Raw genomic sequence first — 141,948 nt, 5'->3', positions numbered from 1 at the left:
CCAATACTCCATAAGTACGTGTATACTATCGTCCTTTATGTGTTTTAAAATAAATAAAATAAAACTACGTTTGTAAGTATTTGTCTTTCTTTTCGTCGATCCTTTGGCTTGTTCTACTACAACTCTACAAGTATGTGTTCTTTAACTGCCTCGCATTATTCTTCCCTATGAATACGTTTCAACGTACTATATTTATATCAACCATTGTGTTTGATTGTACATACAATTAAATATTTTTTCACAAATTATACTCCTCATATATTTTAATGAATTGAAATTGGGTTTAGACGAATTAGAAAGTCCCACTTCGCTTTCTCATAATTAAGTTTAGGTCGTCTCATGTCTCATATCTGATCATATAAGTCCAATAGATTCACATCAACTTCGTGTAAATTTTTTAATATGATAAATAAGTTTAGGTCTCATGTCTCATATCTGATCTGATCATATAAGTCCAATAGATTCACATAAACTTTGTGTAATTTTTTGTTATGATGCTCACAAGTTAAGGAAGATTTCACTTATTAATTAGCAATTTTGATATAATTGAAAAACAAGTGAAAAAAGAATACATACCAGTTTTCTTATTGGTATAAGTATGATTCCTACTTAGGGATTTTTGATCTCATTTCCAATACATAAATCACTCCTAGGTTTTTATCAATTTATTTGCAAGGTTTTTTTTTTTTTTTTTTTTTTTTTTTTTTTTTTTTTTTTTTTTTTTTTTTTTTGTGGAGAAATATTTGCAAGCCAATTAACATTTACATAACACAACATTGCATGGAGGTTGCGTACAACGCACTAGCTTCTGAAGAATAATGATAATAGAAAAACGACCTATCCTAAATTTATGCATAATGCAATATATGATCACTCATATCATGTATCGACATAAAAGTATAAATTTTCTGATAAAAAAAATTGGAGTCTAGAATGATTTACGTAGTGACGAGGCATTAGCTTTCTAATCAATCACATTAATAACTTTCTAATCAATCACAATATAACTCCTTGAAATAGAAGTCTCACGAAATTCTAGGTATATATAGAGTAATAACATTATCATATATAGGGTCGTGTTATTAGGAGCATGGAATGTAACAATGTAACATCCATTGCATGGATGGGAAATCAACGTACGCTCTACTTCAAATATGATGGCTCAACTCAACAACTTACATTTAATACGTAGCCTAATTTTCCTCCCAATATTAAGATATGGGTCCTGCTTTAGAAAGGACTAGGGCAAAAAAATAAAAAAAAAAAAAAATAAAAAAAAAAAAAAAATCATTTTTTCTTCAAAAAATAGAATAATTGTTCCTTGAAGTTTCAAGTGTGCATGCCCTTGTTTGCTTTAATGTACATAAACTTGCAATCATATTTTTGTTATATTGTAAAATTTATTACGACCAAAAACTTATGTCCTTGATATTCTATTCATAATCATGAAAAGAATTAATAAGTATTATTGTCGAATCCTGAGAGCTATAAATTTGGATTCGAGGTTTGCATGTATTGATAGAAGAAATGAGAGGTGTTAACAACCTTAATTAATAAGGGACAAATTTAAGTTTTCATCTCAAAAGTAATTGATAATAAGTGGAAACAAAGCGTGCCTCCTCAAACTTAGTAAAAATTAGTTCTCTACTTTAGGATGACTCATATCGTTACGTTATAACGTTAACAACTTTAAGTTCAACAAGTATGCATTTGTTATGCAAATATAGAGAATAGAATTAAATTGTGGAATACTAAACAATGTATGTCTATTTTCTTATATATAAAAACATCAATAAATAAATAAATAAATAAAAAACAAACAAGTTGTAAAAAAAAGACATAAAGCAACCAATAACCTAGCTTATAATATTGTCTTAGACAACTGGATTTCAAAATTAGAAATGTTTTAATAGGAATTCGTTTGTATATCATTTGAGTATTTGACATATAAATTTCAAGCAAATAATTGATACACCTAAAGGCGGCATCTGTTCACTAATAAATACTTAGTAGTATGGTTTATAAAAACCCAAAAAGAGAATTGAATAAAAGGGAATATAGGGTTGATCCCTAATTTATACCTTAAAATGGTTGGCACTATGCTTCCAATGGTTCCAAATATCTAATGAATACCCCAAATTATTTGAGATTCTCACTTTCCTTGTCTCCTAATTGAATTTGGTCACAGCCACCAATTTCAATCTTTCCTTCCTTGGTCTTATGCATTTTCTTTAATTTTAATCCACTCGGATCACATCGTTTTAAGTATATCTAAACATTTTTTAAAAAAAATTCATATTACATTTCATTTTTCTATGTAAGAAAATTGGTAAACTAATAACCGGCCTATTTATAAATAAAAATAAAGTATAGAGAACATATAGCATTAAACTAGAATTGAGAAAGTCCGGTACTAGAAAACAAAGGTAGAAATTGACATTTCCTTACATTTTCCTAATCTCTATTTTCTACTTTTGTGTATTGTTTGTTAGAAGTAATTAACAACGTTTTAGTATAATATATTATGCCAAGTTTTGTAAAACACTTATTAAATAATACAAGCCTAGTTGTATATGAGCTTATATTAATATATTTATATATTCACAAATCACAATAACATACTACGTATTCAAGTAATTCTCAAATAATAATGTCAGTAATAAAATAATAAGTGTGTTTCCAAAATTGTAAATTTCGTGATGGCAGCACTATGTGATGTGGTTCATCATCACCCTATCATGTCTTTCTCCATGATTGGCAAATTTGGAATCATTAACAGAATACACCAATTTTCTCGTTATTCTTTTATTTCTTTGTTTACTACCGTATTTTTTGTGGTGGCCATCACATTCTATTCACTTTTTCTTCCTTTTTTAAATCTTTCTCTTTGCATAATCATTAACCACCCTGTTTATTTTTAATATTTTTTTTTGTTATATTAGCCTTTTAAAAATTATTCATCTCCTAATATTTTTAAAAGTATCGTAATTAAAATATTATCAACTTTTTTTATCAAAAAAAATTAAAAAAACCTCTTATTGCATTACTTCTTTCTACCGCTATACAAATAAAAAATGATCTATTCTGAATAAAACATGTTCGATAGAGTATATAAACTAATCATAGGTATCAACAAGCTAATGATTAAAGCCCTATATATACTTTATATATCATTGATGGTTAAAGCTCAAAATTAATTTATACACTCGATCAATATTCATTATCAATTGAATTAGCTAGAATTTAACTTACTAAATTTTATTTTTACTAATGCTTTTATAAGTGAAACGAACCTAGGTATTGTTTACCCATATGGCCATATACAATATATTTGGATATGGGATAATACCTTAATTAATACGTGATTGATATACAATATTGATCCAATAATGAGAATACGCTTAATGGGAAGAATAAATATAAATGATTCATGTGTGATTTTTTTAAATCCACCATTTTAATGCGTGCTTCAAAATAATATTCACATTACTTTTAAATTGTATGCACGGACTTTGTCTAGCATAATCTATCTAATTTTAGTTGCTATGTCTATTTAAAGATAAAATTGGAGTAGTGACCAACTGATTACTGACCAATTCATTAATTTAGCAAAAGTATTACTTACACATTTTGCAATACTAGAATTGAAGGAAATTCTAAAAGCAATGCTATTATAAACATTCTCTTATATTGAAACTAGTAATTCCGCTGTCAAAAAAAAAAAAAAAAAAAAAGAAACTAGTAATTGAGTAAAATTCAATTAAAATCACATGTAAGAGTATATACTTGGACTAGCAATAAAATGGGACTTATTGTTCATTATAAAAAAAATTGTACCAAAAGATTATCCGTGAGTTTTTTATGTACTTCGTATATGACCTGTTTTGTTCACATTATATTCACTCATTTAGAGTGTAATAACTTTAAATAAGTTGTGTTCAAGAAATATATTATAAAATTAGTTCAAACAAGTGAAAATTAGATAAACAAAAAGCGTTTGTGTATCTCACATGTGATATAACTTACCGTTAAAATAACAAATATAAGTACTGTTTAGTACTCCGTACTTAACTAGGTGGCTATATAATGCATAGGAAGCAAAATGTTGAATATAAAAAATGGAGAATTCAAATGTAACTTTCTTATACGCGATTTGATCACTTTAAATATAAGCTAATCAAATTGAAATTAAAAGCGTGTTTGACATTTGACAAATATGAACGTTAGACTCATATCATAACCTTGTGTTTTTCTGTTTGTCTTATTTGTCCTTGTATAATTTGTAGAGAGTTATATTACATCAAGTCGTATTCATTTCTTATAATATAAGGTTGTGATATTTACTCAGCCGTCACAATCTATTGTTGCCGTGTTGGTAATTTATGGTCAAACATTTATGTCATTTGTTTTAAACTATTTACGCTAAATCTAATCCACAGTACTTGCTAACTAATACTTGTATGATTTACTTTTTTTTAAGGGGGGCTAGAAATAATATGGAGTACTTTATTACTTTTAACCTTTTTTTTTTTAATTTTTTGGGATAGATTATTACTTTTAACTTTGTTATTTTTACTTTTCTTTATGAAGAATATTATTGTCAATTTGTTAGAATGACTTATTTGTCGGTCAATTATTGTTGACAAATCACCAAACTATAATACCCAAAATAAGTTTGAAAGAGGAGTAATTGTTGATAAATCTTTTGAACAAAAGTAACATAAATGATAATCCCTTGGTACAACTTAGATTAAAAAAAAAATCTCATAAACGAGAAAACTCAAGTTTATAAGTCTGATTTACAAAAATTTACAATATAACTTAGCCATTTAATCGTTTCGAAATTGGAAATAGCTTTGTCAATTTATCTGTATTTTTTTTCTTCTCAAAAAAATGACGGATATAGAAATTGCCTGATTAATGAGTCTCCCTCATAAACTGATAAATTTATTGTCTAATTGATCATTCTTCATCAAAAGGAATTCTGTTTACTACGGGCCTGTTCTCATTGACTGAACTCAGCTGAACTGAACTGAACTCAGCTGAACTGAACTGAACTGAACTGAAATGAATATTTTATAAGAGAAGGAAATTGGGAGCTGAACTGAACTGAATTGAACTGAATTGAACTGAACTGAGCTGAACTGAACTGAACTGAATTTCAACGTAAGAAAACAGGCCCTACTAGTATAAAAATTAAAATTATTGTAAAAAATCCTAAAGTTACAATAATGTCAAATCACAGTCCTACCATTAAATTTGCAGGCTACTTACGTGTCATAGCCTTAATTATTAACGTGGTCTCTCTATAGCTAGGGGTTTTCTTATTTTAGGGCCATAGACCCTTATTTCTATTTATAGTATGTGGTTTTGTGTCGGTGACATATGAAGTTATGAACCATGCTAGCTTCAGGTTGTTTGGCCTTTTTTTTTTGGTTTTTACTAGCCGAAATTCGATTATTTACACCTTTTAAATTTTAATACAGTGCTTAATGATTAATGCAACTATTTGCACAAAAAATGTCCTAAGATTATTGTAACGAATCTATAAAACATATTAAAGCGTAACTGCGTAAGGAACAAGTCAAACGACAAAAAAAAATGACACTCCATAATACTTTTTTTTAGAGGGGAGGAAATGCAAGTTTTGTTTATCACAAGGACAAAAATGTAATTTTTGTGGTAAAAATGAGTTAATATTGGGAGTAAGTAATGTAATTTGTAAATAGACGATATTAATTGAGATTATAGGGCAGGAAATATGGATACTTCTATTCTTTGAGATTCACCATCAATTTACCACAACAATAATCATTAATAATAATCGTTGTAGGTTTGTAAGAGATATAGTTATCACATAATATATTTTTAAACGTTTTTAAAATGTTTTGCGAATTAAACTTTATTTTATTTTCCATATGATAATTGCATCCTTTAAAAATAAAGAAATTAAAAGAAAAATGAAAGTGAGATCGATCTAAAACTGCAATGAGCTGACGTATTACAATAAAGTAATGATGTATAATGGTTTCAAAAAAAAAAAAGTAATGATGTATAAGATGGCAATGAACCATACACAATTCTTTGATTTTGGGTGTAGCTGATTGTTTTGGCTTTCAAGTTACTTGAATTATGTTCAAGTTTCGGTTTATTCTCAAGTCAAGTTAATTATGAATTGAGCAAGTCTTGAAATTTATAAACCCAACAAGATTATACTCCGTCATTGAATAATATCTATTGCAAACCGAAATAGGTCATGTCAAAGAATATATTGGCATGAAGCAATTTGGTTATTGTCTCTCCTTAGCTCCTCCAATGAAATTAACTGTTATTTTAGTGAAATATGTTACTGGTGTGACTTTGTCACGTCTAGTTCAATTCATTATTCAGGCATTGGCCTTGCCTCCACCCCCCCTAAAAAAAAATATAATTTTGAGCTCAATGTTTGTCACTACAAAACTTACTTGATTTTTTTTTTTTATTTATTTAAATTTTTTTTTTTTTTTTTTTTGTTTGACAATGACTTAGGGCCTGTTCACATTTATTGAACTGAGCTGAACTGAACTGATTGGAGCTGAACTGAACTGAACTAAATGGAACTGAATTAAGCTGAAATGGATATTTTATGAGAGAGAGAAATTAAGAGCTGAACTGAACTGAACTGAAATGAAATTAAGTAAATGTGAACAGGCCCTTACTTGAATTAGTCATTGAAAAATTATTATAATGTCATTATTTAGGGCCTGTTCACATTTACTTAATTTCAGTTCAGTTCAGTTCAGTTAAGCTCCAATCAGTTCAGTTCAGTTCAGTTCAGTTCAGCTCCTAATTTCCCTCTATCATAAAATATTCATTTCAGCTCGGTTCAGTTCAGTTCAGTTCAGTTCAGCTCCTAATTTCCCTCTCTCATAAAATATTCATTTCAGCTCGGTTCAGTTCAGTTCAGTTCAGCTCTAATCAGTTCAGTTCAGTTTAGTTCAGCTCACTTCAGTAAATATGAACAGGCCCTTAATTGATTTGGAAATGTTGTTTTTGTTGCATGTTTAACTAATTTGTCAATGCATGCACTGTACTAATCAAACTTTACCATAGGTTTTCATTCCATTATTAATTATATTACGCATATCTATTGCTTCTAGCTTGATCATAAGGTCATTTCTAATGCCCCATACTCTAGCTCATTAATTGCGTATATTATGACAAGCTAGCTTAGGCAACCTTTGGTACCTTGTCACAAACTCAAAAGAGTTGTCATGTAACTTGCGGTTATGTTTGATGCTAATATGCTATGTGGCAAATTCGTCATAATATAATAAGGTATGTTATGACAAAAATAAACTTTATATGTTAACATTACTCATGCTCTTATCTAATATATCTGTCGAAACTAGTTGAAGAAAATATAAACTTTGTATTCGAAGTATTCGAATAGATTTACGTTAAGGACTATATATCTTAATAGTCCATCCTATTATTTGCATTGAAATTAAAATATAAATATTTACTTTGAATAACATCAATCATTCATTAAGAATAAAAATTGTAGAAATTTAAATTAAATAATCTACTCGTATAAGAAAGACCAAGACAAAGAAATAAGTTTACAGAAATAATTGATAGCTAGCTTAGAAGTTAGAACCAACTGCCGCATTATACAGTACAGCATGTCCTATTAACATGCATCATTTATCACATTGACGTACAATTAATTAAGTTGGAGGCAATAACTCAATGCAAACAATTAACTCAAATATGGTTACATACATTTGAAATTACTTAAAGTAAATAAACAGCTAATCACAACACATAATTATTGCTTGTACATGTGATAATTCTTATATTATTTATAATAAATTCATGAAATTATTTATACTCTAAAGTTTTCCCTAATTGTGGAGGCTAAGTAATTTTAGCATATACAATTCAAGTCAATGACATAACTCACACCAACCATATATTCTGTTGTTATAGAAAATGCTTAATGACTTTAATATAAAATATAGTTATTAGCACAACACGGCACTTTATTTCTGGAATAAATGATGAATATTTTCATAACAATAATAAAAAAAATTATAAATTAAGTTAGTTCGTGGAATATCATATGATTAGAAGGTTGGTGATTGACTGACCTTTGGATTTGTAGTATCATACAATAGTATAGTTTTGGATGTATATATGTTATGTTACTTATATACAACTTGCAAGTGGACAAATCAAAACTCTTTAAAACTTTCTAAATAAATTAAAAATAAAGATTATGAGCCCTACAACTTAAGTTCGTGAAGTTAATAGGAGAGATTGTAAGGACCAACTATTTTTTTCTAGAGAGGTCCTACCACTAGGGGTGGCGGCCGAGCAATAACGGGAGGAAGTCCTAAGATGAATAAGATGATGATAAAGGTGTGCCATGTGTCTATAATGAAAAATTAATGAGTACGATCATTGTTTTTTTTTTTGGAAACTACCAACCTCGAGATTGGAAGGTTATGCCTGGTGGTTAATTGGTTATATTGGGATCCAAACATTTCTGGAATTGCATTGGTGATCATAAAATAATTAAATTAGTGGTTATATTTAGCTCCAAACAACATTATTATATGTCTCTAGGATGCATTCTCTACCACCACTTGAGTTTTCGACACTGGGTTTCAAAATCTTCGAAAATGACCTGATTTAGTAAATTATATATAGGCTTCAATTTTTGTCCTTCAAAAAACATTTTTAGACTCAAAAATGTTACGCATTAATGTGCTTCCTACTTTCCTAGGGTTCTCAAAGGGCCTTGGGAGGATTACTTGGTGATCTGATCAGAATTATCTCATTCATACCTTGCCCCATTCCTAGCTCTCGTTATCATGTCTTTAGATGCATTGTCTTGTGATGCATTATATTGTTTTGCCTTAGCTTGCCTTGTGTTTCCTTGCCTTGCCTTGGCCCTAAGGCAAACCAATATGCTACTTTTTATTTCCAATAATAGGTATTCTTAAGGATGAGGTAGTTCAATTCGAGCTGAGTTTAGTGTGCTTGAGGTATTCTTAAGGATGACAAAGTAGTTCACGAATTCGTCCAAGTCATTGTCATCGATAATATTTTCAAGTTTCTTTTTATACGAGTATGTCTTATAAGGTTTTATAATAGCTAAATATCTTTCTAAGAGTTCTAAAACAAGTATACAAATAGAATGATTAATGACTAATAAATCACTCAAAGTCTCAAAATATCCTCCAAATATTGACCCTGTAAAATTATGAACCTAATTTCTTCCATTGATATAGTACACATAGATTATACTTCGTATAAAAACAAAATTATATATGTATAGGTCTACTTCAAAAGTTTTAAGTGTCAACATTTAGCAATTTTAAAGCTATTTCTCTAATTCGATAGGGATTAATAACCTGTCTTGATTTTGAGATAGATACTAATAGAATGACGTTGTTAATTAAATCAATACCCAAGATATGAAAGGTACGTGATGACATGAAATATTGGGTTTGGACAATATTAAATGACGATTTTCAAGAGGCTAAACAAGAAAAATGTTAATTAAAAATTTAAAATGTCCACTGAGAGTTCGACACATGGACAATTGTGGAGAATTATGGCCTAGTGTACGTCAACCTCAACCTTCATATTTCCAGCAAAAATTGCTAATTTACTAGTGCCATTTCTATGTGAACGTGGTCTCTACTCTCAAGTTAGACTTTAATTAATTTAAAGTCCAATGAAAAATAATGGCAATAATAATAGAATTAAATAGAAGACACTACAATAGTACAATACTACATGTATGTTCCAATGTTCTTATTCTTCTATTACTCTTTTGGTTTCATTATGACAATTTTAAATGATTATTGACGTCTAATATCATCATATGTAGCACCGTACCAGATTCATTGATTGACAAAACTATTTGGTATTATAATTTTCTTTATATCTCAATTAATTTTTTTATTTTGTAAACAAATATAAATACTTCATTCAGCAAGCTAAACATGGAATAAGTCATGTTAGATCTACTAAATTTTGAACCATTTGCTATAATTATTTAAACATGTAAATACCCTTTTAGATCAATGTTGATTGACTTTCGGATCTTAAATACAAATATACTCTTATAAATATATATTTCTAAGTAAATAGCAAACTTCATACTAGACTATTGTAATTCGTTGATAAAATTGTAATCTTGAGATTAACATATTTTTTTATTCAAAGCTTGTTCATTATGAAGTATACTACATCTTTTTGATATTTTAAGTGAATACACCCATAAAGAGCACTAAAATACGTTATATATCCTTAAACACCTATTTTGAAAATTGAGGGCAGCACCTTGACTTTCTTTATCTAGGCACAAGACAAGATAAAGGCTCCACAAAGCCAAGCCGAGCCAAAGGCGTAAGACAATACGAAGTACATAATAAGACATTTTAAGACGTGAAAATGAGAGGTGGGTGGCTAGCCAGGAAATAATATATGAGATGGTTCCGTGCATTAAGGCCTCTCGGGGCCCTTTGAAAACCCAAAGAAGCACCTCACAACATAACTTTTTCGAGTCCAAAAATGTTTTTCAAGAGACCAAATGCGAGGGGCATATATTCACGAAAGTGGGCCATTTTCAAATATTTTGGGGCTAGTGTTGAAACCTTAAGTGATGGTAAGGTAAACATTTTAAGGATCATATAATGTTGTTTGAAACTAAATACAGTCACTAATCAGTCGCATAAAAGTTTAGGGTTGCCTAGAACTAATGAAGAGAGGGTCGTACATAATTGCTAAATTGATTGTTTTAAGGAAAAATGGATGGTTTACAGGACCCAGCTGGTCTCTCAGAGTCCTGTAGCTGCTATGGAAAGCGCTCCGACCTCTATCCTTTTCATATTAAATAAAAAGTCCAAAACTGAAGATTATGCCTATAATCCACACTTTTTAATGAAATTTTGAGGTTTCGGGACCCGGTGGCGAAAAGTCTTGAGACCCCTAAGGGTACATCCCGGGGTCATATAATGTCGTTTGAAATCATATATGATCATTATATGTTGTCATAAACATCCGTGGTAGGCTTGAGTTTGCGAAATCACTGCAAGTTGTGAACAAGTAAAATGACCGTTTAACGGTATATTGGACGGTTCCACCGACCCAATTGGACTCCTGGAGGGTTTTAGAGACCATGATAAACATCTCGGCAATTTTTATTTCCAGAAGAAAAATGGTCAAAAAATCACAAAGTTGAAGGATATTATAATCCACGCTTTTTGAGGAAAATTTGAGGTTTCGAGGCCCGGTACGGTGGTGAAAAGTGTTGAGACCCTAGGGTATATATCTCGGGGTCAAATAATGCCGTTTAAAACCATATATGATCATTATATTTGTCATAAACGTACGTGGTAGGCTTGAGTTTATGAAATCACTGCAAGTTGTGAACAGGTAAAATGACCGTTTAAGAACATATTGGATGGTTCCACCGACCCAATTAGACTACTAGAGACTATTAGGGACCATGGTAAACATCTCGGCAATTTTTAATTTCGGTCGAAAAAAGGTCAAAAAATTAAAAAATTGAAGTCTATAATCCACGCTTTTTGAGGATAATTTGAGGTTTTGGGGCCCGATGGCAAAAAACCTTGAAACCCTAAGGGATACATCTCGGGGTTGTATAATTCCGTTTGAAACCATATATGATCATTATATGTTGTCAACAACGTCCGTGGTAGGCTTGAGTTTACGAAATCACTTTAAATTGTGAACGGGTAAAATGATCGTTTAAGGGCATATTGGATGGTTCCACCGACCCAATTTGACTCCCAGAGGATATTAGGGACCATGGTAAACATCTCGGCAATTTTAAATTTCGGGCGAAAAAGGTCAAAAAATTACAAAATTGAAGGCTATAATCATTATATGTTGTCATAAACGTCCGTGGTTGGCTTGAGTTTACGAAATCATTTCGAGTTGTGAACGGGTAAAATGATCGTTTAAGTGCATATTAGACGGTTCCACCGACCCAATTTTACTCCTGTAGGATATTAGGGACCATGGTAAACATATCGGCAATTTTATTTCCGGGCGAAAAATGGTCAAAAAATTACAGAATTGAAGGCTATAATCTACGCTTTGTTAGGAGATTTAAAGGTTTAAGGGCCCGGTGGCGAAAAGCCTTGAAACCCGGAGGGATATATCTCGGGGTTATATTATGCCGTTTGAAACTATATATGATCATTATATGTTGTCAGAAATGTCCGTGGTAGGCTTGAGTTTACGAAATCATTGTAAATTGTGAACGGGTAAAATGACCGTTTAAGGGCATATTGGATGGTTCCGCCAACCCAATTTGACTTCCGGAGGATATTAAAGACCATGATAAACATCTCGATAATTTTTAATTCCGGTCGAAAAATGGTTATAAAATAACAAAATTGAAGGCTATAATCCACGCTTTTTTAGGAAATTTTGATTTTTCGGTGCCTGGTGCAGCCTTGAAACCCTGAGCGATACATCTTGGGGTCATATAATCCGTTCAAACCATATATGATCATTATATGTTGTAAGAACGTACGTGGTAGGCTTGAGTTTACGAAATCACTGTAAATTGTGAACGGGTAAAATGACTGTTTAAGGGCATATTGGATGGTTCCACCAACCCAAATTGACTTCCAGAGGATATAAGGGACCATGGTAAACATTTCCACAATTTTAAATTCCAGTTGAAAAAAGGTCATAAAATAACAAAATTGAAAGCTATAATCAACGCTTTTCGAGTAAAATTTGATGTTTCGGGGCCCGGTGGCGAAAAGTCTTGAAACCCTAAGGGATACATCATGTTGTCATATAATGCCGTTTGACCCATTGATGATCATTTTATGTTGTCATAAACGTTTGTGGTAGGCTTGAGTTTACGAAATCACTGCAAGTTGTGAACGGGTAAATGGCCGTTTAAGGGCATATTGGACGGTTCCACCGACCCAGTTTGACTCCCGGAGGATATTAGGGTCCGCGGTAAAAATCTCGGCAATTTTTATTTCCGGGTGAAAAAAGGTCAAAAAAATTACAAAATTGAAGGCTATAATCCACGCTTTTTGATGAATTTTGAGGTTTCGAGTCCTAGTGGCGAAAAGTCTTGAGACCCTAAGGGATACATTTCGGGGTCATATAATGTCGTTTGAAACCATATATGATCATTATATGTTGTCATAAATATCCGTGGTAGACTTGAGTTTACAAAATCAGTACAAGTTGCGAACACGTGAATTAACCGTTTAAGGGAATATTAGTTGGTTCCACCGACCCAATTGGACTTTTGGAGGGTATTAGAGACCATGGTAAAAATCTCAGCAATTTTTAATTCTGGGCGAAAAAAGGTCAAAAATTACAATATTGAAGGCTATAAATCCACGTTTTTTTCAGAAATTTTGAAGTTTTGGGTTCCGGTGGCGAAAAGAATTGAGACCCTAGGGAATATATCTCGGGGTTATATAATGTCGTTTGAAACCATATTTGATCATTATATGTTGTTATAAACGTCCATGGTAGGCTTGAATTTACGAAATCACTATTAATTGTGAACAGGTAAAATGACTGTTTAAGGGCATATTGGATGGTTCCACCAACCCAATTAGACTCCCGGAGGATATTAGGGACCATGGTAAACATCTCGACAATTTTTAATTTCCCGGCGAAAAAATGTCAAAAAATTACAAAATTAAAGCTATAATCCACGTTTTTTTGAGGAATTTTGAGGTTTTGGGGCCTGGTGGCGAAAAGCCTTGAGACCTTAGGAAATATATCTCGGGGTTATGTAATGCCGTTTGAAACCATATATGATCATTATATGTTGTCATAAATATCCGTGGTAGGCTTGAGTTTACGAAATTATTATAAATTGTGAACAGGTAAAATGACTGTTTAAGGCATATTGGATGATTCCACCGAATCAATTTGACTTCCGAAGTATATTAGGGAACATGGTAAACATCTCGACAATTTTTAATTCCGGTCGAAAAAAGGTCATAAAATAACAAAATTGAAGGCTATAATCCACGCTTTTTGAGTAAATTTGATTTTTCGGGGCCTGGTGGCAAAAAACCTTGAAACCTTGAGGGATACGTGCATCTTAGGGTCATATAATGCTGTTTGAACAATATATGATCATTATATGTTGTCATAAACAGCCGTGGTAAGCTTGAGTTTACGAAATCATTGTAAATTGTGAACGGGTAAAATGACCGTTTAAGGGCATATTGGATGGTTCTACCGATCCGATTTGACTCCCGGATGATATTAGGGACCATGGTAAAAATCTCGACAATTTTTAATTCCGGCCGAAAAAAGGTCATAAAAAACAAAATTGAAGGCTATAATCCACACTTTTTGAGTAAAATTAGATGTTTCGGGGGCGCTGGCGAAAAGCTTTGAAACCCTAAGGGATACATCTCGGGGTCATATAATGCTGTTTGAACCATATATGATCATTATATGTTGTCATAAACGTCTGTGGTAGGCTTGAGTTTACGAAATCACTGCAAGTTGTGAGCGGGTAAAATTGCCGTTTAAGGGCATATTGGACGGTTCCACCGACCCAATTTGACTCCCGGAGGATATTAGGGTCCACGGTAAAAATCTCGGCAATTTATTTCTGGGCGAAAAAAGGTCAAAAACTTACAAAATTGAAGGCTATAATCCACGCTTTTTGAAGAATTTTGAGGTTTCGGGGCCCGGTGGCGAAAAGCCTTGAGACCCTAAAGGATACATCTCCGGGTCATATAATTCCGTTTGAAACCACCATATTATCATTATATGTTGCCATAAACGTCTGTGGTAGGCTTGATTTTACGAAATCACTTCAAGTTGTGAACGGGTAAAATGATCGTTTAACGGCATATTTGATGGTTCCACCAACCCAATTGGACTCTTGGAGGGTATTATGGATTATGGTAAACATCTCGACAATTTTTATTTTTGGACAAAAAAAGGTCAAAAAATTACAAAAATTGAAAGCTGTAATCCACGTTTTTTTTAAGAAATTTTGAGGTTTTGGGGCCCGGTGGCGAAAAGTGGCAATTTTGAAAGCTATATAATCCTCCCCATTGTTTAAGTACAGGCTGGATTCAAATCATTGTCGGTTAAGGTCGGGTTCTCGGGTCGGGTCAGTTTTTGATAGCTTTAGGGTCTCAATACTTTTCGTCACCGGGCCCCGAAACCTCAAAAATTCCTCAAAAACCGTGGATTATATAGCCTTTAATTTTGTAATTTTTTGACCTTTTTTCGCCCGGAAATAAAAATTGCCGAGATGTTTACCATGGTCCCTAATACCCTTTGAGAGTTTAATTGGGTGGGTGGAACCATCCAATTTTCCTTTAATTGTCATTTTACCCGTTTTCGTACATGCCTTTGTATTGGCTATAAGCTCTCACGGGTCCTTTACGTTGCGGATGTTGCCGGGATTCATCCCGTAGTGTTCCGTGAAATTCCAACACCAGCTCCCGACACCTCCTAAATCGAGCGTTATACTTATATTTCACTAACTTGCCCGTATTTTTGATATTTTATGACCCGATGTTAAAAAATTAAATGAAAGTAGGGATACGAAGTATAATGTTATTTGAAATCAAATACGCTCATTAATCAGTCACATAAAATTTGTGGTGGTCTTGTGTTAATGGAGATACCCCGTAATAGGGCATTAGAGTCTCTTCGAGAAAAAAAAATAATAATAATAATAAAAAAATAAAAAATAAATAAAAAATAAAAATTCCAACTTTTATTGTTTACCCTAACAAAAATCTTCTTCACGCCTAGTTTAGTGGTTTCACTTCACTTTGCCTCATTGCCTGTCTTTTTTCTCTGAACTTCGCCGGAGCTTCACCGGAGCTTCATCGGAGATTCATCGGAAGTTTCAGTCATCACTACTAATCAGGTATTCATTCTCTCTTTTCCACACTTCTTCCCAATTCTTAGCCTTTTCCATTCTCTTTCCCCACCTCATTTTTTGGGGTTTAGGGTTTATGGTCTGATTTTTAGGGTTTTACACTTTCTCAAATTCTCTCTCTTTCTCAGCTAAATTAGGGAACATGAGGAAGCTCAAATTTCATGAACATAAGCTTTTGAAGAAATTAAACATCTTAGAATGGAAAAGAGAAGGTGGTCACAGAGAAGCCTCTGTTATGCAGCGTTACCATATTACCGATCGTGACGATTACAAGAAGTATCAATCTCTTTCCTCTTTATTATACTCTTAATTTCGTTTTCTGGGTTGCAATTTTTGATGGGTTTTATGTAATTCTTGTATTTTTTTTGCTGATTGTTCTCTTATTTTCGAGTGTCGAAAAACAGGTATAATAGTTTGTGTAGGATGACGCAGAAATTGGTTAGCATTTTGAAGCAGATGGACCCGAAAGACCCTGATCGAATTGAGATGACTGATAATCTATTGGAAAAGCTGTGAGCTTTCTTTCTTGTTTTCTCTTTGATTTTTGGTGGTATTGTATGTTGGATTGAATACTTGTTGACTTTTAATTTGATACATTGTATAATATTGTACTTTGTTGAATTGGTTGGTTGTTGAATGTGGAATCATACAATATATATTAGGGATTCGAGTCGTAGTGTGCAGTTTGGAACTAATTGTGTCGTTTTACAGCCAAGAGTTAGTTACTGCTAAGTATTAAATGGGATTTTTCTGTTTGATTAATATTGATTTTAGGGAATAGAATGATGGTAAAGGAAGTCTTGTTTTGCTCAATGGTGTGAAGCAATTTTTCTGTAATCAATTTACAGGTGTTTATTTACTTAGCATATATCATGGTATGAATTTAGGTTGAGACTTGCAGTTTATTCCATGTGATGGAGGTAATAGATATGTTTAGAGGATTGTTTTGTTGTTAGAAACTTGCTATGCCATTGTCGCTGATTGTGAGTTATATGGCAATTAAGTATTGTCGTGATGCTTCTTGAATGATGCCAGTTTTAAATATTGAAATGGAGGCCAAGAAAGTTCTGCTTTGCTTCTTGATTGATGCCAGTTTTAAGGATTGAAATGGAGGCCAAGAAAGTCCTGCTTTGCTCTTTGATCAAGAAAAAGGGATTACTCGTTATTAATCCACTTGACAAACTGTGTCACTCAATGCAGCGTATCATAAACTTTTTAGATGATAAGATGTGGTTCCTGTATTAGTTAGAACCCCAGGTTACCTGCCCTAGGCAATCATTCTCACCCCCAAAACCACACATACCCCCTCGCCCATCCTCCCCACACTTGGCTGCATTTAACCAAGGCTAGTGACTTGGTTATATGGGACCACTGTGCTATCCCTTATCTCTATTTATTATATATACTACATGGTTATTTGTAGTTTCCACATTCTCGCATTGTCATATTGCTTGATTGTTTCAATAAATTGTAAAGTGAGGATATGGTTCTCATTTCTCAAACTCCATGATAGATTGATAGGGGACCAGGCCAACTACACCTAGCCAAATTGACTTCATAACAACAACAACAACAACTACAACAAAGCCTTATTCCCAAATTGATTTGGGGTTGGTTAACATAAATCGTCTTAAGGAACTGTCCAAATTGACTTGACCCAGACCAAAAATTGTAGTTCTGGCTTTCTGTTTATGTATTGCTCCCATTTAGTGTGTGATGATTATTGTATCCATTAGTGTAACAGACAGCTGCCTGGCATCAAATTTTTGTCCTTTCACTTAGTTTGGATTGTATGATGATCAGATGATGTATCTAATTATTGTTTCTCATCGTTATTCATATTTGTTCGAGCCTTGTACTGCAAAAGTGAAAGAAACCACAATTGTAGAGCTGTTGAAATTAAAAGAAACATGTCTTCTATTTTTATGATGTTGATTAAGCTGCAAATTTCAAGCTTTTCTCACATACCATTGTATTTTCTTTTTTTTACAGATATAATATGGGTGTAATACCCAACAGGAGAAGCTTGGCTGTTTGTGAACGGTTGAGTGTGTCATCTATCTGCAGGTTAATGTGTTTTACTATGTAAACCTGTTACTGGATCCATGGCTTTTCTATACTTTTGTTGCTTTATTTTGTCTAAAGAAGGGATTGCATAAGGGCATAAGGCTGTATTCATGGTTCACACAATTCAAATTCCTTGTAAAGGAAACAAACAATTATTCTAATTTATTAAACATTATTTTCTTGGCTGAAAGCTTGAATTCCTTGCCCAAGGAAACAAAAATACCGCTATATGAGTATATAATAGCATAAGTAAAAAAAAAAAAAAAAAGTAACCCTTGCATGTAAAGATCCTGAAGTTCCCCTCTTTGTTTGCAGACGGAGGCTGTCGTACATACTGGTGCATTTGAAGTTTGCTGAGTATCTGAAAGAAGCTGTGACATACATTGAACAGGGACACATTCGAGTGGGTACCGAGACAGTGACAGACCCAGCATTCCTTGTTACCAGGAATATGGAAGATTTTGTAACCTGGGAAGATTCATCCAAGATAAAGAAGAAAGTATTACAATATAATGACAAATTGGATGACTATGATCTTATGCAGTAGTGAGCTATGGTGAATACTCATGGTTCTTTTTTGTTGGGGATTCCATAAATTTTAGGCCTTTTGTACTTTGAACTTGCATGAAATTGCTGTACTGGTTACACAGTTGAAATCAAATCATATATTATTGTTCAATCAATTTGTGTAGTTGTATGCAGTAAATTGACTGTTTTTGGATTGGAATCAAATTGTGTAAAACAATGGACCTCAATCTATTTGGTTAAATACTGGTCTAGGTCCATCATATAGGCTTTACCTCTTTTATCTTCAATGTATGAAGAATCTGACTACTTTCTAGGCCTGAATTCCTGTAATCTTTTATCTTTATGCTATATTCACTATCAAATACGTTTACTAATGTCTTTTAATCTGATGAACTCATATCTAGTAATGGAATATGGAACACAAATGCTTCCAACGTCTTTTGGTTATTAGTCATCACTTTCATCTAAGGCAAATTCAATCAGTATTAGCTTGGTATTCAATCAGTATTAGCTTGGTTTTGTGTCATCAATGGCAGCTACCATCCTGTGCATAGGTTAATGCAGCCGCATAAATGCACAGGTTGATAGTGCACATGTAGATTCACGAATTAATGTTGCACGTTTGCGTGCAGATGCACCAGTCTAGGTTAGTTAAAAAGTTTTCTAGCATTTCATAAAAAAGCATACTTAACAGTCAGGAAGGTTAAATATGGATATTCCATAATCAGCTCAGCAAATTGAGACTTCATTGATTATAGGATGAAAGATTCAAATGCAGTTTATTCAATGTACCAAAAATCGAAGTGGACAAATAGTAATAATGTACAACAAAAGCCCAGAAAAATAGAACTCAACACTTGAATTGTACATCAAAAATACAATCTGCCGATATATACGATTATCTTCAGCTCTTCCCTGCATTTATAGCTGCCTGCACAAATTCTTCACAGCTTTTAAACCCACAAGATAACACATCTGCTAAGGCACCAATAACATCAAAGGCTTCCTGCAAATCCCCAGCAGAAGTCATATCATCCAACCATGATAGAAGCTCCTTCGAGAAACTGGTCATCTCCTTCATATTCAATAGTTTCTCCTTCATTACTACTTCCCAACTCTCCAAGCCATTCTCATCATCCCCTTCTCCTTGTTGTGATGTTCCTTCACCTTCAGAAGATACCCCAGCAGTGGACTTTCTGGGTTTGAAAAATTGATGGAGTTGTTCAATTAGACCTGTGTAAACAAGCATGGGTTGAATGATGGGCAGTAGATCATCACTACCGCTCGTGCTTGATACATCCAATTTCGTTGACCCCGATCCTCTGGGCAGAGATTTGCTGTGTGCATGTTGCATGTATGCATGGTGGATCCCTCGCTGAATGAAGGAACGTCGGTGTAGGAGCCAAGACTCATAGGACTCAGTAAGGAGGGAGCTCACCATCATAAATTGTACAGTTTCTTCAGTTCCACCAGAAGAAGGCTGCAATGGAGATGAGGGCGAAGGTCGAGAATCTGAGGATGAGGTGATATAAGACGAGATTGTCCTTGCCATTGATCGACGCTGAGAACTGCTGCCTTGATCTAGCAGGTGACGAGCCATCTGGATCATAAAAGGCAGAAATTTGGAGTTGCTCTCTTTCCCACCACCTTTGCAGTCAGAACTGAAAGATGCTCCTGTTGCAAAACGGGCCAGCATCTGTGCAGGGAGCAGAAAAATGTTCAAAAAGGGCTACAAGAACAAGGAAAACATATATGATGTTGTCGCAATCAAACTCTTAAGACCATTTATTTCTTGTCAAAACAACTTATAAATGAGGAATTTTTTTTTTTTTTTTCCTAGTGTGAAGCACACCAGATGCAAGTAATAGAACATCATGACCAAGGACTTAGATCTCAATGACTTTAGGAGGCAAAACTATGTATCCATCTTATAAAGTTAACTATAGCACAGGTATACATCATTACATCTCTAAAAGCAAGTTGAGATTATGAGTATACGTCATCACATAAAAATTCGTGGCAAGATTTAATAATGCAACTGCATGACTAGTGAGATTTCCTATCCTCAAATCAAACTTTAGGAAACTGAATAATGACACAAGGAAAGAAGCTTAAAGGTATAAACAGTGGCCATACCAGAACAATGTCATACATCAACAACCGAAGGCGACTTCCATCAGCACGTCCCAGAGCATTCAGATTATCCCAGTACTGGTCAACATAGCGAACATACTGACCCAATGGAACAGCGGGGCCTCTAATAGGAAACAATGCATTACAAAGAGTCTCATTGTTCCTAAGGGTAGCCCCTTCCCACTCTTTCTTGGGATTCTTCAGAGCAGCATCTGCTCTTTTAGCTTCCTGATGGCACTGAAAATGAATAATATTGAAATGACTCACAGTTGTGTAGACACACTCTCCTCTAGCACTCCCTGAAGTACCAACACCTAGGTTTACCCGCTTGCTGTAGGTGTAAAGTCCCAGCAGATCATTGGGCCTCAAACTGTAACCCTCTCTGCATACCATACATGCTAGGCCATCTTCTTCTTCCTCCACATCTTCCAAACCTTCAAGATTTGGCCGAGAAACAACTATACGCTCTCCACCATCAGAAGATAGCTCCTGCCGCATTCCTAGTCCCTGTAACAAGCCACAATTAGTCAAGTTAGCTACCAAACAAAACATTTACAGCCATAACAAAGAAACAAGCCTTGGAAGATGAAGCAAACATAAGATGTTCCCAAAGTCACCAATCACAACATACCTGCAGCAGTTCTTCCCTTTTCCTAAGAGCACGACGTCTCATCTCATCCTTAGTGGCATGCCGTAACTTGAGAATTTTCTCCCCTAAGAATCCGTCTCCATTCCCCTCTTTGTCAGATAGTGTATCCAGTAAATTTTCAGCTCTTGCCCCAATCTCATTCTCTCCTGATACTCCTTCCAATGCATGGAGCAAAGGCAGGATGCCTCCGACATCAATACAATTTTGAGTGGTCAAGTGACCCATTGATAATCCTCTTAGCATAGATAGGATAAGTGGAACAGATGGAAGTTGCAAACCCAGTGTCCACTCTTCCATAGATTTATAGCCAGGAAGCCCAGCAACTGCAAATACCTCTTTAAGGTGCTGAACTGCAACTTCAGTAATCCCCCTCTCCAGTACAATATCCTTCAACCGCTCACCACAAGAGCTTGTTTTGAGAGACTCAGAGACCCTGACAAAGTTCTCCACTGCAAACCTCTGATTTACAGCTTGCTGTGCAATGCTCTCATCTTTTGTATTGTCTTCATGCTGCTTTTGTAGCTTGTCAAATTCTGTCCAATTCTGTAAATATGGATCAAAATGCTGGACAAGAGCTTCCATGGCTGCAGGTTCCCCGTAGGTCAAATAAGGCAATATTCTAGCCACCATCTCAGTGTTTCTTTGTTGTTTACTTGATTTTTTCAGACCAGAGGTATGAGATAATCGTTCCAAGAACATTAGTACAATCTTCTTGGCCTGTTCACCAGCACCACTTTCCTCACTAGTTATGGTAAGGCCACTCTGTGTAATGTTAATATTATCACTCTCATTAGCTTCCAAGGTCAGTGCCTCAACAATCAAAAGAATGCCTTCAGCAGACTCCATAGCATCAACAGAGAAAGCACGTCTTGCTGTTTCAAGTAGAAGACCTAAAGCTCCCAACTTTAATAAGGCTCGTCTATTCTCCCTTATCTTACAGCAATGCATCAGAAGATTGAGCACTACAGTCAACTGCTCATGGTTGGACTTCAGATCATCTCGCAAGCGCTGTACATTTAAAACAAGTTCACCTCTTATTAATGCATAATAAAGAAAAATCAATTTGGTCAAATTAATCACTGCTAATATGTTGAAAATAAAATGACCAAGATTTAATAAAGAATACTAAAAGAATATTTTATGACAGCTGAGTATCCTGAATAGATGCATAAACCCTTGAAGAAAATTTCACAGCAAGAATTGCACAGTTCTTTTGAAGCAACATTTAGCTAGCAGTAGCACCAAGCATTACTTCAAATTCTACATGAGCATATTTATCACTCATTTAAGAATATCACATTATAAGGAAATGACATAAAGTCCAACTTATGGCTGTAGCCTAAAAGTAGAATAATAGAGAAGCAGCTGACTAGCTAGAGCATGGAAAACAATCTACTTGATGTCAGTTATTTGCCTACAATAGTGAAGCATATACCACACAAGGAATAAAGTTATTTGCCTACAATATTGATGTTGAAGCTACAGTCAACTAGATATTCAAAGAATAACATATTGATTCATAACAAGGCCATTACCAATTTATTTGCAATTTATTCTTCTTATGATTACTCAATTGTCTCAATTCTATATGAGCCCCAAAAAAACTCTGCGTAACATACTTAATGACAATCTAGACAAGAAATAATGCGAATGGTCAAATTTTGACTGACCTTAATCATGTCCAATATGATTTCCAGCCCACCATACTCCCTAACTGCACCTGCTATTGCAAACTCAACCTCTGGATCTTGAGATTCCTCTCTATCTTCATCCAGCTCTTTAATCATAGGCTCTGTGGCTTCACCATCCAATCCCTATCATTGTTTCAAAAAGCACAAGAAATTACAGATATGATTAGTACTGCTAAGAGAGCTCAGAACAGTATAATTTATTAGATATCAATGTGGGAACAGGGCATTTTTAAGCCCTTTTAAAAAGCTCAAATCACATCTACTTTAGTTACTTCAACAATTTTATCCATCCTACCTCACACTATTTATACATTTTTATACTCTCTTACTTTTTCTACCTATATCTTACACCCATCCACCTTTTTACTCCATTTCTCTTACTTTATTCACTTTTTTTTCTTACACCCAAGCATTCCCAGAAACAAGGGTCTACAGTAGTGAGTCTCCATATTCTCATTTTTATTCTAGCTCACATGAACAGCTCATGCGCCCTGCTCCCATTGGTTTTTATTTTTTCACAAGACAGAGGATGATAAAGACATGAGAAAGTAGAAGGAAAATCAGGATTGATTATCTCAGCTGTACATGTATTTATAAAACTGCAGCAAATGGGCAATAATTGGATGAAAATAAACGAAAGCGGAAAAAAAATGTCAGATAGATGTTTCTTTTACACCAAACCATCATTATATACAATTTCTAAACAATCTAGCAAAATGATTTAATAGAAATTAGGGGTTTGGTACTTTCATTAAATACTAGAAGAAGATAAATTTTTAATCATAAACTCACTCTCATAATTCCACAGGTTACTAGGGAGGAAGTCACAAAGACAAACTACTATTCCACATGAAATATTTTCCACTAAATTCATCAGTTCAAAAATCTTAAGATATACTTCCCAGCAAGAGACAGTCAAATCAACCTCCATCAAATTAACTATTAGAAGGAGGTGGAACTAACCTGAAGACGGTATGTCACTATCATAGGAGGACAATCCCTTGTTGAAACAGTAGCACCAGTGGGTATCAAAGTCGCACTAGCTACAGTATTTGAAGATTGAACATTGGCCTTCTTCCACACTTGCTCATAAACTTGTGAAACACTCAGATCTAGAGAAATAATATTCCCAGCAACAAGCAATTCCATTCCATAGTCATCCTCTACAAGCCCAACCATATCCAACTGATTGCAAATTTTATTTTTTACATCACGCATCAAAGGACCAACCTCAGCGCTGGAATAGGGATTTTTGGTCATGGAACCCCTGATAAATTCTTCTTGAGTGTGGGCCTTATTAAGAATCAACAGGTACACAGACTCTGGTTTTGATGGACAGATCAGATTGCAAAGCTGCTCTAAGATAAACTGCAAAAGATACATTTTAGAGAAAGACGATCATGAGCAAGTTGATTACATGGGTTTCCAGAAATAATAACATAGAATGTTACAAAGGGTTAGGGGGCAGATATGCTTTACCAGGGAAGTTTGTCCTTTCTTTTCATCTCCGTGAATTTGCAGGCCACAGATACAAGCACGTATGAATTGTCGCTTATTCTCACTGCTTTCCTGCAGAAGGCTGTCCAGAAGATCTTTCAACAGACGATTGCAATCGCTAATTAGCTTTGTCTTTTGGACCACCAATCCTCGAATGACAATCAGGGCTTCCAAAACTTCGGAGAGCAAGTTGTCTCGCATAAATCTGAAAGAAGACAAATAACTTAAGGATTAACAAAGTCAGTTACCAATGAATTTCAAAATTAAGAGGTTTGTTTAACAACCTTGCTCTAATGTTTGGGATCTCTAAAAATTTTCCAAGAAGCTCTATCAATTTGTGAAGTATGAACCCTTGTGAAATGTCAATATGCAGACTCCTCTCCAGGGATTCTATATTATTTACTTCTTGGGTAATCAGCTTGCATATAGTACTCAAACATCCCCTAACAGTAAGGAATAAGCGAGCATCTTCCGTTTCTATCATCTTGAAGAGCAAGTCAAAATATTCCACAGCGTTTTCAGCAGCGGAGAGAGTCAAGGGCAACCATGCCATTAACAAGTTCAACAAGCGGAACCGTCTAGTTGAACTCTGAGCACAGAGCAGATTAACCAACATACACATTTCTGATCTTATTGATTGCGAACAAGCACTTAATATAAGCCCTGAAACCCATGATCCCAGTTCAAATGATGACAAGTTACTCCGAGAGCAAGCACGACGTTTCCATCTAAGTCCATACTTCAAAGCTAAGAAATCAAATCTTTGAGGTCTTGACTTGTGACCTCTGGATGCCTGTGAAACTTTGCACTGCCTCCTGACAAAATCAAGATATGATGCTCCCCTTTCCCATTCTGAATAACTCAACAATTGAATGTCTTGAGTTTTCTGTGAGCCATTCCAATTTCTCTCCGCCGACTCTAGTGTAGATTTGCTCCCATTGACTGGGGCACCCAAGGTACTAAGAACATCTGAGCTATTGTCATCTTTTGAAGGCTGAATATTAGAAGACTTTCCGACTGTTTCTTTATCCAGCAATTCAGGTTTTGGAGGTGTACAAGCCTGAGATACAATTCTCAGGCAAGGAAGTATCACATGTTCTGATATGACTGGATGATTTGAACCCACTTTTATGGAGGTAAATAGCAACTGGAAAACAACACGTAGCCTAGACTCCCAAAATTCATCAGTTGACGAACAAACCTCTGAAAGCAACAACATTTCTTCTCGGGTGGCCACAGAAATGTCCATGGATCGATGGTGTTCAATGCAGTACAAAACTTTCTTCTGTATCAGATTATTCAACTGACTAACAGCATTCACATCGCCCTCTGAAAAAGCACAAAGAACAGCTCTTGCTTGTGAGCGAGCAGATTTTGGACCTTGATGAATGTTATTCTCAAACAATTCCGTTAAGATGCCCGATGCAACAAGCTGTTTCTTAGAACTGGGATGCTTTGATAGGACTTGCAATATCTCAAGACACTGAACAACAAATGTGGTAGCACAACCATAGCAACTGCTTGGGGACCTGGACACCACAAATCTTGAAGCTTCTGTAGTGTTAGCATAGTGTTTTTGGTGCAAATAATTCATCAGAACCCGACGAAGCCCTTGCAGAGTCTGGACGCTTTTGCTCACAGAATCAAAGGCTGCCTTGCACTTTTCGCCATAGAGTACACCAAGAAGTGCAATTTTGCGGTTAATCTTACAAGAAGGTCCAGGCAATGAAACCATCATCTGCTGGACAGAATCCTTCTGCTGTGAGTCTATGTCACTCTCACCAATGCTGGATACAATCTTTAGTAAAGGTTTTTTGAACCCCAAAAGTTGTTGATATCTCCTGTGAGCATTTTCTGATTCAGATTCTATTGCTGCAAATCCTCTCTTCATATCTTCATCATTTTCCATGTTATCAAAAGTAAAGCTAGGCTTTGCCATGAAGTTAAACTCAAAACGGCCGTATTTGCTGTAACCACATTCATTACACAAAAATGAGTCCAGATTCTCATAATTGATATTACGGCATTGCCTGCATTGATATGCATTCTCATGGCAGTTGCCGCAAATACCATGCCGATCAGTGACAGGTCGGCTGCATCTTGGGCATTGCAAAGGCTCCATTGATGAAGCCTGAAGATTTTCGTAGAATGAATCAAGTTCAATCATGAAATTGCAAGCAGTAATAGGAATAGGGAAATCTACTTTCAGCTCTGTCTGATTAGATACGAGGTGGCAACTTTTGGCACGCTTCCACAAAGACCAATTATTTTTCAACTCCGATAAGTCCGTTACAGGCCTGTTATTGTAATACAAGTTCAGAACCTTCACAGATTTGGACTTACGAGCATCATGAACATTCATTGTAACTGATTGGATGGTGTAGCTGCCCGTACATTTTACAATTATACGGTTGTCTGTGAATTTTGTCTCAGATTTTAGGCTCTCCAGCTTCATCCTGCTGTAGGGCACTTCAGGAGAGCTACAAGAAACACAAGGCTCACTCTCAAGATAATATCCATCAAACTCTACAAGACCACTCAACGTGTTGTATATACGAGAATTGGGATGATTAGCCAGTAGTTCATTCTGCATATGAAGGGTCTCATAGAAGCACTGGATGACATCAGAAGTCAAGCATTTATCTAAAAGTTCAGCATTTAGCGGCTTTGAGCTGACATCAGGGACCTTGCCAAGCAACCATGTCAGCAATTCCGTATATTCAGCAATGTTTGGTCCATACATAGGCAAACACTTCACTTTCTCAAAGAGCACCCTTAACACATTCTCCTTGAACAACTGCTTCCCATGCTGCCAGATGCCGTGAAGAACACACTTTGCTTCAGAGCGAACAGCACTCGAATTCCACTCCAGCAGGAAGCAATCAATGAACTGCCTCAAGACTTCACCATCCTTCTCAGTGAAGATGTTGACAGCCACTTCCATGTCCAAGCAAGATTTTTCAGAATTAGACTCCAGACCATCATCTCCTTTCTTTTTCTTCTTCGAATCCTGAGGCTGAGCAGCGGATTTAATTAAGCCCACTGAAGCATCCCCTGATTCACCTTTCTGAGAAGAATTGTTCATATCCTTTCCAGTATAAAAAGCCAGATTCAGGAGTTTAAGTGTCTGGATAACAGATTCCTCTCCAAGATAGAATATCCACTTCAACAAAAGTGGCAAAACATCAGCATGCCTCAAACAATACTTCTGCCAGTTTCTAGGACGTGCAGCAGCAACTTCAGCCATGGTGCACAAGCATTTGATGATTTTAACACTTCTCTCATATGGTACAGGATTCTGAAACCCATTCGTCTTGTTAACATGTTTGTGCAACCTCTTAAGTTCACTCGAGAATTGCCAGGAGTCCCGAACACTGTAATAATGAGACTTGCTTCCACATAAATGCAAAAAGAGTCTTCTTGCATACCTTCTAACAAATGTTGTATGTGGATTATTTATATAGCTACAAAGAACATCTTGGTATCCTTCTAACTTCAAGTCTTTGCTGGAAGACATCTTGTACACCTTCTCTTTTTCCCCAGTTTTGTCATGCTTTTCAGGGCGAACCAGACTGTAGACCAAACGGAAAGTGTTTTCCAACAAAAGTCTATGGTAGTCAGCAAATAGGTCTGTCCTGTGGGCTTTCGCATATGAATCAGAAAAAAAAGGAGAAAAATTGCCTGCTGGTAGCTCTCTCCGAACACTTAAAAGAGCCCCACAACCAGAACCAGGATGCGAATTAGATGAACTTTCAAGATTACCAGCTGAGGACTTGAAAACATAAACTAACTGCTGCAAGATATCCATGAGATAATTAACAAAAGATTGTTGACGAAGAATATTACAAGCTCTCTGCAGCTGCGAAGCAAAGTCATTCTTATCTTGCATGTTTGAAGATATTGAAGCAGACAACGGATTCTGAGTATAACTTCTATCAAGTGCATCAGATGATCCACCAGATTTTGGAACAGAGCCATCACTACCAGGCTGGTGCCAATTTCTGAGCATTAAGGTAAAGAACATAAAGACTAGGATTGTGATTTCACCACAAGAAGATCGATTTCTGGCCACAAATGGTTTCTTAAGATTAATCTCATCCAGAAACCACTTAATCAGTTTCTCCAGATCTAAGCTTTCAGGGTTTGAACTGTGTATAAAAGGTCCACCAGCAGCAGAAGATAGCCGGTAGAAAAGTTGCATGACAGGAATAGCTCGAACACCAGAGGTTGTTTCCATCCAGCCTCTCAACTGCTCTAAGAGCTCAGAAAGAAGCAAGGAATTCACAGCTCGCTTTGATGCAGAGATCGAGACAGGATCCAGAACTGAAGGTGAGAAATCCTCAAGCTCATCAGGTTCTAGCACATGAATAGACGGTGTAGAGTTTTGCACATTTGAGTTTGATGAAGTCGGTAAAATGCTTGAATCACTTAGCTCATCAGCTGGGAAATGGATTTCACTGCCTTCTCCTCCCAATGTCTCCACCTCAATTGGGATTGCCGTCATTGGATGATCTCGGGAATGTGGTGGAGGAAGCCGATCAGAATCCAGTACTTCATAACATGCTTCGCATAAATCAAAATCAGGACAAATGGTGCAATGCCATCTTCTCCTTAGTATAGGGACAGTGGAGCAACCATCACAACAATATTGTACCGAGGATGTTATAGAATCTTCTTCCATCATGACCTGTGCATTGCCTCCAGATGCAGTTACTGAATTAGGATGAGCAGATGCAGAAGTAGCATTGTCTGGCGCATCATCAGTAGCCAACATAGTTTGTTTTGGAAATGGAACCTGGAGCAATCTTGAAGAAATTGCCAGGCTACTCATCGCATGATGAAAAATACGTCAGTAGTTTATACTAAAAAGCAAACAAAAAGGCAAAAGGCAAAAGGCAAAAGAACATTGTTTACCTGCTTGCTGTTTGGACAGCCTCATTTGGAGAAATTAAGAGTTTCTTTAACAACACAACTGCAGCGGAAACAGAATGTCCACCTGCCTCCTTCCCATGTAAAGCCAAACATTCCGCATAACAATAAATGAGTTCCACAGAAGATATAACAATATTATTCATGGTCTGCGTGTCTGGCTGCTCTATCTCCAAAATTCCCCACAAGACTTGCATAAGACCATCTACTACTTCAGATCCTGCAATATCAATATAAAATCAAAATAAGATCACACTATCAAAGATCAGGTTTACAACTAAGCTATGTGGAACCCTTAAATCTCAATATCCCCAAACTAAATTGAAATAGAATGCAACTTGCACATATTGGCATTAAAATAGATTGATCACAAAAAAGCAGCAGAAAGTTGTAGTAGATACAAGGAGTAAAGAGCTAATATATCAAGCAGTCAAGAGCAAAACTAGAGACAACAACAATCAGAAGAAAGTGAACGAAGGGCAAATGCTCTAGGAAAGGGCAATGTATAAAACTTATTTTTCTTAGTTTCATATTTTCATGCCTCCAAGATGAAGAAAACAGGATTTAAAAAAGGATTAATAAAGTTAATCAACAGGAAACACCTGTCAACAGTATACAGATGCTTTAGCAGACTTCATGTCAAGACTAAGCATAATAAATGACTAAATTCTCAACAAAACATGGTCATCGCAGCAATGTAATGCTTGAGAGCTACGGCTGTAATAATGTAAGTTCAACAGCTAACTATAGTGTTACAGTAATAAATAAAACGCAACCACAAAGACTAAACACAATATGTAAAGAATTAAAGAAGTAAATTTACAGAACTCTTCATACCATTCGTCTCAAGAAAAGCAGCCAAATTTGACCTTCGATGTAAAGCAATCTTAGATACAGCACGCATCTGAGCAGTAAACTCCTCAATGATCCATGCTGACGTAGAACCACCAACCCCCAACCTTGACAAAAGCAAAGCTGCAGATTTTACCACACCGAGAAGGCGCATACTATCCTTAACCTGAATAAAAATTAATTCCGTACACATCAGATCATGCAACACAAATCTATTTTCTAATACCAGCATGAGATGTAACATAAGAAAGAAAGGCATGGCAAATTATAGTGCTACGTGAAAGGATATATACTTGATAATAGACTTCTCTTTTCGGGAATAAAGCCTGCAAGATACGGCATGCAGAAGACTGTAGTAATAGCTCCCGATCACTTTCGAAAATTGTTTCTAGCAGCTGCTTGCACTTGAGCAAGCTTAATTCTGGTTTCACATCTTCAAACTTGGAGCACCCTAGAGGCTTGCACAACAAATACAACTTAGATAGAAGTTTAAACCCGTCTGCTAGTACTTGTTCCTCAGGAGGTGCAGACTGCAAAGAACGAATCTTTTTTCTAGAAGACGTAGCCCATGAATTACTTCCAAGTACACGGGCTTCCATATCAAGAACTGCATCCATTTTCTCTTTCCAACCAAACTCATCTTTAGGGCGTCCATAGACCTCCAGTGAGTCTATTCTAGGCAATGCAGAGCCATTAAAAGTGGGCCCAACAGAGACCGTGAATTCCTCATCAGCAAGGAGAGACTCAGCAACAGTAAATGGAATGTCATACCAACACCGCATGCCTTCGTCAAATTTTACCACCCTCTGAAAAATGGTCAAATCTGAAGGGATGTGATTTGCTGAGGTGTTCCCAACATGTACACGGATGCCAACCATTACTATGTCAGGGTTCGAATTTGACACTGTAATCTGAAACGAAGAACAAAAGAGTTAATTGGTGGGCAATAAAGTTACGAATATCGAGAAGCCTAAATAGACAAGAAAAATAGATCTACAAAAATATGCTTGAAGAATTACAGCAAAGCAAAGTGGTCATACCTTAAATCCAGAAGGGCTGGGACTTTCAAGAAACCCGTCCTCAGATGCTAAGCTCTGCTTAGCTCCTTCAGAATCACCATTTCTGACAGCATCACCACCCAGTTTCACATCAGAAGTGATGCACACAGTTTTCTCAAAGAAATCAAGAGGAAATTCAGGATTTACACCAGAGTAAGCCTTATTACTAAGGATGTTGGGACCCAATTTTTTAACTTTCTCAGATGTTGCAGTTGACCCGTAATCAGATCCAGATTGAACATGTGAAAATATCTGAAGGCTGCCATCATCATGCAGGACAAGGGAGTGAAACTTGTCTTTGGATATAGGTTTATATGCAGTTGCACCAACCACAGGTGAATTTGAACCAACTGCATGTCGTATATTCTGAGCGTGAATATCCTTAGCCCCCACGGACACAGCAAGTGCAGCATTAGCCTTCCAACTTGAAAAGCAAACAAATAATCCACTACCAGAAACCAATTCTTTCCAATGATGCAACCCAGCAGGTCGTCGCTTGTCATCTTGTTCATCCTCATATACAGCAGAAATCTCAGTTAAAGAGCTTGCATCAGAGTTCAGCCGACCAATAAGCGTACTTCCATCCTGATAAGATACAAAGAGCAACTTATAGGTCGATGAGAAGTACAATGACGACCCTTTGACATTGACTTCTCTATTGGGAATCTCAACTTTTTCATTCAGTTGTTTGGTCCCCACATTAACTTCAGATGACAACTCAAGCTTGAACAAGTTTCCCAGTTCTGAAAGCACAATGAGATACACCTTACCCTGAGATGCCACAGACAGCACAGCATCCGTGATCATTTGATCCGCCAACGTGAAGTAATGCAAAGGGCTGATATTGTCCTGTGACAAATCATAAATCTTAACAAATCTATTAGTGACCACCATCAGTTGCACTTGAGAGCCTGGGACCCAGTCAACCCGCCTGATATAAGCGCCCTGAAGAGCAAGTTCAATGGCAAGACGATCTGTCACTTCACCCCGAGGACTAACAGTGAAGACCTGGCAGTCTTCATACCCAGCTACAGCTAGATAATTCTCAACCAAAGGGTTAAAAGCAAGATGTACAATTTCAAAGCGAACTACATTCTTGGAGAGAGGCTTAACATTAGTCTTGTCAGCCGTCACAGGTGCAACAGTAGCCTGTCCAATCAGCTGCCCAACATCGAATATAGCAACTTTGTCACCTTCCCCCACAGCAAGCCTACCACGACTGCTCACACTAAGCAAGGATTTCATAAGAGAACCACTAGCAAGAAGTGATCGAAGTTCCTTTGCATTGGAGTAGTCTGCTTTAATCTTTAGATCTAAGGAACCACTTTTGTAAGCTTTCTTCAGCTGCAGAAGGTCAGATCCATATAATAATACTTTATCTTCTCCTAAGATCAGACTTTTATCCCTCGAAAGGTTGCCATCCCTTCTCTTTGTGATGGAAGGAAGAAGCAAATTACAAATTTTAAGCACCTGCGCCTCAAGGTCAAGTTCTTCATAAAGGCGAGGAATTGCACCTTGGATGTCATTGGGAACCGAAAGCCTCAGAGAATTATCCGCTTCAATAAAAACATCTTCATCAGGATCTGAATCACTATCTGGCAATTGATCTCCATCCTCTGAGAAAGGCAGTAACGGTTGGAAATTGCCAGCACCCCTAGCTGGTCCAGCTTCAGTTCCAGTAAATTTCCTTGGCTTCAAACACTGGCAGGTACTCCCTCTAACACCTCCAGCTCCACAATCACAGAAAAAACGACTGGAACGTGAGTACACAACACGATGACCACGGTGACATACTTTTGCACAAACAGAACAACAGCCTTTTGACACAGTTAGATCACACGTATAGCAGAAATACCAATGTTGTTCCATGAAATTGCTGCCACTAGAAGTAAATGTGCAAACTTTGGAAGCAAGGGCTCGTTCACTACTAGAATCCTCTTCATCATCCTTGTCTATGCTAGCTGCCTCCCCATCAGAGGTTCCATCATCCTCATCTTCGTCTATAGATGCCGCATCACACTCAAAAGGCACTGAGCTACCATCCTGATTGGCACTTACAATCAAACTTTCAGAATTTTTTCTAGAACTAGCTGCTCTACTTGCTATAGATCCCAGCCCATGACTACTTCCAGACAAAGACTTCCCAGTGCTTTTAGTTGGCATAGTTGTTAAAGATCCAGATTCATTCAAGATAGTCTCAAAGAAACTGAAAAGGAATTCCAGCCCCTGTAGCTTGCTTTCATCAACAACCAGTTTCTCCATCAAAGAGAGACTACTCTGCAGCAGTAATTTCATTGATGCTTCATCTCTTAAAAGTTGGGTCACAAAACCAAAATAAGATTTTGCAGCATGAATATCATATATTTTAAATGCTGCCTCCAACGAAAGCAGCAAAGCATTAAACAAATGGTTGTATAATTCTCTCGAAAGCGAGTCATCAGGAGATACAAGGCACAAAATGAAGCTCATGGTCGATTCTCTGAGGGTCATTGAACTTCCTTTAGCACATGAAACTGACGAAAGACTACCAGAATCTTCTGTCGGAAAACTCAACAATCTCTTTTCAAACCACTTGGACAAACAGCTTAAATCTACCCCAAGGAATTTCTTTTGTATCCTCTGTTTCACATAAACACCCAGATCCCCCGATAACACATCAATAAAGAAATTGAGAACCTTTGCATTAACTGACTCAGAGTAGCAAGTATCCAGAGAGTCAATCAGAACAAGCAAATCGCCACGCTGTGAACCATAAAGGTCAACAACCTGTTGAGGAACATCTTCAGCACCAAGATATAATCTAAATACATTGATCCCCAGGGAATCTCGCTGTAGACTTTCCATCATATCAACGGCTTTGACAACTAGCTGTTCAACCTTAACATGGTTAACATTCCCTCTGAAATTAATATCCAAAAGAAATCCTTCAATTTGCTTCATCAGGAACAACAAACTATAATCCGGCCCTTCTGCGCCAGTACATCCAAGGCATATATCTTCACACTTCCCACTCAGGTTCTGTAACACCCTGTCATATTTTACTGTCATCACCGAACCAAGAATTTCATGAAGCACGTCAGTCTCCACAGAAATTTCTCCCCTTGTACCTCTGATTTTGAAGAGCAAATCAAAAAGACAAAGTATTCCTCTGATACTGAGAACCGAGGAAACAAGAGCCCCACTAGAGGCTCGAGGGTGGGCAGGGAAACCATGGAGCATGCTTTCAGAAGATATAGCACACAGTATGTGAGAGGCCCTCTTGCTGACAACATTGTCAATTTTTGGAAGGAGGTCATAAACAGACTCCAGCCCCACATGAACAAGACCGTTTTTCACCAAGATCTCATCCTTCATGAGCTCGTCAAATTCAGTATGTTTGAGAAGCAAAAGAGGAGAGCAATTCTGGGCATATGACTGGTCTTCACTAATAGTGAACAAGAATGCCCTCTGGTATATTCTGATATATTTTGCCAATAATGAAGACAGGCTTTTCAGTATCACTGGGACCTTGTTAGTCTCCAACATCACAGAGATGAAGCCGTGAGCAAAAGAGACAAAATCTGAATCAGATGCATCTTGCGTCCAAGCAAAGTTGGCTCCAGAGACAGAATTCTTAACACAGTAGCTCCCAAAACCTGCATAAAGGAAAGAAAGAACCAGGGAAAGCCACTGCCCACTTCTCATCGAGTCCCAACCGAACTCCAGAATGTCATCAGGCATGGAAACAGAACACAAGTGTTGAAGCAACCCAATGACAATATCTACAAGGTTCACATCCCTATTCACAAGATCATAGTGTCCCTGTCCCAGCAACAAATGGCTAAAAAGAAAAAAATGTTCAATACTTGATGTATCAAGGTTGCAATTGGCACTCCAGACAGAAGACAAGTGATTCGAGGACAGCTCAGCAGCAGGCATATCCCAGCAAAGCAGAAACATGTACCTTTCAAGAACCAAATCCTCAATAGTTGCAGCCTTCTTACCCTTCCAGAACTCCAAAATCAGTGAAAAGACATCATATATATCATTCCAACTCAAAGACGAATGTATATGGGCAGCATCAGAACTAAACAGCCGTGCTGGCACAGATTCGAAATCAATTAAGTGATTAAGCAGGTTACCAAGGAGAGGCTCTTCTTTAATAAACAAATTCATAACATTATTGACTACAAATGAGGACCAAGATATCACAGGATCATTGAGATGGTGACAATGGGATCCAGCAAATCGTGCTGCATTCAGCTTGGATCTGAAATCCAAGAGAAATGATGTTGGACAAGCATGCATATTCAACAACATGTGTCGAAAAATTACAATCAATCGAGAAACTATCAAAGCCCAGCATGACAGTTGCGAACTGCTCAAGCTTCGTGAACTGGAAGCAAAAGTCTTTATATTGGAGAAGATAAGGTCTACCAGTGCAACCTTTTCACTTTCAGAAGACAGATGGAAGGCCAAAAGAATAATCTCCATGTGGAAGACATTGGGCAGAGTAATGAGAAGTTCCCTAAGTACAGGGCAATTAGAACGCACATCTTTTTCTTTTTCACCAACAAAATTCACAAACTGCTGGTAGACCTTATTCCTCAAATGGCTTCCAGCTGAACCCACCCTGCAGATTAAAGTCTGAGCTAGCAAGATAAGGGTTTGATCATTGTAAACGAAGGAACCATTTTCGACTTCCAAAATTTTAAGGACAAGGTGCTCCTCCAGCATATCAGAGAGACAATGCCGCTTGAGCAGACTGTGCAGCATCTCAAAGCATACCTCTTGAATTTGCTCTATCCTTCTATGCTCATTTACAGCAGTATCATTGTCAAACCCCTCAGAGTAAGATGTTTGAGAGCCAAGCATTGACAGAAGAGAATCAATATGATATCTGCTAAGCTTCTTGCAAGCATCCTCATAAACAAGGTTAAACCATTCTGGAGAGAATATGCAGGACCTGAGGAAGACGGATAATTCTGCAGCAGCTTGTATTATCGTGTTGTAGAACCCAGTGAGTGGATTAACAGAAGGTGCTTGCTCATACCCATCATTTGATCCAACTGAACGACCACCCTCAGAAAAGAGATCCCCAAAAAGCGCTTCATCATCATGGCAACCAGTGTTTTCCAAATCAGAAATGGAGCTGGTTTTTGCACCGGAACAAGATTTCTCAAGTTTCGGTAGCAATTTCCCTCCCTCGGTGTGCAAGAAATAAAGAAGGTGTATTAAATTATCCACCCACTGAACTGATTTAGGAAAAATGATTTCCAAGAGTTCCTCAACTGTGTAATTCTTTGCCAAAATAATTTTTTCAGACCGAACATGACAAACACCTCTGGCCTCAGAATCAGAGATACCAAGTGAGAGGTTCGCACCAGAATCCTTCACCGCATGCATCTCATTAACTTGATTTTTAACATCTCCAATGAGTTTGACAACATAGATAACACAGCGAGGGAAGTATATCAAAGGAGGTTTCAAATTACTGACTGACTTGTTGTATCTCCATACACTAAGATCCAAAAGATCAAGTATAGAAGCTAGTAGACATGCCCTAACATTTTGAAAGACACTCTTACCACAGTTAAGTAGTTGTACCAAATGTAGAAACTCTTCAAGTATATTAAGTACAACACCTTCATAGTAATTATCGGAACTTAAATTGATACTTATGAACTCAATCCCTGGTCTAAACAAACCAGGAAGCATGTCAGCAAAATCAGCAATACTCTGCAGCAAATCAGAGTCCAATTCAACAAAAGGAACACTCCTTGCAAGATTTCTTAGTAACTTCAGAATATTTAATGCAAGAGACAATTTCCGGAAGATGCTCGAATCTGCCATTTTAACATCCAATGACTCTGGAAGCTGAATAAGTTCTTTACAGAATATAATGAGCCGATGAATGCATCCTAAGCGAAGAACAGCCCACTGCTGTGAAGAAGACACTAACTTGTTGAAATCCTGGGAAAAAGAGGAATCTGTAGGCGATTGTATGGCATTATTATTTTGCATGTCTGAAACTAATGTCATAACTAGCTGATCAACAGGTTGTTCACCTTCACATACAACAATTGAGAAAATCAGTAATGTTAATTTGATAAAATGTAGAAATATAGACTGCAATGGCAACATAAAAGTCCAAAAGAACCGAACCTTGCAAGTTCCACCGAGTGTGCTTTTCAGACAGAAAACCCCTATCTTCAAAGGATATAAGAGGCAAGCCATCCACAAGGGAACTGGCTAAGCCAGATTGAGATAAATCAGATTCATTATCGATCTGACCAAGTAATCCTGTTTCCAGCAACTTTACGGCAAGATTCTGGGACGTGTATGGAAAGAAAAACCAGGTAAGTGTTTTGTCATTAAAACCGATAAACAAAACGCAGAACAAAATCCTTAACAGATAATAAATAACATAATATTTCTTTCTCCATTCCACTGAAGAAGATAGCAATGGAACATGAGAAAGGAAATGAACATACATTTTTCAGTTTCAAGTGTGTACCAATATTATTATTGAAAGTTTTCACAAATAAAGGAAATGCTTATACAATATGCAGTATTATGATGACCAGTCAAATACCAGAAACTGGTTATCTAGCCACTAATTGAATTACTTAACCAATTAAGTTACAGAATGATGTTAATAAGCAAAAATATTACATTTTTCATGTACAAACACAGCACAAATATGACATACTACAATAATTTGTATTTTAAAACAAACAATTTGATTTGTTCCTGAATTTTTTAGGATTATTATCTAATAATTGGTATAATAGTAAATCTTAAACATTCATGAAACATACTATATGTTGAATAATGCACACAACATGGAAAACATCTAAATGTTCCTAAATCCGTACTGAAGTATTCCTCTTTTTCTTCAAATACTCCTCGCATAAATAAAATAAAAATCGCCATCAACCTTCCAAAATTTCCGAACTCGTTGAAAATGGAATCAAACAAAGGAATCGCTCACTTTGTGTGTAGCTCACAACCTATCTCTTCTTTGTCATCAATTACAAATAAAAGAAAAAAAATAAAAAAAATAGCATTTCCTCAATAACAGGGAAATTGATGCACATTTCTACCACAGCAGTTCTCCAAATTACAGCATATGAACTACGCATAAGCTTAAAACGAAATTAAAAACGACAAATCCGAAATACCATAGCATTTAGCAAACAGCAGACTACAGCATTTAAGTTCAATTTTCCTGCTAATATAAAAAAGTAATCTGCAATACAAAACATTTTACTGACCTGCAAGCTCAAGTCATCACTGTTAATCTCCGATTTCTCCAGGCAGCACAAAGCGAACTCCATTGATTCATGTAAAGTAGCAACAACCACAGGCTCAACATGCTCAACTGCTCAAAAAATCCACAGAAAACAGCAAAAAAATCAAAAAAAAAATTCCAAAAAAATCGAAAAATTAAGTGATCAAATTGAAGAAGAGAGTACCTGAAAGAGATCGATTGGCGGAAGCAATCAAAAGAGCGAGAGAACAAACAGAATGAATCTGAGAATGACTCCAACTCTGAAGACCTAACTTCCTATCAAAATCATGGTCATCGATCGCTTCAACACCGTAATTGAGGATAGAGTAGAAGTGGTGCAACCCTAATTTAAGTGAAGCAGAAGTTCGAAGTCTCAAAGCGAGATCGTTCTGCGGAGGCGATAAAGCTTCGACGAGTTTGGCGAGTTCTTCCGCCATTGTTGCACCTTGAAAGAGCGATCGGATGACGGAGAATTGACGATCAATTCATCGAAGTAGCGAGAAGATGAGAGAGAAATCTAGAGAGAGAAAGTTATATATATATATATATATATATATATATATATATATATATATAGAGAGAGAGAGAGAGAGAGAGAGAGATTTGTGGTGGTTTGATGTTGTCGTGGAATGGAAGAGGGGAGAGAGAGGGAGGGAGAATTTTTAGAGGTTTAAGGAGGTGGAAAGTATTTTTAGGAGGAGGTGGTGTTTTTGGATGCACTGAACTGGAACAACAAAGGAAGGAAGAAATGGGACTTTTTTGTTTTTCTTTTGAGTTTGATTTGGAGTTCTTTGGTTGAGTTAAAGTTTTCTTAATGAAGGAAAGAAATTTGTAGAGCTTATTTAACCGACTTTAAACAACGTATCCTATCTCTTTAAATAAAAGTCTCATTTGTCTTTTTTTTCACACGTTTTTTAAACAATAACTAAAAACATATTCTTGATTGATTAATGGTGTATTGGTGATATAAAGAAACAAAATCTGAGAATAAATTCGTTTTGTTTTTTTGAGTAAAAGTGAATAAGAAAAAAAAATGGTGAGATAAGTTGATTAAGGGCCTGTTCACATTTACTAAACTGAGTTGAGCTGAACAGAACTGAACTGAACTGATTGGAGCAAAACTGAACTAATTAGAGCTGAACTGAACTGATTGGAACTGAACTGAATAGAGCTGAAATGAATATTTTATGATTGAAGGAAATTAGGAGCTGAACTGAATTGATTGGAACTGAACTAAACTGAAATTAAGCTGAAGTAAACAGACCCTAAAAGCTAATAAAATATTGATATAAGGTGAAATGAGACTTTCATAGGGAAACAAATCTTTCAAAAATGAGAAGACATTTACTTGAGGTAAATGAAGCACATAATTCATATTTTTATAATCTTAATGAAACAAGGAAAATTCAAAAAGGGAAAAAAGAAATTGAAGCGAGTACATCGTTAAATTATTTCAATTTTATAAGAATTGGTAACACATAGTTCCTCTCACTCTCTTTAACAAAATTAAAATGTCATCATTTGCTTCCCCAACAAAATATAAAGAAATAGAGTATCAAACACAAACTTGCTACTAGGGCAAGCCTAACACAATTGATAACCTTTGAGAATATTGAGATATATTGCTTCTTCAACCAAGCATCTTTCCACTTGAACAAGATTTTGGCTTTCTTTTCTACAAAGATCTATTCAAAATATAAAATCATGATACTCGAACACCATTGCACTACACTGTATATACCAAATAAATTTACAAGTCACGAAAATAATTTTGCTTTTAATCCATGTAACAAATTAACAATAACTTAGAAGCTATGGAGCTTAAAATTCATCTTTAAAATGTTGGATACTTCGTATAAGAATTGTAACTTGGGTAAATGAATTAATTTGAAATTCTTAACAAAAAAACCCTAATATTTTATTAACAAAAGACATTTATATGTTGTAAGCCTGTAATTATAAACACCATGTTACTGCCTCCCTCCTTTTTTTTTTCTTTTTTTTTTTTTTTTTAAAGTGAAACAATTTACAAGATAAAAATTTAATCTTTTATGGGTTACTTGTTATTACCATTTAATTTAAAAAATATACTCCCTCTGTCCCCTTTTGATAGTCCCTTGTGAGCATTTTTCACGAGAATTAATAAACACAAATAAGAATAGTAAAAATACATTGAAAAAATAAATTGACATTGGGTATGCAAAAAGTAGAGAGCGAAAGTAATAAAAGTACATGGGAAAACAAAATTTACATGAGAAATTTAAATTTGTACAAATATTGTTGCAAGTTGGAGGGAATTTTAGTAAAAAATAATATTAATAGTTGTTGGAAAAAGCAAATGGGGTGAACATCTTGGAACTAAAATTAAAAAAAAAGGTATAAAAATAACATTGCCAAGGTTGTTGCTGCCCAGGATCGAACTGGGGACCTTTAGTGTGTAAGACTAACGTGATAACCACTACACCACAGCAACTGGATAACTAAAACAGTGTATTTTTACATAATAAACGTAAAACATAATTTCAGACTTTAAACACACCATGAATCGAACTGAAATTATTTAAGTTGACCCGAATTAAAGTCCACAATGTGTTAGCATTACAAGAATTTGGGCCGGTATTTCCCGGGTTCCGAATCTATTATTCGGATCCAATAGAAAAATAAAAACAGGGGAAAAGCTCTGGTTGGAAACAAAAGATTTTGATTCTTGAAATTGTGCGCTTGAAACATCAAAATTATTCAGTTTTAGGGTTCTTCTCAGAAAATTTACTTGGGAAATTCACCAATTCTACGATCAATTTCTGGGTTTTTCTCGAGGTAAATGTTTCTTCATGCAATAAACCCTTTAAAGATTTTATCTTTTATCAATATTTTATTGTACAAAACCTTATATAATTGTCTTCGATTTTTGTGTTTAATTAATCTAGGGTTGTTGCTTTTGTTGATTGATTGAAATTCTGGTTTTGTATGGGCATTCTTAATTAGAATGGTTTTCCATTATTTTAAATTTTATGGAAGATAAGATGCATTGCCATTATTCTAATAATTTTTGAGAAAACAGGTATAAAAAGATGGGGTTGAAGATAATGGATGCTACAGTAGCAAGCTTCAATGGGGTATTTGATAAGTTTAAAGAAGAAGCTGCTAATAACAAAGCTAATCTCATCCTCTTTTTGGCTGACAATGACCCTTCTACTAATCTCAGTTGGTGTCCTGGTAATTCTCTATTGTTTTTGCTTTGATGTTGATATTAGGTGTTACTATTGATTACACATTATAATTATGATTCCGATGTACACCTTTGATCATTAATATGACAGTACTAAATAGCTCTTAATCAGTCGTATGCTCGTATATATAAAGATTGTGTGATTGTGTTTGTGCCACTAAATGCAGATTGTGTGAGAGCTGACCTAGTGATATATGACAGTACTTCATAGCTCTTAATCAGTCGTATGCTCGTATATATAAAGATTGTGTGATTGTGTTTGTGCCACTAAGTGCAGATTGTGTGAGAGCTGACCTAGTGATATATGACAGTACTTCATAGCTCTTAATCAGTCGTATGCTCGTATATTAAAGATTGTGTGATTGTGTTTGTGCCACTAAGTGCAGATTGTGTGAGAGCTGAACCAGTGATATTGAAGAAGTTGGAAGAAAATGGAGAAAATGTGGCACTTTTGAGAGCTTATGTAGGAGATAGACCAACTTGGAGGACCCCTCAGCACCCTTGGAGGGTAGATTCAAGGTTTCAGCTCAAGGGTGTTCCAACCCTTATTCGCTGGGAGAATGATGCTGTTGCTGCGCGTCTGGAAGACCATGAGGCTCACATTGAATCAAAGATCAGTGCCCTTCTCGGCGAATCCAAGTGATCAAATGTACGTTGTTTAGTTGTAGATGCAGAGTCTTTCAGCTTATGCACCCACCCCCTAATAAACATGCTTAGATGGTTGTATCTGAGTCTGAACAAAAACTCAAATCCTAACTGATGTCTGGTTGCCAGGCTATTCTGCTTTGTAAGGTTGTTGCTAGTTAATAAACATGCATTTTATCCTACCTATTCCTGTATGATTCAAATAAGATGAGAAGAAAACAATCACTAAAGAGTGATGATCTGATCATAATTTGGAGGGAAAAGACGTGCTAAATTGAGACATTAAGTTGTTTGTGTGCATCTCATTTAGAGGTCGCACCATCTATCACTTTGTAGTATGTGGCTCATGGTTCGTGCTGGTAAACCCATTTTTTAAATGTAAACATGCCTTCCTCAAAAGAAGAGGTAGAATAAAAATACGTAGTAATAGAGTAAGAATTACCATGTACCCTTTGTTGATTTATCAATGAACTTTCCTGACATCTTATGCTGTTAAAGCAACACAGATAATGTGTTACTTTTGGATCCGAATGTGTGCTGCTGTATCAGTATTACGGCTTCTGTGTGAGGCTTTGTGCTCTGCGTGCAACTGTTATTTAGCAATGCTGTAGCTGAACTCTCTGGCTGAGAGTATTTCAGTGAGATTGCTCAAGACCTCAAGTATATACTACTCCATTTTATTTTTGAAAATTTAAAATCAATGCAAGATTAAACATTAAAAAAACTTTGTATATCTGAAACCTCAAAGGCTTGTAAATTTTCAGTTTGATTATGCTAATTTCACATCTTAACAGCAAAGAGCCTGCAAGAAGTTCTAGTTACTCCGTATCACATACATATAATCAAATAATCAAACATTTATCTTGATCATCAAACACTTGTTTTTAATGAGAAATCACACTTTGTCATTATTTAATTAGCATGTCTTTTTAAAAAAAAAAAAAATGAAATCAATCCATACCATGTTGAAAGTGCAATCACAGTTGTCCTGGAGTTGCGGTAGCAGCCATGCCCTTGGTGATAGGGGTTGGACAGAAAGGTGGACAATAATGAAACAATCTGAACCATGGGAGCGAAGTAGATACATTGGACTTGAAGTCAGCGAGTAATTGCACATTCTTGCTTCTCAGGTTCACAGAGAATAGACATAGTTCCTTAGAAAACACGTATAGCACGTCTCCATCATAGGGATCAAAACCTTTGATAGACATGCACACATTGTTACAGAGCCAATTAATACTTGTAAGCTCCACAAAGTGCTTTATATTCCAAGTACGGTCATGGCCATTTGTGTAGTCCTTCATATCCCAGACAGTGAGTGTTTGAGTAGAGGCGGTCACGTAGCTCCAATGATAAAGCCGCAGGTGCTGTTCAACATTTGCTATGCATAATCTACGTTGATCAATTGGTGAAACTCTCTCATTGTACATCTCATCGAGTTTAGCTTCCTCGGGAAGATCAATAAAATCGCAGTGCTGGGGGTTTTCTTTGTCGAATGGATTATATACCATTATCATGTTGGTGCACCAATAAAGCGCACCATCCAACGTGGTGGTGTATTGACCAATTTCTTTATCTACCATTCTCACCGAAACAAAGTCTTCTGGGGGGTGCACAATAAATTTACACCAACTGCAAGTATGAGAAGAGAAAACGTAAAACTTCAAAAACTCACTACATCTTACAAGGTTAACTCCGCGCCTAACTAGGCGTGGAGTGTCCTTAACAAGCACCACTTTGTAAAGGGCAGGATCATCAACACTACATACGATGCCATTTAAATCAGTAATGCCTTTGGCATCAGTAATAGGATTATACGAGAGACAAGGCGGAGGTTTGGGGAGTCTATAAGATTGGTTAGTTAAGGGGTTTAATACGTTTAGATATAAAGAGGGAGTATATAGGCCAAAATCTGACACTGTCAAGACTAAATCATTAGATACACACGATATTATGTTCATAGGCCATTGTTGATTAAAGAGATCTAAGGATATTAAGGTTTGGCTCTTAGGTAACGCTTGGACCTCTATAGTCCGAGTCGTCGGAGTAAAGGAATTAAAGAAATCATTACCGATCAGAATAAAAGGATCAAAGGGAAGACTAATGCTACGAAAATTGACAAGTTGTAGATGATGTTTACCCTGACGTAGAGATGCATTATACTGTCGTCGATGGCAATCATAAAAGTATGGACTTGAAATCAAGGCGAGCCAACGCTTGGAGACGAGCTTACATTGATGGACTGATTTCACTGGTGCTCGAAGAAGAATCTGCATTAAGGTCTCATCACTTAAATCTTCTAATTCTGTTTTTCTCCTCTTCATATTCATTGCCATATTTTTATTTTTGTAGGTCTAAACTTTATAATACTTTTGTATAATTGTATGTGTTTGTTGAAGGAGGGGTATACTATATATAAGTTATAACCCCAACTACACCGACTCTTTTAATTCTAATTACAAGCCTAAAAAATCCAAGATAAAGTCCTAATAAATTGTCAATATCTTTGTTTTTTTGTTAGGAAAAATTGCCAATATATTTTGTAGTAATATAAATCGATAAAAGATGGATAAAATTTTCATTCAGGTTTCCTAATTGTTGTAGATGACTATTTGTTTAGGAAACATCTTGACTTGTTGTCCAAGTCCACGTCTTTTTCGATTTTTTCGAATGGTACTTGGCAAGTCTTGGCATTGTGATTAGACATAATATTTTTAAGAACAATAAAGGTGTATAAAGTCAGTAGTAATAGGCATTGACAATTAAGATAGTTTATGTGGATGATTCAGAAATCTATTAGTGTTTTATTGTTCATATGTACAGACATTAGTCTAAAAAAATTACTCGCATACTTTTAAGAGATTATTATGTAGTATAAAATAAAAGTGTACTCGTAATGGTTAAGAGAATACAAGGATTTTACAAATTATAGATCAAAGATTTACATTAACTAGCTGGAAAACCTAATATCTAGTAAAGGATTGGACATGTTCTCTTCAACTTGTTTTAAATACTTATTAGTTATTCCTTGATAAATTCATATCAGAGCAAAACAGACCAGAAACATTCAAATCAAATCAGATAAGAACTTTTAATTATCACATATATATTGCTAAATATCATTAATTGTGTAATAAAAAAATTATGAAAATTACATATTTGAAAAGTTCATAATGAGATTAATCTAACAAGATTCATTGTGATTATGTTTTTCCTTCGAAATTAGTATTAAAATGCAGTCAAAGTTTAGTCAAATAATTAAATCAGATCAGACCGAAATATTATGATTCAACCAAAACAGACATTAATGAAATAAATCAGATCTCCTTATTTCAGATGAAGAGAACAAGTCCTAAGTTCAAAGTTATAATATGTAGCACTTAGGCGCGTATTTTCCATTATTTGGGTCTGATTCATATCCAGATTTCCGAATCCATCTGTTATTCGGATCTAAAACAAGAATGAACAAAAACAGGGGAAAAGGCTCTGGTGGGAAACAAAAGATTTTGAAAACATAAATTTTCATTTTTGGGGTTTTCGCAGAAAATTTACTTGGGAAATTCACCCAATTTTACAATCAGTTTCTCTGTTTCTGGGTTTTTCCTGAGGTAAATGCTTCTGCATGCAATTGACCCTTTAAAGATTTCATCTTTTTATTAATATTTTACTGTACAAAACCGTTTAATGAGTATAATTCTCTTTGATTTGTTGATGGAATTCTTGTGTTTAATTTAATTTAGGGTTCTTGTTCGTGTTAATTAATTGAAATTCTAGGGTTTTTGGGCATTCTAAAATACAAATTTAAAATTTCTGCCATTATTTTAATTAATCTCAGATTTATCAGGTGAAAAATGGGGTTGAAGATAATGGATGCTACTGTAGCAAACTTCAGGGCCGGCCCTGAGGGTAGGCCTCGAGTGCCGTCGCCTAGGGCCCACGCCAAAAGGGGGCCCACAAATAACAAAAAATCAGCTTCAATACTTGTAGAAAGCTGCTCCGTACTTTTGTTTGTTTTAAAAAAAAAAACAGCTAGATTGAAAAAGATAATTATTGCCTCTTTTTAGCAATTAACATTAAATTAGAATATTAATTAGCAGTCAATTTTGGTAGAGATTACAATGCAACGATTCACTTCTTCTTTTAACTACCTGTTTCTATGAGAATCTGCTACAAAAATTTTATCTTTCCAAATACACCGTTTCAGATTTATTCCATTTCCAAATTTCAAGCCTTTTAATTTTGGCTAATTAATATTGTGGCATTGGTTAAAATATTAAATCAGGTACTCCGTAAATAACAACAAAAATAATTCATCTAGGGCCCATTATTTTTAATACTCTGTATTATGATTTTTTAGGAGGGAGAAATTAATTTTTACTATTATGCAAAGTCATTATTGTGTATAGAGACTTACTATTTAAATAATACTACGCGGTTCAATTTACTCGCAACAAAGGGGTATTATTTGTGAGACATAAAATATTCCTTTGTTGCGAGTAAATTGAACCAGAGGTAGTATAGGTTATTTTCATTTTGTTTATAATTAAATCGATTGCGTAAAAAAAAAAAATCTGTTTACGTAAGGGCCTTTTTTTACATTATGCCTAGGGCCCATAAATTTCTAGGAACGGGGCTGGCAAACTTCAATGGGTTATTTGATAAGTTTACAAAGGAAGCTGCAAATAACAAAGTTAATCTCATCCTCTTTTTGGGTGACAATGATTAATATTCCACTTGAAAGTAGGGGGTGGATGAGATTCGAACCCGTGACCTTTGTGTCACGATGGCTCTGATACCATGTTAGTGGACCAACTCAACCAAAAGCTTAAGCTGATGATTGAGGCCCAGGAATATGTTTTATACTCTATCAATTAATACGACGTACTTCACAGCTCTTAATCAATCGTATGCTCATATCTATATTGTTGTGCCACTAAATGCAGATTGTGTGACAGCTGAACCAGTGATTTTGAACAAGTTAAAAGAATATGGAGAAGATGTGGTGCTTTTGAGAGCTTATGCAGGAGATAGACCAACTTGGAGTAACCCTGAGCACCCTTGGAGGGTAGACTCAAGGTTTCAGGTCAAGGATGTTCCAACCCTTATTCGCTGGGAAAATGATTCTGTTGCTGCGCGTCTGGAGGACTATGAGGCTCACATTGTGTCAAAGATCAGTGCTCTCCTCGGCGACTCCAAGTGATCAAATGTATGTTGTTTAGTCTTAGATGCAGAGTTTAACTAATGCACCCACCCTACCCCTAAACTGAAATACTAGTATTAAATTTGCTTAGATGGTTCATGGTTGTATTCGATTCATAATAGCAACTCAAAACATGACTGATGTCTGGTTGCCAGTCTATTCTGCAGAGTAATTTGAGGATATTTCTTGCTAATTAATGTCTGGAATTTGCATTTTATCCTACCTAATATATATTGTCAATATTAAATGGTTAATAGGACAATAATAAATTAATAATGAGATCAAAGGAGTTCGTCACTGAAAAGTTGAGAATGTGAACTGATCTGATCATACTTTGGAGGGGAAAATCTTGTTAAATTGAGACATTAAGTTGTTTGTGTGCATCTCTTGGAGGCTTGCATCATCTACTTATAGGGCTAGAACTTTGTAGTATGTAACTAATGGTTCGTGCAATCGTGCTAGCAAACCCATGTTTTTAAGTGTAATCATGCCTTCCTAAATCACCATGTGATCTTTACAGATCTCTTTATTTTCTAGGAAGACATCTTATGTTGCTAGAGCTGTAGAACAACATAGAGAATGCGTTACTTTTGCAACCGGTTGTGTGCTGCTGTATTACAGCTTCTGTGCAAGGCTTTGTTGTGGTGAGGAGCTCTGCAGCTGTTGTTTAGCTAAGCTGTAAGCCTGTACCTGAACTCTGTCTGAGAGAGTATTAATTAATGTTAGGTTGCTCGAATATATACTATTCTTTCCAAAATTAAAAATTAAGGCAAGACTAAACATTAAGACTTGAGAATTTGAAGCCTCAAAGGCCAGCAAATTTAGTTTGGTTATCAGGAAAATTCTACCTCAAATTGACAAAATTAAACCTTAATATTTTAGTTAATATTGCTGTAAAATCACACTATTAGGAACAATCTTTATTTAGTTTGACAGGAGGACATAAAAAATAAAATACTTCGTATACAAATCTACATGATGTCGAAAGTGTAATCACAGGGCCGCAGTAGCAACAATACTCTTGGTGACAGGGGTTGGCCAGAAAGGTGGACAATAAGGAAACAATCTGAATTTTGACATCGATGAAGGTTCAGCGGACTTGCAGTGGAAGACTAATTGCACAGTCTTGCTTCTAAGGTTCACGGAGAATAGACGGTCATCCTTAGAAAGCACGTATAGCACGTCTCCATCATAAGGATCGAAGCCTTTGATAGACATGTCCACCTTCTTACATTGCCAATTAATACTCGTAAGATCCACAAAGTGCTTTATATTCCAAGTACGGTCGTCCTTGAGATCCCAGACGGTGAGTTTTTGAGTAAAGGCAAACACAACGCTCCAGTGATAAATCCGCAGGTGTTGTTCAACATTTGTTATGTATAAACTACGGTAACCATGTTCTGAAACCTTAGCTTGTTGAGGAAGATGGATAAACTCGCAGTGGTGGGGATTGTTTTTATCGAATGGATTATATACCATGATCATGTTGGTGCACCAATAAAGCGCACCATCCAACGTGGCGGGGTGTAGACCAACTACTGCATTTAACACGGTCTCCGTGAGGAAGTTTGGTGGAGGAGACACAAGAAAGTCACACCAACTGCTAGTATCGGAAGAGAAGACATAAAACTTGAGACATTCACTACTTGTTACCTTGCGGCGTGGAGAGTCCTTTACAAGGACTACTTTATAATGAGTAGGATCATCAACGCTACATACAATGCCTCTGAAATCAGTTGCAGGCCGCTTATCCAAGAAAAAAGACGGAGGTTCGGGGAGCCTATAAGATTGCTTAGTTAAAGGGTTCGATACGTTTAGATTTAAGGGACGTCCATCAGAATTCTTCAATTGTGTCAAGAGTAAATCATTAGATACACAATATATTCTATTCGAACGGGTTTCTTTATTAAGTAATGGTATTACGGGGTGGCTCTTAGGTAATGCTTGGACGGAATTAGAGGGAATATAATTATGGAAATGAATATCTCTGATACGATAAGTGAAAAGATGTACATGATGATTATGTTGATGTTGTCGTCGATGGCAAATAACAAAAAAAGGACTAGAAATCAACGCAAGCCAACGCTTCGAGACCAACTGACATTGATGGGCTGATTTCACCGGCACTCGAACAAGAATCTCCATTAAGATCTCATCTTTTAAATCTTCTACTTCTGTTTTTCTCGTCTTTATATTCATAGCCATTATAATTTTTGTTTCCAAATGAGGATTCTGCTCGATAGGCTTACAACATTAACCTAACTTGCTAAAAACTCGATTTTTTTTTTGTTCTTCCTGAAGAACAGCTCCTAACAAGATATAATTACAAATATATTCACATAATATTTATGTGTTAGTTGAAGGCAGGGGATATAGTAATACGGATGACCTACTCTTTTGATTCTATCCAACAAATTCCTAGATAAACTCCTGATATGTACGAGTACTAGATAAAATTGTATCAATATCTTTAAGATTTTGGTAATGTAAACCGACGTTATTTGATTTGATCCTATAAGCTAGATATTAAGTAGTCTAACAAACTAGATATATTTTTCATTCAAGTTTAGGGTACGTCTTGACTTGCAGCTTTAATTAAGTTTTTCGATAATTAAGCACGGCTATTTGCCCGATAATGGTTTGGCAGTCCGAACACAATATTAGTATTTTCTATTTAGCAAATGAGGCAATGGAATAACAATGATATAATTGTGTGATCACATAATGTACTAGTAATCTAGTATATATTATTAGCGTAGTGTTTCTGATCTTTCTCTATTGTTATGCATACAAAGATGAAACCTTATATGACCAATTTATATAGATTAATATAAAGTCCTAACCCTTTAAGTATTACTTGTATGTGAGTAGGAAACTAAATAATTATTTTCCTAGACTAAATTCAACTAAATAAATAAAGTTACAACTAGATCGAATTAATAGTATCCTATATCAACCAAGCTAAGGCCGCGGACTAAGCTGCCCTTGCTTCATGAACCACTTCTCCCTCATTTACTTGTTTCTTCACGATCCAAATTCGAAACCCACATCATGTCTTTGAGCCGTACTAAACGTGTTGGACTTTCAGGCTTGCTAACTGTTAACAGTTGCCCTCCCAAGAACATTGTACTCATAATAACTTGGATGACTTATTTTTTCAATTTTATAGGAAAATATTAGTTCATCAATCCTTTAAAATGATTGAATTAACAAAACTAACACAAGCAGACATAATATATTTTGAACAAAAACATGCTAACTTTGAGTAAGAAAACATGTTACAGTCTTACAGACCTATATATGTGATAATGTGAATTGTGAGGCAGGCCAAATCTTTTTTTTCCCCTCCTTGTACAAGAGAAATTAAAGCAGGGATGGAATTGGTAGGAGTAGTAGATATGGATTACAAGAATTGTACATGGTAGCTAATAGCTGTTCAAGGGTTCACTTTCTTCGTCTTGACCGGGGGAATGCCAGGGAAGAGTGGGGTGGGTGGCAATGGGATGATCGGAGGAAGGGGAAACGAAGATGCGGGTGGAGGTGGTGAGGGTGTGGGAGTCAGACCAGGAACCGGTGGTATAAAAGGCAAGGGAGGTGTTGGAGGTAGTAAACCTGGTGGTGATGATGAGGGTGGAGTCAATCCAGGAACTGGTGGTATAAAAGGCAAGGGAGGTGTTGGAGGCAGTAAACCTGGTGGTGAGGGTGTAGGAGTCAATCCAGGAACTGGTGGTATAAAGGGCAGTGGAGGTGTTGGAGGCAGTAAACCTGGTGGTGTGGTCGGGGGCTGTAATGGGTTCGGGATGAGTGGTGGAGCCGGAGGCTGTAAGGGGTTCGGCAAGAGAGGTGCTGGCTGAAGTGGGTTGGGTGGTAAAGGGATAGGACCCTGTGGGGGAGAAGGTAATACTGGTGGAATAATTGGAGGGAATATCTGTTGTGGTTGTCTCACTAAACCATTCTCCACCTTGTTGTCCTTGTAGGGTCCCACTGATGTGACTGGAGTAGTAGTTGTAGCTGGGAAAGGCGGTAAGAGTGGGAACGAGGGGAGTTTAGGAAGTGGTGGGAGGGAAGGGAATGGTGGAAGGTTAGGCAAATTTGGCATGACAGGTGTATTTGGGTCAGTTGATGTAGGAGGGTTTGGGGTAGGAAGTGTAGGATTTTGAGGGTTTGGGGTAGGAAGTGTAGGAAATTGAGGGTTTAAGCTTGGAATAGTTGGGTATTGAGGGTTTAGTAAACCTTCAAGAGAATTCAGCTGAGACCGTTGTTGGTTACACAAGCCGGGTTGTTTAAGTGGTTTGAAAGAGAAGAAACCAGCAGAAAAGATGTGCTTCCTTCCCTTCCTGTTCTTCAGATGAATCGACGATGAAGTAGCAGTCGAGGCCACAGCACAGTATGGCTCGCTGCTCTTAACCAGCTTCACGGTACAACCTTCAATCTTGTTGACATGTTTGCTGACTGTGAAGGGTAGCTGTACCTTAAAATTGCCCTGTTTATCAGTTTTCACCTCTTGGTAAAATGCTGGCCTTTTGCTCCCTTGTGCACATTCTACTGCAACAGTTGCACCTGAAAATACCAATTTCAGAAATGATGCAGGGTTAATGTTTATTTCCTTATCTTAATGAATTGGAAAGAAATAAAATTAGTAGAAACAAACAACTGGAGAAAGAGCTGTATTTACACAAACAACTTAAATTCTGATTTGGCTGCTTATTGCCTAATAGTGCACCTGTCTTCTCTAGGCCATGTTACTTTTAACAATTCATTATAACTCAGAACATTGTTTTCCCACCCTTTTTGTCTTTTTATTATTACCAAAAATAAAGAATCAAAACATCAACATTGAAATGTGTTGTGCCCCAAGTTTTTCAAGATAGGCACCATAACCAAAGGTGCCTCAGCTCTAAGACTTCCGAACATAGGACCGTGACACAGTTAAACGGACAAAGCATTAAAACTCGGCCATGATATGAAGTCCTGGCCTCCTGGGACATAAACAGTTTTGTTTAAAACTCAAACAAGAAGGAACATAATTACATAAGAGATATTACAGTTATACTCAAATATCTTATCCAAAGTTTATAAATTGCAGCCTAAAGTCTTAAACATATGAAAAGGTCTATGTGGTCGAGCAACTAACAGTGAGCGAAATGTCATTAAATAGTAAATTCTCTTAATGAACAATCTGTTATTAAAATTACTTTAAGGCCTTGCTCGACTGTTAGACAATTAACCGGACTCTATAAACATCTCGAGAAACAGACCAAATTATAGGATGATATGAAAGGATTAGTAAAGAACCTGAGATGTGATGGCTGCCAGCTTTGGAAAGGTCATCTTGAAAGCAAGTATCACAAAAAACAGCACCAACTACAACTGCAGAAGGCTTCTGATGATGATGCCTTGCTTCTGAGCAGCATGTAACAGAGAGAATCAATATTATTACAAATGAGAAGGGACACCAATTTCTGAGCCCTCCCATCATAAAATTAAACCACTTCTTCTAAAAACTAAGTAAAAAACTTATAACATAAAGTTTCAGCCTTTTTTATAAGCTATGCTTTTTATATTTATATAAAGAGCTTCTGAAGTTATAGAGAATGAAAGAGCAAGTGTCATCTATTTATGTTATTCATGCTGAGGCCAGTCAACTACAAACTAGATGCTGTTAATGCCACAGTAAATCATGCTCCTCATATTTTTTAATTCCTATTTTATTTTATTTTATTATTTGGAATTATGTAGGTTTTACTACATGCTACATTTTACTGAAAGTTAGTAGTTCTTTTATTGGTGGTGTACATTGCAATAGGTAGAAATCCCAGTTGGTTCACGAGATAAGTTGAGTAAACCACATATTTCATGAGTTTTGACTTAGGACTTGTAGGTTAAAAAAGCTATAGTGATTAGATTGATTAGAGTATTACTCCAATTCACCATTTTTTCATTATTTTGTTTCTCCGATGCTCCCATGGCTAGTCATGTTTACTATTTTAGAATGTCCGGAAAAAGTTGTTACATTACATTCACACGTACTTTACAATAAATCAGTTTGTTCCCTCTTTTGCACTAGTCAGTAGTCATTCATAATGCATTTCTTCCATGTATCTTTTTTTAATTACTGTTGTACAACTCTGAGACTTCTCCTTTGTAGGTTTACAGCATCAAATATATGTGATGAAGTAAATGGTTGTCTAGTTGAGGTTGAGGTTGCAATGTACATGTACAAATATAACACAGTAAGCTTATGTATGAACGAAATACGATCAGAGGCCGAAAAATATCATATTCTCTGCTTGCTTAGTCCAACCTAAACAAAAAAAGGAATGTAGACAGATGTATATCCCGATCTTAGGTATCACCCCTCAAAACACTTAAAGCGATAATCACTATTGTAAAATGGTCTTCTACTTATAATAGCAAATTAAAGAAAGAGGTAAGCCGAACATGTTACATGCACAAACATTTGTATGTACAGACTTAACCAATTAGCATACTTTGCATTACGTTATACTCCGTAGTAGATAACATAATATAAATACCATCGAGATATTGTTAGAGATATGAGATATCGGAAGATATATGTGTAATTTTCTAACAGATATAGATCGAAACAAAGGTACACAAATATATGGTGGATAAGAATCCATTTTAAGATAATTCTTATCTTCTTTAAGGAAAAGGGCAAAGAACACACATAGAAAACTATTAGACCACCCTAAGGCAGACAATCAGTCACTTCTTTATTTGATTTTGGTATTTACTACGTAGTTATTACAAAAGATACAAAAACATCTTCAATTCTTGTGGCATTTTGCTAAGATAAAAATCTTGTTTTCAGTTTATGCAGAATCTAATATCTAATATATATATATAAAGGGGAGTTTTTTCCCAAGTTTTTAGAGAGCCACGTAGGATTTAATTTTCTCGGCGCGCCAGGTAGGATTATAAATCTTAGTAGTAGCCAATTAAGTCAGAGATTATTAATTTCTTTTAGAATTAAATAACTCAAATGCCACGTAAGCAAAATTGGCGAATGAGATTTTTAAGTTTAAATTGATTAAATATTAAATATTATCTTTTATATCAGAAATTTTATCTAAATATATAACAAATTTTAGCTCATAAATACAAAAAAAAAAAAAAAAAAAAAAAAAATCAAATAAACCGTGCATTGCACGGGCTTCATCTAGTATTACTGATTTTTGTGTGATTCTAAATACGTATTTCAAGCACCACAAATTTTATATTGGTAAAAAACTAACATACGACATACTTTAACATAAGTATGCACCGATTGCTGAATGGGGTGGGGGAAATGATAAGTAAATTTACGTACGAAGTATATTATTGTGTGGCTCATTTTATTGGTGTCTGTCTTTTATGATAATTTAAAATGACATATTACTCGAGCAAATAATGCAAGATTGTTGTTGCTCAGTCAAAAAAATATACAAGGTTGTGAGATACAACCTTTACTATTAGATTATATATTTAAAGCCGATGTTTAGATTGTGTTATATATTTAAAGCCGATGTTTAGATTGTGTAATACTTCGTATACATGTATGTACTACGGAAGTACGGAGTACTTTTTAATGTGTAAGAACTAACAAGAGCAGCCCTTTTAGTCATTCTAATTTAGTCTATAATCATCCAAGAGTCAAAAGAACAATGAATCTTTCTTTCTTTTTTTTTTTTTTTTTTTTTTTTTTTTTTTTTTTTTTTTTTTTTAATCGAACATAAGTTTGTGTATAATTAGAGAGATGATATAATGAAAAGAGGCACTTCATAAGTACTTTCAACAAATTCATACAGCTATTTATGGTTTATTAATGATATTTGGTTATTTATCTACTCCCTCCCCTTTAAATAAGTGCATGGAGTAATTTTTAGAATCAAGCTAGCTAACTAGCTAAGGAAATTCACAAATCAACCCTTCATTTTTTTTGGGTGGAGGAGGGGGGTAAATCCCTATTGATTTATGTATTTAATGCCTAATAGTGGTTGTAACTTACATATGAGGCTCACATCAAGATTAGGTAAAGAAAATAATTCAAAGGATCCCCATAAATAAATGATAAGATAACTCTTAAGAAATTTACCGCACATATAATTCTGAATTATAAAAACACTAATCGACACTTACTAATTTATTCCTAAACTATTAAACTTTATACAAAGTACCATCTACAAAAATATACAAAGTACCTAATGATTGATTGATCATCGTTATCGCTTATGATGGCGAAAATTAAAACCGATTAAACATCACTAAAAGAACACTTATCACAAAATAATTCTAGTAACAACATTTGATAGTGATCAAGAATTAATGCTGATTATGTATAAAGGAGCTTCCAATTCCATAGTTCACGGGTGTCCAAAAAAGTTGGCCACCTTATCTCTCAAAACTCACGGGTTGAATTTACTGGCACCTCACGACATAACAATTTACGTACTAGTATGTCTGCTCTTCTATATGAAATATTGTTTTTTCTTTTGGATCATGAACATTCTATAAACTTTGGCCTTAGGATAATGAATATACTCTGTTATTATTTACATAAAAAACGTCAAGCTTGTCAACTAATAAAATGCTGAATGTCATTGTATTACAAATTTATACGACTCCAAATGATGTGATAACCAATAATCATAATAAACAATATCTTCCTTCATTATCATGTTATTCCAAAATCCAAATCGTCACGAGAAGATTTATACTACAAAATTTTCCAAATATATTCTTGAATGGATTTGTAGCTTTAGTGTTATTTTAACATGAGAGAAGACAACTCTCTAATTAAGATTACTAAAAAATAAAAAATTAAATTAAAAAAAAAAAATTAAGCCTTTCTCCTCCATTATCCTTTTGTTCTATGTTAAAAGATGTACTTCCTTTATTCACTTTTACTCGTAACACTTGAAACTTTACATTATTCACATTTGTGTATTACATTTGACCTTCTTTATTGATGTTGGGAAAACTACAGTTTATGTAAAATCTTATTAGATTCGTTTCACTTTATATTTTCATAATATAAATATAATTAAAGATACGGAGAGTAAAAGTTGTGCATTGTCGCATTGACAAGCATAAAAGTCAATTAAAAGTGAACTTAAAGTATAATATTTTTGTAGAAATAAAAATAATTATATAAGAACTATACTTAACGGCATCTATAACTAACCAATACTTTAAGAGTACAATATTGTTGTCTCAAAATTTCAAGTAGACTTATCTTTCAGATAAAGGCAGCATGTGACATTTGTATTGCAATAAGATTACCTTGGGTTGCATCACTGTTAACCCAGTTTACATCGGTTTTCAAAGGGTAGGACCGCAAGGGAGAAAATATGGTTCATAATTTTTAGCCCTACATACGCAAAAGGCCAAATGATATAGCTATGTGATGTAGTTTTGGTCTATGAACACCTTACCAACATGAAGATGGGAGCAAGATAAGACTTGAGTGGCTACCTCATCAGTCCAAATTAAGCGCCCCAAGTTAAGAAACTCACTGAACACCATATAACTCGAGGATAGAAAACATCATCTGTCGTTCTAAAAGATTGTTCATATCTCTGGCCTACTGCATGATCACCGAGATAAACTTAAACTTGCTCACAGTCTATAGATCATACATTGACACGATGTATTGTTAGTTTGTTACTATATGTCTATATGTGTGGAAGATGGATAATCCCTACCATTCTAACAATACACAAGGTAGGTATAGTACCCCCTAGTTCGTACTTGTACTGATAAAATCCAAGACAATCTGTAACTAAAGCAGACAGTTCACAAAACCCTTTGAAATTTAGTAAATTATGGGGTACCTGTTATTAAAAAGCTTGCAACTGATCATCTTGGCTCAGCTGTTATCATGTTCTTCACACTTCACAGGAGCAACAGCTGTAAATTCCTCTGGTAAACAGCGAATGATGAGTTGCTCATCACAGGATTCCTTCAGCAGTGATGTCAATAGTAGTAGCTTAAAGAAGACTTTATGCAGAGAAAAAAGGAAAATGAGTGATAAGAGTTATAATTCACTTTACAACAAAGAGCAAAAGTGTTCAGTATGGTAAATTGGTAAGTACAGAAAGAATGGCATTCCATTAGCATTAGAGTAAAATGAGGTCTACAAGTACAATTCTTTACATTATAAATCACGCAACACTGCTCTCCTAACATAGAGAAACTAGGTGAAAGATACACTGCCCTTTTAGTGGCATGTAAACCCAACGTAAGAACTGATACAAAGTTTATACAAGGGGATAAGATGCTGTACAATAAGGAGGGTTGAAAAAGAGAAGAAAAGGGAAGGGGGAACAGAGCGTGGGATGGAGATATTTCTTGTACCTCAGATTTGGAATGAGATGATGCTACCCACAGTCTCCATTCTCCAAGAACTTAATACTGGTATAATTGCACAAAATCTGTTAGTTCAAGGCTTCAAGACACCTATTAGCCGAAAGTTGGGAATTGCAAGTGGCTAGTGGAGAAGAAAAATGTCACGAAGTTGGTCCACTGAGGATTATCAAAACCACCTATAACAGTTCCTTGTCATAAAATGCAAGAAGCTGCTTCACGTGATTAAGCCAAGCACCAACGTTTTGACCATCAACTGTAACCCAGTCAACAACAGTTGAGGCTGGTTGCTCCCACCATTCATCAAGCTGCAGAACACATCAAAATTGGTCAAAGCAGAAACAACATAACTGCCAATACAGATCAGACAAGCATAGCTTGTAAATCAGGGTTTTACTTGTATATGATCATTTTTCCACCTTAGGCACTGGACAGGCATGTGCTGGGATTTTCAATTACAAATCATTTCTAATCTTTGCTAAAAATAAAAATGCACAATCTAGTTTTGCATCCAGAATATTGTGTTATACAGAGACAATACAGAGTTGAGTGCTTAAGGCAGTGATGTCATTTTTTCAATTATGAGTCATTCCAACACAATACATTGCTAATTTTTCCATAAAGCAAAGTTTTTCATTCATAAATTTAACAATCCCAATCGTCAAATACCAACTACTGACAAAGGGAATTTAAGGAATTCTGAGAAACAGCCTTTTTATATATACAATTATCTGATTAGTAAACAGATCCACCATACATTTCATTTGATTGACAGAAATAAGACCAGACCAATAATGCAAATAAAACAACTCCATATCAAAACTAACCATTACCAATCTAAACATGCAGCTTAACAATCTATCCTCCTTTCTAAGTGTTATAGGGTTCAATATAAACCCTTCAAGAGATGCACAGAAACAAATACAATCTTATTCTATATGAAAACTATAAGTCTAAAATTAGAAGAAGCAACATATGGTTAGGAGTGGAGGTTGTATACTATCCTAATACACTCTTCTTACATGCAGACCCACAGAACATACATATGATTTCTGCTAAACGCGCAACAATTACTTACCAAGCCCTTGACATATTTGCAATCTTCCAGGCTCTTCTGAGCATTTAATACAGCATTTCTGAGCTCAGGCAACCATTCGTCAGTCACAGTTCTTTCTTGTTCAGAGGCCAATGAAAGACAGTACCTTGTAGTTCTGCCAAATTCAATTAGAAAATGTTAATTTGTGAATGACACACCCCCTAAGGCAACAGGCGTACTGGCCACAGAAGAAGCAATGCACATCATTTTGACAAAATTTAAAATGGTTATTGACCATATAAATACAAAACATAAGCTTATCTCAGTAAGAAACTAAATAAACTCAAAACTCCGAGGTATATGAAGGAAAAATTAATTTTGTTAGTGCAGTTCAAAGGAAAAATGATTCATCAGACTAAAAAAAGACAAACTTATTTATGAGTGGGCTCTAATGTAATAGCACACCAATGCATAAACAAAAGCAGGAGTTCAGAGAATCCTACAAATAGAAAAGGAATTCATATTACCTTTCATATTCCTGCTGTGCATGGTGAGCATGGTTTAACACTGTGCGACCACTTTCAACAAGGTCTCTTCGGCTATGAACCAAATTGATTGCTTTTGCTAAGTCCTCCAGCACACAGGCCTCTGAACCCCGCAATTTCAATGAAAACTCCAAGGCTTTCAGTACTGATGCCAAGCCATCATCTGATCCTTTAACACAAAATGAAACTATTTACTACATAGCCTAGAGAGGAGGTATTTAAAGAGCCAATCATAAGAAACAAATAGAATCTCCAGAATATCAATAAATAATCAATATTATCACTTACACAAAGATAATGCCTCAAAACATGAAAAACTTAAGGAGACTGGACCATAAATCACTGATAGCTACTTTTTAAACTTTGTAAATTCAACTAAAATAAAGACTTTGAACATGAGCAATATAAAATTGTTACTCAAGTACTCAACTGCACTAAGTTAGTATCAGGATTTAGTACCAACTGAGTTACATAGTTGAAAGATCCCAAACACAGCGCTCCGTCACTTACAAAGTTCCTCCTTTTTCTTCTAATTAATTTACGACAGGTATTAAGTGATGGAACCTTACCAGAAGGATAATGAAGAGCAGCAGAAATGCGACAGATTGAGGGAATTGCAGATGGATCCCTTGCACCAGCTCTTGCAGTCAATAAAGCAGCATTTTTCTCAGCAGCAGCTAGGGCCTCTGGTCCCGTGGACCCACTAGAACCCATAGAGTCCAAGAGAGCCTGATAACAACCAGATTACAAGTAAGAAACTGATCAAGAAAAGAGATTTGATTGCCACATTAATAAGAAAAGCCTACAGTCAGAAACGACATCTAGACCACTTCATAGCTTTTATAAATCAATTACTTTGGTAGCTGAGACATAAGCAAATCATTTGGGCAGGAGAAAACTACACCTTGGTGCTAAACGTACCCTCTAGATTCTAAACAGTCAAAACTCAATGAGATGCAACAGAGAACACAAGGTCATAGCTTATTAACTCAGAGATACGTAAAAAGTCATGAAGAAACCTAATTTAAAACACTCATCCCTTTCTCTCATGTGTAGCTCGCATTCTCAACGTAGCACATTGCTACTACTGTCACACACTCACACATATAATATCCATTGTTCCTCACTAATTTGATCAATGATAAAACCAAAAACATTGCTTGAGCAAAAATGAGGCTGTCTGATAACTACAAAGTAGAAATCCTTCATCCACCCTTAAACAAATATAAGAGGAAAAAAAACAATTAACACAACAGACTAATTGTGTACCTGTGGGCTAGCTGGAAGCATGTAAAGACTATTATCAGGACTTTGCAGGAATGATGAAACTTCTTTTTCAATAAGATCCTTTGCACTGTTTGATAAATCTATCACAATCCCGGAAGCAGGGATGATAGTACTAGATGCAAATTCACGAGCAACCAATGGTTGTTGACTCCAAAATGCAGCAGCAGCCTGGAAGCAATTTAAGATCATGTTAAGGGTAAGAGAAATTCAAATGTCAATAGACAACTGAATTTTCTTCACAAAGGCCCCAACACAGGTTATCTTACATAAATTTACCAACAAATCCACAAAGTGTAGACAGCTATAAGAAAAACCCATATAATTTGAATCGCTAGTCTTTAACCTTCAAGAGTGTCGAAAAGTGTAGTCCTTGAAATCTCACAGTAAAGAAAGTAGAGTAAAAAAACCTAAAAGCAGAAATGATCTATATCTGCTACCTCCAGCCGTAACTAGTAGGCCACATCTATTTTATAATTATAAGCCATTCCAAAATAATGGGCCAGTTTCTAATATTGGAATGTATAACACTAAAATTTCCACATAATACTTTAAATGCAATCCCTCACTAAGAGTTCTCAGGTAAGACTATGTTGCAGCACGACAAAGACATATAAACTTACACAGAAAATAACTAGTATGACAATATAGCATTTTCCCTCAATGATAACCCATAGATTTACAAAGCAAAAAATGGAGATAGCACTTATTAATAAGGGCTTTCAACATAAAAACATAACATGAGGCTTCAGATAACAGCAAGAGACAAAATGAAGCACAGATGCTACCAAGAGCGGGCAGATGTCATGCCTGTAAGATAGAAGCTTAAATTGCTAGGTGTAAGCTGAGGCCGTTATTTGAGAGGGAAAAAAAGGGGGGAAAATGGCATAAATTACTGGAAGTCCCCTTTCAACATGTCAGATAAACACCCATACTCACATAATTTAATAGCTAAGAATGGAAGAAGAAAAAGTCCAAAATCAATGAGCAACTTCCATAATCCCACTTAATTGTGTCTTAATCACATAAAACTAGCTCTTTAGGATGTAGATATCAAAAATACAGTTTCTTAAATTTTGAAAAAAACTATACAAAACAGCATACCTATGGCCACAGCCCTAATAAGTATCCAAGTAAATACACGATACCCAAAATTTATAATACTCTGTATACAATACTGAGTCTTGAGGCCATAAAGAATGCATAAAGTGAAATTTTTATTAGACATCAATGTCAGAAACAGTTATCGATTTTTTAATTAGATAGACAATCAAAGACAGATTACAGCTCAATTACTTACCTTATTAGCGTCAAGAAGAGCAGTGTATATAGATTCAAGTTCAGATCTTCGAGAATCAAATTCCTCAATCTTTTTCCATTTCTTTTTCAAAGAATCTTCGGCTTCTTTTCTCTCAGCACATAACTTATTCAAACGCTGCACCTCAGACATTAATGTGTTTACACTTGCCCTTAATCCAGCAGCTTCTCTCTCCTTCATCCACACTTCCAACTAAAAACAAGGAAAACAGTAAGCATACACCCAACGAAGTCTACAGCTTGCTAGAATAAATCTACAAGGCACCTATGCAACCAAGATGTGACAAACTTAAATGATCAAACCCATATATCAGCACAGCTCCGTTCTCACAAACCCAGGGAAAAAAATGCTAGCCAGGAATAAAAGGTAAATTTAGAAGAATAGTATACACAGAATTTGTGCTAAGTAGCTTGATAATTAATGAAACTTTCAAACTTCAAGACAAATTATTACCCACAAACCTACAAGGCTATTTAAATGCAACATTGAGCACCTGAAGCATATTATATGTCAACCGACAGTGATCCAATGAAATAGCGGACTTGAAACTTTTTGCAAACTGTTTAACCAACCAAGGTTACCTGGAATTGCCTGAGACTCCCAACATTTTGCGACGCTCCTCCAACAATGGGCAGGTGAGAATTAACATCACTTCCATGCAGACGAATTAGAAGCTTCTCAGACATACTTCGAGCTTCTGCAGATTTATTTAAAGCATCCTCTGTAGCTATAAATTGTTGAACATGAGCTTTCTGCAATGACGAAAGAGAGAAATTCATTAAGAAAGCAGCTAACAAAAATCAAAAAGTTGAAATGTAAAACCATATAAACGATTAAAGAATCTCATTTTAACATATGTCAGTCACTAAATCACTCACTTCCAAAGAAAAAGGAGACTTTCAAATGCAAATAATGTAATAATAAGAACAATATGCTTTGTGTCAAGGTTGAACCAAACCTGTCTTTCAAGAAGCTGATTTTCACTTCCCTTTGAAGGTAGATCTTCCCCAATCTTTCCGTTACCATAAAGTTGATAACTTAATGGTGAGGTCATATCTGGGGATGAAGCGTCCATCACTCGGTTGTTCTCATACTTATACCTGATCAATATGACCGAACTTACAATAAGTCTAGTGAGGATTACAAGACATGTAGATATACAATGCTTGTACCCAAGGCATCAAATAAACAGTACATTCCACACAGGCAAATGTGAGGATTACAAGACATGAAGACAGCCATATTAACATCACTTTCCAATCAAAATAATTCATAGAGTAAAAAAAAAAAAAATTAAAAAAAAAAATGCCACTTAAGATAGTAAGGAAACATCAAAAGTACCTGAGTGCTTCAGCATCTGCTCTAACATCAACTTTCTCAATTTCTCTACCAATTAGTGAATTCAACCGCTGAGTATATTCAGTAATAGCTTGAAGTAACAAAGGTGGACTTTTTAGGCAATTTCCAACAACAATACTAACTTCCTCAGGTATTTCACCATCAAAATCATAGCCCAACTTAGCAGCTTCTAGCTGAGGATTTGAGTGCACACCACTTCCTTCAAAAGCAGGAAAAGAGCTGCGTATTCTGTCAAGCGTATGTGATGCAAGAAACTCACATGCTTTTCTAATATTCCTTTCGCGGGTAGTTTCAATAAGAATGACATCTTCAGCAGCTTTGGCTCCCTTGACAGTTGAATAAACACCCTCTTTCTCACTGTTTGCGTGCAGGGTACTAGCTACTTCAGTAGAGAGATCAACACTGGACCTCTGAGAATTCCTAGCCTGACTGACGTAATAACGAAGACGTTTGTGATATTCAGCAAATATTTTTGCTGCTTCATCACATTGCTGATCATATGTCTCCAACATAACCTGCTTATGCCTGCATTATATATAACAGATCATCAAAAATTACCCATATTTAAACTAATTGGTTTCACATTTTTAAAATGAAGCACCACTCCTCATGTTGTTGCATATTTACTGTCATCCGCAACTTTTGCAAATTGTCAAGGTTGAATAATGAAATATGCAGTCAAGTTTGTTTGGTTCTTTGTGCATTATAGTATTATACTTCTCATGCTACAATAGCAATTCAATGTTGACTCTTGCTAAAGAGCCCTTCTATTTGAAAGGAGCACCTTTACAGCATAGGAGGCCAAACTCATACGGGCAACTAGAATGCTTGACTCTTTAAATGAACAGTGCAAGTACAAATGATTCACTCTCCATTCCCAACCCAAAGTACAAACCCTCAACACTCAATATGATGTTTAGAAAATACCAAAATAGATAGTGTACTAGACAACACTCAACTAAAGTAACTAATGCCCAACCCCCTCCAATTAATACATCAATGCTCTTATACCCACCACACTAAATCCAGATTATTCTAAAAATTCCCTCCATCCCATATTCAAGTTATCCCAACTTGTCATATACTACCTCCATTTCATACTATTTGCAACATTTGCCAAAGTGGATGCTTCAAATTATTTATCATTTCTCTCTATCCATCTCTCTCTCATCACATCCATCTCTACCTTTCTGAATCCATTTAACACTCACAAACAATTTTTGCCTCGGAGTCCGTGCAACCCTCCAAAGTTGCAAATATAAGTAACAGAGGTAGTATAAGGTTAAATATAGTTAAGCTAAACAATCATTACGATGGTTGTGTCTTTTCAACCTTCTCACCCACGTTCATTTCAAGTGAAGGTTATTAAGGGATACCCAAGTAAGTCCTTTTCAAGAAATGTTATAGCTTTCATTAAATTCCAAAGTACTGTACAAGACTAATATCCGAGCCGAGTTTGCTCCAAAATTACCATTGTATCAACCAATACCTTCGACAGTAACTCTAATTACACTAAGAAACACGATAATAGGTATGCAATTCCTGATATGAATTTGACATTATAATGGTAATGCCAAGGCCATAGAGTGTAAATAAAGCATTCTATCGAAACCAAAACCAATATCCTCGACATTAATTCGCTAAACATCGAAAATCATATACACAAACCTACACATCCTAACATAAAAACTCTGCATCACACTATCAATGCCAACTCCAACAAGTCACAAATTAATATAAGCATTGAACAAATGACTCCAACATAATCAGCTGCAAAGAGAAAGCAAGGTAAACCTGAGATTCCCGCGATCATCGAGCATTCGCTTCCTCTCAGCCTCCTCCCTCGAAACCTCCAACATTTTAGCCTTCAACTCTTTCCTCTGCCTCCTAAGAATCTGCCTTAACCTCTCAACCTCCTTCTCGGCGGCATCTCTCTCCTGCAACGCCTCCAATCTCCCTCTCTCTTTCTCTCTCCTCTTCCCAACCTCCTTCCCCTTTCCACCACCATCACCTCCATGAACCTGAATATTCCTTCGAATCGTCTCCGCCGTCTTCTCCGATTTCACCCTCTGAAGCAAGAAATTCCACACCGGAATCATATTCCCTCTACAAACCTTCCTAATTGCATCCGCCGATGGGCCCACCCCGGCCCGACTTGAGCCCGTATACGGGCCCGCAGGTCTATACCCCATCTCCTTCTGAAGCCACTCCAGAATCGCCTCTGGTTGAGCCGCCATTGCCGAGCTCGTCGAGCTCTGCATTTCGCAATAAATACACAAAACAAAAACCCTAGAATTTCAAATCACGACGAAATCATCGGATTTTTTGGGGATCGTATTACCAGTAATTCCAATTGGAAAAAGGGGATTGAAGCTAAAACCCTAGAACAGATCTATTGAATGCAAATGTCGAATTAGTCGGAGGAATTTGTAAGAATTGACGAAGAATGTAAGGAATTTGGAAGTAGATTTGAATTGATAGTGTGAGTATTAGAGGAGAGAAGAAGAGGAGTGAGAGTGGATGTTTTGTCTGAGTTTGAAAAAAGAGATGGAATTTCAAGAAATTGAATAGAAATGAAGTTTTTTTTTGAAATGGGAGGTCCCGCTATTGGTACAAAGGTCTTGTTAATTGTAGGGTAGAATTACAAATTTAATTTCGTTTAGCGAGTTAATTAGAGCTGGCTGTGTTTAGTCTCGTGTTAATTTTATGTAGTAGTTTACAAAACATGTTAAAAAACTATATAGAAATATAGGATAATTGTGTAATTTGACCACTTTATCTAAACGATGTTCTGATTCGTTTTGTGTCATGTCGTACTAATTCCGTGTTTACACCCGGTAACTTCGTATTTGTGTCGTGCTGATTTTGATCGTGTTGTCGTGTCGTGTCGTGTCAGAGATTGTTGACTCTATAGCTAAAGATTAAAATTTGTTAGTTGATTTACCATTACATGAACAAACAACTACAAAGTTAGTAGCAAAGAAGACAAACTTTTGAAAGTCAAGAACAATTTCAAAAGGTATTTAAACATTTTCAATGGGAAAATAAGAAGTTTTGGCTAAAGAATGAGAGGAACGATTTTATTGGCTTTGGTTGAGCAAATAAGTTAATCCTCAACGTTGTCAAAAGTCATTCACACAATAGATTTTTGGAGGTCACTAGTTAACCTTTCAAAAAAAAAATAAAATAAGATTTGATTGTTTTTGTTGCCATGCTTCAGGGTTTGAATATGTGTTTCATCTCCACGTGTGAGTGCCACTTTATGGTACTATACCAGGACTGAGGCCTAAATCTACCGATCGATTCTTATTCGATTCAAGTCAAGGTTCAGGCAAATGTTTTTTTTTTTTTTTTTTTTTTTTTGTTACACCCCCTAGTTGAAATCATACTCCCATACCACACACAGTTTTCACTATATAACCATATAACCGATTTATCGCAACATTATTGTAACGAGTCATTCTTGTTCCATTCAAAGGAGTAACCTTTTGCCCTCTACCATCCACCCTCTTTCCCTTTGTCCTCCTTTTTTCTTCCCACTATATCAAAACAAATTATGAAACATTGAAACACAAGTTGCACTTTAATACTCCACTTTTTAAAATCACTCCATACCAAATTGGCACAACATTCAACAGTATTTGCACTTTTTTTATCCTAAAACTTAAAATGAAATTTTAAAAATTCGCCGTATACAATATTCTTAATTTTTCCGACTTTAGACGTGACAGGTTAAGATTAATCCATAACAAATTAACAATAAACACAATTATTAAAATATTATTACAAATTAATAATTTAAAAATATAAAAACCTTCGTTATAATAAAGTTAGTCAGTGCGTCTTCTTTCTTCCATCCACCCACCACCCTCTTCAAGGTCGCTTTGATTTTGCGCAAAAATCAAACCTTAATTTTTTCCAATTTTCCCCCAAATTTTCTCCTCCTATTTTTTCTCCGAAAAATCATAAACCCTCTTTTTTTTTTCTTCTTCTTCCTAATGCAGAATCATGAGTTTTTGATTTGGGTTTTCTAGATTTTTCCCGGGTATCTCTTTGCCTCATTTTCCAAGGTACCTTTTTTTAACATTAATTTTTTCATTGATTTTGTTGGATTAAATTTGATATTGTTGCTGAATTACTAATTTTGAGTTGGTGATCATATATTTGCATGATTATCTGAATTGGGTATTTTCAATTTTGTTCATTTCTTGATGGATCATTTCTTTATGTTCCGCAATTTCGACGCTTTTTTCATGTTCTTCCTTTTTTTTTTGAGCTGTTGTGGATTCTGGGTTTCTGGGATATACTCCAATTACCACTGATTTATACCTTTTTCTCAAGATAAAAATTTTGCATGTTTTTTCTATAAAAAAAAAAAATTATTTAGATTTTTTTGTTTTTTGGGTGAAGTTTTTGATGATGAAATTGATGCTAGAGTGAGTAATACTGGCATGAAAAAGATTGGAGAAAATAATCTAAAAGATGAAGTTTTTAATTTTTTGTGTACGATATAATTTAATTTCATGACTTAAAGAAATTCAACCATGCTGACTGACTATTTTCCCTTGGAAACAAGATTTGAACAATTCTAGTAATCTAGTTTTTGCTGCATTGACTCTTTTAATTTTTCTGTCACCAAGTTCTTGTTGGTTGAAAATGAAATTCAAGTTGAATGTCTGTCGGTGGAGGTTTGAATTTTCTCACTGAAGTAATCACCTGCCTTTTCGGGTTCAAAACTATAGTGATCTTTGATAATTGGATTGCTACATGGTGTTATTGTAACAACCTTTGATTGTGCATGAGTAGTGTTTTGAATCATTTTTTGGGTTGATTCCATTTTCAGGTTAAGGAATTCAGTATTCCGTTAATCGGAAATTGCAAGGAGAGAGGGTACTAGTTCGTGGAGTTAGCGAACTTCAACGGACTGAGCGCCTTTTTCATTCTTTACTTGCCAGTTTCATTCCTTAACTGCTGGTATGGGAAGCTCATGTCCTTGGAGATATTGAGGAGCAGTTTTGATAAATGTTAATAAAGCAGTGGGGTTTAAGTGATACAAATTTTGGTGTATGACTGTATGAGTGAGACGTTGGCTTCAATTATGGGTTCTTTATGTTCTTGCTTTCGCATGGAGGATATTGAAGACTATGTGAACAGAAATAGTTCCGTTTACCGGAACTGTGTCTGTCTCAGTTGTTTCCTTCAAAATTTCTTTCATATGGTATGTTGTTGACTTGCTTGTACTCTTTTTGGTTTGTCTTTGTTTATTGTCTTAAGGGTCAGGCTCTATATACATCTTTTTCAGAGATGGAAGCATAGAGATGGTATTGATTACTGATTCAAGTTGCTGCTTATTTGTACTTTAACAAAATGGGGAGCTGAAGAAGGGAGGTGACTAAATAACTGTCATGGGTCAGAAAAGTGTTCTGTGTGATGGCGGGCTGATGTATATTGTGTGATTTTATGCTATGATTTGAAAGTTGTTGCATTGTTGAGGAGGGTTGAAGTTACACTTACCTATATACACTAATTTAGGAGGGATCTGTTGATCTCTTAGTGTAATGTAACCTATGCTTTTTTTTTTTTTTTTTTTTTAATCTGTATCCCTTAGAGTCATCTCTCTCTAAGGGATGGAAGGAGTTTTGACTTTTGACAGAGGTGCTAGCTTGCTTGTCAATCTTCATAGCAGAGGATAATTGATTTTGAGTTGTGACTGACCATATTTTCCTTCTGTTATTTGGTTGGAGAAATTTATATTTCAAATTTACATTCACCTTGAAACCTTCTCTCTTTTTGTCACATTTGTGTCACCCCTCTGCCAAAAGGTTGATCATTTTCATTTATCACAAGCATCAGCACCACTAAACATGTTGGCACCAATAAACATGATCTTTGTTCATTCTCCTATGCTTGTGTATGGTGGTTTTATGTTCTTCTGTGAATTCTCTCCCTCTTTCTTCCCTATTGTTGACCACTAAGGTGGAACGGCCAAATCTATTGCCGTTCATCAAATCTAAGGCTTTCTAATTTGTAAGCTTTGAAGGGGGACTCAAGGGGAAATGGGAGACTTTGAATTGGTAGAAGAGTGGCTATTGTAAATCTGCTTTCATGTTGAGCAATATCTGCTTGTTATATTGCCCAAACCCACTTTTTCTGTCAGAACTTCTGGACTTCTAATGGTGATACTTGGTAGTGATGAATGGGCTGGGATGGTGGGGTCTGAGTTGGTACCCCTGGTGCAAATTTTTGACTTCTTCAACAGACATCTGAAATAGTAACAGGGGAGGAGGGGGAGGGATCAGGTTAAAGCAAATTAGTGAACCCATTGATGGAAACAAGCGTGATTTGATTCTGCATGTGAACTTCCTTGTGATTGATTTGCAGGTAGTGTATTGTTTGTCTTCGGCTGTCCTTTTCTCTCCTGTATAGATAATTGGAGATATGGTTACAATTATATATAAGCTGAACTAAAGTTATCTTGAAGAGATCAGTATGTCTGAGCCTCTGAAGGGACTATAGTAACATTGGTAAGTTGGTATGGCAGTTTTTGCATGGTTTGAACAGACTTGGGCCAGTAGTTAGGAAATAGGAGGAGAGATATGATTGTCAATAGTAACAGTGAGGAGGAGTTTGACTATTGGATAATGCAGTGATAACTGATAAGGTGTCAAAAGATTTGGGATCGTGATGAAACATTTTGGCAAGGGCTATAATGCCCAAGTATGGCCGGTCTGCTCCTAGATGGCCTGGTTATACCTTCAAGCTTTCCCTGTTTATGGGCTTATTTTTTATTAGTCTATGCACACCATGTATTTGCTTGCTGATTCTTTGCCTTCATTTAAGTAATTGTTTCATCTTACTGTGTCTGTAGTATTCTTCATTATTTCGAAGGGGGGAAGTTCAATCCTTACCTTCATCCATCCAAGGGGCATCTTTGACTTCTGTGGTGTCAACAGACAACTCTCTTGCTGATATGTACCGCTCTCCTCCAAGGCCTTTGCCTTATGATGCAGATCCTAGATTTTATCGCATGCAGCGCGATGGGTTGTTCTCTAGACGGGAAAAGGGTTCCAGTCATTCACATGATGAATCAGAACTTCTGAGGAGAAGTGAAATTGATGCTGATTCTGACCCTTTAAGTACAGGGGACAAGTGGAATGAGTCAACTTGTGAAGACGGCACCAAAGAGGGTCGTAAATCATCTGTGAAGCTTTCATCAGCTAAATCAACGCAAGTAATGGGATATTTTTATTCCTCTTCCGAGGATGAAGATGTTTGTCCAACTTGTCTTGAAGGTAATTATATCCATAAATTTCTTTGATTCTGTATAGGGCCATTATCTATGTGTTGTCAGTTGTCCATCATTTCTTAGGTATTGGTTTCTTTTTCTTTATACTTGTACATCTTAAGTCATTTCTTTTTGCCCTCAGAATCTTAAAAGTAGTTTACATCTTGTTGATGCAGAATACACCGAGGAAAATCCAAAGATAGTGACTAAGTGCTCCCATCATTTTCATCTGGGTTGCATTTATGAGTGGATGGAGCGAAGTGAGAACTGCCCCGTCTGTGGCAAGGTATCAATTTTCTCATCTCTGTGACCTCTGCATTTATATATCTCGTGGTCAGCAACGACTTACTCTGTGTGTCAGTGTTGTATACGCTAGGGAATGTTAATGTATGTGCTGGGAAGACAGTTGGCTGCAAGCTTGTGGAAAGATTTTGTTTCATTGTCAATTGCACTATGACTTTTAATGCCACTCATTGCTGTACTTCCCAGCCTTAATGATCTTGGCTTTTGTGTCTCATGCTATTTATATTGAGAACTTCATATTCGATAGTTTGAAGTAACCTTTCTGTAGTGGTCTTGGGGAAAGAAGGTAGGGGTTATTACCCCTATTTGGAATGTTTGTGATTTATCTGCAGGGTGTCCTCTGTGACTTGTCAGAGTGACTTTTGTATGAAGTATGTTATAAGTTTTGTCTAGGTTTCAGAGTGAAGCTTTTCTTGCTCTTTCGGTGAGATCAGTTATTGCTCACGAGCTGATACAGGTATCAGCTTTTGTTGGAGCCTCTTCTTATCTTGTTCAGTGCGATAACCTTCCTTATTCCTCCTGATTAGGCAGAAAGTTAATTTATGAAGTGAGACTAAAATAGAGCTAAGTTATTGCTGTTATTGTTATGCATGTTATATGACATGTTCCACACAGGGTAAGTTTTCCCTATTGTTGTTATGCTTGTTTTATGATATGTTCCAAATAGAGCTAAGTTTTTGCTACGGAGTATTTTTTTTCGTTGGATGATAATGGAACAATTTGAAATAGCTCATCAAAATATTTGTAAATCTTATCGATTGTGAAGTAAAGGGTTATTGCAGATTGAATCAAAAGCCCATTAAAATTTCCTCTTCTTACCCCTCCCCATGGTTCTTGGAGCCTTTTTAATGTACTAGGTAACTTTTGGTGTTAATGTTTTTTTTTACGGTGGTCTTCTTCATCGTAATTTAAGCTGGTTATTGAAGTTGGACATCTTGTTTGCTCATATCATGATATAAATTGTAGGAATGAAATGCTCAGTTAAGACACTCATATTTTTTTTGAAAATTTCTGCAGGTAATGGCCTTTGACGAGTCCCCTTGACTTTGGTCTTCCTCATGTAAGGAGCAGTTGAAGGCATAAAGGAGATAATTACAGAGGAAATCAAAAACTGTATAGTAGCTGTGAATATTGCAGGTTTGAGGAGGTGTTCATATCACCTGTCAACAAGTACATAAAAATGAAAATTGTTCTGCATAGTCGTAACCACAAGCATATTATCACATAGCATCTTGCCTCACTTCTTTTGGCTCTTTATTTTGTCATTTCTGGGTATATAATTCTATATAATCATTGAGAAATGAATATTACGGGTTGGGTTCGTAAAATTTGGCTAGTTGCTTGTAAAATTTCCACTTTTGGTTATGTATTGTTCGGAACTTGTGTAAAAGGCTTTGAGCCACTGATTACATGCAGTTGATATACATTATGGTTAAAATTTAAAATCAACTCTCTTGCTCTTTGAGTTATTTGTATTGATTTGCTTCTCCTTATTAGTTTAATGGATTGTTAGTTTTTAGTGTACATCAGATCATTATTCAAATTTTAAATAGCCTCTTTGTTATTCGTCGTATGACATGGGTTATGCTGTGTAGATCCAACCTTTGTAATTTGTACCCTATTATGGCGTGAGCTTTGTGAAGGTACTGGGATTGAATGTTTTATCTTTTAGTCAAATTGTTTGAGGTAGCTTTAGGTCAATTTGAAGTAATTTTTAACCTTTTTAGGGTAATATGATATCAATATAAATAGACAATGAAATAAGTTTAATAAGAGAAAACCCAACTTATTTGCTATCACAAGGGCTAAAGTGTAAGTTTTGCGGTAAAAATGGGCAAATGGCTATTTGAAGTAGCGCTTTATCCCTAAACCGTGATTCTGTCTTGTGATAAACGAAACTTGTTTATCACAGAGAGTCAGAGATTACCTTGGCGACCTTTTTTATTTATAGCAAAGTAACTTTGATCTCTAATGGGTAACTATTATTTATAGTAGGTAGCGTTTGATCATTCTATGACAAATTTATGATGGATGTACAACCGATTATATTAAAAGTTTGTGTTTACTTTGTATTTATATGAAGAGCATAGTCACCTTTAGGATTCAGGGATATATTGCTAGTTCCAACCATGCTAAACAGCACCATTATTATCATGGTGATTACACAGTTTTAAGTTCATAATTTGCACAAAGAAAATATAATACAGTGCTTTAAACACTTGTACAGATGAATAGATGATGTGTTTTAAGAATTTAAGCCATTACTTAGTAGCTACTTGAAAGGCTCGAAGAAAGCCTTCCGGCGGCAGCCCACCACTGAACTTGTGCTTGCCATTGATCTGTTAGTAAAGAGGAAAAGAAAATGTTGAAAAAACCACATTGAAACACTTGATCATCCATCTCAAAGTTTTGGAATACTCACCACATAGTAGGGAACACCACCAAGGTGTGCTGAATATTTTTCGAAATCTTCGTTCACCTTCAACAATCAACATATACATACATAAAACAAGCTCATTTTTTCATCAAATTTGCAAATGCCATCCATTTAAGTAGAACTGAGAAGATACCTCCTTGAGGCCATTGTTTGGATCCTCAAGAAACTCGGCTGCTCCTTCCACACCAATCTTCTTTGCACATTCCACTAGGAACTCCCTGTATCAATCAAACGCCACATAGTTTATCTCAAAAATCATAATCAACCACTAAGAAATCGAAGGACTTGAATACATACCGGTCACCTATATATTTTCCTTGTGTCATGTATCCGCAAAAAAGCTCCTCAACAAGATCGTGTTGCTTATCGAGTCCTTGTTTTCCTGCAAAATATATTAGCCTGTGGCTATCCAGAGTATTTCCCCTGCATTCAGGTGACAAATTTAGCCAACTTCTTGATTAGTACATTACCTCAAAATTAAGTTACAAAAAACGAATAATATTGACATTAACTTACGTTAATCCGTCCATGATATAGTTCAGGCCAAGGCTCTTAAATGCCTGAAGTTTATACAGACAAATTAGTACAGCAAAGATATTACTCCGTATCATATAATTGTGCTAATATTGTGGAATGCAGATGAAGATTTATATACCTGAACTGTGTGATCTATGATTTGCTCGTACCGAGAACCAAACTTTCTTTTATAGAAATCCCTCTTGTTCACACCTTCTTTCGGAGCAGAAGGCTCAAGGAAATACGGGTGCCAATGTATCTTAAGAGTACAGAAAAATTCATAATCAATATATATGTGATCACAGACAACAAAAAATGTGTTACATCAAGAAATAAACGATAAAATTGAGATTATTATGTAATGAAAAAAAAAACCTCAAAATTGAATTGGTCATTTGATGCAGCAATAGCTTTATCTAGATTAATTTTGCCCACATAGCACCAAGGACATAGATTATCTGAACTGATATCGATTCGAACCAGCTTTTTTGTTGAATTGCTAGCAGATTGAGCCATGAATTTGAGGTTCACCTGTAATACTATTAAGTATATAAAGTTACATTTAGGCTGTTAGGCATAAACTTTATTGTCTTGGAACTACAAGAATTACGCTTCTAAACACTAGAATACTACTACCTTCGTTCCTAAATATGATATTAAAGGTTAAGGAATAGAAATTACCAGTATTTAATCTGCAGAGGAAAGACGAAAAGTTTTGAAAATTGGAAAAAAAATGGAATTGGAATTTTGATCACAATGAATTTAGAGCATTTGGTAAAGAGAGAAAGACGTTATAACTTATTGGGGGGATCGTTGACTTCCCGCGGCCGTAATCTCTCACCAACTACCAATCTACCATTATTTTTGGACTTTACCAACTTTGACATCATAATTGTCGAGGAAGTACTAATGTAGGTTTGATATGTATTTTCAAATACATATCAAACCTTAAAATATTGAAAAGTATTGTAAAGCACATGAGGTTGAGAGAAAGGAGGAGAGAGATGGGCACGTGGGACCAGTTTTTAAATGTACCATTGAATGTTTATATAATATCATTGAATGTGTAGTGATACTATTTCTACACGTAGTTAGTACCACTGAATGAATATACAGTACCATTGAATGAATATATAGTACCACTGAATGTTCAATGATACTATTTAATCATCTAGTGATACTATTAATCACTCAGTGGTACAATTAAATCCAGCACATGGGGGTGAGAAAAAGGAGGAGAGAGATGGGTAAATTTCATGCGAAATGTCTCTTATGCCCCTTGATATGTATGTCCAGGTACCTATCAAACCTCCCTTTAGAAGGCCTCATAATTGTCTGTAGTAAAATTGATAGATTTACTTTTTCACTTTTGAAATGGATTTTTATTAGAATAAATTCAGAAAGATAAGATAAGGACTACTCCAAGTTCAGATAAGACAAGTTCAGGATAATAAGATGAGATTATACGAGGTATAAAATAAAGAATTTCATGTGAAAAGAACACCGCCTTAGTTTATTCGATTTTAGAAAATTAAGGTTTATAGATGTTTTAGTACAACTAACTTAATTAGTTCTTTTTGTCATGGTTAAAATGACTATTGTGATGTTTACTTTAGTTTAAAATCACCATAAAACATGGTTTGTAAACATCTTTTGTGTGTGATCTTTTGAACTAGGGTTTGCATTTAATCTAGTATTTAAAGTTAGTTTACAAAAAATAATTCCTTTTTGCACTTTTGATTTTGGGAGCATTGGATGAATGGGAAACTATCTCATCTGGGTAGTTTAATGAGTACATATTGATCCCGTCAAAAAAAAAAAAAAAAAAAAAAAAAAAAAAGAGTGCATATTGAACTCGCCATTGAATATATTACGGAGAATATATTATTGCATTCATATTCCATGTATACATCACGATTGGACGATTGCTACTCAAAACATCAACAAAGAGACATTAAATGAACTCCTCCAAACAAATACCTTAATTACATAGAACACAATTCACACTCTTCTTTGATATATTTACCCTCTTAATTGAGAAAACTATTTCCAAGCAAATAGTAGCAGCCTTAGACAGTACAAAGGGGAATTACTTTGCTGTGAGTTTGAAAACTCTTTGGAAAACCTCAGGAGGTTGTCCACCACTTAATTTTTGATCGTTGTTAATCTGTCAAAGAGAAACCAAATCCTCGTCAATGATGCCAAGATAAGTAAAAGGCGCAGACTAAGGTTTCTCAAGTATTCAATACTCACCACGAAGTATGGGACACCACTTATGCCTGCAGAGTATTTCTCAAGCTCTTCCATCACCTTAAAGACGAGAGAAGAAGTGAAGTTCAAAAAAACAAATATAAGATGATGAAACAAAATGCTTGTTATGTAGAGCTCCAAAAGATATAAGATAGCTTGTCCAAGCTATTACATTTTACATAAGCTGCCTTATAGAATGAGAAAAAGTAAGCTTACAGTTAACTCTGACTAAGCAACAGAGGTTAAATGGAGTGCAATTTTGGTGCTGCATATGTACGAGTATAGAAATGCATTTTAGTGACTAAAAAGTATAGTCTACCTATCACAAATTAATAAAAAGGAGGCAGGTCATCAGGGCGCAATTAGTTTGTTGAGAAAAGCTGAGAGAGCAACAACAGACAGTCCAAAGAAAGCTGTGAAAGCTAGTCTAAAATTATGCCCACGACATAATGCTCAATCATGTACTGAGGGTACATCACTAGCATGCTCAACAGCATGAGACAGGTGGATACTATGAAAACTTTCTTAGGTGCATCCGAAGATCTGGAGTGATGAAACAGGATAATTCTGCTATGGAGTACTAATTGTTTCAATCAGCAAAACAATTTGCAAAACTATCAACCAGTATTAAGATATCTAAGGTAAGAGAAAAAGACATAAAGATAAGGGATGGAAGGGTATATACCTCCTTGAGACCATTATTTGGGTCCTCTAGAAACTCAGCAGCACCTTTTATTTCAACCTTTTTAGCAGACTCCACCAGAAATTCCCTGCAATATGAACATCTAATAAAATGCAATAACTGAAAAGAAGAAAAAGCCATAATGAACATCACGCATGCATACAAAGTGAAGATTAAAAAATGTTTCGAAAACGGACATACCGATCACCTATGTACTTTGCCCTCGTGAAGTAGCCGAAGAATAGTTCCTCAACAAGATCATGTTGCTTGTCGGACCCTTGCTGGCCAGCATAATATATAAGCCTGTGACTATCCAAAGTGTTTCCCCTACATATATAAATCCCAAAAGTTAAGAATACCATGCTAAAATTATTTAGTAGAGTTGTTGATTATAAGCTTATATATGATAACCCCTTACGTAAGCCCATCAATGTTGTATTCCAAACCGAGCCCTCTGAATACCTGCAACACAAATTGGCATGTGAGTTTGTGCCAAATGTAACTATAAATAGTTTTATTGAAGTAAAAATAGTAGATAAGAAACTCTGCCATACGTCTGTCATTCGTGCTATTATCTGTTCAGATCGCGCACCAAACTTCTGCCTGTAAAAATCCCTCTTGTTCACACCCTCTTTTGGGGCAGAAGGATTGAGAAAGAAAGGGTGCCACCTGATCTGTAACACAAACTGATGACTTAAACAAGCACGAAATAGAAAACAAAAACGGAGTATAAGCGATTTAAAAAGAATTGGGGGAAATCAGTAATAGGGTTACAGGAAATGAACCTCAAAATCAAACTGATCTTTTGATTCAGAAATAGCTTTGTCTAAATTTCTTTTGCCTACAAAGCACCATGGGCAAACAGTGTCTGAACTGATATCAATTCTTATAAGCTTCTTCGCCGAAGCATTAGCAGCAGCCTCAGCAGCCATTAATCTACAGTTTATCTGCAGTTTTTTGAAACTTAATCACAATATGAAATGCAACAGCTTCTTCTACAATTTCACCAACTACAATTAATTCTAACCTTCCTATTTACATGATTAATTTCATTAGCAAGATAACACTATGCAGGAATTAGTCAATTAGATAGCCAAAAGAATAAAAGAATAAGCAATTTAGCCATATGTTGCAAGTATCAGGTAAATTAATCAAGCTGGCACATCAAATTAATCCCAAATCGCCAGTCCATAAACCCAGAAACCCCCCAGAAAAAAAAATCCCTAATTCTTTCAAATTCATAATTATAAAAGGAAAAGATCAGAACTTTGATTAAACTAAAGCATATAATCATGAATATTTCAAATAATAAATAAAGCAAGCACATTTTAGCTTAGAATTCAAGTAATTCCATCCAATAAAGAAAATTTGAGAGCAACATTAAATGATAGAGCATAATCAGGAAAAGAATGAGAGAGAAAGAGAGAGAGAATTACCGGTATAATCGTTAGAAATGTCGTGTTTTTGGTCAGACAATGGTGAGGGAACTGGAAACGTTTGGAGTTGAAATTGGAGAAACTTCTCTGAAAATTGAGACCAATCATCGGGGTAAAGACTAAAGACAATGTATTTTCGCACATAAAAAAGTCAAAATGTATTAGGCAGGTTCTTTTGAGCTTCTGGATAGGCAGAACAGAACATATTTCACCTAAGTATAGCAGATTTTAACATAGCAGTGCAAAATATATTTCACATAGCTGGACAGAGCAAAGCATAGTTGAGTAGCTTTAAAGAATCGGGTCTACTCGATTCTACGTATAGTTTTTTTGTGGAAAGAACCAAATAGTATTTGGTCCAGTGAAAAGAATTGTCACCTCACAAATATAAGGTTGTGGACTTGTGGGATCAATCCTCACTAGCACTAAAGGCAATTTGAAGGTGGAGATTCCCTTATCCTTACCCCTTACTCGGAAAAAGGGTCTTACTTGTGTACCCAAGTCGAATCAAACTATGTAACAAACTAGCAAATGAGTGCCCAATGAAGTACTATTTACTATCTTTAGACATTGACATGTTGTGAAAATACGAAATCATCCATTGAAATATTGGATGAAATTAGAATCATCTATTGCTTACGAAGGACAATAATGTAGACTCAATATCAAGTTGAGTCTTAGATACTTATTGCAAAAATTAAACCAAAATAATACGGAGTATTGTAAATGAGACTCAATCTCAAGACTAATAAGTAAGTCTTAAATACCCGCTACAAGAATTAAACCAATCATGATACTTGCCATACACTTGATGTGAGGTCCTAGGCCTGTTCTGATTTACTGAAATGAAGTGAATATTTTATGAGATGGGGAAATAAGGAACTAAACTTAAGCCGAAGAGATTAGGTTTTACTACAAGAATTAAACCAACCACAAAAAACTAGCATCAACAAATCCAGAAATTCAGAAAAAGGGTGTTTGTTTCTTGCCAATATCAACGACCACCGACCACTTGCTAGATTCCCCAGGTAATCGGAACGCTATCTCTCAAATTCCCCATTTTCTCTCTCTTAGGAATCTTGCAATTGTTAAAAAAAAAAAAAAAAAGGAATCTTGCAATTGTTAAAAGTCACCTTCTTTCTCTTTCTTTACCTAAAAAACCTCATCATTTTGTTTATTTCTTCAACGATTTGCTCTTTTTGATCATCCAGAAAAAACCCCTAATCAAACTAAGGTAATTTTCTACTGTACTTTTTTTTATGGAACCATTGCATTTTATATATCCTGCATTTCGAATTTCTTGCAAATATTCAATATTTTTTTGGTTTTATGTTGATGATTAGTCGTGCGTTAACAATTAATTTGTTTGTTGTATTTTGATTGGTGTATGAAGTTATAAAGACTGTAACTTTCGCAATTATAGAGGATATATACAAAAAAGTCTAATTTTGTGATGACAATGATTTATTTCAGTTTCATTTTTAAGTAATTGTGAAATTTGTTGCGATTAATTGATGATTTTGCATATAATTTTTGAGGCGTAATTGGGTATATTGTGTATTTGCGTTGCAATTGATTTAGGGTTTGAATAGTGATTTGATTAAGAAAGAACAAGTATTGCAAAATGTCAATTTAACTTGAACCTCTTTATTATCGATTTGCAGTTTAATTTGTAAAAGATGGAAATTGGTGAAATTCTTGGGGAGTCAAAACCTGTGTCTGTGCCAACAAAGAGTGCAATCTATGTGTGGGGTTACAACCAACGAGGGCAGACTGGGAGGAAGGAGAAGGACCAAAAGTTAAGGATTCCGAGGCAGCTTCCACCGGAGCTATTCGGTTGTCCAGCTGGAATCAGTACTAGGTGGCTGGATGTTGCTTGTGGCCGGGAGCATACCGCCGCTGTGGCCTCTGATGGGTCGCTTTTTACTTGGGGTTCACATCTCTTACCTCAAATCCATCCTCCTGCAGTTTTGAACCTCTGTGTAACCTCATTATTCTTCCTATAATTTTTATGCTGGGACTAGAATAACTATTAGTTTCGTGTTAATTCTCTTGTCAATTTTACCTACGTAGTTGAAACTGGATAGAGGATAGTTGATTGTGATTTTACATTATGCCTGAGTGTTTGTGGTGAAAATGGTTGGTAGTTTGATTTTGCCTCTGGAATGAAGAAAGTAATATGATTGCATTGTGTGGAAATGCATTTTCATTGATGTGTTTATAAGTGAATGTGTTACGGACATATTGACTAGGGAAACACCACCTCCTTTCCTTGTTTGTGGATTTTGCATTCAGATTTCTGTAGTTTGTTTTATTTGGAGTTTGGACTCTATTATTTACTGCAGGGGCTATGATTTATTTTATGTACGATGATATTCTTTTTGTAGTTCAATATAAAGAAAACTAAATACGAAAAACTGACTAGTCCTTTAAAACTTGATTATGATTGAAGTATGATATGCTTGAGTGCTTCTTCACTTGAATTATCTATTGGTGACATTATTCTAAGCCATGCATTTAGTTGTTTCGTTTGGTCTGATTACTATGGACATCCATTTCCATATGTTATCACTTTTCAATTGACTGATGGTTGATAGCTTATGAAAAATATTTTGACTTTTTGTTGTCCGCTCTTCATGTAGTAGTATTAGACGTTGTTGCTTCTGATGTCTATTGCCCATGCTATGATTGGACTTTGATTATTATGTTTTACTATCTTTGGCAGGAGCGAATGACTTTGGGCAGCTGGGAGATGGAACTGAAGAAAGTAGGAAATACCCGAAGAAAGTAGACCTATTAGATACTGAATATGTGAAATCTGTTTCTTGTGGAGCGAACTGTACAGCTGCTATAGCAGAGCCTCGTAAAAATGATGGGACTATATCAACTGGGAGACTATGGGTGTGGGGCCAAAATCAGGTGACGCTAAGTCCCTTTGTTTTCTTGCAGCTATTCACTTCATATTTTTGCTCCAATATTTTAAGCTCTTTTCCTTCGTTACTTCAGGGCTCAAATTATCCTCGTCTATTTTGGGGAGCCTTTGCACCAAACACTGTAAGTCTTATATAGTGCCATGTCAGCATTCTGATTGCTTGAGTGACTAGAGATGTGAAAATTTAAATAATTGCTTGAGTGGCTCGAGTGCAACATTCATTTTGATGTTTATATGGCCAATTCTCAAGATTAATGGATAATTCACTGTATGCATCACCTTCATGGGAAGGGCTCTATAGATAATGCAATAAGACTAGTATCTGGAGGAAGAAGATAAGTTAGTTCGTTAGAAGAGGAATGTTATATATAAAGCTCATCAGGGAGTAGGATGTACGAGGAATATTGATGAGAAGTTTAGGGAGACAGGACGTACGATGAATATTGATGAGAAGGTTTATCTTGTTGGTTTTTTATATTGAAAAACTGAAAATGTCCACCCACTTAATCTGGGATCGTATGCTCTATCTGGTATTTTTTTGCATCAAATTCAATCTACTATCAATCCTTCCCCAAAAATTTTCTTCCTAAGTTATATTTTCTGTTTATTCATTCCATAACAAATTGGTACCAGACCAGACTGTTCTGGTAGATTTGATTGCTCTATAGATTTTGTGTTGATCCATATTTGAGCAGCTATGTGTATGTGTATGTTTGTGCATGTGTCGCATAACCTATGCTGTAGCTGTTGTTATCCTGCTGTTAGTAATGCAGTTTGCAAGTAATCGATACGCGGTTGTTTCCTTGTGCTTGTTAGTCTGCAACTTGCTTACTATTCCACATGGCAATGTGTGATTGTGTACAGGTTGTCCGTCAAGTTTCCTGTGGATCTGTTCATGTAGTGGCCTTATCGGAGGATGGTCTTCTCCAATCTTGGGGTAATGTTCTGCAGTGTGTCTTACTAGTGACATCACTTTTCTTGTAAACTTGCTCTTGTCTCTTCCATTCAGATTGTTTTTATTAAGGTGGTGGGGCCATGGGAGGGAGGAGGGGGTGGGGCCTTACCGTAATGGGGTTTTCATAATATACTTCATATAATGTGGGCTTTATTAACTAGGATGTAACTTATCTTCTGCCAGGATACAATGAATACAGTCAACTTGGCAGAGGATTTACCTGTGAAGGATTGCAAGGGCCAGGTATTGTGAAAGCATATGCTAAACACCTAGATGAAGCCCCTGAGCTAGTGAAGATCACTCAGGTGTCATGTGGGGAGTACCATACTGCTGCTGTATCTGAGACTGGTGACGTGTAAGTGATCTAAAAGTACCTTCTTGTCCTTCAATGACAGTTGTATTTTTAGCTCTCCCTTTCCCAAGCTCAAGGTTAATACTTACCAAAAAAGGATTTCCCTAGACTCCCACTTAAAGTTCATTACTTATACTCACATTTCCTGTTTGTGTTATTTTCTGAAATTTGGACTCACATTAACCTACCTGCTTCCCCTCCCTCCTAAATCCTTGCATTGCAAGTCAATGTTAGCCTTGAGCTGGTATGGAATATGTGCTAGCGATGTTATTGCTCATGCGGCACAAGTAAACAACATTGACTCTTGTAAACATATTTTTTAGGGTCTATTATTCTATCACATGGTTAAATAGGCATGGCTGTTTGGATATAATCTTGATAAAAGCCTATCTCTGCTCTGGCAGGTATACTTGGGGTCTTGGCAACATGGGTCAACTAGGGCATTGCTCCCTGCAATCTGAAGATAAGGAATTAATACCCAGAAGAGTGGTTGCTCTTGATGGGATTCACATTACAGGTGTTGCATGTGGAGGTGTCCATACATGTGCAGTGACTGCAAAAGGAGCTCTCTATGCGTGGGGTGGTGGGCAAGTTGGTCAGCTTGGCCTTGGCCCACAAACTAGTTCAGCATCTTTTGTTTTCAAGGATTCTCTATTGATGCTTCGGAATATCCCGGCTTTGGTTATCCCAAGTGGTGTGCAGCTTGTTTCTTGTGGCCACTCTCACACACTTATATCTACCTCAGATGGGAGAATTCATGGATGGGGATATAATAGCTATGGTCAGGCATCAAATGAGAAGTCTACATATGCCTGGTACCCATCACCAGTTGATTGGTAAGAACCTACATTGATGCAATCTGGTGTGCGCAAAGTTTGTTATTTGACTGTATATGACAACAACTATAAACAACCGCCATTTGTAGGTGTGTGGGAGAAGTTAGAAAGCTTGCCGCTGGTGGTGGTCACTCAGCTGTGTTGACTGATGCTTGTTCGTTGAAAGATTTATGTGAATTCAGGCTTGCTGAAAGTGTTACTCTGGCAAATGCTGCTCACATTGAGGATGTTGCATTCAGAACCAGCTCTGATGCTTTAGTACGCCTTTGTGGAAGATTGAGGTAATTTTCCTGCTCAGAATTTCTTAGGCTACTATTTTGAGGCTTGTGCTTTATCTGAGACAATATATGTTTGATAGTCCTCTGCTTTTACAAAAATTTAAAATTTATGGTCGATAAAGTCTTGTGTTGGATCCACTTGATGTGCTATCAAGTACAATCTCCATTAGTGACCATCATCATTTTTCATACTTTGTGGCCTTACTTTAGTACATTTTTAGGATGTTCGAAACAAGGGTGTTACTTTTTCTTCGATAGTTTGGGTTTATGATTGAATTTTCTTATACGTCGCTACTTAATTAAGTGACGAGAGGATAGGCAACTGATTTCAGAAGAGGGGAGTGTGAATTATCGTCTGAGAAGCATAATGTTGATACTTGATATCATTTCTGTGTGACCAGGGAGCTGCAATGTGCTGGTGGATGGGAATCGGAAGATGATGGGTCTGGTCTAATTAGACCTTGACGAAGCATTTGGTGCAAGAATCTGGCTTCCTTAGCATTTTAATATTTTTATTGACTTGGGGAGATTGCTATTGGCTGACAGCTGCCGTCGCTATTAGGAAGGTTTCAGCTGTTGGATCTTTAATCCGTATTCCCCTGTAGGTTTTATTATCTGTAAACCTGAAAATAATGAACTGTTGTATTCGTCAGCATTCAACAATTGTAATATCCTTACTCTGATACTTATTGATACCGAATATTAATGTAATCTGCTCCAAGTGCTCAGTATATGAATTGAATAATCTGGTGAATAAAATTATGTTTTCCAGTAACAAGAGCAGATTTAACTGAGGTTATTTTGCTAATAATCTTGTCATTTAATCATATTTTATCCCTAAAACCAAGTATGTGTCGATTTGCAAGAAAATTGAAAATTGAAAATTTTTATTGTAAAATCCAAGTGATATAAACTGTTTACAGCTACTAGCAAAAGTAGGAATGTAAATTTGTGTTAACAGGCTCACAGCACAAGGGCTGCTTATATTTTCAACCAAGCATTCTTGAGACTTTTAAAATGCTGCTCGTTAACCCTAAACCATATCAAGGTTGCAGCTAAGGGCTTGTTTGGTAAATGGCTTTTCATTGGCTTTTTGGTTGGCTTTTGGCTTTTAGCTTTTTCATTTGGTCAAACATCCAAAATTTATGTTTGGTAAATGGCTTTTTCAACCAGCTGAAAAGCTGGCTTTTAAGCCAAAATGAAAAAGCTACTTGGAGTAGCTTTTGGCTTTTGGCTACCTAAGTTACTAATAACATCCAACATCCAATTTTACCAAACATTTTTTTAGAGTAGAAAAGTCAAACAGCCAACAAAAAAGCCAATACAAACAGCCAGTCAAACCAGCCAATCAAACCAGCCGACAGCCAACAGCCAGCAGGCAATTGCCAAACAAGGCCTAAATGGCTGCGGTGCAATGATGAAATACGAAAGTACTCCGTAGTTACAGTTATACATCAGCTCATTGCCATTGCATTCAAGGAGTAGCTCCTCATACAGGTCAAACCCAAGTATTAGTTGAGGTCTGTCTATTTAGCTCATATTTCAATCAAGGTTTATTTGATTCTGTGGATTTATATCATTTGTCGCAAAAATTATAATGTATCTCACTGGCTAGCTTAGCAAGAAGGGGGTGCATGCTTAGCATAGGTGACGAATTGTGCCATTGTTTCTTCATACGTAGTTCTTGGATTAGCATTTACCAATTTTAATGTGGCTATTCAACTTATCAACTTATGATAATCAACTTATTCTCACTAAATTCATTATTTCATAACCCCATATATGTATGTATAAACAAAAAATTTGGAAAAAAAAAAAAAAGTGATTTACTACTATTCAGGCTTTAAAATCATGAAGATAAATTCTCCTGCAATGCAAGGTGGAACCTTTGTACACCAGAGATACATACATTCGAATATACCAGAATACATTCATACTAAAACTTACTAGATAATTTACTAAAATACTCGTAATTTACTAGCTAAGCCGTGAATTATAATGAGGTAAGGTTGTTTAATTTGGAAGCAACCAAACACCTTTGTTTTTGGTTTTTGCAGTCTAATATTATGATTTACAAATAATTAGTAGAAGCAAGTACGCATACTTTTAGCATTTTTATCAGAGAACTCAAATCATAGAGCATTGATCGATCGAGGGGATCAACGAATGAACAACACTTGTTACTAACCAACATGACTAAACATCCATGCCGGAATATTAGTGCTTGTTCTGGCTGGAACTTCAGCTTCCGGGTTCGCTTGCTCCTCTAATTCTCTCATCTCCTGATAAGCACCTCTGTATAAAAAAAAAAAAAAAAAAAAAAAAGCCTGATTATATATTAATCTATTAACTTTATTTTAATAATTTTATGTTCCACTTTCATTTTCAAAATACTAGTACTGAACTGTTTGTCTTGAAACCACCCAAATCTAAACATTAAACAATAACTAAACAATGGACATTATCTTATGACCTAAAAAAAATGGCCTTTTCAAGTACCTAATGAAGTAGTAAATGAACTGTTTACCCAAAAAAAAAAAAAAAAAAAAAAAACCAAAAACCCTTATTTATATTTGTAGATTAATGCTATAACTTTTCAAGATAGCAAACTTAGAGTCCAAAAAATTTGATCGATCTAAAATTATTTTTACATCATTTGAGTGTTAAGATAAGGTGAGAATGCATAACCTAAAATCCCTTATAAGTAACTCTATGATATGGTTTTTACATCATTTGAGTGTTAGATCTTTCGCGTGTGCTAAGAGAAGAGTTGCTTACCCAATGGTGAGAGCAGGAAATGGAAATGGATTTGATGTTGGTAACAGGAAGAGTTGGCTAGGGCTTTGATCGTCTTTTTGTGGTTCCTCGATCTTCTTATCATTCTCCTTCATCTATTTCATATTGCAATGTATATATATCAGATAAATACGAGTACATACAATATAAATGATCACATACTACAAGAAAATCAAAGAAGAAAGTTTGTGTAAGAAAAAAAAAAATACCAGTTTGGATAATTGGTTATTTTGCTCCTGCATAGCTTTTTCCTGACAAAAGTTTAAGCTAAGCTAGTTAGTGAACTGATAGATTTAATTCTCGCACACAAAGAAAAAAACACAATTAAATTGAAGGATGTCGCGTACTTTTTTGTGGAGTTGAGAAATGGATTCATGCATCAGTTGATTCTGCAATTGAAGACAAGAAAGTAATATTAGATATAAAGTAGCAAGTCACATATACATGCTTTCCAAGATGAAAGGTGCAATAGTAGAGTTAAAAATAACTGTTAATAAAATGTTCGGATTTAGTTGTCATATTACTAGTTTGATCAAATTTCACTATCGCTAAAGGTAACGTGTATATATGCAGTTGTATAGTATATACCTTCTTGCTTCTGATTCTCTTAAGAGCTATGTCAAGTTGTTGTTCCAGATGTTGGAGTTCCCTCAAGCTCAATGCATCAGTATCTTCTCCTACATAATGCCTGAAAAGTGCGCCAATAATAAATTATTGAATTCCATTGTATTTAGTCCTTAATATTAATAAATGCTCTGTGTAATTCCATAGATATCTAGCTATTTCTTTGCAAGTGTTCTGTGTTTAGTTGTTGTCAAAAAAAATTAAAAAAAAAAATTTAGCTAAGACAATCTATTAGTGAAAACAGATAGACATACTATTATAGACATACTATTATAGCTCTATAAGCATGTCTAGAAGACTAATAATCAACCTCCCTCTATCGAAAAACGAAGTAATTCATATTGGAAGGATAATGCTGCATACTCCATACAACATACTCCATCCACATTAAGATTTCAGATTTTGATGGAAAATTCATAGTCTACATAACTGGACTTACATGTGTTACCTTATTTTATACTCTACTGTTTACATACAGTTAGGGTTCTTCATTCTAGCTAGGCCTTTATATGAGTAAATAAAAGGTGCTATAAGATGAAGCAAGTATAATTCTCTAATATTTTTCCTAGTACAAACAACCAGTGGTAAAACGGTGTTGGAAGTCTGAAGATCAAAAACACGCTTAATGTAGCTTATAAATACAACTAATTAGTTCCAGAGTCGATATAGAGTTATATTCATTAGCTAAGACTTTGAAGAACTTATGTTAGATAAAAACGAGGGAATTCTGTATTCATTACCTCATGTTCCTTTGTAAGACTTCGAGTCTAGCAACGAGCTTTGGGTATTCCATAGCCCAACTTCCCTAATCAGGAGTAGAACATCCAAAAATAATAAGGTCAGAAATTTCATTCAGCTGTGTAGGTCATTTTACTCACATTTTGGCTCATATTAGCAATTAGGTAGGTGCTCAGATTCATAATCACCCCTGTTACCCCTCTTCTCTTGCGTGTTGAGTATTATGAGAATCGATTCCAAGACAAAGATCCCGGTACTGACCTAACTCTTACCTCTAAATCATTCACTTAGAGTTCATGTTTTGGCCATTTCATGAAAAATTGATAGTTTTTTTTTTTTAAGGAAGCTACTCTATGTTTTACACTTTAACATGTACACTTTGAATAGATTTATTACTTACATATATGAATTAGTCGGAATAATTCAGTGAAATTATAGTACAAAAGGCGATATATATTCAACTATTGTATGAATAATGTATATCAAATGTTGAAAGGTCATGTCATAGAAGGTAAATGTAACCCTTCAGTATAGTGTAAAGTCACATAATTAGGAATGATTATGGTATTAAACATGAAATTAAGGGTTAACATGAACATCGTCGTACTAATCCAGTATAATATATATACCTCTTGTTGGGACTCTGAATCAGTAGCAACAAGCTGTCTCTCTGCATAACAGTACCTCTCATACCTTTCCAGGATTCTTTCCATGCTGCTGCCAAATACAGTAAAATGTATGTTTAATTACATTAATTATACTACAATTATAATCAAGGAATTAATCAGAAATGCTAATATAACATGAAACATGTGTACAACATACATACAATATAGTATAATCAAACAATGCATTTTCTATTGTTAGATTAATTATGCTAGAGTCTCCATGATTAAAAAGCTTTTATAATCATTAGTGAATGTAACACTAACTAAACTCCGGATATATGTCTAATTATAGTACATAGTGGCCCCTTAATGCTAATATTATTTCTGTTTTACACTGATTAGTGATTACTTAACCTGTTAACCACACTTATAAAGGTCATCATCAATAATGGGGACCCAAAGAAGCCCTATAATTAGAAATTGATCAATCAAAACTACCTTCGCTTTTTTTTAATGAACTTTAATTTCATGCGTGTAACTTTGAAAGGATAAAGAGACAAAAAAAAAAAAAAAAAATCCATTTCACTATAGTTGCAATAAGCCAATAACATACTAAACATAGATAGTCTTCAATTCATCTGCCAAGACTTTGACCAATGAAGCTAGTTGACATTTAAAGAGATACATAACTTAATGCATACATTTGATATACGGTGAGCCCATCATAGTTATGAAACAATAAGTTTGTGTATAATTTTACAAGAGAATATTATAGGTGTTCCTTGATGTATTATGTCATTTCCAAATGTGATAATTTACGAAGAAAAACACTTTGTACAAATATAATTGCATAAAAAACGCTAACTAAAGTAAATTGGAGTGTGGACGTTTAATTGTATGCGGTAGTCTTAATTATTCATACAATTGCATATATATAGAGGACTAGTGATTGATTATATATACAAGCAGCCATAGATAGTCTGCTAAACTTGTTTTGAAATACTCGATCTTGGACAAAATGGAAGTGGTACTAATTGCAAAAACGGAGAGACAATTTAGACTTTGAACTCAGTCTAATTTCACGTAGTCTAAACTTTTAGTTCAGTAAAAATAATAAATTCAGAAAAGTTAGATTTTGGGAAATTAAGTTCAGGTGAGTAAAAATTAAGTTAGAATTAAGGTGTATGATTTGTCAATTTTAATTGGAGAGACTAAAAACTTTGTAGAGGTGTGCAAACCAGGGTTTGTATATCTATTTGTATTACGGATCGGAGAAGTTGTTTAGATTGATCGACAAATTTGAATTACATTTTTTTGCTTTATAAGGTATTTGAAAAATCGATTAGTTGAGTTGCCGGAATTTATGATTCAGTCTAGTTTAGGAAAAAGGTTTGTTTTAAATTTTTCTCTACCAACAATGCTATATTCCTCACTCTATTTTCACTTATTCATGTTTAAATGTTTAATATGAATTAAGTCAAGTTCCAACATACACATAAGATATGGGAAAATAAGTCACATAAAATAGAATAAGATTTAAGACGTTTAAATTAGTGAAAAAATACTACCCAAGTAGATCACAAGTATAGAGTAAAAGTTTATTACTTAAAAACAAAAGACAAAAATAAATAAAGTATTGATTCAATTCCAAAACATTTTAAGTCTCCGTTAATTTGATCGATGATTGGAGCTTAAGACTGGCCATCACTATCTAAGTAAATAAGCTAAAGAAAAGGACTAAACAAGACTCAAAATTTTGTTTTAATTAAGGGCCACACAAAATACAAAGGGCTAAAAATTAAGATTAAGCAACAAAATTTTAACCTAGTTCTAAAAGTTATGTACATGAATATAAAAGCCATATTTTCATAAATTATAATATTAAACAATTAATTTGACTGGCTCTTCGATCAAAATAATTTATAAATGTAAAAATTCAGTCCCCAAGGTAGAATTACTCCTAGCTGTATTATCTCACTTATAACAATGGCGATCAGCAGCCCTTTTCATATAACACATGATGATATATAGAGTGACCCTAACCCTAAGTTTCATCAAAATATAACATCAATTATATGAAATAATAAAATTATTAGATTAAATAAAAAGTACTAGGTTTTAAAGGGGTGGCAAAGTTGTGAAGAGCCCCATAAAACCCACACAAAGCTCAAGATCACAAGGCTTAGCCAAAGTTATGGACACTAGTTAGATTAAGTTTGGCCCGTTATCCAAGACTAAACTTAAGAAGCACTACTACACAATACACTTTGATCCATTATATCTGACCACTTAACTAAACTTATTGTACTATATAGTGTAGCTCGTTACGTTATTAAAAAGTAATGGTGCACTAATACTTGTCGGTTTTAAATACCAATACTATAACTTACGAGATTTTTTTTTTTAAAAAAAAAAAAAAAATTGAGCAACCTTAACAGTGATTAGTTAAAATTTTACAATCCCTACTTGACAAGCTCAAAACCTTGAAGATTTTTTTAAAGTCAATAACTTTTGCTTAACCAATCAGAGATTTGTTATGTCCGTAAAATCTAGACAACTGGATAAAACCGATAGATAATGATCATATCCACTGGATCAAGTAGTACTAGTATTGGTAATTTTAAAATTATTTTATTGCACCCAAACAATAACAATTATAGTAAAGATATCAATATAATTAATGTTGTTATTTTTACAATACTTTAGTACCCAAAAAAAAAGTAAAAATAAATAAAATTTCAAAATAATTAGGAATAAAGAGTAGTCAAATCCAATGCATAGCTCCAGCTTAAAATATAAGCTAAGATACATTTGATAGTTTGTTGTTAACATCAGATAACCAAATATCATTAGAATTGAACTTGATTTTGAATCACTAATTTAATTAAATATAAAACAATCATAACATATGAAAAGAATTAAAATGAAATTAAGATTTTGAAAATGTTGTTCTTGAGTTCTTGAACAAAATGAGGGGAAAAAAAACAGAAGAGAATGTTATTAACTATGAAGGTTCATGTAGACAAAAGAGGAGGGAAGAAAAGAGACATAAAGAACTTCAAATTGTACATAAAATTGACATCATTCGTGTCACATAGAGTTTGTCGATGATATTATATACGGAGTAAATTTAATCACTTTTTGGGCCCCCGCCTAACTTGACTAAAGAGAGTAAAGGTATGTACATCTTAACATCTTTAAACTCTGTTTCCAATTGATAAACAGAATTCATACTGGGTAGTCGATAACACCATATCAAAAATCTTATATATATATATACACATATATAAGCGGCGCTGTTTCACACCACATTGATTTTCAAATTACACATCATATCATTGATTTATAAATTTAAAAAAAAATAAAAAAATAGATGCATGAAATTATAAGAAAATGAAGAAACAAACCTGGAGTCAGTACTAGCATACTCAAAGAGTTTGCCTTTAGTAGAAAAAACAATCAAAGCAACTTCAGCATCACAAAGTACAGAGATCTCATGAGCTTTCTTCAACAACCCAGATCGCCTCTTTGAGAATGTTACTTGTCTACTAATCTTGTTTTCGATCCGCTTTAACTCAACTTTACCCCTTCCCATTTTCCCTAATTCTCGATTTATTACTTCCTCTAATTTCTCCGAGTTAATTTTATGTAACGACGACCACAAATTAAACTTGGTTATACATATTTTGATGTATAAATATTTATATATGTTCGTCCCAAAATATATGAAGAGAAGACTAGTAAAACCCTTTTTTTTGGAAAAAAAAATAGTAAGAAGATTTAATTATCAATAGAGGAGAGAGAAAATGAAGAAAAAGATGAGCCAATGAGAGAACATGGTTGGTTTCTATTTATGAAGTTGAAGTGATATTTTATTTGTAGGGAAGAATGAAAAAGAAGGGAAGTAGTGTTAGTAGTAGAAACTTACTAGAGAAGAAGGGTATGCTTGTTTAAGATAGTTTCTCAAGGAGAGTGAATTTATGGTAAAAAGGGTAGTTTTGGGAAAAACTAGGTTGTTTATGTTGTCGCTTTGGTATTGGTTGTCAACAAATTATGGAGCATATTTATACATACAAGCTAAGATTTACAAGGTACTACTCTCTTTTAGTTTTTGTAGATTTTATTTTGCCAAAATTGTCTGTGTTCTAGTTTTTTCTTTTATGATTGTTTTCTATTCACTATCTTCTTTTTGTTCGATTTGTTGTAAAGTTATCTGAACTTATATAAATTGCTATATGAGCAGTTGATAGTTAGGGCATGTTCTCATTGACTGAACTCAGTTGAACTGAATTGAACTAAATTGAAGTGGATATTTTATAAGAAAACGAAATTAGGAGTTGAATTGAATTGAAGTGAACTGAACTAAACTTATTAGAGCTGAACTGAACTGAACTGAAAATAATCGTATGAGAACAGGCCCTTAATATGATTTTTTTAAATGTATTTGAAGTACTTGTATTGGGTATTTTGTGTAGCTCGTATAAAAAACATTGTCAACTCTAATCTTAAATTGGAGTATTTTTTTTTAATAGCTTGTTTTTTAAAAGAAAAGACCATAGTCAATTATTTGGTACTTATGGTCAATTTGGTAATCAAAAGTCAAACTATTTACTCATTTTTTAAAAAGACTTTTTATCTAAGAGTAGTTCATTACATAAGTTGTAATGGTGTTTTGTCGTTTTGTAAGTAGTTAATGCCAAGGCAGTTATCAGATAATAGTTGTTAATGTCCTTAATGACTCTCAATTTTGGTGATACAAAGAATGTCAATTGGAAGAAATAAAACATAAAAGTGATGGTCGTGAAAAAAATGGTTAATTAGTCAAATAATTTGATAACATTATGAACTTTCGCAAATTTAATGTTAAAAATCTTGCCATCTAAATTTGAGTATTTCTTATTTGTAATCAATTAATCAATTCAATAAAATTATTATCTTTAGTTATTTGATTAAAATTTAGTATTTATTCTCAAAACTAGTGTTCACACTTCTCCTTGTGAAAATTATTACAGTAGAAGCTCTTTATTCTTTAATGGTACTCCGTAGTACTTTGCAATAATTCAGTTCTCCTGGAAGAAATGTATGTAATCGTTAAAAATTCTACAATGTCATTCTTTAAAAATGACACCACAACTTGCTGATGTGGCAAAATCTGATTGGTTTGTATTTTGTATTTTTATTTTCATTTTTAATTATTTTTAATGTCCAAAATGTATTAAAATTGTATTTTATTATTGTATTTTTTTCATACATGTATTTATTTTAGAAATACATAATTATAAATTATGAAAAATCTAGTTTTATAATTAAAATTAATTTTCGAATTTATAATTATAATTAGAAATCATAAAATTAAATTCACATCTACGTCAAAATTTTTTATCATTGTTCATCATATCGTTCATCGTTCATCGTTCATCATCATCATCATCATCGTTCATCAATCATGGATTTGCTGCCGGACGGAGAAGAAGAATGACAGTCGGAAACATTGCCTGAAGACTGACCATATCATTCCCGAGAAAGTCGCCTAAAATCTTCCTGAAATTGACCGAAACCGATCCTAAAACCATCGCCAAATAGCCAAGAACTGCCATGCCGGAATGCCTATATTGTAGCCTAAAAACCGCAACAGAAACCCACCCCAAAACCAATCAAGAAACCCACCCAGAAAGACCCCTAAAAGAGAACCAAAAACGCACCCAAAATACGCCTAAAACCGCTTGAAAATTCGTCGGAACCTAGAGCCGCCGCCTTGAACCTTCGCCAGATATACGTGCGTCGGAATAGTCGCCGGAATTTGCAACCTAATCGCTGCACCTAGTTGCCCAGGAGAGATATCATTAAAAAAATGGCCATTAACATGATGAACACCATTGTCAATTGAAGAACAATGAAAACGGAGTATTTAAATTGCAGTTTTTTTTTTCTTTTTTTTTTTAAGTTTGATTTTCAGATTTTTAATTATAATTTAAGTTTTGGGAATGATTATTTTTTTAAAAAAAAAAACTATAATGATGTATTCTTTATATAAATACATGTATTATACATGTATAGTACATTTAGCCTTTTAAAAATAAATTGGAAATTGGCCAATTATAACTTGACACATCATTATGTTGTGGTGTCATTTATTGAAAATCGTACGTATTTATCTCTTGTGAAAACGCACTATTGAGAATTAAGGTAGGTTGTTGTTATTATTGTAAAGCATTATCATGAACTCATTGTACGTATGGTATTTAACAACTTAGTTGAGGAGCTTTTACTCTTGTGCTTAATAACTACTCCACTCCATTTAATGAGTGATCTCAATTTTTCTATGATTCCCTCCCCTTTAAATTAACTATCACTTTAAAAATAAATAAATAAATAAATTAACTATCGCTTTCACTTTCTTTTTATGTAGTACAGAGTAATAAATTACTCTCTCTTCTTTTAGGTTGGTAAAACGTACAAAGTAATAGTTTGACTTTTATATATCGTATAATTAATTTTATTCATAACAATCTCAATTTAACCAAAAATTTATACATTTAAATAAATTTTACGAAGTAATAATAAGGTTTATATAGATAATTTCATAAAAGTAAAAATCAAGTTGATAAGCTATTTTATTGGAACATTTTATTCAAAAAATTTCTTCATACTATAAATTCACTTAACAAGAATAAAAGATTATTAAACGCTAATACTCATATCTGATCTTGTCCATCTTGATTGTATAAGTTGCTAAACTATATATACAGGTTTAACAAATTGTTTAATTCTCAATGAGAAAAAGTTGGTACTCCCTCTGCTCCACAAATAATGTTGACTTCCACAATTGTCATTGCACAACTTTGATCGTTTACATGCTCACTCTAAAAAAAAAAGTTATTTTAAAAGTACAAAGCATATAGATTATTATTAAAATAAAAATAATAATAATTAAAAAAAAAAACATTAGATAGTCAAATGAGAGCATAATGTAAACATTGTTAAAGTCAACATGATGTAATATTTTTAGAACAAAAGAAATATCGTGAAAACATAAATCAAAATCATAATTATTTGTACTCCATATGATCGAGTAGTAACTAAAGATCGAATAATAATGTATTGATAGTGTAAAAGTTAACATGGTGTAATATTCCGAAGACGGATTGGTTAATCTTAAAACGAGAGAAGAGAGTGGCTAAGTTGGGATGTGTTGTCAAGAAGTGAATGGGAGTGTACAAAAATGTGTTAATGTTGACAGCTAATTAAGAAGGTCGTGAAAATTGCTGTTCATTCTTCAATCTTTTCCAACAGATAATAGTACCTCTTCTTCCTTTCTGACCGTTTTCGTTTCGCTTCCTAATTGGACGCTGCTCTTTTTCTAATTTTTTTTACTTTTTTTTTGGGGTGTTTCATATTTAGTATTCCTACATGCTACTGTAATATTGCATATCACGTACATAACAGTCATCATCATCTTTTTTACCTGTTATTTATGTCAGCCAAATTTATAACATCATTTTAAATTAACTATTTAACATTAACTTAGAGCTTTTTTGGTTGCACTTGTTTGACATACTCTATGTAGTACGGATTTTCTAAAAAAATGGTTAGATCCCTTATATTTTGGTTAACATGAAATTTGCAAATTAAATTGGAGAATTGCAATTTCACCTTATGCAAATTACCTAACCTTATACATAATATTTAATCTTATTTTTAAGTAAAATTAATTCATTAAATAAATTGCCATACAACATCTACAAAACAATATGATGAATTAAACAAATAATTATCAATTTTATTTAATAATGAATTCTTTCGTCAAAACTACTATCGTCGAATAGATCTTGCAGTGTAAGACTTCTCTTGCATATCACTTAAAGAATAATATTTCGATTAAAAATAATTTGCTCTAATGACTTATATTTTAGATTAAAGGGAGGATGATACATCAACGTTTAGACTTTCAATCTTTACACATCTTTCCAACATAAATTCTTATCAATAGTGGAACACACATGAAAAAGGAAGATTGCTTCAAACCCTTCTTTTTAAAGGCCTTCTACTCAGACAGCAAAATTCAGATTTGATTTTCTTGCCCTAATGTTTGGATTGTGATGTGCTTTAAATTTTTCGAACCTTTTTTATTTTATTTTTTTCTTTATAAGAAGGATAATGGTACAGTATAACAGTAGTAACTACTAACAGTACAGGAAAATGGTAATACGAATAATAGTCAACCTGTCCATTTCAATTGGAGCTTATCCAATGAGACTAATTGAGTACAATTAAGCACCTTAGAATGAAAATTACAACCTTAAATGATGACATTTCCACTATTACGATAAGCTAACTGTATTAGATGACATCGGCCCTGTTTGGTAGTAAGCTTATTGGGGGTATATTAGCTTATTTGACTAACTTTAGCTGATTGACTAGTCAAACAAGCTAATACAAGTGTTTGGTAGTAAGCTTATTGGAAGAGCTTATTCCACTAAATAAGCTCTTTTTGAAAAAGCTCATTTTAGGAGCTTTTTCAATTAGCTTATTCATTAATTATTGTGAAATGACACTTATAACCTCATTTAATTTAAAATCCTATCTAAACTACCTACCCCACAATCATCTTATTGGTCATTTCACATACTCAATCAACTTTAAGCTATCAGCTATTTACCAAACACTTTTATAAAATCAATTAATACAATAAGTTAGTCAAATCAGTTATTAAAATCAGCTAGTCAAAATCAGCTAACTCAATCAGTTTCAGCTTTCAGCTTTCTCCCAAACAGGGCCGATGACACAAGACATTAAAATTCTTTCAATCTAAGCCTTCAATTTTGTCGCTTAGCTCATAAACATTCAAATTCTCTATTAGGATTATATCAAATCTTTTATTTGAAATTACTTAGAATTTTTAAACTAGCTAGGGAAAAACAAGTAGACCTAATGAATGAATTGAAGGAAATTCATGTACTACCTCCGTTAATTGTTATCTGTAACTTTGGGGTATTATTTGAGAGATATAAAATATTCCAAAGTTGCAGATAACAATTAACGGGATAGTATTTTCGAGTCTAATTAAAACCATCATATAAAGCCACGTCTAAACACCGTATGTGCACGCTCGTTTCAAGCTAAGTGTACAGCCTAGCACAAATGTTCCTTAGACAACTACATCTCCAAAGCTCACGCTTTAGCCCTCTCAAGCCCTAACAAAGTAACAACCCCGCCTTATGCAACCACTTCATCACAAGTTCACAACCATCCACATTCCACACAATTCATATATGTAGGCCTTTGGGTCTAGGATCTTGAACGTTACTATAAATGCTCTACTTACCATTTATGTACATAATCACATAATCTTAATCAATTAATCATTACGGAGTAACTCTTAAAAATTTCGAATTACCTCCACCTTCAATTCCAAATCAAGCTAATTTGAAACTGTACTATCTTAAAAACTATTCAGAGAATAAATTGTCAATTTGTCATATGGAGTATGTAGATTTTTTTTTGTTTGTTAACTATCAATTATCTTTATATTACTTTTATTTAGGTCAAAATTTTGACCTATAAGCCATAATCTTCAGTTGAAAATTTTCTTCATTGGACTTAATTACCTTCTCCAAGCTAAGCACTGGTTTCTCTATCCTAGCTATAAGCAGTCTCGTTCTGTCATCAAATTGCTACAATTTATTCTTAAGATACTTTAATTTGTTGCCGTTGGCTTTGGCAACTTGGCAATGTGTCCTTCTTGGCCACAATCTTTCTTTCTCAATAAAATTTTCATTAAACACCGGAGCGATCGAGTTTAGAGTACACCCATAGTTATTCGCTAGCTAGCACCTACATTTTCTTGATTTTAGTCTTTTAAAATTAGATCGACAAAAATGTTTATTTTATGAACGCTTTTTGTGTACAACTGACCACACAATGCATCCGCTTGTAAAAGAATAAGGTAACCCCTGTAATACTGACTGAGTAGCCCCTGTAATACTGACTAAGTAACTCCTATGACACTAACCGAAAAACCCCATAGATCACTGACGAATTAGCTCCTGTAACACTAACCGAGTAATCCCTATAACACTAACACTTGTAACACTAACCGAATAACCCCTATAACAATAACGAAGTAACCCCATGATAATTGGTCATCACATGTAAGAAGTTGTGTTAGGCCCTGTTCAATTCAACTTACTAGTGTGAACATAATACATACAAAATGATTTATTGAACTGAGTTGAGCTAAACTGAACTGATTGGAGCTGAACTGAATTGAACTGAATAGAGCTGAAATGAATTGTTTATGAGAGAAGGAAATTAAGAGCTTAACTGAACTGAACTGAACTGATTGGAGCTGAACTGAACTGAAATTAAGCTGAAGAGAACATGCCCTTACATAGTCTAAATATACTAATCAATTGTAAAATTAACTTGAGATCGAGCATCCCTTGCTTTTCCTGAATTTATCATATTTGATCATATATGTTTTTATCTCAACTTTATTTTTTATTTATTATTTATTTTTTTATTTATACTAGATTTTTAAGGTAAATTAAATAAGATAAATTGAACTCATCATTTGAAAAATTGAACTATATGTTGAAGTAACCAGATTATTTATATAAATAAATACTTCTACTAAACAACATCAATTTATTCTTGAAATCTTGGCACATGTCAATGTGTAAGATAAAATCGAAAATTTATGAGGTAATCTCAAAACCAAATAGCAAAAATATTATCAGTCTTAGGGCTTGTTCATATTTACTTAATTTTAGTTCAGTTCAGTTCAGTTCAGCTCCAATCAGTTAAGTTCAGTTCAGCTCTTAATTTCCCTCTCACATAAAATATTCATTTCAGCTTAATTCAATTCAGTTCAGTTCAGTTCAGTTCCAATCAGTTCAGTTCAGTTCAGTTCAGCTCCAATCAGTTCAGTTCAGTTCAGTAAATATGAACAGGGTTAGTCTTCTTCCCTTTTATTTTGTTATGACCACTCGTTATCCTTCTATTATAACTTTAGTTTGTTCAGTTTGCCTCATATATAGTGATCACTCAGTTGGAATTATTTGTTAAGTCTTAGTCTAAGGTAAAATGCCTTCATATTCCATTCTACTCTAAAAAAAAGCATCATTTTATCTCGGAATTTCTTACTTCAAACTCATAATTCAATTAACTAACGACAGTTGGAAGTAAAAAAGAAAAGAAAAAAAAGAAAGAAAGAAAGATATAATTCAGTATACATTGAGAATCAATGAATCTTATTTTGTTTCCTATACTATTACATAACAGTCGAATAAACTACTTTAAAAAGTTGCGCAAATACAATAAATATCATCCCCAAAGGTAGCAAAAAGATCATTCAGGTTAGACTCGATGTAGGTTATATTCGATTATTCGTTTAGATTACGTATTTCTATTACCAAAATAGAATGGAGAATTAGGAGCCGGCCAGTTTAAGTCTAAGGTTTGCTTTGGAATAACGCATCGTTCTAAAAAAGATTAACTACAAACTAAAACCATTCATAAAAATTCCCTTAGTTAAAGTCTTGGATCATATTTCATGGCTAAATTCAGGGATATCAAAGCATATGTTCTTTGGTGGTCCAAGTTTTTATTTTAACACTAGATTATATTAAAATGTAACACATCTAAATGTACTAAACTTTGGGTACAAAAGGCTAATATATGGTTGAATTGAATTCAAAGGTAATTGTGGTCCCCATATTTATAGCTTAAGCCAATGGTAATTTATAAATTAACAGATAAACATGAAATGAAATAAAACTATGTTTTAAGAATTAAGATTAATTTGCAGGGTATTAGGGGACCATACCACAAAGCCTGCATCAAATGGACTAATTAATTTTCATAAAATACAAGATTTATTCTCTTAAAAATCTCTTTAATCACACTATCTTTGGATTCTTGGACATTTTAAGTATGGGGGACCATTGAAGCAACAAAGGAAATTTCGGATCATAAAAAGAAAGAATTAAGAGGACCAACAAAATTAATTAATTTAATTATTTGAAGGGTTTAATATTTTTATAATCTTGGTAAATGGGGTGCAAACTATCTTAAAACACGCTGCGCAACGACCAAAATCATCTAATTCCATTTATCCAATTACAGTACAATTCTTTTAATTGAGGATGAAATTTGGTAGGCAAATATGTTTGCCATTGTGCACTGAACCTAGGTTTATACTCCATTTGCTGGTACTACGGAGTACTAAGGGCATGTTATGGATTAATTAATGTGTGGGCCGGGCAAGCAACTTGAAATGCGAATCACTTAGACTCGACATGTATCAAATTGGCCTAATCCGGCATATGCTCACCATAAGTAAGTCATGACATAGGCACAACGATTATTCATAGTATGGAACACCGACACAACCTTGGTCAATATATACAACACAGAATTTTCTTGGACCGTTTCAAGCATGTTCTATTTGAGCACGAGACTTATAAACACAGTACGTGGGCTGTATATCAGGCCCATGCGCTCATATTCCGTTAGAACAGTCCTATGATCAAATTAGGTTAACCAAATTGAGCTGAAAAATATTAATATTAAAATAAAAATTTAAAAAATCATAAATGACAAGGGAATAGAAATGAAAGTATAGGGATGCACGAAGAGTTGGAAATGGTAAAGTTTCCATAAGAAGGCAGGGGAAGAAGGAGACATCCTGTACGAAGCTAGGACCTACGTTCCCTGCCTACGCCAATAAGTCCAACACCTAACCCAAAACTATGTATCACTTTAAAGTTTGATCCGTACGCTAATTCCATATTTTTATAGGTGCACTAAACTATACAATTCTAAGTTTTTATATCTTGGGTGCACTGAAGTGAATAAATTTTATCAAATGCAAATTAACAAATTATTAGTGTTTGAGCATTTCTAGCTAGTGACTCCTTGTTACCAAATTAGGTCACACTTAATTAGTTTTCATTTACACACCAAAAAAACCGATGAACTACTAACTTTTAAAACAATATTTATTTTCGGTGAATTGTTTTGTTAATCCATTTATTGTCCCCTCACTATGTGCCTTGTCGAGTTGATGTTGTGTAGGGATGTTGGGTAATCTTCACCGCACATGAAATGAGTTACCTACTTAATTTACACAAGTAGAATACTCCAACTTCCTTCTACTTTGTCCAATGATATATAAGATTGATATTTCTAAGTATTTGAGCATTCAAGGTGAGAGAAGTGACCATTGAGTTACAAGAAAAGCTAATTATTCACCATTATTTGTTCTTTCACGAGGTTTTATAGCCATTGTAAAGGATGCAGAAGCAAGAATTGATGGAAACCCTTCCAAATAAGATGGAAGACAAACCCTACAACCAACAATATCACCCGTGATTTTAGATAAAAGAAAACAAACCCTATATAATATGAGTAATTTATATCATATCTGTCAAATCTAACTGTAAATACCCATCTAATATGATATTCTTGTTACAGAGTACAGATTATTAAAATTGCTAGTCACTCTTTTTCTTAGAAAAAAATATTGTTGATTCACACTCTACTCATTATACCTCACTCTTGCAAGTGGGAGTGATGAAAAGACAATGATCAAATACAAATTTCCCAAATAAATAAGACACCACAAAAAAAACACTTGGAGAGTGATGGCATTCACATAGCCACATAGATGCTTCATAATCTTGTTAACTTAAGATGGACAAGCACGTGAGGTGTTGGCCATTGAATGATGGGCAATTAGCCCAAATTGATGGCTGTACTTGACGTGATGGGCCTTTTTCGGGCGTGAAAGCGAATTCTAAGACCCTGATTGGACTACCCATTTCTAGGAAAACAACGATAAGAACGCACCACTGTTCACTGCGCACCACCTGTCGACACTCGATCGCCACGAGGTCCACAAATGGCAATTCTTTACTTTGGCCCGCTTAAATTCATTTTACACGGTGCGGAGAACATTACAAAGGTTTATTAATATAGACGAGACTTAAAATTAAGTAACGTTATAATGTTCATACAAATAAATTAATAAATGCAATATATATAGTACTTCGTATAGTTTACTAATGCAATTATCAACTTGATGTAATAAACGTTTTAAAAGTAGTTGAACATTAAGGTCTCTTAAATTAGAAAATAGACCTAGTATAATTCAACATTCAACTAATTAAGTAATTATTAATTGATAATACGGGGCATTGTTTTCAAGCACATATGCATTTTGAACTAACCTACTTATCTTAAGTATAAAGCACAATCCATTTAAGGATCTGTTCTCTTCAGCTTAATTTCAGTTCAGTTTAAATTTTCTTCTCTCATAAACAATACATTTCAGTTCAATAAATCAGAACTGGCCCTATAAGTCCTCCCAATCTCCCATAAGGTGATAAGGACATGACTTCCACTCCAATCACTTTTCCATTAGAATGGATTTCTAGGGCTTACCCTCCTTCCACTATGTAATCGATAGTTATCCACTTCTTCCATTTTAATGAAATAAATTATAATATTATTATGAAAGTATTTTGAACATACACTTCATGAGTCTCAAATTATCACCGGCCCATTTGATATTTATTGAACTAGTTCTTTGCCCGAGCAACGCTCGGATATTCACTGGAAAAAGATTATATTTGTAAATTATTATAAGTTTGTATTTGTTTATAGATTGTGTATATTTTTAATATATTATTTTTTAATTAAATTTGTTGTTAATGTTCTATTATTTAGGCTATATATTCATTTTTTTTTTTTGAAAAAGGTTGTTTATTTTATTTTATTTCATCAATTATCTTTTTATTTTCTAAGGAAAATAATTAAAAATAAATAAAAAGTTTTTGGAGGGAAATTTTTTAATGTAAACGTGACACGCGTAATTCTAGAATATTCCTGGTGATTACTTTAGTATATAAGTATTGATTGATTTAAATCAAATACTCCATATATATTTTTCTATCATTAGTATACATCTTCAAATACATTATAAAAATCACAAAAAAATTGTTTTGAAAATAATTGTATTTAAATTCAAAAACAACTCTTTCATGAAAAGACAACACAACATATATAAAGAGGGGCTATAATTTTATGGTAAACAAGTAAACTTATATCACCGCCATGACTGAAGACTAGAAATAATATTTCTGAGCATCTCCTTAATTTATACTTCCACCTGCTTTAAAGTCTCCTTAAAACAAAATTACATTATAACTCAAAAGTTAAACAAATAAAGTCTAAAAGTTCCTTAATTAGAGTCTAATGCTCTCATGAGAATTATTAGGAGTTACTCAAACTTGCTGATGGAATTTACATTTTCACCCAGAAAAAAGACAAAAGATATAAAGGTAAATCAAAAGTAGTTGTTACATATAATAGTAATGCTTCTTTTTTCATGGGGCAAAAAGTTAGCCCTAACTAAAGCATCCACCTTGCATCCATCCTGGTAAGAATCCAGGGACTTGAGCATGTGTTGTTGCAACACTCATCTGCTCAGTAGTTTCCGGGTTATACCTGCATCCATCCAATTAACCAAACATAATTAAATTGTAGTCGTGTCATGTTGTGCATTGCACGGGTTTAAAACTAGTAGTTCAGTTTCGTGCTTACCCTATTTGAAGGGTAGGGTTGCAACCAAGGGGCTGGAAATTTAACAGCCCCTGAGATTGAGCGTGCTGCTGTTCATAGTGAACGTTCTGGTCGGTACCATCCCAGGAATGTCGGTACTGAGCATCCTTAATCATGATCCGATCAAGCTGCCAAAAAATTAAAATCCAAGATAGACTCAGGATAATATGTACACTATATCCACATTATATATGCATATGGGTGTTTTTGTTACCTCAGTTTTCAAAGATTTATTAGCTTCCATTAGTGCATGTTCCTGTACATAATTTAATTGGCATATGTAATAGAACTAATAATAATATAAACGTCCTAGATTATGAAAAAATATGAATTATATACGAAGTATTATATATTGTGTATTAGTGTATATACACACCTTGTGCTGAAGGTCAGTAAGTTGATCCACCATTGATTGAGTCTGCATAGATAGCGTGCAGTAGTTCACACACAAGTTAGTTATCCTACTATATTACAATGATTCCAAGCCAACGAACACAAGGTTATTGCAGTTAATACTTGCAAGAAAATAGTGATTTCAATCTTATACCACAAAGTAAATAAAATGAGTAGGAATGACATCAAGATGCTTCATACAGAAATACTACGTACCTCATATGCAATATTAATGCAAAAGCATGAATCGGATTAATAAAATGAAGGGTCATCCTAAAGTAGTACACGTTACTAGTTTTTTTAGCAAGGACTATATATGTATGTGTTGAAAATATAATAAAGAGGAGAGAGTGGAAAAAATAAAATAAATTTTTATTCAATCCATTGAAATACGGTACATAACAACATATATATAGTACAAACTACGCTAAAAATAAGGAATATGATCCTATGATCAACTACCTTTCATGCCTAATATTAACCACTAAATTAATTACTTAGGAATTGACTAACCACTAACAATTTGAAGTAAATTTTCCAACAAAATGCACTCTCTTATATAGTTATATGTAGGGAAATGTAAATAAATAGCAGTTAACATGTGTTTTGTGATGAGATCGAGTGCTTGATTAGTACCTTTGTTGATCTGATCTGCTTCAGAGAAGTCTCGAGCTGCCTCTCAAGCTGATCAAGCTCCTTCACATTCAGAGGCCCCAAGTCCTCTCCAAGTAAGTTTCTGAATGTATAAAATAATGGAATAATACAACCATAAGTTCATAAAACAATATATTACCTTCAAAATATTCTAAATTACTAAACAAATTAATTGGCTTCACAAAAATTATACTCGTACATAGTACAAATATTTTACCTTTGAGTTCTTTGGAGTGATTCATATCTAGCTTTCAGCTTCAAGTACTCCCTGTAGCTGCTCTGTTGAGAACAAAGCAAAATAAAACAAATTACGATAAAACTCCAAACAAAAAGTTCAAAAGATATATTTGCATGCTATTGCCTTATACCCAGGTGTACATGCCCTGAGGTAGTGTGTGACATGCCTGCACAACCTCGCGTGCCTGCAGGTTGTGCCTTAAGTACATCCGGTGTATGATAGAATATGTGCGGATGGATATACAAATAATGAACAAAATTTGGGAAAATTTATTACCTCAAGCTCTTTAGATGGCTTGTTGACTTCTACCCCACCATAGCTGCACTTCTGATACCTCTCAAGTGTTTTGAGCATGCTGCATGCAATGCAAAACATTAGTTATATAATATTAACAAGTATAATAAATCAATAATCCGTTGTAGTCTAGTTGGTCAGGATACTCGGCTCTCACCCGAGAGACCCGGGTTCAAGTCCCGGCAACGGAACTTTTTACTTTTTTATTTGTTTTTAAAAAAAATTCCTTCACCATCTAAATAATGCCAGAAAACAAGTTCCTGCATGAACTGCAAATTCTTGAGACTCTTGACTCCTCACTTCACATCCTCTCTGTAACAAAGATCTTAGTAGCTAAAAGCACGAAAGCCGAGTTTTTTTAAAAGCAATCTGATGGATCGGAATAAGCTATGTATAGAGGGTGCATGATGTAGTCAAAATTTTAATTCCATGGGGGATTGGCTAAAAAGGGTTCAATTCCTTTCCTATCAATGCTTAGTTAGAAATCTTAGAATGGAATATAGTGACAACCTCGCGTTAAAGCTAGGCATTCTCTATCTTATGGTGAAGGTCTGAAGGACACAACAATGGCCAAACCATGATTTCTCAAGTTGTTAGTGAAGAGTGTAAAGTAGACAAAGAAGTCGATCGAGTGCAAATCAATGACTACAACAAACCATTTGTATTTTTATAGGTGAATTTGCATACCACAGACCTACAATATTGCCCTAATAAACTATATCTTTGTCATTAGGCTAATATGAAACCCTCTTTCCATTAGGAAGCAGTGCAACTGTGCAGGGGCATGCTTATACAAAGTGCATCTAAACCATTGTTTGTGATGCAAAAACAATGTTGGTTGTATTAATTACTTTAAACTAAAGAGTGGATATTAATGCAAAATTATGTGGCTTATGTCCCTCCAGTCCTCCACCGATAATTATAATTGCTTGATTCTTATGACACTACTTCTAAAAGAACATTAATTTTTTTACAAAATTTGAAAATAAGAATCATCAGGACATAAATATTAAATAACATAACCAATTCAGCTATTTTTAAAAGCACATTAATTTTTTTAAAAAATTTGAAAAATTTAAAAATAAAAAAAAAGGAATAATGCTGATTTTTTTCCCCCCCCAAATAAGGTCCTAAACACCTTTAATGAAAAACAACTTAGCAAGCATATATGACTATATGAGTAATCGAGTATACCATAGAGAAAGTTTTGAGCAATAAATAATTTCAAAAAGCCATAAAACAAAATCTAAGGAAAACAGCTTCACTAATTACCAGCCATTAGATCATAAATTATGCAAAAGCATATGAAATTCACAAATCTTTTGCTTTCTCCTACCAACTCACGCCCTTCAAAAAAATTTCCCTTTAATTTTAGGCAGATAAACCAGTATTAGAAATTATTATTACTCCATAAGAAGATTCTTTTTGTAAGAAAAAAAAAAGTTAAAATAATAACAAGGGTATCATAATTAAGATATAAACCAATTAGGGTCAAAATTTTAGGGTTTTCAGTATTCTTGGCCTAGATGATATTCACACAATCATGTACTCCTACTTTTTATCACCCCCAATCTTACATATGTATACTATTTTTAGAGCAAAATGTTAGCTGAATTTATTGAGTACTAAAAAAATTGAGGGAAATGAAAATGTTAAATTACATACTTTGTATAAAAGGGTTTCAGATCTAGGGAGAAATTCATAAATTTATACTCAAAATTCTAACAAAAAGTGAGAAAATAAATTTTAGGTTTTTAATTTGTAAATGGGTTTGATTGAAAATAAGAGAAATAAATTGTTGCACTTTATAAATCAAAGCTACCATATAACATAACTTCTTAAGTTAATCAAGCTTAAAACTTTTTTTTTTTTTTTAGGTGTAATTTTTTAAGACTCAAACATAGCTAAAAACAAAGCTGATCTTGCTATAATTCAACAAAATCATGAGAATTCATGATGATTTTTCAGAACTAGGAGAAAAAACACAACAATTAAACATCCAATGGATAAAGAAATGCACAGGTATTAAACTGATCATCTAAAGTAGCAAAACATCATATCAAATAAAACAAAGCTGCAATCCAAAGATCTAAAGTATTAGTACAATTACATCTTTACCTATGAATTTTTACTCTAGATCTTTAATTTAAACAATTTTGTAAAAAGGAAAATTACTACTTTAGAAAAAAAATAAGCTTACAAAATCATACAAACTAAACCTATGAAATTTTTTATTAAAAAAATCTGACCAGATCTAATGAAAACAACAAGTAAGGCTCAAAGTTTTATTTCCATTTTAGGTAAGTAAAACATAAGATGGAAACAACCCAGATCTCAAAACTTTAAGACCAACCCGGAGTCCGGGTTGTTAAATTCAGGGCGACGTTTAGCTATTGACTAAATCGTAATCGTTATCATAAAATAAAAAAAATTTTAAAACCCGAAAAGGTGGTATTGTGATGATCACCTGGGTCCACTGCAGAATTCATAGAGTTTGCCACGGTTGGAGAAGATGATAAGAGCAACTTCAGCATCACAAAGCACAGAAAGTTCATAAGCTTTCTTCAACAAACCATTTCTTCTCTTTGCAAATGTCACCTGCCTGTTTATTTTGTTCTCTATCCTCTTTAGCTCAACTCTTCCTCTTCCCATTATTTTTAATCTTTACTTTTTTTACCTCTTTTATAAATATATTTTTTTATTATTATATTTTTTTCCTTAAACTTTGTATTTTCTAATGTAATTTGGTTAAATCTAACAAACCTACCTCTTCTTGTCTATAATATTTTTGCTAAAAATTTCCCTTCTTCTCTTAGACAAAACTACACCAAATTTGTGAAATAATAAAAATTTATAGTAAGAAAGAAGTTTTTGAAACCCTAAACAAAGCTATAAATATTAATAAGAAACATTGAAAAATGAAGAAATAAAAAAGAGGAGAGAGGAAAATAGGAAGAAAGAGAGAGAGAAAATTGCAAAGGTGAAGATGTGTTTTTGCCAGAATGAGGTCTAACAAGAGAGGGTTAGGGTTGGTATATGTGCTTTCATCACTTCATATATTAACTCCTGTTTTTTCTCTTTTTATTTTTATTTTTTTTATTACTTGTTTTATTAATTTTTTTCCCATATTATGTAATTTGATGCTTTTTTCCATTTTTATGTTTTCTTCTACTTTTGTTTATTCTCATTGCATTCTTTAGAGCGTGAAGGTTAATTCCTTAATTAACTTCAATTAAGCTATCTAATTAAGGTTTTAATTTATGAAAGTAATCATAATTAACTTTCATGATCAAATTAAAAAATCATCATTAGAGGTGATCATGAACTAGCTAGGTGAGTATGAGATTTGGATCACGTTGGAGGAAATTATAATTTTGGATTAGGGTCTGAAAGCCGAGTCATTCAGGTCATGTAGTCAAGCTTTGTAAATCGACTCTACTGAAAATTTTCTCATCCGGCCCCAAAAAATATTGCATTCATTATCTAAAGCTCACACAATCATACATCCTGAATATATAATACCTACTTTGTATAAAGTACTCGTATCAGTTATTTTTTGAGAGATCTTTAACGAACTAAGGGAAAGACTATATTGATCTGAGAAATAATTTATAAGTAGTTTGAAAGAAAATTTATGTTAGGACTGTTTTAGCTCCAATAATCAAAACTATTAAGTGATAGTTAAAGATCGAAGAACCATCGTGAAATTAAGAGAGGCCGGATGCATGAAGTTCTATAAAATTTCCTAAAAGGTAAAATCAAGACAATTTCATGTTATATATGTTGTTCAAGTGAGTCTTTATTTTGCCGTACTAATTTTTTTTATTTATATTTCAAATCTTCTAATGTACAATTTGCTAATTAATTTACTCTCGGAATTGATTGCAAGACATTTTCAAATTTGCAACCAAAAACATTGGCAACTTTTATGGTTTCAAACACTTACCCGAAAAGGTTATTACACATACACAAGTCAAGCGAAAATAATTATATAGGTTCTCAAGATTTATTATCAAATAAAATACGGAGTAAAATAGTGATGTACTTTTTCGAGCATATTACAAAAAATAAATAAATTAATTAAATCAGTGAATTGAACGGATCGCTGCAATTAGTTTACTAAATGCACTAGATCTTATGGATCGTACAAGTGTTATGATGAAGTTGTTAGGGTTGCTGGCTTTTGTGTATGGAAGTTCATTCAAGTCAATTAAATCCAAGCTTTAACACTCTCTAAAGTGACGTGACAACAACCATGTAACATTGATAATTAATGTTAGGGTTCAATACTTCATATTGTAGTCTTACTGGTAAAAATTGTTTAAGACAATAGCGTGAACTCACGCGCTTTTGACAATGTGATGATAATACTGGTGCTATATATATTTTTTTTTTTTTTAGTTCTAAAATTTATTATACTTATTTATCCCCCATTTAAAATTTAAAATCCCTTACAAATTCTGTACTACATCTATCTACCGTCGTTGTTAAAAAATCTTAACGCTCCTTCAAAATAAATAATAAAGAAAATTCTTAACGTCGTCACAAAACTTAAAATGGTTGTCCACGTGTCATATCCTGAATGGATAGCCATCATTTTCATGCAGCATCCTTTTATTTCACTCTCACCATGTGACACTGTTAGAAAATTAAAACCTCAAAATGGTATGCCCACTTGCATTTTCCTTGCCACTTTTTTCATGTACATATACTTATAAAAGTCCATCATAGTACTTACAATAAAAGCGTTACATGTGAGCTACTCACTTCGATTTCAATTATTCTCACCAAGAAAACAAAAGGTAAATTAACCTAAGCTAAGTATCCATATAAATGTGTAACAATTATCGCTTTATGTAAAGGTTATTTCATGAAATATGGTTTTTTTATATTTTTAAGCTGCTTTAACTTTAATTTTCATTGCGTGATGGAGTAGGTTATGGAATATGAAACGAAAAGAAGCATTCATACTTAATGATGTTGACTTGAAATTATGCCCTCTGTATAATATCTTAATTTGGTTTTAATTAGCTAGTAGCTATATTATTACTAATTATGGTTGTTGATAAGTGGTATAGTACTTTATAGTAGATAAAAACCTTTAAACTCAATTTGGATATTTCGTGACTTTTTCAATGCGCGTATAATACATACTTGTAACTTAATTAGGTTAGAGAAATTAGTGATCCACCCGAATTTACTAATGAAAGTTAATAAAAGCAATACGTTAACTCGCATAATTAGAATTCTCTCTTCCAAGTGGGGCCAACTATAAACATATTTTCATACTAGAATTTGATGCACCTTCGAGAAGCAATGACTGCAATCGAGTTACCAATTCAAGTAATTTAAATCCACTGCTTGATTTACTTCCCGTAAACATGGTGAATGAAATATGCATCAAAAGGCCGCGCAAAACATGCATTATTAATCAATTAAGTTTTAGACCTTACCGCCATATATACGTATACATCCATAGCTAGTTTTAATAATTAAAATGGAGAACCATAATTTGCCATAAGTTTTGTCAAAATATAAATAGAAAAAAAACTTTACTTAATAAAACTAAACTGTTTGGCTCAAATTAGTGCATAATTATGAAAAGCTTCTTTCTTAAGTCCCTCCACTAAATGCATACGTACATGCGTTATGGATTGTCTAAATTATGTCGCTAGAAACGTGTCCAAATAAAACGTACTGTTGAATGTTGAACTGTTGATAGTCTTTTTTCTTTAGGGAAATTGAATGTTGATAGAAACGTGCTTCGTATTGTTTTTCTTCAAGGACTTTGTATTATTATTTCAATTTTTTTTTTATCATTTAATTAAATGGATCTCGGCTCTTTTAAAAGACCGTTTGTAACAATATTGTAAACTATGGAGTAGCCGTACTTGTAAACAATTAATTGTTTATATATATTAGTCTGGTCAGACTCGTCATTAAGAGAGAGTCCACTTTACAAGGCTAAATGAGGTTCTATCCTAAATCAGTTGACAATAAGAGGAATATCCCCTTAGCAATCTAGCATCATTAAGTGTTGTACTCTCTCAACAATAATCAATAATGAGACACTTACATGTGTTGTTTAGAACGGTTATACCAGAATAATTATGCTCATTTATACCCATTTATATATGCTAATATTTAAATGACATGCATTGATCAAGCATTCAAACGTGAGAGTCTAGGTTATACGAGTAAAGATTAACGCTTAAGATTAGGGATCAGGTAAAGGAATCCCACGCCACTCCCAAGCACAAGTAGATAATTAGACTTGAACTTGTGACATCTAATTAAGTCATAAAGTGCTAGCTCTACCCACCATGTCCATCAAGGTCATTTAATTTGATGCAATGGCAAGATAATTAATTTAGTGAGTATATGTAGTACAACATGAATCAAAGTAGTGTATATTTGTAGATCATACTTAAAAGTTGTCATTCTTATACAAATAAATCCATTACATAAGGCCTTGTTTGAAATCATTTTTTGTTTTTGATTTTTCGAAAACAAACAACTAAAAATAAACAAGAATCAAGAAAAAAAAGGTATTTCCACTTTTTTGTTATCAGTTTTCAAAATTATTTCAAAATTATTATGATTTTAATAATTTTGACCAATTTTTGATTCATAATAAGACATATATCATAATACGTATGATTTTGAAAAACAAAAAACCAAAAAAAAACAAAAAACAAAAAACCACAATGATACCAAACAAATTGTTTAACCAAGGCTACACTAATACAGTATGTACTAGGGTTAATTGCTGACCTTGTATACCATACTAATCCTAATCCCTCATTATGCTAACAATAACTTGTTACGTCCCGTACTCTGTGTATCAATCAAAATAATAATCTAATCGTACGTATTAAATGAAATTTAATTTCCGAAGTGAAATTTACATCAATTACATGTTTTGGCATTGAGAAGTACTATCTCCAATCGATTGTCAATCACTCAAAAAATCTCATAAATGTTGCAAGAATCAAGACACATACTACAGTTTATAGTTACAGACAAAGATCTCTTAGGTAAATGATTGTGCTAACCCCCTAACAAACTTAGAACAACCTTTTACGTAGTGTACAATTTGTCACCTCCATCTCTGTTATTTTTGGCTGTAAAATCAATGAACAGTGCTAATTTCCGAGGGTTTTTTTTTTTACTTTCAGATCAGTTAATAAAATAAAGTATTTTTACTATTCAAACAAAAAAATAAATTATTTTATTTGTTTCAATTTAATTTGGATATTGATTGTTTTTACCTTTGTCCAAACAAGCCGCAAATATCACGTACGCGGCAATCTATGAGTGGCTAATTGGAAGTTATTTGGAACAGTAATTCAGGTGATTGAAGTGCCGTGACATGTTAATGAGTGACGGCGGTGTCTGAACAGTAATTTCGGCCGTTGGATTTCTGGTTTTTTACCCCTTTATTTTGTGCTCTGTTTGGCTTGCTTGCTTGACATTTGTCCTGTAAAATCAGTAGAAAAAAATACCCCTAAAACTCTAGTAGTGAACTGTAGTAACTTGGGCAATATTTGCACAAAATTTCATGAAATCGATAATAATAAAAAAAAAAATGTTATTTTAAAATTTGTTTTATTTGATATTATTGGAGATGCAAATAGGAAAAAAAAAAAAAAAAGTCTTGTTCTTTTGATATTATTGGAGATGCAATTAGGAAAAAAAAAATGTTATTTTAAGATTTGTTTTATTTGATACGAAGTATAAATTTAAAACTATTAATTGGGTACTTGTTCTTTTTTTTACAAAAATTGGGTATTTATTCATATTATACGAGTAGAAATTTTTGGTTTTACAACAATTAGGGCCTGTTCATATTTACTTAATTTCAGTTTAGTTCAGCTCAGCTCCAATCAGTTCAGTTCAGTTCAGTTTAGCTCCAATCAGTTCAGTTCAGTTCAGTTCAGCTCCAATCAGTTCAGGGCCTGTTCTCTTACGCTGAAATTCAGTTTAGTTCAGCTGAGTTCAGTTCGGCTCATTTCAGTTCAGTTCAGTTCAGTTCAGCTCCTAATTTTCTTCTCTTACAAAATATTCAGTTCAATTCAGTTCAGTTCGGCTGAGTTCAGTTTAATTCAGCTGAATTCAGTCAATGAGAACAGGCCCTCAGTTCAGTTCAGTTCAGTTCCGCTCTTAATTTCCCTCTCTCATAAAATATTCATTTCAGCTCAGTTCAATTCAGCTACAATCAGATCAGTTCAGTTCCAATCAGATCAGTTCAGTTCAGTTCCAATCAGTTCAGTTCAGTTCAGTTCAGCTTAGTTCAGTAAATGTGAACAAGCCCTTAGAGTACTTATAAGGTAGTGATTGATTGATGTTTATGCTTTGAAATTTTAGGGTTATATTAAGCAAGCAATAATAGAAGTATAATCACAATTTTTCAAGACTTTCTAATGTAGAAAATGTAGCATTGCTATGTTTAATACAAGTAATAATCTAATTGTTTACTCCCTCTGTCCCAATTTACTTGTAACATTTTGACTGGACACGCTTGCCAATGCACATGTTTGACCGTCGATATCTTTTATTATATATTTATTATGTCTTTAAAAGTTTCATATTAAGAAACTATACATTAAAATAAACCCAACAATATGATTACATTGACTTTCATGTAATAGCTAAAAAAGATGGTCAAAGTGAGATGTGTGAATAGTACAAAGAGTCAAAACGTTGCGAGTAATTTGGGACGGGGGGGTAGTAGGGCCTGTTCTCTTACGTTGAAATTCAGTTCAGCTGAGTTCAGTTCTGTTCAGCTCAATTCAGTTCAGTTCAGCTCCTAATCTCCTTCTCTTATAAAATATTCATTTCATTTCAGTTCAGTTCAGTCAATGAGAACAGGCCCGTAGTTAGGGTAGACATTTTCATAAATAAATCAATAACTTTTTCATTATTGTGAGCTCCACAATTAATGGTGATTGAATAAAGTTGTTGGTTTATTTACAAAAATGTCATGTGAAAAACAATTTAAAAGCAAACACAATACATTTGAATTGGGTAACACATAAACGTGACAATTTATTTACGGAGTATAACGAAGGAATGCAAAAACTCATAGTCGAGGTTGACAATCAATTTGATGGAATAATTTTCGAAATCTATATCTTGAAACCAAAAAACTAATAATAATTTTTTTATTATTATTAATTTATTTTTCTCGTTCTTCTTAGACATTATTATTTGTAGATTTGAAATATTATTGAGTACTTACATCATAAGCGACGTTGTCTTTATAACAAAATAGTAACCTAAACACTATTATTATTAACCGCAGGTGGCGGCGGCGGCGGTGGTTGTTGTGGTTCCTCTTCATCAATCAATCGCGGTCGAGTACGTAAATACCGTTGCCAATCAGCACTGAGTATTTTTTCATTCCTCTTAATCCTCCTTTTCTTCTCCCAATGAATGGAGCAACACAGGCAACAGGCGCAAAGATATATAAGAACCACAATGCAGGCTTCTATCACTATTATTGCTCTACCATGATGCTCCTTTAGCCAGTGCTTAGCTATGTTATAGGAAAACTTCATCTTCTTCACCCAATATAATCTTTATTTTGGGTGATTGTGAATGCACTTGATAAGGAAGACCTGTGTTCGATCCCCCGCAACAACAATTGGGAGTGGTATGGAACCTAACCACCCAGAATCGGGTGGAACACCAAAAAAAATAAAAATATAATCTTTATTTTCTTTTTAATTTCTTCCCTCAACTTGATGCTTTTTTTTTTTTTTTTGTAAGAAATTATATTAACAATGTAAATTGAATTATTGATAAATGTTCTTAATAATTGAATAATGTGTTAAAAAACTGTACTAACGTTTTCTTACCCCTTGTTTTTAGTACAATAATTTCAAAGTTATTATGCATCATATAATTTTAATTTTGGGAACTATTTGTATAGAAACACTTTATGGAAATTATAGTTACTTAAATATTAACCCAAAAGAGAATTAATTAGCTTAGTTAACAAAAATAAATCATGGCATTATGGTCATAGATATGGCATGTAATAATATCAAAAAATATCCTATTTTGTTAATTTTCTGAAGTTCTTGATTTTTAATAATGTGAATGATTTTGGCTTCCAAATGAGGAGTTTTGGTCAAATCATCATAACTATTATGGAGAAATAGAGAATATACTTTTGCATATAACAAGGATATTTGGAATATAGAGGTAATTAAATTGAAATTCTCACAAAGCTTAATCCAATTTAAAAGACACGTTAGCTTAAACCCAATATGAAAAAAGATCTCCGTTTTATTAAACATACTTTGTGTGTGATTGTATGATCGAATATGACTAATTTTCTAGATGAGGTACATTATGTCATTTTTCAAATAAACTGTGTCCAAAAAGGTCCAAAAATCTACGTGACTTACTTGTATGTTTTAGGAATGCAAAGCATAATAGAAAATTTTATTTTATGGACATTTTGGTTTCAACGTGTTTAGAATTGTTATAATTTTAGATTCCAGCTAACCCAAATGGTCGGGAAAATGTTTCTTTGATACCAAAAAAAAGCCATACACTGTGACGTGCTTCCACAAGCAAATGCCTAATATGGCTATCAAACTTTGACCTACTACTTACCATAGTCACCTCCAAACCAAGAATTAATGCTATGTTGAAGTGTACAACCTTTCTTATTCGCCTTTGCACACGCTTTTAAAGTGGTGGAGTTCGATTGAGAATAGGTAAATATGGAGTATAAACAACAATATTAGTGGAGTTCATTGATTGTCCCACATTAGAGACAGATGAGAGATGGTTCCACTTTATAGGGTAGAGAAGTTACGTACGCCTACTTTTGTCAATTAGTTTTAGTATGAAAGCTCATAACCTTGTTTGTAGACCAAACTCTCCTCCTCATTGTTTGAATTGTCCATACTCATTTCATATTGTTTCGAACTTTAACAATAGAATAGACAATAGAGGATTAGAGGGTAATAGGGTATACGGATTACAGAATACTATTTTCATAGAGCATACCACAACAGTAAAAAGATTAGATCATAAACATGAAATTTCTTAATTGGACTAAAAAACAGCCCAAAGGGTATGGGGCTGATCGGTCAATTTAGATAGGGCCACAATCGGCCCAATTATTTACTAGCAGAAACCTTTAGTCATTTACTTCGCACAATTTTATACTTTACACTAGATGAAATCCGTGCGATGCACGTTTGTTTGATTATTTTTTTAATTTTATTTTTTTTATTTATTAGCTAAAATTTGTTATATATTTATATAAAAATTCTAATATTAAACGATAATATTTAATATTTAATTATTTTAAACTTAAAAATCTCATTCGCCAATTTTGCTTACGTGGCATTTGAATTATTTAATTCTAAAAGAAATTAATAATCTCTTATTTAATTGGCTATTACTAAGGTTTATAATCCTACATGGCGCGCTAAAAAAATTAGATCCTACGTGGCTCTCTAAAAACTCGGAGAAAAACTCCCCTTTATATATATATATTAGATTAGATTTTCTCATAATATTTTGTTTGTCCACGAACTTAGAAACAATAGCCCAAGTTAAAAACTCGAAAATTGTCCTTCAAAATATTTTGCAATAACTATACAAAAACGTAGACTAATTAGTAACTACTAAGGTCAGAACCTCAAAAGCAATTTGCAATTGATTTACAATGTGCTTAGAAGCTAAAATATCTACTACAGTTGATTTACAAAATTTGAATAAGAGTTTAAATTTTGTTTGATAAAATTAATAGTTGATTCAAATAAGAGTAACATACTTATTTATGGCACCAAAACATTTACGGAGTACTTCGTACTAATCTCTTATTCTTTAGGATTAACAATTAATCAAAAAAATCATACACAGAAATAAACCAACATACAAAATACATGAATCATAGAAAATCTTCTAAGTTTTAACTCAAAACAAGGTACAAACTTTTGTATTATCATAAACTATTATACTCCGATCCATAATTTACATTGATATCAATTATTAATCTAATTGTGCTTCAGTAGAAGCTTGGTAACATTGAGGGCAAGGAAAATGACCCTTAGCTCCACAATTAACACAAGGTATTGAACTCACGTTCGATTCGAATCGACCCGAAACTAAATCATCCATTGGATTACTCAATCCAAACAATCCACCCGGTTTAACTAATCCGGACCCTCTACATTTTTTGCAAGCTATCAGCTTTACATCCCCACATCTCTTGCACATCTTCAACGAACTGCAAATTAAAATATTAATACATCCTATATCGAGCAGTTCAAATTACACTATCAGCGTGACTATTAATTCCAGACGAACAGAAAAAAAGTAAAATACATATCGTATGGTAAATTAGAAAGTGTACCTTCTTTGGGAAGAGGAGATAAAGGCATCAACTTTAGGGGCAGCAATAGTGGCACAAAGGAGGAAAGCACCAACCCCTAAACCTGCAATTTCACTTGCTGTGATATTTTCCATTTTCTGTTTTCTCTCTCTTCAATGGCTAAAATGATAGCAGATTTTATTTTGGTTATTCATCATCCAACTTTATCCTGATTTTAGTGCGGAGAATATCTTGTATAATTAATTTACATATGCATATCTTATTAACAGTGGCCCATTAGCTCAGTTGGTTAGAGCGTGGTGCTAATAACGCCAAGGTCGCAGGTTCGACCCCTGCATGGGCCAATTTTAAAAAATATTTTTTTTCCAAAAATATTTAAAGCCTTTAAGTCCATACTCTAAGGCCCAAATTGAACCCTGTAAGTGTTTCCCAATATTAGGCACTAGGTGACTAATTGGGATGCCTTTTTGTGTATATCGAGAGTAGATAATTCCGTTAGCAATAAATAACATGAATAGAGGTTTTGGGTCGAGAAAGTTTTGAATAACTCATGTAATCTCGATATGATATTAGGCACTAGGTGTGGTGCCTTTTTGTGTATATCGAGTCGTTGATCCTGTTGTTAGCAACTTAGCAATATATAACACGAATATGGTTTGGGTTGACAAGGTTCTAGATAATCTATGCAATCTTGATATGATTTAAGCTAATTTGTATACTGACATAAAATTTAAGCTAATTTGTATACTGGCATAAAATTTAAGCTAATTTTTACACGTACCCTTGTAAAAATTGAGCTAATTTTTACACGTACCCTTGTAAAAATTGAGCTAATTTGTGTACTTTACTCATGTTTTTCATATTACGATTTAATTTATATCAAAGTTGAGCTATTTTTTTTTATTGGTCAACTATCATATGATGAGTTTTACTTAATAAATCTTTCCTTACCCTAGGCTATAGATGAGAAGAAAATAGTTAGCTAGGTTCTAATTAATGATTCGACTAACATACACTTTCGGTTTTAGAGGGTAAAAACAAACATACTTTTTTATTTTTTTTGGTGAGAAAAAACAAACATAAAATAAATAGGTATCTGAACTTTTTCAAGGTAAAACTAAAAACAGTATATGACCTTTCAAAAAAGCAATCTAATTAGCACTAATTAATTCTAATAATAGCAATTTCCACAAAAAGCAAGGGTATAAAGACTATTAACATCTGTACATTGGTCCCCTACATTACCATACCTCTTTGGTTAATTAATTCTTAGTTAATTAATTGGCTTTAAGCATAGTTCCATAATCTATTGACATTCTAATCTACGCTTAATGCCAACTTTAATTATATTAAGATGATGCACTCTTCCATTCATTTTGTTCTTGAAGTTTCATCGCATGCGAAATTCTCATCCATATATTCAATGGCGTCACAATTATAATGTGCTTTCCTATTATGCACTTTCGATTATGAACTTTACAACCTTCTTTCATGGCTACCTATATGTATTAACAACGAATTAAAGTTATGGAACCAATTATGGTCGACTTGCATACGTATTATTGATAATTTATCATTATCTTATACTCCTACGTACATCATATCAAGGATAATATAGAATGACATCTCTTTATAGGCATTGAGGTAATGTCGAGTTTTGTGTACAGTTCTAAATGTGGGGGATAAATAAATACTCCTTTTCGTCCCTAAAAAATAGTCTTATCACATTTTTTTGATTCAAACTTAAACACTTGGACTATATATGAAAATAAACAATTTGAATGATAAACTTGTCAATAATGTACAAAAGTCAAACTAATAAGAATATATTATATGTTAAAACTCATATGAATATTAAGGAGTATGAAGTACAAAAGTTAAATTGTTGCTATAATCAAGATACCGATGAAATGTAATATATTCCGTAATGTCTAAAATAATATTATAATAAGTATGTGCACCTTAGCTTCATCACTCCTAAATAGAGCTGGGCATGGGCCGGGTCAGCACGCGGGCGGCCCGGGCACGGCACGAGGATGGCCCGGCACGGCACGGCCCGACGGCAGGCCCGGCCCGGCACGATGGCACGCCCCTCGTGCCTCGTGCGGGCTGCGGTGAAAAAAAACCCAAAAGTGGCCCGGCACGGCACGAGCCCGGCCAATAGCCCGTGGCACGGCCCGCGTGCATGGCCCGCAGGCACGGCCCGCAGGCACGGCCCGCGGGCTAACGGCTATAAACTGGCGCTGCTCTTGTTTTTTCCCTCCAACGGCCATAAACGGCTATAAACGGCTATAAACGGCTCTATTTTCACCTATAAATACCACCCTCAACTTCCAATTCTTTCCACAACTCAATACTCATCTTCTCATCTCATTCTCTTACTCTCTTACTCTCTTATTCTCATATATTATAATTTATAAATTATAATCTCTTAATATTTCTTAATCTCTTATTCTATTATAAATTTTACATTTTTAATATTATTAGTCTACTACCAAAAAAAAAAAAAAATTGTTATATTTACATTCGGGAAATTATAAATTCGAGAAATTATAAATTTGGGAAAGCATTGAAGCGTCATTGTAAGATCTAACTCAACTTTATTTTAATTTGTTATTGTTATTGTTATTGTTATTATTATTGTTATTATTATTATTATTATTATTATTATTATTATTATTATTATTATTATTATTATTATTATTGTTGTATACTTGGAACTACTTAATTACATAAAAACTACTTTCTATTTTAATTGTGGGTTATTTGGATTGTTGAAATCTGTCTAAGGCGGGATTTGGGCTCTGGACAACGTCGATCCTAACCATAACCTACCTGGGATCTCATTGATTTAGATAATCTACTATTATTATAATTATTTTTGAAAATTTATTAACTTACTAATTAAGTAATAATTAAGAAAAAAAACTTACTTATACTTGTTAATTGTTATAATTTGTTATAATTTGTTACTTTGTTAGTGTTATAAACTTATAATTGTTAATTTGTTATAATTGTTAATATTGTTGTTAATTATTATTTATTAGTTAATAATCTTAATTATTATTTATTAAGTAATAACGTTTATTTGCTCAACTTTTACAATTATTATATAGTATGACTCACTGTTTTTCTTCTGTTTATGTTCCTTGCATTCATTCTTTCCTTCAAAATGCATGTTTATTTGCTCAACTTCTTTATGAACATCGATCACAACAAGATTACAATGATTATGTTCCACAAATGGAGGCTAAATGGCGTAAATATTACACTAAGCTTCCTATGGTTTATATGTTTGCTTCTATTTTAGATCCTAGATCAAAGTATGATGGCACATTTATGCTAATTGATATTTACTATGAATGCATGCAACTCGGTGATGGTGTCGAACAATATAAAAATCATGTGAAAGATAAATTTTTTGAGTTATATAGAGTTTATGAATCTAAATATGGAACCGTCACTCATTTTGCCCCTTCTCAAACATCCAAAAGCGTAAGTAAAACGGGCAAAAGTTTGGCGGCCCAAGCTGCTAACATGTTATCTAAGTTTTCAGGTAGTGGATCATCATCAAGGCGAACACAAAGCGATGTTTCGGAGTTGCAAATGTACTTAAACTACGACTTCATGAAAGGCTTGGACGAAGATTCGAGGTTGGGGATGGACATCCTAGATTGGTGGAAATCCCAAAGCACAAAGCATCCAATTTTGGCGGCAATGGCACGTGATATTTTCAGCATCCAAGCCTCCTCCGTTGCCTCGGAACGAGCTTTTAGTGCTTCGGGAAGGGTTCTAGACGATAGAAGAACAAGTTTGAAGCCCGAAACACTAGAAATGTGTGTTTGCTTGAAGGATTGGATGGATGCCCAAGAACGCATCCAAGATCGTACTTTTACGGCCAACGACAACATCGATGGTTCCGATCGTTCTGGTTCAACTAGCTCCTCCGCATTAGCTAGTGAACATGAAGCCGAAGATGAAGACGAAGAAGATAATGAAGACCTTGATTGAAGATTACCAACAACTCGAGAATTAATATTAATTAGCGAAAATTCTAGTATTTCCTATGTACTCTATTAATTAGTGAAAATGTTAGTATTTCCTATGTTGGCTATGTACTCTATTAACATTAGCCGTATAATAAAATAACAAAATAAGTTATTCATCAATTATTGTTAGTTGTACACTTGTACTTCATATTATCTTTTACTTAATAAATTTTTATGAATGAATTTTTTCAACTTTTAATTTTATGGAATATGTTATATTGTTATTTAATTTTTGTCTAATACTTATATAGTTATATGAATAATATGATATATAGTAAATTATGAATGAACAATAAATATTAATATAATTTAAACAATATTTAATATAACTTAACTCCATAAAAAATTTAATAATTATTAAATTCAAATATTAAATTGTATAATTATTCAATTCAATTTTTTCTTTCATAAAAAAAATTCAAGTTTTTTTAAAGTTTTTTTTAATTTTTTTTTTTTAAAAAAAAAAAAGAAAAAAGGAGTGTCTAAGCCGTGGGCCGGCACGGTGGCCGGCACGGCCCGCCTCCACCGTGGGCCGGCACGGTGGCCGGCACGACGGGCGGCCCGGCACGGCACGACCGGCACGGTGGGCCGTGCCGTGCCGTGGACAGGGAAACCTTGAAGGCCGGCACGGCACGGCACGGCCCGCCTCCACCGTGGGCCGGCACGGCCCGGCACGACACTGTTCATGGCCCGCCTAGGCACGGCCCACGGCAGGCCCGGCACGGCCCATGCCCACCACTACTCCTAAAGTTGAACTATTCTTTTATTGAATATTATGACTATATTCATAATGATAAGTTTTGATAACACAACACTCTTATTTTATGGTATTCATGTGAAACAAAGGACAATAATAAATTAATAATCTATCTTGAATTCATTACTTATATATATACGAAGTATATATTTATATAAAAGTACAGATATTTTATATAAATTCCCATACGTAGATGTATAAGTGTATAACCATTCTCTTCATGTATGTTGAAACGGATCCTATGACATTTAGTCTTAAGATAGATTCTAGCTTTTTGATTATATTCCACAGAGCGCACTAATATGTTCACTTCTTCTAATTAGTGTTCATAAGTAACTTTAATTAGCAGCACTAATGTGTTTACTTCTTCTACTAATGCAATGTTGTTCGTCCAATTAGTATCATTGTTGCTCATCACTTTTATCTCTGAGTGAGATAGGGGCTCGATTCTTCATTCCACACTTGGAGGGATACCCTTTCTTGTTACTCCGATCCTTCCCTTGTTAGGGTTGGACACTTGTAGGACAAGCATATAATTCGCTTTATCGAATATTTGATTTCAGTGTCTTTATTTATTGGGAATTCGGAAAGATCGATTATGGAATATTTGATTTTATAATTTTTAAATATTTTGTTTCTTACTTGAACCCTAGGATTGGAAATGTTACACATACTTTTCGTATTTTTAGTAAGGTTAGAAGATCAAGTACGGTACATAATAATGTAGTCACACCTCTTTTTAATTTGTGAAATAAGATGGATACACCTTATAAATATAGCGGAGTAATTACTTTACAATTATTTCTATTATGAATGAATACACATATGAATCGAGCTTAACTTGAAAATATGGAGTTTATTTAACGTAATAATAACATCGAAGAATCAAATTAAAGATAGGAAGCTAATAAATAAGAAAATGAATAATAATATAAAGATCTCATTGAAGAATTAAGAACTATATTACAATATATGAATTAAAATTTAAAAATTGCATGCTCTATAGCAGCAGTCGTACAAAGCCAAAGTCAAACTAGCTAAGCCTGAATAACTTGCATTATACAGCAGCGCAGACCTTTTTCTTTTGCTTTATTATCAAACGTTAACCAATGATCATCATATACGTGCATTACAACCAAATTAAAACTAAATAAAAGAAAAATAAAAATGTACGTTTACACATCATTAGCTGGCCTAATAAGCTATTATCTTACAAAAACACCAATAATAATGTTTAAGATGAAGAAACTATATGATTAATATTATTATAATTATGATGCTCTCTAAAAAATGTAACCTCCATTATAAATATTGTTTAAATACCCTTCCCAAGAGAATCCATTATTATTAGTGTTAATAATAATATTATTAGTTGTACTATTAGTATTAGCTTGGTTTTGTAGTGATAGTGCCATCTTACTACAGTATTGAGAACTATCAGCTTGTTGCATTTGTTCACCAAAGTTCCATAGACTCCCCCACCACGAACCGTCTTGATCGTTACACGTGGTGTCCATCCAAGAAGACGCCGCAATCATCATCAAGTTTGGCTCCTCTATGGTGGTTGTGGTGGTGTTTGGGTTGTTCATGAACATAACCTCTTGCTTATTATTATTATTTGGACTATTTTCTTGAGATGTTGGAACTTGGTTCATTGGTTCACTTTTGGTTCCTGGAATAAGTTGTTGGACTTGTGGTTGCGGTTGTGGTTGTGGTTGTGGTTGTGGTTGTGGCCGTAGTAGTGGCTTTGGTTTTAGGTTTTGGCCGGATTTTCGTCTTTCAGAGGCTTTTCGAGATCTTTCCTTCTTCTTGAAATGAGTTCGCCAATAATTCTTGATTTCATTGTCTGTTCTTCCTGGTAAATATCTTGCTATCGTCGACCATCTATACAAATAATAACACGTACAAATTGTTAAGCTAGAGAACATGTTTTTTTTTTCTTCTAATAATCCTTTTATTATAACTAACGTGTTAAAATCATTTTTACTTTGCAAAAAATAAAAGTTGTTACATATTATATATAGAAAGTAAAAGTATCTTACTTGTTACCCCAAATAGAATGTAGCTCAATAATGATGCCTTCTTCTTGAGGGGTAATTTGACCTCTCTTTAGTCCTGGCCTTAGGTAGTTCACCCACCTTAGCCTGCAACTCTTCCCACTCCTATTCAATCCTGCACAAGCCCCAAATTTCACTAATATCAATAATCAAACAAGAGAAATACTCAGATATATACATGGATTATCGTGTTTAAATTAAAGTCAATAATAGCTCTTTCGAAAACTACAAGTCAATTGTTGGTTTGTGGTTGTTACAGGTAAGCCTCGTTTTTGCAGACATCTGAACCTATCAGGTTATATTTTTCTATATGCAATAACATGACTAATTATAAGCGGAGACTCGTGTTTGTTACGTGCACAATGGAGAATGTGCACTAGATAAAATTATTACCTGCACAACGGGCGACGGAGCTCCATCTACCTTCGCCATGCAAATTGACATACTCAATGAGAAGCTTATCTTCTTCAGGTGTCCAAGGTCCCTTCCTCCAACCTTGTTGTTGAACAGGCCAAGCTGCCATCAAACTGCCTACCATTTTTAGAACTTTGACTAAATTTTTGTCTGCTGCCAAACTTTGAGACATGCACTCACACACACTCTAAGGCTTCTAAACTACAACATATATATATAGTTGTATAACATAAACACTTTGCTAGTCATATCAACTCTTGAAAAGAAATAAAAATCTTGTATGGCACTCAATATATGGTGACCTCATCGACCACTTAGTCTTAAACTATTATATTAAATTATACTCGTTATGTTGTACTCCCTTCATCCATTGTTGTTATTATATGTTAAATTTTTATTCGTCTGTGATTTTAAATAACGATTTAAAATTTGAATACCATTTGTGGTATGATTATGTTTGTCAGATCGTCAATTAGTAAAAATCATTTTGATTAAAATATCAAAAATGAGTGAAAATATGTTGCTTTCTAGTAATTTATGAAAAGTTAGATAGAAATGCTTAAAAGCTAAAAATTTGAACAAAATTTTATTAAAAGTTATACAAAATATATGAAAACTCAATTGATAAGACCAAAAAATGTTTGGATAAACGATATGCTATAATTTGTATAATGATTACAAGTTTTTTAAAAAAGGTGAGATGCGTTCGTAGTAAATCAATTATTCTTGCTTATTTTTTTTTGGTGAAAGATTATTCTTGCTTATTTCTTACTTTGCCTTAACATAATTAAGAAACATACACAAATTATAGAGTCAAAACAGTGTAAAATTTAATGAAATACTCAAAAAAATATGCATTCAAAAGCTTATACGAGATAAATTTTATGACCAAACTTTGTTGTGATGAGGGCACGCAAACGGTCTTAGATTAACTTGTTATTATTTGTTTTACTTCGTATTATTTGAAGGTCACGGAGCTTATAAGAAGGTTGCACTTATCGATCATGATATGCATCTTATCCATAATGTAGATGAGACTGATTTAAAGATCATTTGTTGTTTTTGTTTAGGGGTAGTTTACAAATTAAACTCCCAAAGTCATTAACCTATCCCTCTTTTTTTTTCTTTTTTTTTTTTTTTAGCAAGTCATTAACCTATCCCTCTTTTTTTTTCTTTTTTTTTTAGCAAGTCATTAACCTAATTTAGCTCAATAACACTGTAAAAAAAAATAAAAAAAAAAAAAAAAAAACTTCAATTTGATCTATTGCTGGCGGACTTAACTCACAGTCTCACACATATTTAGTGAACCCCATAGATCTATGTAGTGTTAATTTTGTTTATCAATAAGGTAATAATTGACTTTTATCTCACGACTCGCCAAAGGAGAATGACTCATCATCAAGTTAATTACTTAATTGGCAATCCTTAAACGAAAGTTAAAGAAAATGTTCATAGTACACAAATCACAATCTTGAGAAACTAAAACTACCTTAACAAATAAGAGGGAGTGCCAATAATTACCGTCAGAAATTAAGGTTCTATCAACTTTTTTGTCTTAAACTTTTAGAACGTAAGTAAATTACATCGATTGATAAAATCAAAGTTTGACCTATAAACATTTGCCAAATGGGGGTACTAATTGTATGCTACCGTACCGCACTTGATATCGAATATTATGACATATAATTAAAAATTAAAAATAGATTGGGTGATATATGATCCTTACAATTTCATTGATTGCGTGTGTGATGAATCATTATTTGTAATTCTAAATTTCTAATTAATCTATATTATGTGGGAGATTATTAAAGCATGGGGACATGTGCTTTACCATAATTAATGAACCATTAAAAGTAATTAACTTAGTTGAGTTATACTTTGTTTCCACATTCTCTAAGTATAACCTGAACCAACAGAACTAGAGCCACCAAAATCCAAAAGATGGGACAAATGTACGAAAACTGGACCAATCTTATTGATTAATATTGGACAAAATCATTTTTTTTATTATTTGAGTAATATACTAAGAAACTTCATCTTTATTTTATTATTATAAAACATGTAGGACATATGACTCATTTTCTCTATATTATTGATGATACAAAGCTATTACTTTCTAGAAAGGGAAGCCTTTATATATTTTAAGTATTGAAACCCTTTGGCCTTACCATAAGAGGTTTGAAACAAAAATGATGAGGTTGTTTATTAAACTTAGCTTCTACCTACTCAACATATAGATTCACATGTAACAACTTAAAATATAATTCTCCATCCAAAATTATTTAATTGTTTCAACATCTCGTGATGATCAAAAGTTAGCATTTTGCAGATATAGTATAACATTTATGATAGTGTTGAGATAGTCACAAGAACTGGTGATTTTAATCGATCTCAAGATATCCTACAATCAGTTAGTATTCAATTAAGCTATCCCTCACTCATCATTCTTTCACAATCATCTAATTTAAAGGAAGCATATACGAGAAATTCCTATTATTTACAATTTAGATTGAGGGAGTCGTATATAGATTAGAAAATTTCTTACGATATCAAATTTAGTATCGAACTATGCTCACGACTTAACAATGAGTGTGGTATTAAAAATTTAATTACTTTAATTTATATCAAATCATCATATTCAAATTTATTAATAGAAGAATAAGATTGTGTTTTATTTGCCTGATTCACACCTATATAAACTATACTAAATTGTTGTAATATGAATGAACTTGGATAGCTCATATTAACTCTATCTGGATTTATTTTTCCTAAAAAAACTAATAATATTAAGGTGATAGAACCGAGCTACGTGAAGTATACTCCTTTCATTAGGGTTGTATGTAGAAAAAACGATTTTTGTTTTTTGAAATTTGTAAATTTGAAACTAAGATTTTATTTTGCTTGTCTAGATATATGTTGTTTGAAAATGACTTTACTATAGATGAAGTATAGCTATAAAATAAAGAATTTATGTAAACATTTCATCAATAATTAACAACATGAAATATCATCCTATTGAATTAGATATATAAGATCATAAAATTTCATTTGATATGGGGCCTAAAGTGCTTAGAGATCAATTTAATGCCGTACTAAATAAGTGCAATTATGCAACCATAATCTCTAGATTAACATGTCTAATATTCTTATTCATCCTAAGCTAGGGCCAGCTAACTCAATAGTAAAACATAATTTTGATTCACCCGGGGGCAAAAGATAAGTGGGTTGTTGGTGTTTCCTTCGAAAGCGGCTTCTTATCCAATGGTTTCCTCACATTTGTTAATCTCATTAACCTAAATTATATGCTTTGCAATTAAAATATAATAATCCCCCAATAATCTTTGTTATATATGGCATAAAGAAGTTTCTAGGATACCTTATATGGTAATGGGGCTTCCTTTATTGATATAAAAGGGAAGATGTTTATGACTCATCATTTGGACACGTGGTCGACGATATGAGTCATCGGTTCGACACATGGCACTCGAATATTTGTAATTTGGGAAAGTAGTGCATTGTTTAATTGGGTTAAGGTGATTTAATTAAGGACATAATAATGCCATAAATAGGTAATGACATTGAAGTTTATAAGATTATAATATAATGAAAGATTCTAAAAGACAAAATCTAGTATAAAGTTAGAAAGATTATATCATGTATAGTACAAGAAATGAGAAAATGCTTTGAATTGATAGTCTATGACAGAAGTGAATCACTTTTTGGTTTCTTGGGACCAATTTTTTAATTTCCCTTAAAAAACTAATTAACCAAAGTACATGCTAAACAACAAATTTGGAGAGCCTAGCCTTAGAAATGTAAATGATATGTTGTTAAGCACCCATTCTTCCTCCAATCCTTTTGAATTATTATAAACTAAGGTAAAATCTATGGTAGATCTAGAGCCAACCAAGTGTACGTTAAGATTCATAGTGACTTATTATTAGTGATAAATCTGATAATGATAGATTAGGTCCTACTCTAATTTGTGCCCTATTATTAATTTATTACCTATTGCAACTTAATAAGCTAATATAGATAGATGTATAGATAAACCACAATTTATTATTTGACCTTTAGTAAGTGCGATGGTCGTAATTTTTTAAGTAGTAGTTTTATTTTACTTGATCCAAATTCTGATAAATATCAAATGTTATCTGATCTTTTTATGAAAATATGAGGCCGGCTATAATTAACGTTTTGTTTTAACTCATCAAAAGCTAGCTAGTTGAACAATTTTGGGTCATGTTCTCTACAATTACGTGCATCTACTTTTTAATTCATTTTTGTTCTTAAATTCAATTTTTACCGATTGAAACTAATATTTACTGATCAAATATATTATTTACATACTAATTTATTGTTCACTAATTTGTGTTAGTCAAACTAATTATTATAGAGTAATATCAAAACTACTACGTACTATTTACCAATAGAAACATATACTACTTAAAATTGATTTTTGTAGGGAAAGAGAACTAGGCTTAATTGCTGAAGTTCGCAAAAAAAAAAGAAAACACATTATTAGAATCATTGATTTTATGAAGTATGACGTGAGTCCATATTGACCTTATTAGTTCTTGACATGAGGTTAGGTAATTTTACTACCTAGTAGCTAGAATCTACTGAGATAAATTTGGCCTAGTTAATTGTTCAACTACTGCTCATATGCTTAAATATTATCGACGGAAATTAAGAATAAACCATATATCATTGTATATTTGTATGCCTTATTAATAGTAATAGTAAATAGTAATTGGTGTACATTATTACTACTCACAATAACGCTAATTAAACATATGTGTTAAGATAGAATATATCTTAATATATGATATTATAAGATAGGAAAGAATATATTGTGATATTATTATCTTATGAGGAGAATTGCTCCCCAAGGCATACGCCTTACCTTGTATAAATATTTGATAGCATTGAATGAGAAGATCAAGATTTTGTGCTTAATTTGTCATGGTATCAAGAGCCAGAGAAAAAACCTAAAACCTAAATTTTTTTTACAGAAAATACATAGCCGATCTGTGTGAGATTTAGCTATGGGGGAGAAAACTTCAGTTGATTTAATCTATTATCTTGGTTCGAGTGATGCACCAGGGACTGTGATTACCCCAATTCAATTGCGAGGGGAGAATTATGATGAATGGGCTCAAGCAATTAAACGTTCATTGATGGCCAAGAGGAAATTTGGTTTTGTGGATGGAACGATTGCTAAGCCAACGGAGACATCAAAACTTGATGATTGGATTACTGTACAATCCATGTTGGTTTCATGGATCACAAATACGCTTGATCCGAAAATATGCTCGACAATTGGTGATTATGAGGATGTGAGTGTGTTGTGGACGAATTTGAAAGCTCGATTTTGTGTCGTTAGTGGCACTCGAGTTTGTCAATTAAAAACAGCATTATGAGAGTGCAAGCAAACACCATCAGAATCCGTGGCTGATTATTTCGGTAGATTATCAAAAATCTGGAACGAATTACTTGCATATGTGCGAGTTCCTAAGTGCAAGTGTGGTAAGTGTACGTATGGTATTGTCACACAGGTGGAGAGTATTCGAGATGAGGATTATCTTCATTATTTCCTGATCGGTTTGGATGGGCACTATGCTGCCATCCGAGCCCAACTTCTTGCTCAGATTCCACTGCCGAGTGTGGATATGGCATATCAAAGTGTGGTGATGACGGAGAGGCTGCGTGATGGTGTGGTGAATCGCGAAAACAAAGATGGTGTGATGGCCTTCAAAGTTGATGGGCGATCGAAGCCACGCAACGTTGATAACAGTGATAAATTATGCAATTATTGCAATAGGGAAGGTCATGATGAGGCTGGCTGTTTTCAACTTATTGGTTATCCGGAATGGTGGGGTGACCGTGGTCGAGGTGGACGTGGTCGAGGAAGAGGGGGTGGCCGTGGAGGACGAGGCTCACGCACAGGCAACAATTCTTCAGCTTCTTCCTCTACGCAGCAACAGTCCACGGTGAGAGCAAATAAACTTGCTGGAGGTACGCCTAAGTAGCAACAAGGTGGGTCTTCCACTATTGATGATGCAGCGAGCAGGATTGGTTGGTGTCTCGGCTTCGCAAATTCAACAAATCTTGGATATTTTAAATCCAAAGAATAGGCAATTACATGGTAAGGATAAAATACCTTGGATTGTGGATACAGGGGCATCGAATCATGTTACTTGTGACTTTACAATACTCAAGAATGTGAGGCGCATACAAAATTGTCCGGTTGGCTTACCAGATGGGCAATCGGCCAATGCGGATCAATTGGGAGTGGTGATTTTACCAGGAGGATTGCAACTTGACAATGTTCTTTATGTTCCCCAATTAACTTGCAATCTAATTTCTGTCACTCAATTAAGTGATGAATCTAAATGTACAATGCAATTTACTAACAAAATATGTGTTATACAGGACCCGCTGACGAGGAGGGTGATTGGAGTGGGTGAACGTGAAGATGGACTGTACTTTTTCCGTGGTGTTCCTCAAGTGAAGGTTCTAGCAGTGGATGGAGAGTCTTCGTTTGACCTATGGCATCAACGGATGGGGCATCCTTCAGAATCAGTGCTGCGTATGATTCCGGCTGTGAGTAGTACCTTTAGAAAAATTAATAAACCATGTGATATTTGTCCACGGGCAAAACAATCTAGGTGTAGCTTTCCAATTAGCAATAATAAAGCAAGTCGTATCTTTGAACTTGTTCATATTGATTTGTGGGGTTCTTATAAAACACCTTCCTCGTGTGGTGCTCATTATTTTTTAACTATTGTTGATGATTTTTCTAGAGGTGTGTGGATTTACTTGTTGAAAAATAAAACAGATGTTGAATTGATGTTTTTAAATTTTATTGCTATGGTTAAACGACAATTTGATCAAGTAATTAAGATTGTTAGAAGTGACAACGGTACGGAATTTAATTCCTTACGTGACTATTTTTTTACCAATGGCATTATTTTTGAAACATCATGTGTGAGAACACCTCAACAAAATGGTAGAGTCGAAAGAAAACATCAACATATTTTGAATGTAGCAAGGGCTTTGAGATTTCAAGGAAATTTGCCAATTAAATTTTGGGGGGAGTGTGTTTTAACTTGATTAATAGGAATCCTACCCCTTTGCTTGAAAATAAAACCCCTTTTGAAGTATTGTTCAATAAACCTCCGTCATATGATTACATTAGAGTATTTGGTTGTTTGTGCTACGCACATAATCAAAAGAGTAAAGGAGACAAATTTGCAAGCATGAGTAGGAAAGGTGTGTTTTTAGGGTACCCGTTTGGTAAGAAAGGATGGAGAATACTTGATGTGGAAACAAAAGAAATTTTTATTTCTCGGGATGTGCAATTTTTCGAGAATGTTTTTCCATATGTTACTCATACGGGTGAGCAACCCACGCATGTCATGGAGGCAGGGGAGATTTGGAGTGATGATGAGGAGTGGGTGGCATCCCAACCACAAGTCACTGACCAGCCCGAGGGAAATCCAGCGGGCGCTGGCAGTGTTGGGCAGCAGCCACACCCACAAACTGCACAGCCCGATGGATTTCCATCGGGTGCTGGTGGGATGCCGCAGCAGCTGTGTGGCAGCTCTAACCACCAGGCTGCTGATGCAGGCACCGAGCAGGGAGCATCGCAGCAGAGGCAGCAGGCCCAAAGGCAGATTTAGCCGGATTTTAATCCGGAACAGCAGCAGTCCGAGCAGAGGGAGAGTGAGGGAGTTGTGTGTGAAAATAGGGAGGAGGTGGCAGACATGGGAAAAGGAAAAAGAACAAAAATAAAGTCCACAAAGTTGCGAGATTTTGTGACACATACAATACGGAAAAACAGTCCATCGAAGAGCACTTCACCTACTTCAACCTCCTCAGGTACTCCTTATCCTCTCACATATTTTGTTGATTGCTCTCGTTTTTCAGAAAAACATAAAAAGTACATTGCAGCTATAACAGCAGGTCATGAGCCTAAAAGCTTTAAAGAGGCTATGAAGCATGAAGGGTGGAGAGATGCTATGGCCGCCGAGATTAGAGCTCTAGAGGAGCAAGGCATGTGGGTTCTTGAGAAGCTTCCGCCTGGGAAGAAAGCTCTTGGAAGCAAGTGGGTGTATACAGAGAAGCGAGATGAACATGGTAATTTACAGCGATTGAAGGCGAGATTGGTAATCTTGGGCAATCATCAGGTTGAAGGTTTAGACTACAATGAGACCTTTGCTCCAGTGGCTAAGATGACGACAGTCAGAACATTTCTGGCGGTTGCAGCTGTGAAGAATTGGGAAGTACATCAGATGGATGTGCACAATGCCTTCTTACATGGAGATCTAGAGGAAGAAATATACATGAAAATTCCTCCAGGTTTTAATAAAGACAATTCTGATTATGTGTGCAGGATGAAGAAATCATTGTATGGTTTAAAGCAGGCACCTAGGTGTTGGTTTGCTAAGTTGTCTACAGCGTTGAAGAAATATGGATTTAAACAATCCTATGCAGATTATTCTTTGTTCACATTGACCAGAGATAAATTGCAATTGAATGTGTTAATCTATGTTGATGACTTGATCGTTGCAGGGAACGACAGAGATGCCTTGTCAAAATTCAAGGCATATTTGGGAAATTGTTTTAAGATGAAAGATTTGGGAGTATTGAAATACTTCCTAGGTCTTGAGGTGGCACGAAGCAAACAGGGATTCTATATTTGTCAGCGGAAATATTCTCTTGACATTATTTCCGAGGCAGGATTATTAGGTGCTAAGCCCGCAGATTTTCCGATGGAACAAAATCACAAGCTAGCTCTTGCAGGGGAGAATATTGGAGGATGTGGAGAAGTATAGGAGGCTTGTTGGGCGCCTAATTTACCTATTTGTGACGCGACCAGATATTGTGTATTCTGTTCACATATTGTCACAGTTTATGCAAAGTCCGAGGGAAGAACATTGGCAAGCTGCACTTCGTGTAGTTCGATATTTGAAGAAGAATCCAGGTCAAGGGATACTTCTTCGCTCTAATAGTGCATTGAGACTTGAAGGGTGGTGTGATTCTGATTGGGCAAGTTGTCCTTTGACAAGACGATCATTGACAGGTTGGTTTGTGTTGCTTGGTTTTTCCCCGGTGTCTTGGAAAACTAAGAAGCAACCTACGGTGGCTACATCATCGAGTGAAGCGGAGTATAGGTCCATGGCGGGCATAACATGTGAATTAAAATGGTTGAAACAACTATTGCGAGATTTGGGTGTGCGACATTCACAGGGTATGAATTTATTCTGTGATAGTCAATCAGCTTTGTACATTGCTCAAAATCCGGTGTTTCATGAGAGAACGAAACATATTGAAATTGATATGCATGTTGTGAGAGATGCCATTAAAGATGGTTTGATTTCACCTTCGTACGTTCCTACAAAGGTGCAATTGGCGGACATATTTACGAAGGCATTAGGGAAGGCTCAGTTTGAGTTTCTACTTGGCAAGTTGGGCATTCGAGATCTCCACGCTCCAACTTGAGGGGGGATGTTAAGATAGAATATATCTTAATATATGATATTATAAGATAGGAAAGAATATATTGTGATATTATTATCTTATGAGGAGAATTGCTCCCCAAGGCATACGCCTTACCTTGTATAAATATTTGATAGCATTGAATGAGAAGATCAAGATGTTGTGCTTAATTTGTCAATATGTTGTCAATCTATTTTGTGCGCTGATTAGACATATGTAATCTAAAGCCGGTTCTATAAGCAAATTAATCAATCAGATCAATTAGTCTATAAATATATTATAAACTATTTAATAATTTTTCAATACGTTAATTAAACAACATACATATAAAGCCGGTCTTACATGTGAATTAGATAACCAATTAGTCTATAAATAGAATAGAAGATCAGATCACTTGAGATGGATCATAATAACCAAGAAGCAAAAGGCTTCTAGATGGAATTAGTTAAAATCCAAGGGAAGATTCCTCGTAGACCTTTAGAAGACCAAAACGATAGGTATCATGACATTTGTGGCCCTCTACTACGTCTCTAATCCAACAGAAATTAAAAACATACACCACCATATTATTTGTATTTATTAGGATTATTATTTACATGTTTCTTCATTACTTCTTATTTCTATTCTAATTTTACTTCATTGGCCCACGTTAAACAATCTACATTCTACACTAACTCCACATTGCATGCATTTCTACTGTACCTTAAATTTAAGGACGCAAGCATTAGATTTGGGGTCATAGGGCAACTAGAGTTTCCCTTTTGTCTTTCTCTTCACTCTTCTTTTGGAGGGTGTATGTATTAGACATTTGTAAAGTTAGATGATATAGATTACATTTTTAATTCACATCTTGGACATCATGATTCAAATTAACGCCGCATTACAAGTTATCAGATAGCGCATATATATGTACAGATTTGTCTATTCTGTGTAATTGTACAGAGTTGATTATTGTCATATTAGAGCATTACGTATGTCTGTACACCTCTTATAGTTTTTTGTTTTTTTGTTTTTTTTTTTTAAATTGATGAATAGTATATATCTTAAACTAAGAGAGAATAATACATTAATCACTTAGATTAATTGCATTCGTACATTTAATTTTAAATCATATAATACGCACTATTTTTGCGTTATAATTTTGCACTGTAATGGAATGCACATTCATTGAACATTAAAGATTCAAACTACATGTGTACATAGAAGATGAATTTTATATGATATCTACATATAAAAGAGAAGAAAATTTTAAAAAGATATTTACACAACAATGGATGACCTTGTTATGATTTTGGGGATAATAATGTCTGTTAAATTTGTATACATTCATCTTATAAAAATGCATGATATTTTTTGTTTAGATAGTGACTAGTGAACGTGTTAGAGCTAGATGACCCGGCCTATTACTTCCATTATGTTGTACATTGCCACATAATTGTATGCTTCCATCATCTAGCATACTACTTAATTGACAATCATTACATTCATTAACAAGTACTTCGTAGTTTGTAGTAATTAGTGTATTTGGTAGGCGTTTCACCTTATGGATTTGATTCATACTAATTGCAATAATTCTTGGGATCGGAGTTGGAATTCTTTTACCCTTCCTTCATTGTTCTAATAAAAACCTAATTTAATTTGTGTAGTTGGACTAACTTATTAGTGAAAGATTCATGCCGATCAAGTAGATTTGATCTTCTTACAAAAGAAGTTTAGTTGATGATAATAATAATATTGTTTCTTTCTTTGCAGAAAATGAATCCTCTTTTGCACCAAAATTCAAACAGAGTTACAGAGCGAGGTTAGAGTTAATACAGTACTTCCCCATGCACCATATATCGTGTATATTATTACATGAATAATTTATTTACTCTTCATGATGTTTTAGCATTTTTTAAGGAATTGGAGATAGATCAACATTTTCACATTAGTTAAGTGACAAATAATTTAGTATGAAGGGAGACAGGGAGTGCTATTCTACTATACATGAACATGGCATAAGCAACTATTAAGAATAATCTCTTTAAATTTTTATTTGGGAATGTGGTTCTTCTTCTTCTTCTTCTTCTTTTTTTTTTTTTTTTTTTTTTTTTTTTTTTTTGGAGGAAAAGTTCCTCCTGGAGAATGCAAAGCTTCTGTTATTTTTAATTTATATTATTTACTCTTTGATGATGAATTTTACAGTGATATTCGATGGGGGATAGTGTCATTACACTGTTACGTAAGTGTAAGTTCATGTTATAAGTAATTTACTCTTTTGACTTTTGAGAAGGTGGTGTAACTAAGTTGATACAATGATACCCTTAGTTCGGAAGCATGCCTAGGTTCGAATCCTCATGTCAACAACGTAGTTTTGACTAATTATATAATATATACTTTACATCCATGTTTTAAGCAGCCCGTCTAGTATGCAACTAGCCACACCGTGGGACCACTTGTAAAAGAATAATAAAGTAACTCCTATAACATTGAATGACTAACCCCTTTATCACTGACTAGATAACCCCTATAACATTGACGAAGTATCCCTTGTAACATTGACTAAGTAACCCTTATAACACTAACGAAGACATGAAGTAACCCCTATGATGACTGGCCACACGGTGTGGTCAACAACATATGAGAGTTTTTGTTTTTCAATAACTTTTGATCATTTTAAAACAATAATTTATTGTACATTAAATTTATTAAAAAGTTACTCTCTATTTTTTTTTATTGGTGAAGTAAAAGGAGAATCAAAATTCAGACCACATGATCTGAACAATACAAAGAGTCTTTAAATTATTGGGCTGCTCCTTTCGCTGACCTTGACAGGGTACAAGCTTATGGCCCATGAACCAGCCGAGATCCTTGAAATAACTACAGTTTGTTTGGGCTTTGGTTACCACCATGTTGATCCAATATGTAGCTTAACCTCAAATTAGAAAGAAAAAAAAAAAAAAAAAAAGAAGTTAAGTACTTAAATATCAACCAAATTATGGATGTTAAAATTATATTGAACCGATATAAGTTGTCAAAAAAAAAAAAGAGACCAGTGTTTAAAATTAATCTTATTTTTAGAAAATATTTTATGTGGTAAACTATCATTTTAAAATGCTAGGAACGCTTTATAATAGATTAAATCTGTATAAATTTATGCTACTGGATTGCATCGCATTCTTATGATTTTCTTGTCGTTTTTAGCAAAAACAAATAAAGGGTATAGTGATGTAAAAGGAGTGAAGTACAACCAAGAACTCAAAAGGAACCTCAAATGTCTTTTTCCCTAAATATTATTCCATTGTAACCAAAGTTATGTTTATCCACAAAAGGCAAACTAATTAGTGAGTCAATTTTACTTTCTACCCAACAAATGCCAACTCTAAAATGTAACATTATTGATGAGGGCCAAGCACATAGAATAAAAGCACTATTATTCTCATTGTGTAAAGACTAAAGAGTACCACTTTTGATTTTAACATGGAATAATGAATAATTTGGTGGGTAAAATGTGATTATTACACTTCATTGTTTACTATATATTGTTGTAAGGTAGTTTTGAATATTTTTGTATTGCCTTTTCACCCAAAGTACCGTTATATTGACAACCGTCAATTATCATATTACCTCAATTTCCCACAATAACTTTCACCACATATAAGAAAAAAAATCTTTCATGAACAATAATTCGAAAAACACATAAACAAAACCCTTGCTTCCACCCAATAAATCAATCTTCGTCCCAATCAGACAACAACCGAATAAAATTAAGTTATGTTTCACTTAAAATGATAGAGTAATAGAGTATAAAACCAATAATGTTAAGGCAAACCCCCATGAGATTTTAAAAATATACCAAATACGAAACATAAAGAAATGTAAAATAGGGCATATCGACTTAACATCTTTCTTTTCATTTTGTGCAACATAAAAAAAGCCATCACACCAAGTACAAGATATAAAACAAACCTCGAATCTAAATTCCAACACAACCTTTTAAAAAAGCTTACAAAAACTAGGAGACATTCACTTAATATACTCATACTGATCATACAAATTAAACTTGTGGATTACAGCTAATGCTGCATCATCAGCATAATCAAGAGCAATTTGACAACGATTAATTGTTTGATTACATTTGCTAATTTTGTATTAAAATAAAACTTGTGGGCTACGTACACGAAGCGATCGATATGCTAATCATAGGTTATTTGTCTTTAATTTGACAAACATTAAGCTAAATCATAGGTTATAATATAAAATGTGATTTGTCTTTGATAGATTAGCTTTTTAACTATCATTTTCTAGTCCTTTTACCCTTGGCAATAAGATGTGCGTGTGTGGTAGGTCTAGTCAATTGTTGATTTTGAAGCATATACTTAGAATCCTCAGCAAAAATATGTTAGGTATGATTGTTCATAGATTTCTTCGAAAGGGATTTCTCTAATACCGACATAATAAACTATGATCATAGATTTAATTAAACTCTTAACTTTGAAAGCTATGTCACTGATTTATTATTTACTATATATGATTTTAATTGATTTATCACGTAAATTAATTGCCTAGATTTTGAATTGTTGAAGAATAAACCTCTCAAGTGTCATCACATGTAAGTGTCTCACATTGGTTGAAGAATAGAGAATTAAACACTTTATAAGGCTAAGGGGCTACTCCTCCTATTGCCATATGGTTTTGGGATGGAACCTTCTTGGACTTGTGAAGTGAACTCTCTCTCTTGGTTGACGGGTGTGGCCTAGGCCCGCGTTTAACATGAATCAAATGGGATCTTTGTTAAAAGAGTATGTTACTGCTTGCATGATATTGACTTCCAATATTTTTCAAAAAAAAAAATAAATAAATAAAATTGTTGACTTTCAATATTAGGTCAAGGTCAATACATAGGGTGTGGCCATGTTAGGTTACAACTTCCAAGCTATTCCAATCGTTAAGGGTTTTGTTACCACAAGGACACGATATCTATCATATTGGTGTAGAAAAATACTAATGCGGTTTGCATTAATAAAGGTATTGTTTATTAAACTATAATCAAATAAAGTAATAATAACCCGTCTTAGCATCTTTAACTTCTTGTTTTAATCATGTCTCATCTCGATTTAAGTAGTTCATTTCTATTCTCACTTCTCATGTAATTTAACCTAAAATTGAAACATATTACAATTGTTACTCAACATGTGGACAAGTTCTTTCTAAATAATACGAATGAAAAGGATGTAGGGTATTAAGTTTGTTATATACGGAGTACATCACAAAATACAAAGTCTTAATTTAGTTACAACCACTATTCGCTTTTTTTTTTTTTAGCTCTCTTTTAACTTAAAGATATGATTGAGCTTGACTTATTAAGTTTTGATAAGACAATTGTTTTGAAAATTACTATTTTAACTAATTTGTGATGGAAGAACCAAGGAGTATAATTTTATGTAAAATCATTGACTTTTACAGTTTAACTAGCGCAACTCAATTATTATAGATCTTTTGAACTTGAAATTTTCTTCTTGTAAATATTGTCTATTTTTTTTTTTTTTGGATAAATCTTGTACAGTTTATCTAAGATATGATTACTTCAAAAGTTCAAATCATTCTCTTCACACACACACACATACACACATAAAAAAAAAATTAATAATAATAATAAAAAAAAAAATAAAAAAAAAAAAAATAAATAAAAAAAGAAGAAGAAGAAAAAAAGGTCTGTTAATTTTAGTACAGTAACAGGCTAACAGCCAGTGCTTAACCCCACGACCCCACTTGGGCATTTTGCCTGATTAGTGATTTTGAAAATTGAAAGGATGGAACCTCGCAAAAACGGCCCAAACAACCCAATGGATTCTTAATGTGGGCATTGTTGAATTAATCTGTAAAAAATACATATCGGCCTAATTTAAAAGGTCCTAAACAACTTGGCCCATTGGATTGGGCTCAATGGAATAGTAATGTAGCAGTTGGGCTACCTTTTGTCTGGAACAATTGCAAAAAATAATTTGATCGGATTGCCCAAATAACCTTGTTCTTTTCACTTTCAAAAAACACATATCCCATTATCTATAAAAGAAGCAAAAAAGCTCACCAAAAAATAAAAGAAGCAAAAAAAAAAAAAAAAACACATTTTTCACAGCATTTTAACACACCTTAGACGGAGAGATTATAAGAAGTATAGTTAAATTAAGTGGAGCAGACGCTTTAAACAAGGGTGATAGTACAAGTGTACAATATTAATACTCCATCCGTTCCTAAAAGTTCGACTCACTTTGCATATGCAGTTGATATGCATGGTCTCCAATGAATATTTTTTGCCATTAAATAACTTCGACTATGTATAAGTAAAATTTTTATAAAATTGATGTTTGAAAAGTGTATCATAAGGAGTATCTAATAAGATCAATTCAACCTTTGTCAATTTATTTTGATTGTATAAATCATAAAATGGGTCAAAATTATTTTAATTTGACTACATAAATAGTAAGTGAGTCGAAATTTCACGAACGGAGGTAGTAGTTTAAACCAAAAAAAACTTTCCGATTATAATGTGTTGCAACTAGCAAGTACCGTGACATATAATTTTTTGAGGGTAAATCAATAACCGTAAGTTATTGGCAAAAATTAATTTTATATATTAAAATTCAAAAATTTTAGACGACAATTTAAATATGAAGTAGAAATTAGCACCCAAAAAAAAAAATCAATAAATAGAATTCAAATTCAATAAATATGAAGAAAACAAGCTTAAACAATAGTTAAACTTTTTCAAAAGAATAACTCAAAAAAAAAATAAAAAATAAAAACTTTTTTTCCCTCCTATGACATTTCTCACATAACCCCAATATAATGTAAGTACCACGGAGTCAGACTACAATTATTTTTTAACTCAGGTAACTCAACTACTCCCTTCGTTCTAGAATAATTGGCACATTAAGGGCGTGTTCGGTAAAATGTAGATGTGAAGGTAGCTTTTAGCTGTCAACAAGCTGTCAGCTGTGAAG

At 34.2% G+C, this 141,948-nt stretch overlaps 17 protein-coding genes and 3 non-coding genes across 21 annotated transcripts; 8 read left to right on the top strand and 12 right to left on the bottom strand.

Annotated features, from left to right (window-relative positions):
• The first annotated feature begins 15,792 nt into the window (after positions 1–15,792).
• On the top strand, positions 15,793–18,677 carry LOC145594733 (uncharacterized). Its single transcript, XM_081651067.1, has 5 exons — positions 15,793–15,919; positions 16,060–16,207; positions 16,336–16,443; positions 17,924–17,998; positions 18,314–18,677. Exons 2-5 carry the CDS (start codon positions 16,074–16,076, stop codon positions 18,543–18,545), a joined length of 549 nt encoding a protein of 182 aa, XP_081507193.1. The 5' UTR covers positions 15,793–15,919; positions 16,060–16,073; the 3' UTR covers positions 18,546–18,677.
• Positions 18,678–19,242: 565 nt separating this feature from the next.
• Positions 19,243–39,149, bottom strand: LOC145595396 (auxin transport protein BIG-like). Its single transcript, XM_081651796.1, has 14 exons — positions 38,793–39,149; positions 38,592–38,698; positions 37,480–37,645; positions 31,318–37,382; positions 30,571–31,188; positions 30,263–30,443; positions 29,411–29,645; positions 24,781–29,319; positions 24,479–24,701; positions 23,963–24,367; positions 22,979–23,122; positions 21,291–22,316; positions 20,663–21,166; positions 19,243–20,222 (listed from the first exon to the last, which is right to left on the bottom strand). Exons 1-14 carry the CDS (start codon positions 39,043–39,045, stop codon positions 19,431–19,433), a joined length of 15,258 nt encoding a protein of 5,085 aa, XP_081507922.1. The 5' UTR covers positions 39,046–39,149; the 3' UTR covers positions 19,243–19,430.
• A 1,859-nt stretch (positions 39,150–41,008) lies between these two features.
• On the bottom strand, positions 41,009–41,081 carry TRNAV-UAC (transfer RNA valine (anticodon UAC)). Its single transcript has one exon. It is a non-coding gene; the product is annotated as a tRNA-Val (tRNA).
• A 208-nt stretch (positions 41,082–41,289) lies between these two features.
• On the top strand, positions 41,290–42,664 carry LOC145594795 (thioredoxin-like protein Clot). The gene is made up of 3 exons (XM_081651127.1): positions 41,290–41,425; positions 41,670–41,824; positions 42,224–42,664. Exons 2-3 carry the CDS (start codon positions 41,680–41,682, stop codon positions 42,478–42,480), a joined length of 402 nt encoding a protein of 133 aa, XP_081507253.1. The 5' UTR covers positions 41,290–41,425; positions 41,670–41,679; the 3' UTR covers positions 42,481–42,664.
• Positions 42,665–43,459: 795 nt separating this feature from the next.
• On the bottom strand, positions 43,460–44,818 carry LOC145593879 (putative F-box/kelch-repeat protein At4g22430). Its single transcript, XM_081650241.1, has one exon. The coding sequence runs from the start codon at positions 44,816–44,818 to the stop codon at positions 43,460–43,462; it is 1,359 nt and encodes a 452-aa protein (XP_081506367.1).
• Positions 44,819–46,333: 1,515 nt separating this feature from the next.
• Positions 46,334–47,726, top strand: LOC145595754 (thioredoxin-like protein Clot). The gene is made up of 3 exons (XM_081652175.1): positions 46,334–46,361; positions 47,117–47,204; positions 47,412–47,726. Exons 1-3 carry the CDS (start codon positions 46,334–46,336, stop codon positions 47,680–47,682), a joined length of 387 nt encoding a protein of 128 aa, XP_081508301.1. The 3' UTR covers positions 47,683–47,726.
• Positions 47,727–48,675: 949 nt separating this feature from the next.
• LOC145593878 (putative F-box/kelch-repeat protein At4g22430) lies at positions 48,676–49,887 on the bottom strand. Its single transcript, XM_081650240.1, has one exon. The coding sequence runs from the start codon at positions 49,885–49,887 to the stop codon at positions 48,676–48,678; it is 1,212 nt and encodes a 403-aa protein (XP_081506366.1).
• A 1,146-nt stretch (positions 49,888–51,033) lies between these two features.
• Positions 51,034–53,187, bottom strand: LOC145594537 (uncharacterized). Its single transcript, XM_081650852.1, has 2 exons — positions 52,978–53,187; positions 51,034–52,242 (listed from the first exon to the last, which is right to left on the bottom strand). Exons 1-2 carry the CDS (start codon positions 53,159–53,161, stop codon positions 51,119–51,121), a joined length of 1,308 nt encoding a protein of 435 aa, XP_081506978.1. The 5' UTR covers positions 53,162–53,187; the 3' UTR covers positions 51,034–51,118.
• Positions 53,188–57,780: 4,593 nt separating this feature from the next.
• On the bottom strand, positions 57,781–66,121 carry LOC145594601 (AUGMIN subunit 5-like). The gene is made up of 10 exons (XM_081650922.1): positions 65,387–66,121; positions 63,575–64,117; positions 63,192–63,333; positions 62,815–62,985; positions 62,216–62,425; positions 60,901–61,086; positions 60,201–60,360; positions 59,614–59,800; positions 59,129–59,261; positions 57,781–58,358 (listed from the first exon to the last, which is right to left on the bottom strand). Exons 1-10 carry the CDS (start codon positions 65,851–65,853, stop codon positions 58,230–58,232), a joined length of 2,328 nt encoding a protein of 775 aa, XP_081507048.1. The 5' UTR covers positions 65,854–66,121; the 3' UTR covers positions 57,781–58,229.
• Positions 66,122–67,504: 1,383 nt separating this feature from the next.
• Positions 67,505–72,629, top strand: LOC145594556 (E3 ubiquitin-protein ligase At3g02290-like). The gene is made up of 5 exons (XM_081650872.1): positions 67,505–67,662; positions 68,436–68,810; positions 70,461–70,884; positions 71,054–71,163; positions 72,198–72,629. Exons 2-5 carry the CDS (start codon positions 68,667–68,669, stop codon positions 72,222–72,224), a joined length of 705 nt encoding a protein of 234 aa, XP_081506998.1. The 5' UTR covers positions 67,505–67,662; positions 68,436–68,666; the 3' UTR covers positions 72,225–72,629.
• Positions 72,630–73,246: 617 nt separating this feature from the next.
• Positions 73,247–74,843, bottom strand: LOC145595174 (uncharacterized). The gene is made up of 8 exons (XM_081651548.1): positions 74,815–74,843; positions 74,509–74,672; positions 74,273–74,392; positions 74,134–74,177; positions 73,915–74,040; positions 73,751–73,835; positions 73,603–73,659; positions 73,247–73,519 (listed from the first exon to the last, which is right to left on the bottom strand). The coding sequence occupies exons 2-8, from the start codon at positions 74,647–74,649 to the stop codon at positions 73,442–73,444; spliced, it is 651 nt and encodes a 216-aa protein (XP_081507674.1). The 5' UTR covers positions 74,650–74,672; positions 74,815–74,843; the 3' UTR covers positions 73,247–73,441.
• Positions 74,844–75,994: 1,151 nt separating this feature from the next.
• Positions 75,995–78,655, bottom strand: LOC145595019 (uncharacterized). Its single transcript, XM_081651371.1, has 8 exons — positions 78,502–78,655; positions 77,851–78,012; positions 77,620–77,739; positions 77,484–77,527; positions 77,267–77,392; positions 77,069–77,153; positions 76,387–76,443; positions 75,995–76,300 (listed from the first exon to the last, which is right to left on the bottom strand). Exons 1-8 carry the CDS (start codon positions 78,643–78,645, stop codon positions 76,223–76,225), a joined length of 816 nt encoding a protein of 271 aa, XP_081507497.1. The 5' UTR covers positions 78,646–78,655; the 3' UTR covers positions 75,995–76,222.
• A 797-nt stretch (positions 78,656–79,452) lies between these two features.
• Positions 79,453–84,599, top strand: LOC145594569 (ultraviolet-B receptor UVR8-like). The gene is made up of 9 exons (XM_081650887.1): positions 79,453–79,735; positions 80,166–80,433; positions 81,227–81,420; positions 81,508–81,555; positions 82,298–82,370; positions 82,572–82,743; positions 83,145–83,576; positions 83,666–83,857; positions 84,256–84,599. Exons 2-9 carry the CDS (start codon positions 80,181–80,183, stop codon positions 84,317–84,319), a joined length of 1,428 nt encoding a protein of 475 aa, XP_081507013.1. The 5' UTR covers positions 79,453–79,735; positions 80,166–80,180; the 3' UTR covers positions 84,320–84,599.
• An 861-nt stretch (positions 84,600–85,460) lies between these two features.
• LOC145594471 (agamous-like MADS-box protein FUL-L) lies at positions 85,461–92,426 on the bottom strand. 2 transcript variants are annotated; one of them, XM_081650777.1, is made up of 8 exons: positions 92,028–92,426; positions 88,642–88,729; positions 88,015–88,079; positions 87,239–87,338; positions 86,998–87,039; positions 86,860–86,901; positions 86,633–86,745; positions 85,461–86,149 (listed from the first exon to the last, which is right to left on the bottom strand). In XM_081650777.1, exons 1-8 carry the CDS (start codon positions 92,213–92,215, stop codon positions 86,038–86,040), a joined length of 750 nt encoding a protein of 249 aa, XP_081506903.1. In that variant the 5' UTR covers positions 92,216–92,426; the 3' UTR covers positions 85,461–86,037. The 2 variants fall into 2 exon arrangements, with proteins under 2 accessions (XP_081506903.1, XP_081506904.1); XM_081650778.1 differs by having other exon boundaries at positions 88,642–88,726.
• Positions 92,427–104,030: 11,604 nt separating this feature from the next.
• On the bottom strand, positions 104,031–108,475 carry LOC145594470 (agamous-like MADS-box protein MADS2). The gene is made up of 8 exons (XM_081650776.1): positions 108,291–108,475; positions 105,806–105,884; positions 105,509–105,570; positions 105,274–105,373; positions 104,621–104,662; positions 104,459–104,500; positions 104,227–104,372; positions 104,031–104,130 (listed from the first exon to the last, which is right to left on the bottom strand). Exons 1-8 carry the CDS (start codon positions 108,473–108,475, stop codon positions 104,031–104,033), a joined length of 756 nt encoding a protein of 251 aa, XP_081506902.1.
• TRNAE-CUC (transfer RNA glutamic acid (anticodon CUC)) lies at positions 105,942–106,014 on the top strand. The gene has a single exon. It is a non-coding gene; the product is annotated as a tRNA-Glu (tRNA).
• A 9,366-nt stretch (positions 108,476–117,841) lies between the features above and the next one.
• LOC145593877 (uncharacterized) lies at positions 117,842–118,318 on the bottom strand. Its single transcript, XM_081650239.1, has 2 exons — positions 118,206–118,318; positions 117,842–118,079 (listed from the first exon to the last, which is right to left on the bottom strand). Exons 1-2 carry the CDS (start codon positions 118,316–118,318, stop codon positions 117,842–117,844), a joined length of 351 nt encoding a protein of 116 aa, XP_081506365.1.
• Positions 118,319–118,454: 136 nt separating this feature from the next.
• TRNAI-AAU (transfer RNA isoleucine (anticodon AAU)) lies at positions 118,455–118,528 on the top strand. Its single transcript has one exon. It is a non-coding gene; the product is annotated as a tRNA-Ile (tRNA).
• Positions 118,529–124,273: 5,745 nt separating this feature from the next.
• Positions 124,274–125,585, bottom strand: LOC145593875 (uncharacterized). The gene is made up of 3 exons (XM_081650238.1): positions 125,441–125,585; positions 125,033–125,162; positions 124,274–124,874 (listed from the first exon to the last, which is right to left on the bottom strand). Exons 1-3 carry the CDS (start codon positions 125,583–125,585, stop codon positions 124,274–124,276), a joined length of 876 nt encoding a protein of 291 aa, XP_081506364.1.
• A 4,924-nt stretch (positions 125,586–130,509) lies between these two features.
• LOC145593874 (uncharacterized) lies at positions 130,510–133,146 on the top strand. The gene is made up of 5 exons (XM_081650237.1): positions 130,510–130,857; positions 131,020–131,479; positions 131,643–131,791; positions 131,897–132,386; positions 132,626–133,146. Exons 1-5 carry the CDS (start codon positions 130,510–130,512, stop codon positions 133,144–133,146), a joined length of 1,968 nt encoding a protein of 655 aa, XP_081506363.1.
• The last annotated feature ends 8,802 nt before the right edge of the window (positions 133,147–141,948 follow it).

This window comes from Chenopodium album, chromosome 19, assembly GCF_948465745.1.
Source record: "Chenopodium album chromosome 19, dcCheAlbu1.1, whole genome shotgun sequence".
Classification (NCBI taxonomy): Eukaryota; Viridiplantae; Streptophyta; class Magnoliopsida; order Caryophyllales; family Amaranthaceae; genus Chenopodium; species Chenopodium album.
This window is presented reverse-complemented; position numbering and strand designations above follow the sequence as displayed.

Excerpts from the sequence above, each read along its gene's own strand:
- LOC145594733 (XM_081651067.1), top strand. The coding sequence starts at position 16,074 with ATGAGGAAGCTCAAATTTCATGAACATAAGCTTTTGAAGAAATTAAAC. Across the intron at positions 16,208-16,335 it reads GATCGTGACGATTACAAGAA|GTATAATAGTTTGTGTAGGA; the intron begins GTATCAATCTCT and ends GTCGAAAAACAG. Across the intron at positions 17,999-18,313 it reads AGTGTGTCATCTATCTGCAG|ACGGAGGCTGTCGTACATAC; the intron begins GTTAATGTGTTT and ends CTTTGTTTGCAG.
- LOC145595396 (XM_081651796.1), bottom strand. The coding sequence starts at position 39,045 with ATGGCGGAAGAACTCGCCAAACTCGTCGAAGCTTTATCGCCTCCGCAG. Across the intron at positions 29,646-30,262 it reads TGCTTTTCTTGAGACGAATG|GATCTGAAGTAGTAGATGGT; the intron begins GTATGAAGAGTT and ends TTGATATTGCAG. Across the intron at positions 20,223-20,662 it reads TGATGTATGACATTGTTCTG|ATGCTGGCCCGTTTTGCAAC; the intron begins GTATGGCCACTG and ends CTCCCTGCACAG.
- LOC145594795 (XM_081651127.1), top strand. The coding sequence starts at position 41,680 with ATGGGGTTGAAGATAATGGATGCTACAGTAGCAAGCTTCAATGGGGTA. Across the intron at positions 41,825-42,223 it reads TAATCTCAGTTGGTGTCCTG|ATTGTGTGAGAGCTGAACCA; the intron begins GTAATTCTCTAT and ends CACTAAGTGCAG.
- LOC145593879 (XM_081650241.1), bottom strand. The coding sequence starts at position 44,818 with ATGGCAATGAATATGAAGAGGAGAAAAACAGAATTAGAAGATTTAAGT.
- LOC145595754 (XM_081652175.1), top strand. The coding sequence starts at position 46,334 with ATGGGGTTGAAGATAATGGATGCTACTG. Across the intron at positions 46,362-47,116 it reads GAAGATAATGGATGCTACTG|TGGCAAACTTCAATGGGTTA; the intron begins TAGCAAACTTCA and ends TAGGAACGGGGC. Across the intron at positions 47,205-47,411 it reads CTCTTTTTGGGTGACAATGA|GCCACTAAATGCAGATTGTG; the intron begins TTAATATTCCAC and ends CTATATTGTTGT.
- LOC145593878 (XM_081650240.1), bottom strand. The coding sequence starts at position 49,887 with ATGGCTATGAATATAAAGACGAGAAAAACAGAAGTAGAAGATTTAAAA.
- LOC145594537 (XM_081650852.1), bottom strand. The coding sequence starts at position 53,161 with ATGATGGGAGGGCTCAGAAATTGGTGTCCCTTCTCATTTGTAATAATA. Across the intron at positions 52,243-52,977 it reads TGGCAGCCATCACATCTCAG|GTGCAACTGTTGCAGTAGAA; the intron begins GTTCTTTACTAA and ends TGGTATTTTCAG.
- LOC145594601 (XM_081650922.1), bottom strand. The coding sequence starts at position 65,853 with ATGCAGAGCTCGACGAGCTCGGCAATGGCGGCTCAACCAGAGGCGATT. Across the intron at positions 60,361-60,900 it reads TGCTTCCAGCTAGCCCACAG|GCTCTCTTGGACTCTATGGG; the intron begins GTACACAATTAG and ends GGTTGTTATCAG. Across the intron at positions 58,359-59,128 it reads GCAAATATGTCAAGGGCTTG|CTTGATGAATGGTGGGAGCA; the intron begins GTAAGTAATTGT and ends TGTGTTCTGCAG.
- LOC145594556 (XM_081650872.1), top strand. The coding sequence starts at position 68,667 with ATGAGTGAGACGTTGGCTTCAATTATGGGTTCTTTATGTTCTTGCTTT. Across the intron at positions 70,885-71,053 it reads TTGTCCAACTTGTCTTGAAG|AATACACCGAGGAAAATCCA; the intron begins GTAATTATATCC and ends TTGTTGATGCAG. Across the intron at positions 71,164-72,197 it reads ACTGCCCCGTCTGTGGCAAG|GTAATGGCCTTTGACGAGTC; the intron begins GTATCAATTTTC and ends AAATTTCTGCAG.
- LOC145595174 (XM_081651548.1), bottom strand. The coding sequence starts at position 74,649 with ATGGCTCAATCTGCTAGCAATTCAACAAAAAAGCTGGTTCGAATCGAT. Across the intron at positions 74,041-74,133 it reads TATATCATGGACGGATTAAC|GGGAAATACTCTGGATAGCC; the intron begins GTAAGTTAATGT and ends ACCTGAATGCAG. Across the intron at positions 73,520-73,602 it reads GTGGTGTTCCCTACTATGTG|ATCAATGGCAAGCACAAGTT; the intron begins GTGAGTATTCCA and ends CTTTACTAACAG.
- LOC145595019 (XM_081651371.1), bottom strand. The coding sequence starts at position 78,645 with ATGTGCGAAAATACATTGTCTTTAGTCTTTACCCCGATGATTGGTCTC. Across the intron at positions 78,013-78,501 it reads CATTTCTAACGATTATACCG|ATAAACTGTAGATTAATGGC; the intron begins GTAATTCTCTCT and ends AAAAAACTGCAG. Across the intron at positions 77,740-77,850 it reads AAGATCAGTTTGATTTTGAG|ATCAGGTGGCACCCTTTCTT; the intron begins GTTCATTTCCTG and ends TTTGTGTTACAG.
- LOC145594569 (XM_081650887.1), top strand. The coding sequence starts at position 80,181 with ATGGAAATTGGTGAAATTCTTGGGGAGTCAAAACCTGTGTCTGTGCCA. Across the intron at positions 82,371-82,571 it reads TGGTCTTCTCCAATCTTGGG|GATACAATGAATACAGTCAA; the intron begins GTAATGTTCTGC and ends ATCTTCTGCCAG. Across the intron at positions 83,577-83,665 it reads TACCCATCACCAGTTGATTG|GTGTGTGGGAGAAGTTAGAA; the intron begins GTAAGAACCTAC and ends CGCCATTTGTAG.
- LOC145594471 (XM_081650777.1), bottom strand. The coding sequence starts at position 92,215 with ATGGGAAGGGGTAAAGTTGAGTTAAAGCGGATCGAAAACAAGATTAGT. Across the intron at positions 87,040-87,238 it reads AGAGAATCAGAAGCAAGAAG|AATCAACTGATGCATGAATC; the intron begins GTATATACTATA and ends CTTCAATTGCAG. Across the intron at positions 86,746-86,859 it reads ATAACCAATTATCCAAACTG|ATGAAGGAGAATGATAAGAA; the intron begins GTATTTTTTTTT and ends AATATGAAATAG.
- LOC145594470 (XM_081650776.1), bottom strand. The coding sequence starts at position 108,475 with ATGGGAAGAGGAAGAGTTGAGCTAAAGAGGATAGAGAACAAAATAAAC. Across the intron at positions 104,663-105,273 it reads AGCAGATCAGATCAACAAAG|ACTCAATCAATGGTGGATCA; the intron begins GTACTAATCAAG and ends CTATCTATGCAG. Across the intron at positions 104,131-104,226 it reads AACCCTACCCTTCAAATAGG|GTATAACCCGGAAACTACTG; the intron begins GTAAGCACGAAA and ends GGATGGATGCAG.
- LOC145593877 (XM_081650239.1), bottom strand. The coding sequence starts at position 118,318 with ATGGAAAATATCACAGCAAGTGAAATTGCAGGTTTAGGGGTTGGTGCT. Across the intron at positions 118,080-118,205 it reads ATCTCCTCTTCCCAAAGAAG|TTCGTTGAAGATGTGCAAGA; the intron begins GTACACTTTCTA and ends TTTAATTTGCAG.
- LOC145593875 (XM_081650238.1), bottom strand. The coding sequence starts at position 125,585 with ATGGTAGGCAGTTTGATGGCAGCTTGGCCTGTTCAACAACAAGGTTGG. Across the intron at positions 125,163-125,440 it reads CTCCGTCGCCCGTTGTGCAG|GATTGAATAGGAGTGGGAAG; the intron begins GTAATAATTTTA and ends GGGCTTGTGCAG. Across the intron at positions 124,875-125,032 it reads CATTCTATTTGGGGTAACAA|ATGGTCGACGATAGCAAGAT; the intron begins GTAAGATACTTT and ends TTATTTGTATAG.
- LOC145593874 (XM_081650237.1), top strand. The coding sequence starts at position 130,510 with ATGGGGGAGAAAACTTCAGTTGATTTAATCTATTATCTTGGTTCGAGT. Across the intron at positions 130,858-131,019 it reads GTGTCGTTAGTGGCACTCGA|GTGGAGAGTATTCGAGATGA; the intron begins GTTTGTCAATTA and ends ATTGTCACACAG. Across the intron at positions 131,792-131,896 it reads GAGGATTGCAACTTGACAAT|GACCCGCTGACGAGGAGGGT; the intron begins GTTCTTTATGTT and ends TGTGTTATACAG.